Source organism: Alosa sapidissima, chromosome 2 (genome assembly GCF_018492685.1).
Source record: "Alosa sapidissima isolate fAloSap1 chromosome 2, fAloSap1.pri, whole genome shotgun sequence".
Lineage (NCBI taxonomy): Eukaryota > Metazoa > Chordata > Actinopteri > Clupeiformes > Clupeidae > Alosa > Alosa sapidissima.
Window position 1 is genome coordinate 24,486,892 of NC_055958.1, and position 144,179 is coordinate 24,631,070.

At 44.2% G+C, this 144,179-nt stretch overlaps 4 protein-coding genes and 1 long non-coding RNA gene across 6 annotated transcripts; 4 read left to right on the forward strand and 1 right to left on the reverse strand.

The window, feature by feature from the left end:
* Positions 1 to 15,352: 15,352 nt before the first annotated feature.
* LOC121704021 lies at positions 15,353 to 18,930 on the forward strand. Its single transcript, XR_006030209.1, has 3 exons — positions 15,353 to 15,477; positions 17,367 to 17,422; positions 18,178 to 18,930. It is a non-coding gene; the product is annotated as an uncharacterized LOC121704021 (long non-coding RNA).
* Positions 18,931 to 20,726: 1,796 nt separating this feature from the next.
* asic4a (acid-sensing (proton-gated) ion channel family member 4a) lies at positions 20,727 to 80,081 on the forward strand. The gene is made up of 10 exons (XM_042084578.1): positions 20,727 to 21,518; positions 73,345 to 73,489; positions 73,822 to 73,949; positions 74,121 to 74,274; positions 75,156 to 75,209; positions 76,641 to 76,794; positions 77,093 to 77,184; positions 77,376 to 77,455; positions 77,794 to 77,940; positions 79,215 to 80,081. Exons 1-10 carry the CDS (start codon positions 20,943 to 20,945, stop codon positions 79,326 to 79,328), a joined length of 1,644 nt encoding a protein of 547 aa, XP_041940512.1. The 5' UTR covers positions 20,727 to 20,942; the 3' UTR covers positions 79,329 to 80,081.
* Positions 80,082 to 83,501: 3,420 nt separating this feature from the next.
* On the reverse strand, positions 83,502 to 94,263 carry chpfa (chondroitin polymerizing factor a). Its single transcript, XM_042080808.1, has 4 exons — positions 93,797 to 94,263; positions 92,006 to 92,570; positions 88,032 to 88,214; positions 83,502 to 87,748 (listed from the first exon to the last, which is right to left on the reverse strand). Exons 1-4 carry the CDS (start codon positions 94,081 to 94,083, stop codon positions 86,486 to 86,488), a joined length of 2,298 nt encoding a protein of 765 aa, XP_041936742.1. The 5' UTR covers positions 94,084 to 94,263; the 3' UTR covers positions 83,502 to 86,485.
* A 6,692-nt stretch (positions 94,264 to 100,955) lies between these two features.
* Positions 100,956 to 113,814, forward strand: wnt6b (wingless-type MMTV integration site family, member 6b). The gene is made up of 4 exons (XM_042084609.1): positions 100,956 to 101,665; positions 105,489 to 105,709; positions 110,956 to 111,263; positions 112,698 to 113,814. The coding sequence occupies exons 1-4, from the start codon at positions 101,586 to 101,588 to the stop codon at positions 113,157 to 113,159; spliced, it is 1,071 nt and encodes a 356-aa protein (XP_041940543.1). The 5' UTR covers positions 100,956 to 101,585; the 3' UTR covers positions 113,160 to 113,814.
* Positions 113,815 to 122,619: 8,805 nt separating this feature from the next.
* Positions 122,620 to 138,107, forward strand: wnt10a (wingless-type MMTV integration site family, member 10a). Of its 2 annotated transcripts, none has more exons than XM_042084506.1 (4): positions 122,620 to 123,103; positions 124,018 to 124,286; positions 127,416 to 127,789; positions 135,438 to 138,107. In XM_042084506.1, the coding sequence occupies exons 1-4, from the start codon at positions 123,042 to 123,044 to the stop codon at positions 135,954 to 135,956; spliced, it is 1,224 nt and encodes a 407-aa protein (XP_041940440.1). In that variant the 5' UTR covers positions 122,620 to 123,041; the 3' UTR covers positions 135,957 to 138,107. The 2 variants fall into 2 exon arrangements, with proteins under 2 accessions (XP_041940440.1, XP_041940441.1); XM_042084507.1 differs by having other exon boundaries at positions 124,023 to 124,286.
* Positions 138,108 to 144,179: the final 6,072 nt, after the last annotated feature.

The window sequence follows — 144,179 nt, forward strand, 5'->3', positions numbered from 1 at the left end:
GAAAGGGCAGTGGGAAGAGACCGAGCGGCCGTTCCCTACGCCACTTATCAGGGAGGATGAAGAGCCTCGGCCCCAGTGACGTGTACACATTGTCATTTGCTTTCATGTGAAACTCTGTTATCTGGAAATTTATGATGTGACTATAGTCATGTTCTAGGCACTATAAGGATGAAATTCTTGATTCTCTGCACGTGAGTCTGTCAGCTGGATTGATTTTTGTGTTACTCCCATCAACAAGTTACTGTAATGTAGCACACTTGGCCTGTGGTGAATGATTCTCTTTGGCTGAAGTCATACCTCTGGGCTATTAAAAGTCCATTTTCTCAGAGTAGTACTCTACTGCGGACGGATCTTGTGCTATTATAGCAGTCATCTCACCTCCATTTTTCATGTGTGATCAAACTGTACAGTCATTTGATTCCACCATTTTCATGTTGACATTTATGTATTCAATTTCCAGTTTTTGAAAAGACTGAAATCAGAAAACCTAATCTGCCCTTGTGTCTGTTAAAGCTACGGCACATTGTGTTACATTTTTGCACATACTAGGCCTTTTCACACAGAGATCCCGCTAAATTTGCGGGAAGAGGAGACGTCTTTTTGCCGTCTTTTTGTGTCTGAAAGCGAGGTGAAAATTTGCCGGCCTGCTGATCTGTTCACATGATGCGGCATTTTGGGGAGCCAGAAGGCAGGAACAGCTATAGTAAATTAAATTGTGACGTACAACAGGGGGCGTGTAGAGTGATAGTCGTAGGCCTTATTATGCATGCGTGGGGCTTCAGATACAGCAGGTGTGTGATTTCAAAAACCATGGCGGGAGAACCGACTGCACTTTGGTTAGCTTGCATTTGCTTTGCTGTTGCTGTTAGAATGTTAGATTGCCCGCCCAGATTCCCCTTTCCGCCTTGACCCATTCACATTGGTGCCGGAACGAAAAAACTCGGCAAAATGTCTAGGGGGCTTGGTAGTAAATTTGGCGAGACACTTTGTCCCGCCATTCCGCCTCGGTCTATGTGAAAGGGACAGTCGTTCCGCGATTCTGGTACATAAAATCGCGGCGATTTCGCCAGTGTGAAAGGGCCTAATGCTACAACCTTACCCTGGAAATCCAGAGTTCTCGCGAGAGCACAATGGAATTGTCTCTGCGAGACACTCTGGCAATGAGCAATGTTGCACGTTACTTTTTCCCCTTGCATTCCGGGGAACCAGCTAAACTGATGAAGACAGCTCTGCAACCTTGGAGGACGGTACACATTGTAGTGTTATCCAATTGCGTCGAAGTCTGAAATCATTCAGAGTAAACATGGTCTAGTGTTCCACTAAATCCATCCAATTGCGTGCATTAAATTTTTAAATGCATGCTTGTTGCCGCCCCTCGAGTTGGGCCATTACATTGTTCGTGGCCAGACCCTTAATCTTTCTAGATTACCAGGGTCTGGATTTTCCAGGCTACTACAACCTTTCGATAGACTTATGATATGGTTAGTCACAGCTCAATCTAAAGTCAGACTTGCTTTGCACATTGTAACATAATCGAGCCTCGTCCTCATTGTTCATGCCACGTCTGTACATTTGAAACATTGAGCAGCCAACCCACCCCCTTCGTTCAGTCATTTTCATGAGTGTGGAACTTGTTCAATATTTGCCGAGTGACACACTGCACACTGAGGCAATGGCGTCACCCCCATCACCAATGAGCTGCACCTTCCTTTTTAAATGTTAATTGCCTTCTTCGAGCTTTCTCATTTCGCCCCATTGTAAATGATGTGCTGTTAGCCGCACTGAAAGCAGCAGCCCCATTTGTTGCCAGTGTGACATTCAAGATCCACACAGTTACATTCAAGGTGCAAATTTGGCAAATGAAAGAAATATCCCTCAATGTGTTTCAGTTGTCATATCATATCCTGTCCTTTTTTATGTCTATTTTTTTTTGGGGGGGGGGGTGGGGGGTGGTCCTGTATGTTTTTCTCACACTTGAGACGACAGGGCTTCAAAGTGGACAACATATTCTGTCTGTCGGGTTCTATGTTTTTTTCTGTCCTCTCTCCCTCCCCTCCCCCTTGTCTGGCCGTATGCATTATGCAGCATGTGTTCTCATGACTGGGGTCGCTGCGCCCGTTGTTTGTTGTCTGCAGCTGCTGTGGACTTGTCACCTCCTGCATAATGTATGGAACGCCATGACTGGGGATCAACGCGCAACATATGTTAAAATGCGTCGTAATCCTCTTTTAGGGGCAGTGCGAGACAAGTTCAGCCATTTACATTGTTGCGCATGTAATCACATAAGCTGGCACCAGGTGTGCTTTCATTTGACTGCTGCTGTTTTAAGGTCAAACATATTACAACCAATTTGTTGGCATTAGAACTGCTGGAGGGAGATTAGGCATGTTTTAAAATAAATAAATAAAGTATCTGTTTGCTATTGTGCTCACTCCCCAGTGGACACAAGCACTGATATATCAGGTGTTGGGAATCGGTGTGGAGGTGTTAGGCTTTGGTCGGTATCTGGTCGGTATCTGGTCGGTATCACCTCTAAGTCAGACTGGCTGCTGCTGGGGATGAGATTTCTCCAAAAGTGCAACAAAGTAGCACGCTGTTACTCCGTCTGAAATTTAATGCGTTCTCTCCACTCCACCATTCCCACCTCCCCCAGTCTGACCGCTCGGTTGTTTTGGTAGCGCAGTTGACCTCGGCTGGGTCTTCGGTCTTTTTATATAACTGGGTGTGTGCAGATGTATTGAGGGGTGGGGGGACAGGGTGTCAAACCCAGCGCTGAGCGAGCTAGCGAGCGGGGAAGAGGATGCCAATCGTCAGTGCCCCGGGGCTCTGCACCTCCCTCAGCAGCTCGGCTCCCGACTTCAGCCACTGTAATGCCATCTGGCAGAAAGGTCAAAGCGCACTGATCTCGAATCAAGACCCTGGGTTTAAAAAGCTCATTCCCCCGGATCTTACGTAATCCCCCCCCCCCCACCCCACCCCTGTCTCCTGCCCAAAAGCCAGCATCGCTCTGGGCATCAAAGTGTGGCAGGCAAAGGTATTTAACACTCCAGGCTCGACTGGCTGGATTGAGGCTCCCTTCATGTTTGCTGCCGTCTTGGTGGTGAGGCTTTAATGCAGATTAGCAGACTCATTTGAAATCTGCAGCGTAATGAGAACGGGAGCTGGGAGCAGGGAGCAGTGGTGGGAGTTTGGCCTGAGGTACCTCCCAGAGACTCCTCGCTTGGAAACCCCCGCCTTCTCCAAAAGAGCTCGTTTTTTTTCCCCCTTTTCTTTTTGTTTTTCTTTCTTATTCCGCTCAGTATACTTCTTTTTTTTTTTTTCGGCATAAAAGCACAATTAGGTGTCCCGGTGACAGATCATTCATGAATGTGTCGCCACATTATTTCTTTCACATTATTCATCCGCTTTGCATCATGCAACATTTCGGCAGCTCCGCAGCCAGAGCGCTATCTTCATCCGCCCACGACTGATCTGCATGACACAAACAAAGTTAGAGAGAAGGGGAGAGGCAGGCAGTGGGGGAATGGGGGAAAAAGAGACAGAAGCTACCACAGACACACACACTGACAGCCCTCGTGTTCTCCTTCATGACTATCTTTGATTTTGCTGTTTTTCCCTCTAGTAAGTGGGAGTCAAAAAGGCAACTGCATAAATATTTATAAAATACCACCCTAGTGGTTTGGTGTAGGATATGGCCAGACAGTTTTCTTGAGAAGAGTAGTGAACTCCATTGTTAACAAGAAACCCCCAGATTCATGGTATTAACCATGGCAGCTTTGTCCACTTGTATCTTGGACTGGTTACTTGTTAGAGGAACCAGCTGGAATTATTCAAGATGGCAAAAGCCTCAGCATCTGGCCTGTGACTAGTTGCCGTGGAAACCTTGGATTTAAGAGCCAAGCACTAGGCAAAAAAAGAACCCTCAAACGAGTATCAGCACAGGGAAGGGAAAAAATTAATTGCTTTTAGCCATAACTGACCAAGCGCAGCTTTCCCACTGACCTCAAAAAGGAAAAAACATCTCAACGAAAGTTTTCTAATCTGGCCTTACTCAAAATAGGAGGCCTTTCATGATGTGTACAGGAATATGCCGCTTTAGTCCAGCAAGGTTGTGTGAGATTTGAGCTTAAGTCGGCCACAATGTGGACCACACAATAGCTGGATCTGAGGTCCGCAGGATCTGCAGAGGAAAAGCACAGACGAAACATAAATCCCCGCCGGAAAAAGAAAATGGTGAGGAGGGGGGGGGGGGGGGGGGGTTAAAAGGCAGTTATTTAACTAGATGCCCCAGTCAGCAGAGTGGGGATTAAAATGCACTCCTGCTTATCTGCTTCTGAGACCTTGACTTTCAAACCAGCAGGTTTCCTCAAAACGCAGTGCCAAGGTCAGCCTTTTATTAGGACTCTTTTGTGTGCTAATGAGAATGTAGAGTGACTCTATTTCAGAGGTAGGGGGGATTTGGACCTGCAGCCTCTCTCCTTTGCTCCAAGCCCAAGTGTTTAATGAAAGAAATATGAGGCCTGTGACAAGTGCATTCTGTGTTGGACTGTGCCAGAGAGAACACTGGTGCATCAGCATTAGAAAGGTTAGTGAGCACTAATGTTTGGAGGTCGTGGATGTCAAAGTTGGAAATCATACAGTATATGTGTATATAACGAGATGTGAAAAACTGGTGTCAAAACATTCCTCTACTATTTAAAATGCTTTGATGGTTCCTGACTGCAGTGTTTACAATTACTGCTAAATTTACCTCAGCTAGCCTGTATAATGCTCTGTTCATGCAGGAAAACAAATTAAGTTTGTATTTGTTAACTGTGCTTGTTTGCCATACGGGAAGCGCTGTCAGTTCCCCTAGACAGAAAGTTTTTTAAGCATGTACTGTACCTACAGTAATTACTAACCTTCAGAAGAGGCTTACAAGAAACATTGTCTTTGAATTGGGATCAATGCATGTCAAACAAACACTTCCTGCTCAGTTGTCGTCTTTGATGTGAGTGAAAGCATTTGCATCTCACTTCTATATGTTATGCCACAGGTCCCCATGGTCCCCCTGTGTCTTTTCCAATGCTGTTCTTCAGGACCAATCCCAGTCCTTCGTTTTCCCCCCTGTGCAGGTAATTGTGTCGAAATGACTTCAGTAGCTCGCAGGAAGAGGAAGAATTCCCACAGAGCTCCTCGTGAGCAGATGGCTTTCCCGGGGCGTAAGTGTTCGCGCCTACTCACCCCTCGTATATGGCCACTGATTGGCATCCCACGGACATCAGTGGGTCAAATCAGCTCTCCATTCACATACCAGTGGATTGATTCCTGGCCCTGGGAGCGCCTCCTGGTTTTAAATCTATGTCTTGTTTAGCACAGTGCTCCCAATCATTACCCCTGGTGAGCGATGGTGACGGTGCACCATCAGGCTCTGGATGTGAGCTGTATTTGGAAGCCTCCAGCTGTAACACATTGTAAGTGTTTGTGACATTTTTGAAGAACAGTGAGAAGGGGAAGAAGGTGTTGTGTTAACTTGTGGCAAGGCATTTTACAGCACAGCCTCTATGCTTGCTACTGTTGTTATGTTTGCAAGTAGCAAATGTACACATCCATTTTTTTTATCTTCGAATGCTTGACGTGCTTTTCAAATATTTACATCTTCTCAGCAATGAAGCGTATAAAGTGTCAATTATTTGCAGTTTTGTGAAATTACCATATTGTACAGAGTGAGGAAAATGCTGTGTCTTGTCAGCTAATACCTTCCTATAGGAACATGATAAATTAATGTGTTTTTTTGTGTGTATGGTAAGTAATTTGTTAAGGTTATTTTATTTGTTTATTTCCAACAGGGGAGCATTTATCAACAAAGAAATGTGGGTCTTTAATCCAGATTTGACTCCTTGGAGAGAGACAGAGAGGCATTTATTAACTCTGAATTGTGTTGACATTATTGATAAAGAAGTAAACACAGCTGACACCACATGATAAACAATTAATAAGCAGGAACTTTAAAAATAGACATGATGCATTGTTATGCAGTATATTGTTGAATGAGGTAAGCGGGCAGCTTGTCATTTCTATTGACTTATCTGTCATGGTAGTTATGGATGCAACGTTGATTAGTGTCCGTGTACAGTCGAGTCAGTGGGCTGGATGAAAATGGTGGTGCAGAGACTTGGTCTAGAGCTCAGATCAAAGCTATTAGGTGCTGTGAATGACCATCAGTATTCTCTCCACATGCGCGCACACACACACACACACACACACACACACACACCCACACCATTGGCTGTAAGCAATGGGTCCTGAGTTATGAGAAAGGCAGCTGGATGGGGCCACAGAGCACATTAATCTTTCATTTTCTGCCGATACTTTGATGAAACAACTGATAGGGCAAGGATTGAACAACAGTAAACATGGCCGAGCGGGCAATGGAACGGCCATAGGTTTTTTGATTGCATCTTTGTATCAACCCTTTATTTATGTCATGTTAATAATGGTTGTGGTGCACTAATATGTAACTCTAATCTATATCTGTATGGGCACGTGTATTGCAGCATCTTACAATATATACAGGGCTCTCAAGTTTCAAGCAAGATTTTTTGGGGGTGTGGGGGCATGATGGATGATCAATAGTAATATAGTATCATGCATGCTAACATATATATTATATTCTGTATTGGGCAATTAGACATTTGAATTTGTATGCATAAATTGGTCATCAGGTGCCATGAGGTGGCTTGAGGTTGTGTGAGACCTGTCAATTGTGTGTGTACCTAATTATATATCATGCATAGTCTAGTAGTTTTTCAGTAAATATTGAAATGTAACATGTTGGTTAGATGTTTGTTCTTTAATTGAATCATGCTTCTGTTGAGTGAAGTAGGATGAAGACACAGAACAAACAGGCCTAGCCTAGAGAAAGGAAGCTCAAAGAGTGGGTGCTGACAGCACACAGAGTGATCAGAAGATCAGACTACTCTAAAGCTATCTCAGAGCAAAAGAAGAATTATACTCCCTTTGCTCTCTCTACCTACATAGCTCGACTCTGCATGAACTTTATGTGAGAGAACATTTCTGTGTGTCTGTCACAGTCAACTAAACGCAGTATGCATGATGAGGAAATTTTTTATCTCTGAGAAAGGTTTCCGAATTTGAATGTTGTCTGTGTTTCATAGGTCAGGCAAGAATCACCACTGCGCAGAAAGCAAATGAAAGGTCACAGCGGAGAACAGAGGATCCAAGATGACAGGAGCTCCAGAAAAAAAAGGGGAGTCCTTGCTCCAGGTGTAAGTCCATGACAGCCAGAGAGGTAGCGAGGTCAGATTGAGAGTCCACATTAGGTCGTCATCCTAGCAGACAAATTTCCATTCAGATGGCTTAGACTCCAAATGACTGAGACTTCTAATCAAGTCTGCAGGGGTTCCTGGGTTCAAGTGTATTCACAGAGCAACAAAACATGTACCCACTGGTTTCTGTTTATTTATAAAGGACATGACTCAGATTTGAATGTGATTCAGCGTTGTCTGATGTTTCTGGCATCACAAGGTCTTGAATTTAGCATTACCAAGTGTCCTTGTTCAACGGAGTTTGCTAATGAATGAACACACAACAGAGGTAAGGTAACAGGGTCTCAGAATTTCATTCAAGGTCTCTTTATATGCATCACAGAAGAACTCAAAAAATAAATGTGTACGCCACGATTTTGATCCCGTGAGGGAAATTTGGTCTCTGCATTTATCCCAATTCGTGATTTAGTGAAACACACTCAGCACACAGTGAACACACAGTGAGGTGAAGCACACACTAATCCCGGCGCAGTGAGCTGCCTACAACAACAGCGGCGCTCGGGGAGCAGTGAAGGGGAAAGGTGCCTTGCTCAAGGGCACTTCAGCCGTGCCTACTGGTCGGGGTTCGAACCGGCAACCCTCCGGTAACAAGTCCTAGTAGGCCACGGCTGCCCCCTCTAAAAATAGTAAAGATAGTGTGCAAATGGTCCAATGATGTAGCATGCGAAAAACAAGTCACTTTTACATCAAAGCTCCGTTAGTCTGCATGAATTTTTCACGTTGAAGCCTCTCTGAAGACTGACGCAATTTTACCACATGACGTTCAAAGTGCTTGTACTGGAATTTGATGGAACTGTGTGCAGAGGCCCTAGGCACACAGGGCTCTTTAGTATTTACAGACTTGTCCTGCTGTCTGTGTTTGCATTGGCTTGAGCTCCTCACCAGCCGCTGCATGCCCCGCGGTGTGTCCTGCCAGCAGGACAGAGTGGACGGCTCTCGCCGCCGCTCCCCGACTTGCTTTCCGAGTTATTTGACGAGACACAGAGGGGGGTTGTGAACAGCAATACCGGGCAATGTTTGACCTCTGTGTGAAAAGGACTGACCGCAAAGGCTGCAATCATCGAACTTCATTGTACCTGTTCCAGTCAAATAAACAAGTAAAAGAGGCTCTGCAACTTGTGGAGGATGAGGTGGAGAGCCTGGTGATATCTCTGTTTCTACTGTGCAGTGGTTTCTTACCTTCCCTTTTCAAGTCCTGTGCACAGAACACAAACCATGCAGAAGGGATTTATTCCATCTTGTCATTGTACCTGCTGTTAGTGGTAGATTTGGATAACCCTTGCAAAATGGCAAGGGGGGGGGGGTCTTCCAAGCATAAGACAAGACAGGTGAATGGACATATAAAAAGAAACCAAGCTGGGGGAAAATTGGATTTTCGAGGAAGCCCTGTCTCACAAAAAATGACCAGTCAGAAGGTGTTAGTGAGGCAGACTGCCTTTCATTAGTTCAGTCATTTAGCTCTATTGAACCATGAAGATGGTTGAATGATATTATGTTAACCTCCTGTTTTACACCCAGACTGAAGATTAAATGTAATTAGAGGGCTTTTGTACGTTCGTCGCTGTTTCCGGATAATTGATGAGTGACTGGGTTCTTTTATTCTTCGCGTGTGTCTCTGTGTGTGTGTGTGTGTGTGTTGCTGTGTGCGAGTGTGCTTGCGTTCTCTCAGATTTCCTTTCCATTGCTGTCTGCTGCCAAGCTATGATTGATCCTGACTGTAGGCAATGACATTTAATTCCTGCCTCTTACTAGGGAGGAGTATATCATCCCAGTCCACGGTGTGTTTACCCAGATTGCTGTAGCGCAGCACTCCGCTTTGGCCCTCCTCCTCTCTAATGTCTTAATATGAGTGGCGTTGCGGGCGAACAGGTTGGACGAGGATGGATGCCAGGTGTCATCCCAGGTGCATATGACAAATGAGGTCCCATGTTCAGTGTTCCATGTGCTGCAGCCAGGACTCGCTGACCTCTTCATTAGGAGCGTACCCTTGCCGGTCCTCTCAAGTACACCTGAAACTGTATCAGCCCATTACTGAAGAAGTCAGACACCAGGTCTAAGTCACACTAGAGAGGGAATAAAGTTATAGATATTTGGACATCTTTGTCTTTTAGACGGTTTGTTGACATTTTAAGTTCAGTCTTTCTAATTGCTCACTGAACATCATTTTATCCAAAATCAACCCCCAACCTTAACCTCAAAGTTTGTCCATGGCAAGTCCATGGCACACCATCCAAATGAAGAACGACTGGATATTTAATATGAAGACGCCTTTTTGCTTTGAATAAATCTATTTACATTTTAGGACATTGATAGATTGGATTGGATTGGATTGGATTGCACTGACCGTGAATTAGGGTGGCTAAGTAGATTTAATGCACTTCTCAGTCGAGTCACAGGGACTGTGAATGTGCCATTTCAGCTGGGGTCGATTTAGAAGAGGACTTGCCGTTTTGCTTTTCTTTTGGGAATGCAGGTCTTGGTCTGTTTTGTTTTCCTGCTGATGCTTTGTTCTCACCCTGTAAACCCACCTACACAGCCCTGGTGCCGTCACGGACTCATCTGCAGCAAAGTGAGAAATTGTTTTGCTCTAGATAGATTTCTGTGTTTGCCTCATATGACAGACCATACACATACTCAGATCTCATGCAGTAGATGGCTCATCTAAGATATATATTGCAAGCATTTTTATGAAAAATGATCTTTGTTTTGTTTCAGAAGTATTATACATGTCACATTGCTTTATATCAGTGAAGAAGATTACTTTTTGAAATTCCCAGAGTGTATATATTTCATGCTAGCTAGCTGCAGAGCTCTCGCTAACTCCAGTCCATGCTAACCGCACACTTTTGTCGATCCTCTCTGTGGGCGCTGCCCTTCTTTTTTTCCGCTCATGCCGTATGAAAGTAGCTCGGGGGTCAGTCAGGTTCTTGGCCGCCGCCATCTTCGCACAGCAGCAGTGGCCTCACCTCGCCAGATACACAAGCCCACCTTTCCGCGGGGGCTTGGCCACCGGGATTAAGAGCAGGCTGGCATGTCCCCCCTCCCACAACCCCCCCCATGCCCCCCACACCCCTACTGGGCTGCTGAGTGGGGAGGCAATAGACTGAGTATGATTGACTCTCTCCGGCACTCTGCACCTCGATGCCTTCGGTTCTTCAGACGGTGACGGAGAGAGAGAAAGAGAGAGAGAGAGAGAGAGAGAGAGAGAGAGAGAGAGACGAAAGCGAGCCTTTTCCTGTTTTCCCCTCCGCTTCTAATTATGGCCCATTATCCGGCACAGTGGGGCGCACCTGAGAGATAATTGTCCGCAGCGCCAGCTAAATGTCCCAGGCTTGGAGGTGTGGGCCCTGGACACATGGAAAGGGCAAGCGGAACGCTGCATGTTTGGTTCGACTAATTAATCGAGAAGCCGTCGGACACCGCCTATTTTTAATTCATTTTTAAAAATAGTAATTTTTTAGTGGGAATTCTGTTTTTACCATCTTTTAATTGCATGTGAGGACTCCTTTTGTTCAGGTGGCTTTAGGTGTAAAATTGCAGAGGCTTGGCCTTTAGGCCAACATGGCAACTTTGTAGATAGTTTTCTCTGTCCTTTGTCTCTTCACAAAGGTTTCAGCATGCCTGATTCTCCGAGCTTAGGCTGAACTAAAGCAGAAAAATAATATGTTCATAGAAAACAGGAGAATGTGTCAATGTTCAGTTTAATATATAGTTCAAAGAAAGAAAGATGTCAAAGAAAGACATTTTCTGTTTGTTAAGACAAGCTTTCGATTGCTTCTGCATTGTAGTAATGACCATTTTGTAAGACATATTTTTAATTTGTTTCTTTAAAGTTCCCAAGGCAAAGAAGCCTATGTAATTTTACTAGAATAGATTATACCTCTGTATCCTCATTGTCTCTGCTAATGAAAATATCCCCAGTAAAAAATGCAGCCCTCAACAGAACCGCACAGTGCATTCACCACTGCTGCTCACTCTAATGTTCATTTGCCACATCCAGACACAGAGCCGGGCATGAAAGTGAGGGGGAAAAGCTAAGGTCAATTCATTCAAATTACGAACACAATTGATTGTCCTGAGGCTTCAAGCCATAAATCGCAGAATTGAGACATTGTGGGGGTGACATTTTGAAGACTTCGTTTTCGGGGGGAGGCCGTTTGCAATATTTATGCCTCTCACCTCTCTCTGCCCCCTGATCCATGGGTGCTGCCCGGCGCCGCTGTCAGCCAATCAGCAGCGGATGCTAATGAGCAGCTCCGGTGCCTGCTCCCCGGGTCTCGCTGACATCATGACTAGAGACGGACTTATTGATCAGCGAAGATTGATCAGGGCAGAGATGATACAGCAACATTACATGATTTATTCAAGTCCTAATATATTGTGGCGTGAGGTGCGATGCGGCCCGTGCCTCTCCCGGCACCTGCTCCTTTCATCATGGAGAATATCGTGGGGCCATATGGGTAATATGCACCGTCGACGACTCTCTTCATGCAGGAGGCACAGGAGACTGGGAGTGGCTGCTGTTTTGTTCACTGTTAGATCTGAGTGGTTTGATTCCAGGCTTTGAATTGCAGAGTCCGTGCGGATGTCACGCTGACATCTGCTGCTTTCTCTGCTTTACCTGCATTGTTTCAGTTAAATAGATGTTTGAACCGCATTGTGCTCTTCGCATCTAGAAAGCACTTAACATCTAGAAAGTACGTAACATCTATTATGCACATTGGAGTATTCTGAGCATCTCCCTTAACAAAACACTGTTGAACTATCGGTACAAAACAGTGGGTCTGTATCTAAAACTGATATTCTCTCTTTATGCTCTGGGAGCTATAGAATTCATTTCACTCTGAATACATTTTCTTCACACGGTGAGCTCTGTGATTGTATTTGTGGGACCATGTCTTCCAATTTTTCTCTCATTCTCTAGTCTGTATTTTACTTGCTTCAGGTAGCTCTGGAAGCAGATTCGGACGTTATTCTCGACTCTAACCATCCATAGCCCCCCCAGACGTCTGAGCTTCATTCTTTTCATAAAACACCTGTGATTTCCTCTGAACCACTGAGCTCTTGCAGAGGAAAAGGTCTGCCTAAATGTAGCCAACTTTTGACGAGTTCCCACTTCTGTCCATTTTGTCTGTGGATCACATCAATGTCGCTGATGCGACATGACACGATTCCTCAGAAGCTACTACCATAAATACTAGGCATTTGCCAAGGTGTATGAATGAATAGTATTTTTCTCAAAAGTAATGTGGTTTTCCTAGTGTGTTTTAGCGTGTTTGTACTCTAAAGTTAACACAAAAACAACAATTTAAGTAATCTTAACTCTGGACACGTTCTAATACTGAGCTACATTCTTTAAGTAGGGAGGGAAACCAGTGTTATGCTGTCTTTACCTCCCTCTCTCTAGCTCCCTCTGCCTCCAGGTCTGAGTAGAGAGGCTGGGCTGTTTTCTAAGGACTCCGTAGTGGTGGTGGTGTTCACAGCTGGGAGGGGAACATGCCCTCTTGGTCATGAAACTGGAGGGCAGGTGTGACTGTCAGACATGGGAAGCGAGCAGAATACACACACACACACACACACACAGACAGACTCTCTATCTCTCTCTCTCTCACACACACACACACACACACACATATACACACACATACACACACACACACACACACACATATACACACACACCCGTGTTGTGCGAGGCTGCCGGGGAGGGGAGTGGGTCAGCAGCTCCTCCCAGGCTTCACTCTGCATCCCATCTGTCCTGCGCCGACAGCCTGTGAGCCGAATAACAAGTCAGCATCTGTCCTCTAATGAGCCCTCCCGCTCCGCATCAAGACATCAAACACAAACAGGTAGATAATCACAGCCTGGGCAGGGCCGTCCACCTGACATATCACCGCTCCCCCGCACTTAATCACCCCTGCCCCCTCCGATACAAACTAAGCAATAATCACCAGGAGCAATCCGACAATTAATGGCCTCCCCACACAGATAAACGGTTTGATAGTAATAACTGTTGGGTGTAAATAAATATTTCTATCTGGGGGCCGGCCGATTCTCCAGCATCTGTACTGTATATCACCTTATTCTCACCTCTGTATCCACATTTGATTTGTCTTGTGGTTGTCTCATCTAATGCTCACTTGTAACTGGATTTATAATATGCCCGCAGGAGAGAAAGGGGGACACTAACACAAATTATTACACGGCTCTTCACAAGGCAACTAGAACGCTCCATTGATTTGAATGGGATTTCCCAAAGTTCTAGCGGTCATTATTTCTTGGGAAAGGACCTCTGAAAAAAATAATGACCGCTGTCAATGGCAACAGAATTTGTGCTTCTAATTCAGGTATTTCATATCACTACGCAAGGACTGGAACTTCATTCAAAAGTGAAAGCAGACGGTTGATTAGCTGTGTTCTAAAAAATGTTTGATTCAATTCAGCGTGTGTTGTTGCGAACTATTTGTTTCAGCAAATGCCACAATGAACAATAACAAATAGGCTAGGCTATGTAGGCTAAAGTCATATCGTGGGGAGTTTATTATTTAGTTTTGGCAGGTAGCCGTGTAATAAGTGGGATAATGTATAGAACGCCGGTCATTATTGGGAAAATAAGTCCCTTCAGGGCGGAACAAGACCCCTCCACTGCCCCACTTTATGGGGCAGCCGTGGCCCACTGGTTAGCACTCTGGACTTGTAACCGGAGGGTTGCCGGTTTGAGCCCCGACCAGTGGGCCGCGGCTGAAGTGCCCTTGAGCAAGGCACCTAACCCCTCACTGCTCCCCGAGCGCCGCCGTTGTAGCAGGCAGCTCACTGCGCCGGGATTAGTGTGTGCTTCACCTCACTGTGTGCTGTTTGTGTTTCACTAATTCACCGATTGGGTTAAATGCAGAGACCAAATTTCCCTCACGGGATCAAAAAAGTAGATATACTTATACACCGCCCTGTCGGGACTTATTTTCCCAATAATGGCCGGCGTTCTATTCATTATCCCTTACAGAGCTCAGAGCTCTGCTCCTTTAGCAGTCGAGGCCATTGCCATTTTTAAGTTCACGGAGAGAAGTAGGCTAGTACTGACTGTCCTCTGTGCCCTGGCAAGGAGGGAACTTTTTATTAAGGACCTCTTAAAAAGAGAGTTGCATTCATTATTTACAAGAAACTATGTGTTGTAGAAATTGCGCATGAATGATTTTTTGTCAAAAGAGATTCAGCCCGGTGACATTTAGCTTTAGTTCCACTCGCTCCTGGGGAACAGAGGCCCCCCACCACCACCAGCACCAGCAGCAGCACCCCCACCAGCCTCTCTCCCACACATCTGAGGCCATATGGGGGAAGCAAAATGGAATGAAACAAAGAGAGGTAGAGAGAGGAAGCGAGAAAAAAAATTATTCACACTCTTGGAAGATAGAGGAGGAAAGGTTGGCACCCAAATTTGCTTTGCTCTTGCTGTGTCCTTGTGGTGAATGGATTTACTTTTTTCCCCCTCAAATCCTCTCCTTTATTCCATTGTACAAACTGAGATTCACATGGTTATGAATTAATTACACATTTTAGTGCTGCTTACATTGGCACTAATAGGTTTGCATTGTTGCTGCACGCTATTTATTATGGTGAAGTTGGACACCTATGCAGTGATCATTAATCTATAAGGTAAGAAGAGCTTGGAGAGAATGGAAAACCAGATCAACCAGACCAACATTCTGCAGTCAAATATTGGGACCAGTAGATTGGCCTTCATACAGGAAATAATTGTATGGTACTATTTTCGATGAAGGTATCGTGGGCTGGGCTTTTGTTATCCCAGCTCAGTGCTGTTGCTCATCCAACATTATGTCTACATTATGTTGTTGGACGCTTGAGGGATGAAGTTGCACAACCATTTTCAAGTATCAAGTGTTATCTGTGTTCTCAGCCCACGCTTGGACGTTCTCCCCCGAGGCCGGCGGGGACCTCCTGCTTTTACCTCAGCACACACAGGGGGTACACGCCTCACTCCGGTGAGCCCACGCCCCTCCTCGCCACTCTCCCCTGGGCCATGTTTTCATACACACAGCAAAAGCAAAAATGGCTAACAGTGTGCTCCTGGGTATGCAGACCTCGCCACCATAACAAAAGCTCTCATTAGGCATAGGAGAGCCTGACTTTGACGGTAGGCTATTTATCGTGTGCATTTTTATTTTTGTACACCCTTCGACACTATGTGGCCAAACCGAAGTGAATGTCTCAAGTAGAGTAACCCATGTCAGCAAAAGCAAAGCTTAGCTACTAATGTGATACTTCACACTGGGTCCACAGTCTCACGTGTATAATGAAATGGCCAGGGGAATACTGTATATAGCAACTAGGTGTGAAACATAAATTCTGAGACAGAGCTGTTTTTTTTTTACTGTGAATAGTGTCTGTTGATGACGCCAGTAAATTCTTCACAGGAATTTGTAATTACATGATTTTATGGCCATGTGTTAATCCGCCGTATCCTCGAGAGGATAGTTAAAGGTGTTCGTAAAGCACAAAAGTGTGCAGACTCCTCCGTGTCCTGCTGTTCCTGTGGAGAGTTAGCTGTTTTTCTTCCACTGGGCTGCGTGAGTCCCTCTGGGTCTGCCGATGGTGCGGCCAATACCTCACACACCACTCCATCTCCCGTCTAAAAATAAACACCCGAGTTGGGCCATGTTTGATGTATGACGTACCTGCATGGAGAGCTAGAAAGCCCCTCCACCCCCCAAATCTATATAAATAAACAAACAAGTAAACAAATGTTTTGTTTGGCTCCCCTCGGGCACGATTGCTCAGAGTGACTGGGCTCACCCTCACTGCGCTGTGGGAAGATTCTGCTGTATTTGTCATGTTGGTATTTGTATTTACAGCAATTTCCATGACAAATGAGCATCTAAACAGATTCACAAACAGAACCTCCTGCTGTTGTAGTGATTTAATGGCTGTGTTTGTGAATGTATCAACCAATTAATAAAGGTGTGAGGATTTGGCATGGCCATCATCAGGCTGCTATGAATTTAATTAAAACGCAACATAAACGATTCCAAAGCCCCACCTAGCAACCCTTTGAGGTTAATTTTTAACATAGATGCTGATATACCATCAAGCTTATTTTTCATGACCTAACTTTAGGTTAACATTATCATAACATGTCTTCTTCACTTAACCCATTCTTGCGTAATACATTTGTACTTACAAGATCTACTACATCTCTTCACTTGTGGAACACAAGCTGTACAGAATGTTCTCCTCTGAACTCCAATATGACATTTGAGGGGAGTGGGTTTGCTTGTAGACTGTGCCAAAGTTAAGATGCACTCTGAGTTTAATCTCCAACAGCCACCTCTGCAGAATTACAACTGCTCCCTCTGAAATTGTGTCCCCCCCCCCCCCCCCCGGGAATTCCAAAGTCTCTGTGGCACTCTACCTTTCCTCTATGTTTTGGCAGCTAACTCACAGCTAACTCTGACAGGAGACACTTTGAATAGGTTCATGAAAAGTGCAATGTAGCCTACCTTTCAAAGTTTTTTTTACCCCCAATTTAGGAAAGTCTTGCTTGCTTGCATAATAAGCAGATTTCACTCTCTGATCCTGGTGGCATTTGAAAGGGGATTAACAAAGCTAGCTGTTTGATTATCTTACAGTCACTCTTAACACCAGTCTTTTGTTAGAATCAGATAAGATATAATTAGAGACATGCAGATGGATATATGCCATGTTTTCTCAAAGTCAAAGGTCTTTAGTTGCATTTTGTTGCATTCTGTTCATCCAAGACTAATACTAAACATTTATTGGGAAGAAAGACAATGTTCCTGAAAAAATCACACTAGTCCCCTTTCTGAGGTTATACATGTAGTGTTATCACTTTTTAAACAGGTTTCATAGATTAATTTCATGCATGCAGGCTGAGGCTGCATTGAGATATCTGGCAGGCAGTGTTGAAAAAGGCTTTATGGCTGTAGTGTTAGCTTCCTAGAATGCACTGGGAGAGTAGCACCTGCATGTCTTGTGAAATTATTCTGTTCTTTTTCCATAATGCAGGGTGGTGGTTGTGTGCTGTGAATCCCTGCAGTGTTTCTGGACACAGCTGCTTCAAGGTGAGACCAGCTGCCTCCTCCAACTAGAGACATGACCATGACAAGCTAAGATGGTAGGAAGGTAGACCAATGAAAGCTAGATCACACCTCTTCCATTGGAGAGACTTTATAAATAAACAGCATCAACTTGTTAATTAATGGTACAATAGAGCAGTGCTCTTCTGTGGGGTACAATATGGTAGTGAAGTAAATAGCATGGAGGTCATAACAATTTGAAAGAGATGGTGGGTGTTTTTATGTTCTGTTTTGTTATGTTCTGAAGGACATAACTGACGGTTTTGCTCTTTTACTGAAATCGGAGAATACTGTATGTTTACTGTTGAACAATGCTATTAGTTGTCATGTAACAGTCCTTAAATTGCCCATTAGATTACATATGGTTTCATATAACCCCCCCTCAATGTCCATGTAGTAGCCTATTACAGGCACTTTGTTTTTTTTAAAAAATAAATTGACTATTTTAAAATGACTTAAAATGGTTTATAAGTCAGGTAATAGTTACTTCTCAGGCACATGAATGTGGAGGCGGTATTGTGTTGACAAAATTCCTTTGATTACATGATGTCAGGGAGGGAGAAGTGCCAGTGGGTTGTGGGAGAAATCACAGATTTATCCCCGCGCTGAAACATCTGCATAATGCACAAAAACGAGCCGCTTTTCCTTGTGAAATCTTTTTGAAAGCTGCCCGCTGACAAGCTGGTTAATGGCCAGCTTTCTGTTTGTTGTCGTCACCACCTCTGACCCTGAACAATCAGCATCCCCCGGCATACTGACGTGATGAATGCAAAACGCACAGCCGACGAGGAAGAAGGGAAACACAACAGGAAGAAGAGGAAGAACAGGAAGTCAAAAGACAGATTCTGAACAAGTAACAGACAGTATTGTCAGAAGACCCACTGACCTTTTCTTCGGCTGTCCGTCCTAAAGTGGCCTCACACATTAATGATAATGAAGCATTAAAGGAAATGCCATCAAAATGACATGTCGCGAGTGCCCATCGCTAACAGAATGATAATTTTGATTGATACCGCAAGCTCTCATTTTGTATGCCAGATGTGGCCCCAGTGTTTTATGCTTTGTTTAACTGGAGATGGCAAGAGAAAGAGGGAGGGGGGGCATATCATCCTCCCCTCCCCCCTTAACCCTTAAGCACAGGTTGATGAGAAACTGTCATTGAAGCAGCAAGTTCCTATAAACAACCTTCATGTCCCTTGGGAGCGACTGTCTTGACATATTCCATAGGAACTACACTCCGGTATATGGTTCAATTGCACATTTTAAAGGTGACATGCTGCATCATGTATAAGGGAATCCCACCGGCTGGCACTGAATTACACGTATGGATAAGCCTGGTGTGCAGCTTCAGAGGTCCAGCCACAAATGACTAAAAATGTGGGGCTTGTGATATGTCTTCAAGTGGAGCTTTACACAAGCCTGTCTGTCTTTCTTGATGTCTTGAACAGTTTCCTTAGTCTTCTCTATTATATTACAACTCAGGTTGACATGAAAAAAATGGAATAGCCTTGAAATACATCGACTGTATAAAATGTATCTGTTATAAAAAAAAATAAAAGGTTGCAAGTATTATTCTGAATGCATTACAATGTTCAGACAAGTATAACAAATCAAAAATATAATCGTTACTTAAGATAGTCTGCTTTTTGTGAGCCCTCCGCTTAGTTCTAGGAATCTAGAGAGGGGAATGAATAGAGAGATTTGAACCACCCCATCATCATCACCCAGTAGCTCCTCGTTCCAGATAATCCCATGTTTTCTCTCGTGTGTCAGTCGCTTGTCTGTGGAGCGCACCGCGGACGTGTTTTAGAGGTGTTTAATTCAGCTTTAAACATGGCTTTTCCTGAAAGGTCCCACCCCTAGGAGATGTGACCCGCATGGCTAATCCTGTTTAAGAATGAGGATGGGGGCGGAGGGGTGGGTGGAGGTGGTGGTGGGGGCGGGGGGGGGGGGGGGTGGGGGGTGAAATGTTGCATTAGTGAGCCTGCTTTTCATGCTTCTTATTTACATAATTTTGTTTGGCAATCTGGGGAAAGGGCCATTAACTCGAAAAAAAGCACGAAGGCACACACTGTCAAAAGAAAAAAGGAGAGAATGACTAGATCGATACTTTATTTCAACATCTCCGGCGTCATCTCTTTCCTCATCAGAAGACGGCCACTCATTTAAATTCGTGCAGGAGCTCGGTGATGCTACCATTAATGCCTGATAAGAAAGGGCCGTTGTACTGCCTCCCGTAATCTCTGACAGATGCTTCAGACCAATCAATAGTCTTTCACATTTTTTTCCCCCTCAGTTGTTCCACTGAGAAGATTGATCGTGATGAGTTGACTCGTGTTTGCTTCCACTTCTCACACTCCTCATTATTGTTCCAATTAGGCACTCTCCAGGGACGAGAGGCTGGGGGTGGGCTCGGGGTTGGAGGGTGTGTGTGTTTGTGTGTGTCGGGGGGGAGTATTCAAAAGCACTGACCCACCGCGATCCCTCAGCAAGCTCCGGATGTTCGTCAGAGGCAACCTCTGACACCTACACTTTGCGGTCAAGGGGTAAGAAAGCACCTCAAACAAGTGGATTAGGAGTGCGGGCGGGTGGGCGGGCGAGCGTGCGCTCAGACTGGGGTAAGAGTGCGGCGAGGGAGAGAACGCGAGAGAGAAGTCGAGAGAGGAGGAGGAGGGGTCGGTGGGGGTGTGTGTGAGTTGGTTATGAGTGAGAGAGTGAGCAAGCGAGGTGGGGAGGGGGAGAGGGAGGGAGGGGGGAGGGGAGTTTAGGTGCAGCCCTTCACCAGTCAGGAGGAAATAATCACAATGTTGCCTCCTAATGAATTATTAAGTAGCCGTTCCTGCCTCTTTTAGCTCTCCTCCAAAAATGCTGCATATCCATCTGTGGCTCTGAAGCGGACGAACAAGCGCGTGTATGTATGTGTGTGTGTATCAGCACGCGCGCATGCCTGTGTATATGTGTGTGGTTGTGGCCAGGCTGAGCTTTTTTTTGACAGCTGTGTTACTGCTGATAAGCAGGACTCTGCGAGCTGATCAAGTACTGAGACAAGGATCCTGAATCGGAGCGGCACTAGCAGCAGCAGCAGCGCAGGCAGCAGCAGCAGCAGCAGTCACCACGAGTGGCGCTGGGAACAGCGGCAGTAGTAGCAGTGGCAGCGACAGCGACAGCAACTCTCTCCTCCGCTCCTCCACTCTCTCTCACTCTCTCGGTCTCTCCCTCTTCCCCCCTCTCTCTCCATCTCTCTTTCTCTCCGTCCCTTTCTCTATATCTCTCTTTCTTTCTCTCTCTCTCTCTGTATCTTGTCTCTTCAGAGTTTCTCTCTCAGCTGTGTTGTGGTTTTGTTTTTTTTTGAAAAAAAAAGAAATCTCTTGCTGGAGTTGAGGTTTTGTTTTTTGTGGAGGAGACGCAAGTCAGGAGGTGGTGCGTGGCCAGGGGGGTAGAAAAGTGGAAGGGGAGCTGAGCTCTGTGAATCAAAGGCACCCCAAACGCAGACCTGGCTGCCCACATGCCGATCGAATTTGTTTGCAAAATCAAATTTGCCGAGGAGGATGAGCAGCAAAAAGGCAAGCCGGACGGGGACAAGGAGAGCCTGATCGAGGAGAGCTGCACGCCCCCGGCGAAGGACCTGGCCGGCTTCGCCAACTCCTGCTCGCTCCACGGGATTAACCACATCTTCGTGTCGGGCCGGCTGGGCGTGCGGCAGACGCTGTGGGCACTGGCCTTCCTGGTGTCGCTAGCTCTCTTCCTCTACCAGGCGGCCAAGTGCGCCATCTCCTACCTGGAGCACCCGCACGTGACGGCGCTCAACGAGGAGGCCTCGCCGGAGATGGTCTTCCCCGCCGTGACCATCTGCAACGTCAACCGCTTCCGCTTCTCCGCGCTTACCGACGCCGACATCTACCACCTGGCCAACCTGACGGGGCTGCCGCCCAAGAACAAGGACGGCCATAAGCCCACCGATTTGGAGTACCCGGCGCCGGACATGCAGGACATCTTCAACCGCACCGGCCATCAGCTGGAGGAGATGCTCAAGAGCTGCAACTTCAGTGGACAGAACTGCTCCGCGGACGACTTCAACGTGGTGAGTCCCCAAACTTTCACAAAGTTCATTACTGCCCATTAACGCAGTTACCTCAGTTAAGCAGTTAAAGCAATTTGTTTTTCCCCCTGAAAATTGGTGCCATTGAAATGTCTCAATGCAAAAATATTAGTGGGACAATGCTGTGGCAAAGCAATTTATTGAAATACCCTTTGTTGTGGAGCTGGTGGGAGTTCACTTAAAAAAAAACAAAAAAATAGATATCAGGATGCAAGTCCTTATTAGTTTTCAGTATGGGACAAAACGCTGTCGGCATAAAGAAAGCCCTGGAGTCTGCAGGAGCCCATAAAGGTAATTGAATACTTTTGGAAAGGGGTTTCGGTGGCAGGCAGCTTTGTTTATTTGGCCATGCATGAGTAAACACAATCCAGCACTTTACTCTGCTGCTGTGCCTCTCTCTCTCTCCATTTGTGCTGTTGAGTTGTATCTCTGTGATGATTGTCTTTCTCCATGGCAGATAGTATGAACTGTAGCCTTTTATATTTGTGTGTGTTTGTTTGTGTGTGTGTGTGTGTGTGTGTGTGTGTGTGTGTGCGGGGGGGGGGGGGGGGGGGGGATCTTTCTGCTTACTTTTCCAAAGACAAGCCGTGGATTTATACTGCTTTCAATGCCAACGGATGAGTTTGTACATGGCAGCAATAATAGCTTTTTAAGATACTCTCTCATTCTCTCTCTTCGTCTCATCTTCTCCTCTGTCTCCTTCTCTTTTTATTTCTTTTTCTCTCTTTCTCTGACAATGTTTGCTCTAGAGAGGAGGGAGCTATGTTCTGACCAGTGTTGTATTTCAAACCTGCTGCTGTTTCAGATCAAATATTTACAGGTCGACATACATGATTTTTGCATTAGCTAGATTGACTGGAAGGAATAAAACAATTTCCATAAGTTGCTTAAGACCAGTCTAAAAAGGTGTGTGTGTTTGTTGTGAGTTGTGTGTGGGTTGTGTTTGTATTGTGTTGTGTGGTTGTGTTTGTATTGTGTTGTGTGTGGGTGTGTGTTGTGTGCTGTGAGTGAGTGAGTGTGTGTGAGTGAGTGTGTGTGTGTGCGTGTGTGTGTGTGTGTGTGTGTGTGTGTGTGTGTGTGTGTGCGTGTGTGTGTGTGTGTGTTTATTCAGCATACTATTTATGAGAGCCCCGACTGTACATCAGTTTGGAGATGGATGCTTTTCCTCAGCGGGAGCTGGAGGAATATGCGATTGCTTTAGCGATGATGAAGCACCTGTGTCAGGTCCTAATAGGATGTGTTGAACACAGGTCCGCTCGCCTTCCCGAGACCCTGCACATTCCCTCCCTCTCATCACCCTGATTACACCCCTGAGCCCTTTATGTGCCAGCCAAACAAAAATGGCCGACTTCTTATGCACCCTCTTCAACTTGTACTTCTGTGCTACGCAGTGGGTTCCTTTTCTTCTGCTCCTCAAGTATACTTTTTGATCTTCAAGCGCGTCTGTCACATTGAAAACCACTGAGGCATTCATTCTCCTCTCTCGTCTTTGCCTCTTTTGCCCTCTCTTCTTTTCTTTCTGCTTTTATTTGAGTTGTTGTACGTTTCTTTTTCTTCCTGTGAAGCAGCCAAAAATATCCTGATTTTCAGATAGCCACGGGCCTCAGTATCAAGGCCGAGGGAAAATGACAGAGCACGAGGAATCTTGAGAGGAAATGTAAGTAAAGTTCCTGTCAGTGGATGGAAATACTCTGTGGCACAATGACAACTCATTCTTTGCTCTCGAACATTAACAAAGACTTGACTCTGACATACAAGCGTCATCTGTCCCTTGTCAGATATGGAGAGGAATGCAAAGTGATATCTGCATGGATTCAAATCCTTGGAAAGTTCCCCGGGACTCTGTGTGTGTGTGTTTGTGTGTTTCTCTGTGTGTGTGTGTGTGTGTGTGTGTGTGATATTTTTTTTTCTTCCCTCCTCTGTCGGCCTGGCGATCTGCATCTGTGAGGCTGTCAGTTAGATTTGTTACAGACATCTTGCTGTCTGACACGCATGACGAGCCATTTCCCCTCCGTCCCATGGCCTGCTCTGCTCAGGCCTGAGGGACCGGGAGGAAGAGGAGGAGAGGGAGGAGGGGTGAGGAAGAGGAGCGGCAGAGACAGCTCGAGATAGGTGTGGAGCGGGAGCATGGGAGCCAGTTCCCACAAAGACGTTCAAATCCTGCTGCGTGAGTCTCGTAAGCCTCGTCCCCGGAGCACATAATCTGTGGATGTCATCCCACTGTCGTGCAGATTACAGCATACATTTACATCAAAGCTCCCTCAACAGGAAGTCTGCAGTGCGGGGTAGTGGTATAGATGACACAAACATCCTCACATTCCTTTGGGTGTGTGTGTATGGTGTGTGTTTGTGTGTGTGTGTGTGTGTGTGTGTGTGTGTGTGTGTGTGTGTGTGCATTTGCATTTGAGCATCATTTTGCATAGCTGTGAATTTCTATCCTGCAGTGTATTGCAGATGTTCTGTTCAGGTAATGACTGTTGGTGTTCAGTGTTCAGACATAAATTGTTTTCATTCTTCGCAGCTTGGATTATTTTATTGCCAAGTTTGTTGATGCTTCTTTTTTATGCTTGCGCTTTGGGTCTTTTAATCTGTTTTCCCCATATTCGGAGATATTGGTGTGGATAATAGGTGTTTGATTTATGTACCAGTAGTTATGAAGAATCTTCTGCTTTCATTAATGTCAAGTGTCAAGCTGAGAAGTATTAGAAGCATAGAAGATTTATTTTCTCTGTGTAAACATTAAAATGTCACCGTATGCAGTGACATAACATGACATACATACATGCCATGCGTTATGTGTTAGTAGTGGATAAGGATAACGCATGATAATGGCTCATAAATTGAACCCGCCCCCCCCCCCCCCCCCCCACACACACACACACACATACACACACTCACATGTTAGTAAAGCTTCACTCTGATCTTAGACTGCAATCTGATTCAAATGTCATTTACATTAGTTCAGAGAGGAAATTCATGTGGAATGGAAAATGAATCTAACGGCTCAGCCGTCTTCCGTACCCTGTCATATCTTTTTTTCAAAGGGATCTCCTTCAATGATGCATGTGCTTCGATCCATTGTTATGAGAAATTCATCAGCGCCTAAAATATTGACAGCCCAAGGGTTCACTGGCCCGAAACTGTGTGCTGTATATGTGAACATAGCCCTGCATCAGACAGACCTGTTTACCTCTATTAATATTGCTTAGAAGATTGGCAGCAGTGCTTGCCTACAATCTTGTTTTGCTATTAGGTATAATTAAAAAAAACTCAAATTAATTACCCGTAAAAAGAGGAAATCGTAATAAGCCGTTAAGGCCGTGATCGAATATAAATCCCTATCCGTCTAAGTTCGCTCTTAAGCTAATTGTGGGTTTTAACAGCAGTTGACTACCCGTTGTGGGAACAACACCTTCCTCCTTCCCCGCTGTGTGTGTGCGTGTGCATGTGTGTGTGTGTGTGGAGAGCCCTTTGGCTGTGTAAGCCTGCTTCAGCTGGGCTTGTTTGCTCACTCACTCAGTTCTGTTTGTGGATGCATTATCAGATTCCGCTCGCAGCAAGGACAGATCCCCTCTACATGTATTCACGGTGCGGCCCCCCGCGCACTAGCCCAGGGACTGACACGGAAAGGATCCATAAAGCCTCGGGTTAACACTTGGAGCATTAGGGCTCCTCAGACACCATTTGTCGTGTCAGCACGGGGGCGGCCACTCTGCGGAGCAGGTGCATTTTAATTGGTGGCTTGAATGTTTCAGGATGGCTGGTCCAGGAGAGGTTTGGATGTGTGCCTATTTTTGCCTTTCACTTCAACCTGAGCTTTGAGCATTTTGCAATTCTCTCTATCTCTCTCTCTCTCTCTCTCTCTCTCTCTCTCTCTCCCTCTATAATATATATATATATATATATTAGTTATATATAAGTTATATATATATATATATATATATATATATATATATATATATATATATATATATATATATATATATATATATATATACACGCACTCGCTTTGGACAAAGGAGTCTGCAAAGTCCCATAACCATAACACACACACTTTTATATGTATATATGTATAGACACACACTTAAAAGGAGAGAGATAGCCTCAGCTTGTCCTTCACCATGAGATAACTATATTGAACATGATGTGTGACCAGACATGATGTGTGTGAGTTGGCCAGATCTCCAGCGCCATCCCTTCTGTGCCTGTCCTCCCTCCCTTCCTCCCACTGCCACTCCCTGGTGCATGTGTGATGATGTGTGAAAAGTTTGGCAGTAACAGGTGCTCTGTGTTGTATTCATGTTCGGCTGGCAGTGCGCCTCTCGTGGGGTAGTGTGTCTCTCTCCCTCTGCAACGGAGCCCGGCGTGAGTGTGTGTGTATGTGTGTGTGTGAGTGACATCAGGTCCCCCTGTGGGTTTGGCGTCTGGCTCCCTCCCCCCGTCCCCCGTCCCCCTCCTCCGCCTCCTCTCCCTCCTGACAGAGACGGAGAAGTGGGGACCGTGAAAGTGACCGCCTTTCTGGAGCCTCGTCCCAAACAGCCTGTCAATTAGCTGCGCAGTTCCGCCACTGTGGGTCTCCACAGCTTATTGAACTGCTGAACTGCCTACGCATTAACATTCCCGTCTCATAGCCGCGGCTACGACTGCCGGGGCCCAGTTGATCTTTTTTTCATGATACGCACACGTACACACACACGTGCGCACACACACACTTCATGTGTGAGGAATACAATTTCACCTGTTTATCCATGACCAGTCTTGTGTGGTGAAGCAGCATAGATGGAGACGCTGAGGGCTAGGGATCTTTTATGTGTCCTCCCAGCGATACAGATTTTGATCACGAGCAATTTGATTTCCCTCTTTAGCCCCGAGAGATGCCATTTCCATACATTACACAACCTGTGTGCCAGCAGCCCCCACACCTGGGACCGCATATATATCGCATCCGTACATTATGGAGCCGGAACGCTCCATACATGCAGATTCCATGATTTACTCACAATCTGGTTTATCCGTGTGGGATTGGGATTGGAAAGGAATCTGTAGGCAAAGAAATGGTTTTAGGAAAAGGGGGAAAAAAAGAACCAGTGGTCCTCATGGGGTGATGATGTGGAGTGGCTACCTCGCCTCTAACCTCAGGGACTGTTTTCTCATACAGAAATGTGTCTCCCTGTTACAAGCTGCCTGGCAAAACATGGTTACACGAAGGGGTGTGTGTGTGTGTGTGCACCCGTGCATGCTTGTACTTACGTGTGTGTGAAGAGTCATGCATGTTTCAGAAGAGTCGAGTGCTAACAAGATTGATAACATGGCCCAACTTTCTTAGTTTGTCCTCCGAGGATCGATACACTCCTCAGTCCAATTGCTTCCCAGGCCTTAAGCCTTGTGTGACTAATTACCTTGTGCCTGGGCTTGGGCTGGAAAGCTGGTCATCTTAGTCAATGCTGAGAGAACTGGGCTAGAGGCGACTAAACATTGGGGTACGGGTGGCATCCTTATGGAAGGGGTTTTTCCACTGTGAGTAGGAGGAACGTTATTGGTGATCAAGTGACGTAGGAAAGTTTGTGTGGCTAACTGAAGTTGTTTGGTGTGCTTGCTGTAGTTGTTTATTCTTGGTTTTCATATCTATCTATACCCATGCATAGCTGTAAACACTTCATTAGACTATGGGAGACCCAAAGCAGCATACGTACATGACAGATTTAAAACATTATGTGGCTTACATTGGTTGTATGAAATTGACTGATATAAAATACAGCTTGTGGAAGCGTACTTATTTTCTCAAATGTTAGAATGTAATTTTTCTTTTTTGCCTAGCCCCTGTGTTCTTCATTTTCTGTTATTTGTTTCGTCTGATGTGATGCCTTAAGGGACACACTCAAACTCCTTATGGCCACAGAGAGGGTCATAATGAATCACACCTGCTTTTAGTCCACAGTCAATAATAGCTTTTTGAGGTTCTCTCGTTTTTTAAAAAAGCGGAAAAAAGACGAGAGGCATAGCTAGTTCATTTACCTTTGAGACCTGGCATATGTTTTCCTTTTAAATGGATCTGAGTTTAAAACAAAATGCACGTCTTTGTTTTGTCGTCGGCATGGAAATGTCATGTTGACCGGGGCTAGCACTCGGAGGACGACTATAAGGACTTTTAAATGTCACAGTGCATATCCTGCTCCCTCGTGTGCTATCGGAGCATGAAACGCCGGCTCTATCTGCTCGTCTGGACGATGGGCTCGTGTTCAGAGTTATGGCTATGGCACGGCCCTCATGGCTCTGCCTCCTGCTGGTACTGCTGGGGAGTTGATCCCAGTCGTCAGGGTGAAGATGGAGCACGACTCCTCTCCTGGACCCTGTGCCCCGTGGCTAGCCCCCCCCCCCCCCCCCCCTCTCAATCTCGAAACGGAGACGAAACGCAAAGAGGATCTACTCCACCGCTGACCTGAAAACCTAAACCTACCGAGTAATTCCTTGGGATGCCGAGTCAAGTTCACCATAATACATTGAGCACTGAGCGCACCCGCTCATCAGATCTTCTGCCAAAAGACCTTTACACAATTCAAATCATTGGCAATGACGCATCAACAAAGCGTAATGAAGTCTGTTGTTATGGATGTCAATACATGTCAAACACTCAACAATTCCTAACATTGATCCAAAACAAGCCTGGCGCCACCAGCCTCTGCTGGCCTCCCTTTGTGATGCAGGGCTTCAGAGTGCGACCAATTTGGTCGCATATGCGACCTAATTTTTCAAAAGTGCGACTAAAAAAAATCGGAGGTCGCGCCGGTGCGACCAGCTATTCGAGAGAGGAAAAAGTGTGGATGCAGTTGCATTATAGTGTGGTCACATCGGCCGAGATAAATGTCCCCTTTCCCCACTGCCTTTCGGCGGCTGGCAGCAGCAAACCGATCAGACGAGCCCGAGATAATGATCAAGTTTATCGTTGCCTACGATAGGCTGAAACTTCCCTTCACCAAGTTAAGTCCGAAATAATTATTTACCAGAAAAATAGTTTGAACGTAAACCCGACGTACAGGAATGCCACTTGCGCCACATTTATAGGAGTCATTGCAGATGAAAAGATATCTTAAAATTGCGAACAATGCATACAAGGCCTTCCCGAACGACAGAGATACAGATATCGCCGAAAAGGAGTGCGTCATTGACCGCAGTTACATGCAGGGAGTAACCCGGTTTTCAACAGCAATATTCGTTTTGCGCACGAGTTGTGTAAACTCATTCTGATGGCATCAATCAATTTGATCCGGTATTTGGCGCAAACCGAATATCGCTGCTACATTTAAAGCCCGAATATTCCCTGCATGTATAACTGTGGTCATTGTGTACGGTGAATTGAATGGACACATTTAGATCGAGCATGGCAAGTCATTGCAATAGCCTATAATAATAGGCCTACCATTTCGTTACTGCATTAACCATAGTGATGTTCTTATTGAAAATGTAAAAATACTAAAATTAAAAAGTAAATTGCATTGTGGGGCTGTCAAATGATTATTGCAATCATCATTGCAAAATCACATAAAAATCCCCCAGGCTACTTGGAACATCTCTTTAAATTGTGCTCAAATACATTTCTATGGAAGATGCTAGCCTGGCGAGCTGGTTTAGCCAAGGCCTAAAGATCATGAAGGATAGTATGTAAGACATTGAACCATGAGATGTGCAGTTTGAAGCCCTTAAAACACACTGTTAATTTACTCACTGTTATTTTTATTTAATTCATCTTGAGATGTTTTAAGTTTAAATTTCAGCTCAGTGGAGCACTTAAAGCACCAACACTTCATTAAGTTACTTTTCTTGTAGAATTGTAAATCATAAGTCATAGGACAACCTATATAAAACAGTAATTAAGGGAAAAAAGTGAACCTGCTGCGGTGTTAAATGCGATGTGGTTGAAAATTTGGGTGCACCTAACTTTTGTGCTGGTGCACCTAAGAAAAAAAGTTAGGCGCACCAGTTCAACCAGTGCAAAAAGTTAGTCTGGAGCCCTGTGATGATACCCAACATGAGTCAGTCTTTTTGTCTCCCTGCTCGTACAGTATGTCGGATAATTCCTGGGCGTGGGAGAGGACCACTCTTCTCCGTATGTGTTTGTGAGGGGGCTCTGGCACACGCTGGCCACTGTCTGGGCCTCTCAGCGTGGAGAGAGAGCGGCGAGTGTGAGGAGTGGCTTTATGCAGGGTGGGAGGGAGCCAGAGGAGAAAGCCCCGGCTCAGTGCTGAGCCCTCACTCCTATTGTTTCCTGCTCTGCTGTGCCACTCTCTGGCGTCCTAGCAGAATGCTAAATGGTGATGTGGTTCACTGAGAGCTGTGAGAGTGAGATGTGATAAAGTCTACAGCAAAGAGAGTCATGCTGTTTAGTTTGGCATTTCTTATATTGATGAATATTAGTATAATTAGATTTTTTGTTATTGTTTCCTGTGCTAATAGATACTGAACGTGACCCGAGAGAAGTGGTGTCCAACCATTAGCTTTGTAGAGCAGAGATTGATTATATTTGGCTTTTATATCGTTTCACCCCATGCCCCCAGAATGCATTGCTTTTCCTCATTGTGTCTCTGGGTTGATTTGCTGCCATGTTTTTGTGTCATCCCAAGCACAGCTAGGCCATGATGAGTATGAAGTGCCATATCACAATATAATGAACCTGCTAAAAGGAGACCAAATTACTTTGTGTCATGTCTGGAAATGAAATGTGCACTTTCTATTTATTCAGGAGTTCTGAACTCCTGTCATGGGTATGATGTGTGAAGGCCTAGAGTCAATTAGCATCTGTCCTCGCCGAGCGTGAGATGTTTTGTGTGGTAATTCAACGGAACAGTTTGTCGTCTCAACTTTTTGATGATATTTCTTTTCCCCTATTTCCAATTCACTCACATTCAGTAAATGAGCTGTTTGATTGCTTGTGCTCATTGTTTATAATGACGATGCTATTATATTGTGCAGTCTTTTGTGACGCAGTGACCTGAGGGGGGGTAAGGCATAGGGGGCACATTATTTCAACTGGCCCAACAAAACATCGTTGTCAACAGGCTGACGAGCAAGGCTGGGTTTGGTATGCTAATAATGAAAGGGTGCGAGGCAAGCGAAAACTATGTGGAATACATTATCATTTAATTATGCCAGGAATACTTTGGGCAGGTCGTGTTTTAGCAGGCTGCTTGCTGGTGAATTTCAAGTGGCTACCTTAAGAAGCCCTCTCTCTCTCTCTCTCTCTCTCTCTCTCTCTCTCTCTCTCTCTCTCTGGTCAGTCCTGTTTCTAATTCTCTGTAGTCATTCTGCACGGCGTTTGACTTGCAGATGTCCTTGCTGTCTGTCGATGGCGCTGGAAATTGAGTCTGTGTGGGGGACATGTGTTTCATCTCCGGTTCCAGTCATGGCTGGTGTCCCGGGCTGGCTGCATCCATGTTCCTGCCGCAGAAGGCGCGTACGCCACCCCGGTCCCCTTCCCTCTTCTCCTCTCCCCTTCCTCATGTGCCTGTCATGGGTGACGGGTGTATCTGGGGCCCGTCTGTGGAGACTCGGAGGGGTGACATTTCTGCTTCTGCCTCACGGACGTGCCAGGCGCTCTCCGAGCACAAGGGCAGCCAGCAGCAGCTGGGGCCTCTCCATAATGTGCTACCATGCGCCACGCCCGCACCGGCACTCCACCCGGCCCCACCCCGAGCATTTCTCCCTGGGCTTTCTGCGTCATGACGCGCCTTCCTCGTCGGACATGGCACCACACTGGCATGCTGGAACACGATTCAATCTCTTGTACATTAGTCCAGGCCACTGGCTCTGTTGAGAGCCGATGTCCCAAATGATCTGTTGCAATGAGACGATTTGGAGGATATCTATATTTATTACAGGCTGTTTACCGCCGTTTGGTTTTGGTGTGTAATTTGCAGACGCTCGATCATTGCGCCGGCATCTCACCTGACAGCGGCGTAAAGATTAATTTTGTTTGTCTTAATGTATGCTAATGAGAAAGTTGTGTGGAGTTAATAGTCAATAGCTTGAAATACGGCTCCACTCCCTAAATGCTTGTGCAGTTCAATAACCTATTAAAGTTGAATCACAGATAACTTGGCGCGCATCAGGAAAGCAATCTGAGATTTGTGCTGACATTGATCCGGTAGGAAGAGGACCTGATGGCTCCGATTAACACCTCCGTCCCAAGAGGGGAACCTCGCGCCCGTTAACAGCATCCACTGCCCAGAGTCGTGCCTCCGTCCTCCCCCGCAAATGTGGAGAGCCCGTCTTATTTACGAGGCCTGGACAAGGAGGGTGTTGAAACATTTGCACAGTGGCTTGGATGTTGGACTGAGCTCGGCTCTTCCCGACTTGTTAATGTAGCAGTAAACAGGCAGCATTACATGGCACATTTATTTCCTTTGTTCATTTTTATTTTTTTTATGATGCAAGCTATTATCATAGGCTCACTGATGCTGTTGAAGAATCTATTAAGATCAGAGTTAAATACTTTCCTGCTGGGGAATATCTGATTAAGCTCGGTGAGGGATCACCTCTTTGCTGTTGGCCTGATTGGCTTCCAGCCTGTTGGATGTGAAAGAATGTTCTGGAAAGGGAGGAAAAGACACGAGTGAAAGAAATGCGGTGATTGTTTTCCATTTCCTGTAAAGTAAATGCTAGTCTAGGTTGCAGCCTATTTGTGATTTTCTAATCTTGCATCTTGACACAATTTGAAATGTATATCCTGCCAAGAGAATGCAAATGTATCCCTGTGCCCATCCACCTTCGGTCGTGCAGATGAGTCTGAAAAGCCTCTATCTTTTTAAATTTGTGATCTCATCCATTTCATTACCCACATCCTGATAAGAACATCATTTAGAATAAATATGGCTATTAATGAGGTATGGCATCCCCAGCCATGTTTACGTGTGTCCTTGACATTCACATTGAGAGTAAAGGATGGTTAATGGCATTCTGCTGTGCAGGGCTTGAAAGTCTGGGGAAGAAATAAATGTCACAGTGCTTTACTAACAAATCATTGGCGTTCCATGTTTTGCTCTCTCTCTCTCTCTCTCTCTCTTTCTCCCTCTCTCTGCTTTTTATTCAGCATCTCCTTTGACCTTCATAGCCTATTCTTTTGGGAAACAAAGACAACATTAGGGTACAGTTGATATTCAATGCATATCAATATAAGCAATTAATCCCTGTGCTCACTGGGATGTTGGCCTTTGTTTTAAGCATCCTCACTGCTCTTCACATGGAGGATAAGAATAGGGAAGGAGAGCTGCCCTGGCTGCTGCCTGCCTCTGCCGTGGGGGGTGGACGTTATTTCTGTAGGTGTGAGGGAGAGCGCGCCGCGGGAACAGAGGGTGTCTCTGGGAATTCTTCTGGTGCTCGCCGTCCGGCCCGGTTGCCTCACCAGCTGCCTCCGCTGCTAAATCGGAGCCACCTCTGGACCTGACCTGCGGTGAGCCCTGCGAATAGGCCAGATGTGCTCCGCCACGTGGTCAGCCTCTCCAGATGAATCCCGTGGATCCCTGTGTGGAGCCAGGCATAATACATCTGTTCGGAAGAGGAGAACTGGAGAGTTTTAATGAGATGAATGGTATTTTTGTTTCAGCACTCTCTGTTTTGTCTCTTGTTGTAGTGTGAAAAATGAATGTGCGGTGAAAATGAATAATACAAAAACACCTTGTTAGTTCAGTTTGCTAGCCATAGTCTGTAGTTGTTACCCATGCATTCAATTGTTACAAATATGACAGCAAAACAGCATTACAAAAACCATTACACGTTTAATTAAAAATTTCATTTAATTAAGAAATGAAAGAAGCGTTCAAAATTCTGAGAGACGCAATGAAAAATGCATAACAAGCCCTCCATATGCACAGCCTAATGAAACTCAGAAGAGGTCACCTTTAACATTGCTCTTTTTGATGCAGGCCTGGTAGAAGGAACACAGAATCTCCGAAGACACGTGTACGGATATCGCATAAATAAAAGTATTTCTTACCCAAACAGTGGAATAAGGCGCCCAGGATTAGCATCTCATTACAACACAAGAGCAGGGGATTTCAGACAAAAGGTGTGAAACAGAGCAAAAGAGAGACCACCTTGGCAAACCTGCCTCGAATATGTAAGTGGGTGACTATGCCGACTATATTTCCATCGAAGTGAAAGTTTTGGGTGAATTATGCACACCAATGATAACAATGGTGGAAACATGTCTGTGTTCTGTATGGGCAACGCGCTGTGAAGTTGTGCAGTGAAGTCATTTAAATTCGTAGCGAGTTTGGCAGCAGACGGCCCTTTCTGTGCGTTATTCCCCTCTTTCTCTTATTCACAACCAGCATAGTGTCTTTGGCTAATATTTGGGCCACACACTGTGAGCTGTTTGAGTAAAAGCCACTCCTGAGACCACAGTATCACACCGTGAGAGGGAGGGAGGTAGGGGGAGATTTGTATCAAAATTCCCTCTCCATAGGCGGAGGAAACCGAAAGATAGAGGAAGTATAATCTGGAGGATACTTAACGAAAACAAGTTGGGAAACAGTTTGCCACAGAGATAAATTGGCAAAAGCTAAAAAATCTCCCGCTGCTTCCCAGTCTGCGTTATCTGTGGCATGAACATGCAATACCCCTTGCTTTTCTTCCCCACAGAAGAGCACATACTCAGTCAAGCAGCAAACTAAGGCAGTCAAGGGGCTCATTGACACCGGTAGCTCCATCGGTGGTGTCCGCTGGCCTCATGTAGAACAACTCTGTGACTCTCTCAACTGCAGGGTGATGATAATCTCTGCTAAATCTGTAATGGTCTTCTCTGTTGGATTGTCAGGTTAGATTTGTCACTGCTTGAGACTTGCTTCAAGAGAGACTCGCTGAAACTTTTTTCTCCTTGTGGCAGTACATTTTTTTTTCTATCTATCGTTATCAAACTCATCTTGGAAGGCCTTCTTGTATTTGCTGCCAAGAGCTATATACTTGCTGCCGTGATAGGCAGATGCCACTGGGAATTGTATGCGAAAGGCGATGGGCAGAGGTTGGATTGGGCTTTAATGAGTGAGGTATAAGCATCCTCACCCAATGAAATAAATAAATACATAAAATATGGTTGGACTTCCATCCTGAATTCCCCAGATTAAACCATATGCACCCTCACAGTGTCACACATGCACAAATAGAGCAAATCAAGTTTCAGTTGCTGTCTGAGGCTGCAGTCTCAGACAAGATGATAAGAACTGCCTGAAGAAATGTGGACTGTGGACTTTGAATTTGTTATTATGTAGCAAGTTTGCAGAGCACCCAAATCAGCCATTTTCTACATTATAGTTTATCTATAAAGCATTACAAACACATGTATAAATCTTTATTAAGTATTCACAACGCACCAGTGTCTATATCTGCTTGTAAATAGACATGACTGCATTCATAAAGCACTACAGTATACACAGCACTATTCCTAAAGCACTACAAACAGCATTTAACATAAGGTAAATGTCATCATGCCATTATCAAGAAGTAAAAGTAGCTTTATTATGCATGTGTTATACCATAACTATAACATAGTAATTAATGAAGCATTATCAACTTCATAACTCTTTAGGAATGCGTTTATAATGCTTTATGAATCCTGGATTCAAGTAAAGATTAAGGACATTCTTTGTCTGCCAGCTTAAACTCTTTTTTTGCACCTTGACATGTTTGTTTAATGCAAACAGGACATTTCAGTAACACAGTTTAGGGCTGGTTAAGATGGTACAATAATTTAAGCAAGATCATAACGTGATGTAACAATTGGGATGTCTGATACGCCTATTTGAAGAAACCAGTAAAAGATATAAAGACTGATGTCCCTGAAAAGCTGTGGTAGCCTACCCATAAGGCAGAGATGGTGACTGCAATTATGTCATGGCAGGACGGCTTGTTAAATAACTGTCTTTGAAATAAATGGTCTCACAAATGCAGCAGCTCGACTATAGCTAATATCCCAGTGCCACCCCCCTCCCCACACACACACACTCTACAAACAATGGTTTACTTTTGATCCCCTAATTTCATTTGTTCAGTTACTCAATATTGTATGCTTGGCTACATAAGGAATTTCCCTCCAAATGGAATGGAGCATTTATCGAGCCACTCACAGTAAGAGGACATTTTGTCCACTTTAGGTTGTTTTGATTCCATCATATCATCTTAGTTTCAGCCTGATCTTACGTTGACTTAGTAGTATCTCTACAGTCCACGATTACACCTATGGCTGTTTAGCGATGGGTGAAAGGAGTAGCATGGCATGTACCAACCTGCAGACACATACCAAGTCTTTGGCAGGGGTGTCAGTAAGGCGACCCATACTGATATACCAGTGAGGGGATTTTTGAAAAACATTTTTTTCCCTCACCCCTTTGGCAGTCATGCCACGTGCACCAACTTTAAGATCTTTTGATCACTGACCGTAGAGGTGTCTTCTGCAGTGATTTACTCCCCAACTTTTATCTGCCCCACCATCTATCTTGCGAGAGCATATGGAGTCTCGGGTGCTCCCTATATAGTTAATCTTTCTGATTGCAACAGGTTGGCGAGCTGTCGCTCTTGCTCAAAGTCAGCAGAAGACTTTTGTAGGGGGGTGCGGGGGCCCTGCCTGGGTTGTGAGGGATGGCAGTGATGGAGGGTGTGGTGGGTATTAATCCCTACCCTGTGAGAAATTAGGCCTTGTGTTCTTCCCCTCTTCCTCCTGACACTTTGATCAAGCCCTTATGTGATTAGAGCCTGACCCTGACATGACAGGCCCTAGAACTAGTAAAAGCAGCAAGGGCTGGGAAAGTGTGTGATCCGCCAGGCAGGCCAGGAAAAGAAAGGGAGCGGAATTATTCTGAAGGTGTCGGTCCTTCTTCCCCGAATGTCTTGTGGGTAATAAAGGTTTCATGTATTCATTTTACCCTGGCAAAAATTGCAATCTATAATGACCTGACATTTCTTTTTAAAAACTAGCCAGCAGCCGCATGGTTGGAATGTTAAGCAGAGTCCCTTTTGACTGACGGAATAAACTAGATGTGGAGAGGTGCATGCTTTGAATTAATCTATTCACCTGTTATTCACTGTGATGCTACAGGTGTAAGGATATAACAATACTCTTACTGAGGGTTTTCTTTTTTATCCCTAATCCCATCTAATATATCTGCTTGATATTTATGAGCTGCCCAATTTAGTAGTGTTTACATCAGATTTAGCAAAAAACAAGATTGAGTCTTGTTTTAATTAAGGTCTACCACCATTATCAAAATGCATAACATTTACATGAATGTGTGATTGTAGTCAATTTTACTAGTCATAACAAGTTCAAAGCCAGGAGTTAATATGGTTTATTGGGTTGCTTTTCTGAATTTTGTTAGCACTGTTGAAAATTGCAAGTGTTTCAATTCTCTGCACCAGCAATCCTCTTTCATTCATTCTCACTTATTAATGTCAATGTTTGTAATGTATTGCAAAGTGTTCTGAATAAATTTTAAGTATTAAGTAATTGCATTGCTGTTAGAATCTTCAAGCAAAAATCAATACTAATGATTTTTCGCTGTAATTTCCAATACATTACAGAGCCACTTATGATTCATTATGTCTTGAAGTAAATTTTAATCAAGGGACCAAAGAACAGGGAGGAAGATGTTGATTTGCTAAGGGAGATGTTGATTTGTCTGACTGGGATCATTTAATATAAGTGCTCATTTATGAAGATATGTTATGATACAGACTGGGGCCTGGGCTTTATGGATTAGTAATCAGTAAGTTTCGTCTAAAGGCACTTCCCCGAGAGATGTCAGTCTCAGATGAAGTTAAATTCCTCCCGTCACCTCCTAGGTTATACTCCTCCATAAACAGACACTACTGCCTGACTCCAGAGGCTGGCTGTGTCAGGTCTCCGTGTATTAAGTTCATTTTAATGCAATTTAGAAGCTTTGACATGGAGAGTCATGGAGATTAGAAAGCGAGGTGAAGGTTGATTATTTTGCATTCTCTGTAGTCCCCCCCCCCCCCCCCCCCCCCCGCCTGGCATGCCTGGAGTTGGCATAAAACGCTTAAATGCTTGTGGGAATCTCTTTTAATGTGCTCTTATGCCTCATCAGAGGGCAGTGCCATTCCTTTTTGCAAACACATATCCCCATCGCAGCCTCTAATCCCCAGTTGTAATGGGGTCTGTGTGATGCAGGACGACGTTTTCTCAAAGTGGAGTTCCTCACCACTCTTTCTCTGTCTCTCTCTCTCTCTATCGCTCTCTCGCTCTCTCTCGCTCTCTCTCCAGTAGAATATTTGTACAGTAAATAGCTACCAGGTGATGGGGCTTCTGTGTATTATGTTTGAGTGTGAGTTAAATATGAACAGTTATCATTTTCACATCACATTCAATACAGTGCAATCCAGTGCTAATGAAATGAAGGTGTTTATTCTGAAGACGTCATATGGACACCTGGCAATGATAGATTAGGATGCATGTGTTTTCCGCATTGAGACACTGTTCAGGGATTCAACATCACTCATAAACATTCTGGAGCCGAGAGAGGTGAATGACTGATGAGTCACAAGTAAAACTAATTTATGGTATGCCTTTTTCTCTAGAAGATTCCAAACACAACTGCAACAAATTTATGTTTATGTTTATGGTTCTTAGCAGATGCTTTTATCCTGAGAAACTTAAAAATGACATTAATAAACATTACATTAGCATTAAAATTAACAGTTTAAAATAACGTCATATAGCCTAAATAAAAAACAAATATTAGGCTAAATACATTTAACCATAAATATAATAACCATAAACATTTGCAAACCACAACTCTTAATTTGTTAGATACAAGGTAAACATTTGGTCCACCAGAAATGAGCCATTGATGACCAGTCATTAATTAGTGAAAGAATTTGATACGTTTTCTTGTGACTACATCTCATTTGATGTCTTCATTATATGCCCAGATTCTTTGTGGAGTGTTGATGAGATTCTGTCTTCGACTGTTCATTCAACTGGTGTTTTTTCTTTTATGTGGCTCAGAATTTGTCTGAATGCAGTAATTACTGAAGGTGGCTATATAAAGAATCAAAGCATGTTGATAAAAATAAATGGCGTATCAAATTAACATGTGATGCACCCTCAGTCAGTCAGCTTGCATCTGTCTCTTGTTATGTCAGGGTTTTCTCCCAGCATGCATTGCAGGACTTGGCCCTTCAGAAGTTACTCTGTGAAATGCTGCTGTATTTTACCCTCAGCAGATGTGCATTGCTGTTATTCAGTGTCTCCCACATGGAAAATCAATCAGTGCATCTCTGTGGTGAGCCAGTCCACCAATGCTAACTGACCATTTTCCTCCCAATACGCAAGTCCTCGGGCTCCCAGTGCCTTATCAATGTTTCTGAAAATTGCAGAGTGTCCATCCTCTCCGCTAACAGTGGGGGGAGCGGGAAAGCACACCAAAAGGACGATTCCACGCGGAGGCAAGCCGAATGGCGGGCTGTGTTGCCCCACGCTTTCCCTCTCAAGGCTCGTTCCCATCGTCTTCATCACAAATGAATTAGCAATTCAAAGTGCAGCCGGGGGGGCGGCGAGTGTTTATGTGTGTGCCCAGTGCGATGAAGCCTCGCATTTGTATCCTGTCACCACTCTGTCACTCATTTGCCAGTGTGACGCACGGAGACATCTCAGCAGAGCCGCGGAAATATTCACATTGATGGGCTTCCTTCAGATGCATTCCTAAAGGAGGCTGCATACTGAGATGGAGGCGAGGTTGTTATTTTGACAATCTCCAACATTCACGCAACGCAGTGCATACTAGCTCCACAAAATGTCCTCAGTGCGGGAGGAAAGTGCAGAAAGTGTCCTTCAGAGAAGTTTGTGGATCCAGTGTGAGCTTGGGAGTTCACACTTAAACTTTAACATTTTGATATCTAATCAATAATTCTAATTAGCACTTCTAAAGATCCCTAAATAAGTAGATTTGGAGATTATATTTTCAACCTTGTGGATCAATTCACTGTTTGAAGTGTCTTGTTAATAATGATACAGTAATTCTCACTCAGCAACTTGCTAATGATGGGCCGTCCTCTCAGGAACATGTGAATGCTCACTCATTACTTTCTGGTGCCGCCTCACTTTTGCTGCACCGCATCCATTAGTGGAAGATGCCAAGTAGCAGTGGGAACTTTATAGTTAGCTGCAGTAAATAAAATACCAGCGGCACCCTTTATATACAGTCTGTACTGTTTTATTTGTTTGTCTTTTAACGTTGACAGAAAATGTTGTCTGTCACTTCTCTCAACTCTATCCGCATGCTATTGCTATAGTTTAGACTACGACCCATGGGCAGGCACAGTGAAAACACCCACATTATCCACAGCAGCTGATGAATTCAGATGCTGCTGTGTGCCTTAAACATCAACATTAATGTATAGATGAAGCGTAGTATTTGGGTCTATCATGGCTGTGAGCAGTGGCTTCAAATTTGTCAGGGATTTATGCTCTGTTAATGGTGTTGTGGTGAAATGCATGCAACGCTGAGCAATATGTACACTGAGTTTATGGTCTTTTCATGTTGCATCCTTCAAAGACCACATTACAGAAGGTGAAGTATCAGTTTATATTTGTCTCTGTTGGATGAGCAGATGACACGTTCTTTAATGAAATGCAGTGCTAAGGGGGCGGATGGTGCTAAGTGGAGACTCATAGCTCATGCAGGTGGCCTTATCTGACAATCAAATACACAGGAAGCTGCTAATTATTATCTGTCGGAAGCTTTCGGGCCATAATCCAAATGAGAATTTAAATTTCCACAAACACACTGAGCTTGGCGAATTTTGCACAGACCATGAACATTCATTTGATCCGGGGGCAGATATTTAACTTACAGATGAGTTTGCCGGCACAGAGGGAATGCATTCCTCCATAATTATGTCATGGGCCCTCCCATGAAGCCAAGACAGGAACACATTTCCATTTGTGTGGTCCACTGTCTTTGTAACAGTGCAGAATATGGGGAGGGGGATTTGCTGTAGCAGAACAGTTTGATTAATCTCTGCGATGATAGTGTCTTCTGGATGTTATTTACACGCTGTTTGTCTATCGCTGACCCTAATTATGATAATGTGAAGCTAATCCCCAGAATCCCATGGATTGCGCATCTGAATGAGGGTCAGGGAGAGGTTAATGATGGCCAGGGTGGTTATCATTGTTTTCTGATAACGCTTATATGTGCTATTGGTTTTGGCTGCCTCACAGCACCCTGTAATTAGCACATGTTCACCACTTGCACATTATGAGTTGTTTGTGGCCGCGCTCACTCGCTCAGGTCAAGTAGTCCTCGCCTCTGCCTTTCACCCGGTAGACCTGCTCATCTCTCTCGGTTCGCCTCAAAACACATGTAGAATATAAATCAAACACGGCTTTAGACAGATTTGCCTTAAGGTGCATTCGCAAGGTGCATTGCTGGGTTCTTCAAAAGACAAGCTAGGCTTTTTAAAATATGTGTCTACCATATGTGCCAGTGCTTTATTGGCCAGTGCAGCATCAGTTGAATAACACTACCGTTTAATAATAAAAAAAATATGAAGACTGTTTTTTTTGTTGTTGTTGGTAAGATCTCGGCTGAATTTATTATCCGGCAGACTGTATTTATTTGTCTATATATTTTCAAATATGAAACCATGGCAGCTCAGCAGATATTTTTAACAGTGTATTTTATAAGCATCACACAGTAATCAAAATGCATCTGCTCCCTTTGTGCCTTTGGACATGCTGGTGAATCATTAGTGGGACTCGGGGCTAAATCAGAAGAGGGGATCTGAGAAAGGTTGCTCTTGATTAGGGGAGCTGGAAAAACAGAGCGCCTCACCCATCAGCTGCGGAGCGTAGCCAGGGAGGAGGGCTGTGACGGTGCATAAGCAGGGTGGTCAGAGCATCTGGGTGCAGGGCCACAGGTCCCCTGCGTGCACTTTATATTGTAGTGAACATAATGAGGTAATTTAAGAAAAAGTCTGCCACAGAGACAGATAAAAATGCTCGTCAGAAACACGAGTGACCTTTTCCCAGAAGAGCAGAATGAATCACTCAGGCTGGGCTCAGCAAGCCTTCGTATCTGCTACGCTTCTAAAAGGTTCTGTGCCTTTTCTATCAAGGTAACATTGTTATAAGTGTGAGGGTTTTTTTTTTCTCCCTGTCATTTTTCCTCTGGCCGCCGTCTCACACGCTTGATATGCGCCTCTGCCAGTCCCCCTCTGATGAAGACGGCGTCCGCACACACACACACACACACACACGCACGCGCGCACTGTTTGCGTTGCTCATGTAGCTTTTCGAGGAGAGCGTTGGGTTTCTGGGCGGTGGCTGGAGGAGCAGATTTTGGACTTTCAACTGGACTGGACTGGACTGTTCTCCAATCTGAGGAGCCTAGCGGGGGCCTCTTCCCAAAGCCCGGCGCAGGTCATACGTGTGATGGAAGCGCGCAGTGTGGCGGCTGCCGAGGTGTGGGTGTAAATGACTTTTGTGCCGAGCCCTGGGGGGAGGCCCGCCTGCCCGCCTTCCTGAGCCCTCAGCTTCTCAGTGGGAGAGTGGAACAGGGCCCCGGCTAACCTCGTTATTCCTCAGATGGGTTCAGTGCTCAGACACAGTCTCCGCTAACCTTTTAGAGCCTCAGTGGTGTGCCAAAAAAAACGTGGATGCTTGATGCTAGCCTACGTTCGACGAGGTCTGTTTGTCCACACCTGTTTATTCATCTGCTGCGAGGAAGACGTTATACACGTTGCTGTTGTTGGTGGTTACTTTGCGAGGGGGAGAGAGTCGGTCATTGTGCAACTCTAATGGAACTGGCCAGGGCTCACATCTAGTTGCCAAATGTATTTTTGCCCACTCAGGCATAGCCACAATTATTCAATTAAGCTGTGCACGGCCTATTTAACAGTCCTGAGCTTGATTGAAATAAATGCACAGGCTTTGAGAGCTGTCAGGAGAGTGAAAGGAACATGACCTGTATGTATATTTTTCCGGGCCATTTCACTCGCTTTTCATTCTTTTTCATAACAGTCCCACTATTGTGCTCTCACCAAAAGAACTGTCCTAAGCTTGTTTCATTTCTCTAATGATTATAGCCATGCCAATGACTTTATAGATAATTAAGCATGCTGTGCTTGAGCTTATCATTTATGGCCACGGCCTCCCGTCTGCTCAGCTAATTAGATGCTGGGAGCAGGTGTATTTTCTTGCCATGGTTCGGCAAAAGAGTTGTTTTCAGAATGTTTCAGGTCATTTCGAGTTATTATTATACAGTGCACACAAGGGGCACACAGATAAATAAAAAAAACACACACACACACAATCTGCTGCTCTTTATATTTTAGAGGCTGCATTTGACTCGCATTAATATAAGATAATGTGCATTGATCCTCACAAATGTGCAGTCTGCCTGTCGCAGAGAGGGGGCAGTGGGGACTGCACATGTCTAACCCCCTGCATTGTCATGCATTTGAGAAATGTGCCGGTCAGATTTACAGTGTACTTCCCATACCCCGGGACCACTTTAGATCATCCCAGCAGGCCAAACGCCGCAGATTAAAAATGTCATTTCCTGAGCCCGGCTCTGCAACCCCCCACCCCCCTCGATATACGGCCCCGGCAGACGGCGGCGTGGGGGCTGCTGTCACGCTGGGCTGCTGGACCGAGGCGCTGGTGCCGGTGGTTTGCGAACGAGAGCTGCCGAGGAGAATATAAAGCATGGCTGTTTTGGCTCTCATTGACATGGTAATAAAGCTCCACCCCTCCTCTTCTGTGGAGGCCAGGCGCCCATGGTGTTTTAACCAGCCCAGCGGGCGTGAACATCACTCTGTTCCCCACGGCTGCCTTGGCCTTTGTCTTATTTACACAGATCCAAAGAGGAGATTGTCATGCCTATCGCACAGTTGATCAGCTCAACTTTTGTTTTGTTTTTAATTTGTCCATTTTATGTTGTCTTTGCTGAGGTGTACTGCACATCAGTATGATGAAAGGGAGGACACTGGTGCTTTGTTATCCCCTGTCCTCTGCTTGGCGCGGGTTGCGCCCAGGCGTGATTAATGCCTTGGACCTCACCGCTCATTTCAGTCGCTGTGGCACCGCTGTCTGTCCCGTCGCTGGGTGTTAGTGAAGTGCCTCTGCTCAAGTGTTTGCTCTGGGTCAGGGCTGGGCCCGCCATGCCAGAATGGCCTGGAAAGAGACACCAGGGGGGACAAAACTCCTCTATATAGCAGTGGAGGAGACTTGGTGTCAGAGGCACAGAAGTGTGTAAAGCCCTATGATAAAAGAAGCTATTCTAGTCCAGCCCCACTGTTTGCTGCTATGCTCTTCGCTACTCTGCTCTGTTCTGAGCAAGAGCATAGTCGTTATCGCCACATTACTTTGAAACATAAATCATTCATGTTGAATGGCAGCTCGTGTTTACCACATCCTCATCAGATTATCATGCAAGGATGGGAGCTGCGCCGAGACCCTGCTTGTGTAATTGTAATGTGGAGGCTGCTGAAGGAATGCTTGGTTCAGAGAGAGACTGGGTGGTGTCGTGACCCTCCTCGGTTTTCCTCTCTGAAACACCAGAGCTAATTGGGAGGCTTCATTTTCATATCGCTCCTCCACTGTTCACCTTTAACTTCTTAAGAGATCCTGAGCCACAGACAAGCCATATCTCGGACCCCTTTCCTAATGTTCTTTTGTTAACTTGAATAAAAGGCCAGATGAAACATGGAGAATTGTGTGGTAGAGCTAAGTGGCACATGCCCTCTGACGTCATGTGGATCTATGTTTAGTGCATTTATTTTTTATATATGAAATGCCTCATGACATTACTTTTGTGTCTTTTTTCTTTCTTTCTTTCTTTCTTTCTTTCTTTCTTTTTTTCTGTTGTTAGGCATCCCCAAACAATTTGTCATAGCTTCACAAGGCTCATCAGATCATTACACTTAGAAAGTAAACTTTTCTGCGAGTTCCTCTGTCACGAATTACGGGAACAGAAATAATAATGTAACACGGCGACCTTTTCCGTGGCCCCTTTTAAGCGCAGCCTAGGCTGACAAGCGCTAATTAACATTTGCCTCCAGCAGCTGAGCCGCTGGTGTGTTTGCGCACTGCCTGGCTCTGAGAAAGTGGGGATGAGGGCCACGCAGGGCCCAGCGAACAGCAAAGGCCAGCGCTTCTGCCGCCTGCACCCAGGCTGGAGGTGGAGGGGTTGAGGAGGGCTCCAACCACCCGCTCCCACTCCGACCAGCTGCTCATGCATACGACTAAATCTGGAAGCCTGCTCTTTGGCTCATTCCTGTCATTAACCCCCCCAGCAGTCTCATACATCTCCTCGACCTCCCATCGCACGCTGTCTGTTTCTGGCCGAGGCACGGGCCCCGATCGATCTCCATCGTTAGCGGCAAAGCGCCATTTGTAACGGCGGGGGACGATGGATGCGCGCCGCACTAGCTCTTCGTGTGGCCTTCTGTTGGCGAGCCAGCCAGTGCCGAGCCTCGCTGGGATCGCGTCGAGTGCATTGTTCTGTGCTTGTGACAAGAGCTAAGCTCTAAATCCATACGCGAGCGGTCGGCCTCTGGCAGGGGACTTCCTCCTCGGAGGCCTCCCTCTTGACCCGCCACTGTTTCACAAACCCTGCTCTTCCCCTCTCCACCCCTCCTCTGCCTTTCCCTCTCCCATTCTTCATAGTAAAATCAATAGCCGTTTATCAGCGGTGGCAGGGGGTCTCATTTTCATCAACAACTCATTGACCTTCTCTCTGGCAAAACTTGCCATAAAGATATTTTCGCTTTCATTTTTTTCCAATACTCCCCCCTCCCCCCTCCCCCCTCCCTTTTTTACTCCCTGCTGGACCTGCTGGCAGTGCGGAGCCCAGCTTACCCTAATGAGCCCCTATTTCAGCACCGTTAGACTTTTCCCCCTGCAGAATGCTTTGTCGGCTGACATTTCATCGGCGCTAAGATTGCGCGGATCTTGCTGACAGAGGCATCGCGGCGGCAGCGGCCATGTCCGTTTGGTGTGTGGGGTGAGGCCGGGGCGAGGCGAGGTGTGGTGCAGCTTTTTCTCTTGATCTCGGCAGCTTAGAGGCATCATCGCTGTCACCTGGACGGTCAGAGCGCAGTGCACAGGTAAGGTGCAGGCACCCACGGGGAGCATTTGTGTTGACATGGCAGATGTTTTATTACGGCTAAGATAGCTGAGGGAGGTGGTAGCGGAGGGGGTGGTTCAGGAGAAAAAGCTTTACCCAGTAAGTCAGCACTTGCTTTGCCCCTCTGCTAACTCAGATTGGAGAGAATTTAACTCCTCACCGATTCCATTTTTTTTTCTCTTTAGTTTTTCTTTTTTGTCAGCACACAGCGCAGCGTCAAAATAGACATGAGCAGTCTGATGTCTCAGTAAATTTGTGTGCCTTAAACAAAACAAAAAAAGATCAGAGGCTGAGCTCCTCGGAATTGCCCCTTGGTGTGATGCAATGGTTTAAGCTGTGGGTGCGTTGAAGTATGCTGATGATTTTATCCGCTTGCTCTGATGCCTGAGAAGCTACTCTCCTCCATTCAAGTGCTCCCACTGGTGTCTCTATTAATTTCATTAGCTTCTGATGTGCTTTGCATGGGAAGGAAATAGGGGACTATTTTATTCATAAAATGAATTAATTGGTAAAATGAAGATAAACGTAATTCACATATGAGATTGAAATACAGCTTTTACATTTATCTCTTTGTTTTGTTTTTGCGATTTCCTTTTTTCAATTAACTGACTACATGTTGAATTCAAAGCATGTGAGCTTGTTGATCCCTCACACACACACACACACATATATATACATACATACATACATGAAAAGAGAGAGGGAAAGAATGAGTAGTTTGATTCACTCATAGCTGTTTCCATGGCGATGGTTTCCTGGTTTCACGTGTGACATTCATCATCGTTGGAGACATTTGACCATGCCACATTAATCAGCAGCTCTGATGACTTTCCTGTTAGATTATTAGCCCGCAGGCCAATTATGACACCCCTCTCCCTCTGACATATGCATTAACAAGGACCGCTCCCTGTGTGGCAGCAGCTGTGGTGAGCTACAGATTCCCCCCACGAAGGGTCATGTAGTGTACATGCTGCTGGTGACTGGAAGGTTATTTCAGTTTGCCTGCCCCCCCAACCCTATGCCTCAGAGTGGAGGTTGACTTAGCTTGGTGCAGCTAGGTTAAGTCCTATGTGAGGTATTTGAAATGCTCTTCCAGGTTATTTTAGCTCTCTTTGTGTGTGTGTGTGTCTGTGTGTGTGTGTGTGTGTGTGTGTGTGTGTGTGTGTGTCTGTGTGTGCATGTTGTTGTGTTTGACTCTCAATGGCTCATACAGTCTGACCTTATCTTGATTTCTATGATGTGATGCAGTTTGACATTCAAGTGTGTCCCCTGGATAGGACTCTCTTGCTCTTAGTGTTGTGTGGCGCTCGTCAGAGCCACTCTCTCTCCACTACGTGTCTTATCAGGGGGACTGAACCTGCCACCCCACCGGTTTCAGAGTGAGTGCTCTGACCCCAGGGCTCAACCCTGGATGTCAGCCTCAAGGGTGCAGCATGGGGGGTGAAAGCAGAACCGCCAAGATATTGGAACTGACATTGACGTTCCACATCTTTCATACACAATTATTTGATCTCTGAGCTCAGGTTTCTTGACTGGGAGTTTTTTTGTTTGTCTTTTGTTTTGTTTTCCCACACAAGCAGTTTAATTAAACACAATGAACACAATCCTGTAAGGGGCAGTAAACACTCATGGTGTTGACAGCAGAAGCTCAATGGTGAAATGCCCCCCCCCCCCCCCCCAATCACCACAACAAACACACACACACACACACACCCCTCAATCGCCACTGCCACTACACCACACACATACAACCCCCCTGCTGTGGCCCCCACCAAGAGACGCGAGTCGTTCTAATGGAAATCAATAAAACCACTGGCATTCAAAATGCGGCCTGATGAAATGTGTGAAGTGGCCAAGAAAAAGGAAACGAATTGATCGAGGGAGCAAGCGCATTGACGGACGGCAACGCGCCCCCGGCTCTGCTCCCTGTGACGCAGGCGTCTTTTGAAGCCGGGACCAGCGGCACCCACCATGCCAAAGCCTACTGTACTGCCACCACTACTACTGCTGGTGATGTTCTAGGTTTAGGTAAGACCGGAGACTACAGACGTTACGTGATGTTTTAGGTTTAGGTAAGACCGGAGACTACAGACGTTAACAGATCAAAGCACTCCCCAGTGCCATCCATCCGTCAACCCAACCCTGCCCCATCCCACAACCCTCACCAGAATAAAAAAGTGTGGAAAATTGGTGAAGAGTGTGATGGGGAGGGAGCCGGTCGTGAGCAATAATGCGGGCGCTCTCGGCAGGGGAGCAGAACTTACACTATGTGGGCGTGTGATCTGTGTGAGCCGCTTCATCTAAGAACCCCGTCGAGACGGAGGAAATGTTCTCTGCCACAGGAGGAGACAGGAACAAGTGATAAACAGGCAACCTCTAGTCACACTAACGCACACCATATAGTGCTAATGATTTTCAGTTTCGCCTTTTGTCACGTTCATCTCTGTTTCGGGCTAAGAGGAGTGTTTGCCAATTCTTATCTGTTTTTGTATGCGCTCTGCATGCTGTCATTCAAATAAAAGACACAAAAGAGCATAAAATAATATGTAGTCTATAAAAAGGAATTCTGCCGAAATGAGTCAAAATTATAATAGAGCATTCTCCACAGTCCTTAAACCATTTCAATGTGTAAAATACCATTTGTCAAACTTATTGCACCATTTCTGTATACAACAGATTAGCATTAAAATATAGAGACTTGAAACCATTCAAATGTACATGTTACATTAATAATAAATTGCTGTTTCTATTTGCATATTCATTATTTTTGAGGAAACATCTGATAAGGAGGTAATAAGGGGCCTTGATGTGTTTGCATCCCGAACACATTCATCTGTGTGTCAATACAAATCCACGAGAGCTCATTCAGTGGAATAAATAAGCCGCGGCTTTTGAAAGCATGTATGCCTGTAGGCTGGCCACTCAGGGCTTCTTGTCCAGACGCATGCCTTCAGGGCCCGAGCAGGACTCCACCTCTCCTGTTTTCCCACCATGTAGCCCGGCTGACTTTTCTTTTAAATTAACCATCGATTTATTTGTTTATTTCATCGATCCGATCCTCACGCAACTTGGAAAGTTAAGGGCGCCAGTCAATGTTTGTTTAGCTGTAGTTAAAAATTTAATGTTTGCTGTTTGCGCATGTGTGTGTGGCTGTGTGTGTGTGTGTGTGTCCATTATCTGCCTGCACAGCATATTGTCAGTCTTTGAGGAGGCGAGGACAACATGGGTGAGATAAAACTAAAAATCACTGCATGCATCAGATGGTGACTGCTGCTCCAGCTGCTGTTTTCAGCAAGGCCTTTACAGCAGGTGGAATTTTGGGAATTAATGGCCTTTAAATTAACTCTGCTCCTGGAGTGCACTAAGGAATGAATCAAGTTCCGCTTAAAAGACTGGGGGATGGTAGAAAGGCCTGAAAATGGCAGAACTCTGCTCGAGCTATAAGGATGTGAAAGCAATGTTTGAATGCAGCATGAAAGGCCTGCTATTAGGGAGCCCTACCAGTTGCTATAGAAATGATGAGGATTATTTATTTATTCCCCCCCCCCCTTTTCTTGGCTAGTAGCTTTTTTGTATTCTGAAAGGTAAACAAAACAACAGCAGTGTTGGGACCTTGGTGAGTCAATGGAATTTTATCTTTAAAGGTCTCATTAAAAAAAAATAGGTAGCCGTATGTAGAAATGGATTTTCTGGTAATTGTTTTTGTAGCTGGAGGCCAGAGTGGCAGACTCATTTAGGCAGCCTGTGTATTTCCGTTGCATATCAAAGGGAAAAAGGTTTCCTATTCTTTCAAATTTGACTGTACCATTTCGGCGGCCAGGTTTCTCTTTACATGCCTTAATTAGAGTCGTCAGTGAAGCCATGTTGCCATAAAGCTGCTGGCAATCAGAGTCGTGGACCCAGACAGTCCCCCAGGCCCCCACGGGTTGTGGGAGGGAACTTTAGACATCACCATTCTGCTATATTTTTCTGCTATAATTTCTCCATTCACTCTGTTTCACTGTGAAACCTTTTAGGAGTTTCATAATGTACTCATTCATTTTTACTTTAAATAAATATTTTTCACAAAGCTTGTCCTCACTGGGTTGCCACCCTGAGGTGCTTTTTGAATAATAGCAGAATATGAACAAATGGTTAGGTTTTGTTTATTTGTTTTGCTTTAGACACCACATTTCAAAGTGGTCTGCCTTTTTCAGTGTTGTCCAGTGGCATTCTTTCCAACAGTTTATAAAATAATGCCAATAAAAAAAAGACACATTCGATTTAAGGACAGAGCCTAGAGTTCAATGTATGGTCAAGTGACAGGCCCCAAAGAAAGGAAGATTTTAAAATGTTGTCATTTTCAGGGCTTAGCATTTTTGTTGTTGTTGTTGTTGTTGTTGTTATTATTCCAGGGCGCACTCAGAGTTAGTCGATGTGACATTTCGAGGGAGCTTTCATGCAGGCTGGCGTCACCTAATGCGTTGAATCCAGCACCTCAGCACACCATACTCTCTCACTGCAAGCCTGCCTGTTCACTAACCAAGGCTCCGAGCACAGTGTCAGCATGCTATGGCACTTTCCATCAAAGCAATGATTCACAACTGGCACACCATTATACCAAAGGGTTGAAAATGGAGCACAAATTCTCCCCAATGTTTTCTTTGCCTAATTTTAACAACATTGAGGCCTGTTATCTAAAGGCTATGTATTGTTGTTGATATTCAATAGAGTGGAGATAGGTTCTTAGATAGTGCCTAATAGTGTGAAAACATCAGTCTACCACTTAGTCACCCACCGTGTTTACTGAGATACAGCACCATACTGATAGTTTGCTATTGCTTTGTGAATGCACTCTCTCTGCACTTTAAGAGGACCTGAGGGGGCTGGATGGGTTGAGCCACCCGAGTTTTTCCCCTCAAAGTAAGAGAAGACAACGGGCCAAGTGTGAGCATCTCGTATCCAGGTGGGCCGGGTTCATCATGCCGAGTCTAAAACAAACAGGGAACGGGGGGTTGGGGTGGGGGTGGGGGGGCGTAACGGGAGTGTATTCCGACGCGGCAAGTGTCTGGAGATAGTATCAAGGCAGCGGCCAGCTCTCCCCGTGGCCCCAACATGGCTGAGCGGCGCGACTATCAGCTGGGGCGTCTGTGCCAGCGGCGCTGAGTGATTTTGGCTGGTCAGGACAGCTGCTGAATAAGTGTACAGAGGCAGCAGGAGGGCGAGATAAGGCCTCCCCATACCTGCACAGATTAAACAGCCGGATTAACCTCTCTCCCCTGCCTCTGCAGACTTCCCTCATTTCTCTCTCTCTCTCTCTCTCTCTCTCTCTCTCTCTCTCTCTCTCTCTCTCTCTCTCTCTCTCTCTTTCTTCCTTGGCTTAACATTCTTCCTTTTTACTTCCGTTTACCACCGTACATTTGTACAGATGTCATGATGGGGGAAATTGCTTTTTAACCCTTTCATTTTTCCTCTTGATCCTGGAACTGCTCCTGTTTTTTTGTTTGTTTTTTGCTGCCTCCAGAAAAACATGTTCAACACAACACACGTCTTGAGGTAGTACAGCACGTTAAGGAAATAAGACTGTTATTTTTCAATGTATGTTTCGTGGACACAAAACAATTGTTCTCACATTTCTTTTCTTTATAGGTGGTGACTTCAAAAGACACTGCCCTGAAAATATTAAATGTTTTTTTTTAGATGACAAAGTAATCCACAGATTACAACAGTAGCATGTTTTTCATACTTCGGTGGTGGGGGGGTAATAACTTTTTGAGGGTTGAGGAGCATGTTTGAGTTGTTGGTGTTCAAAGGAATAAGGGTGCCGGCAGCTGTAATAAATGGTGGGTGTTATAATGCTGTCCTCAGCTGTACCTCCCTGAAGCCACACTACAGAAATGATTTGTAGATATTTATTTATTTTGCACCCCCAAGGTTCTCCTCTCTAACCACACACCATAAGTGTCTGATTGCCCTCTTCAAATGTTCAGTTTCATGGCCCGTAAAAATGTTATCTGAAATGCATTCATCAAAAAAAAACGTTATTGTTATTTACATAACTCATTTTCTCAGTTTGCTTAGGGCATTTTAAAACTCTTCTCATTTACACTGACACAGACTATTGATAGGTAGTTACCAGTGGATTGAGTAACTGTTATAATGTGTAGGTTTTTTTTTGTTTCATTCCACATGCATTGGACACTGGTAAATATGCTCTAAACGTATTTGACAGAGATACATACAAAATGTTCATAATATTTTACAAGAGACAGAGGGCAAGATATAATGAATAATGTATCAGGGTCTTTTGAAACAGGGCTGTTGATTTGGCAAGTGTGCACAGTAAGAGTCTGTGGCCTTCATAACATTAATGTCCTCGGCTTTGGCAAGTGCCTAATGAGGACTGTTAAAAAAAAAAATCACTTATGAGCAAGACCTTTCCCGTTATTGATCTGTATTTAAGAAATAAAAACAGAACTTCCTCATGGAATGTGAATGTAGTATTTTAGTTTGTTTACTGTAACCTGCTTTATCATAAAAGTGTATATATTGATGTCTCCCCTGAAAAAAACGCCAAAACAGGAATTTCCTGGTATTTCTGTTCTCAGGAAATGTGGCAGTGATGCTGAGCTGAGGAAACACATCCCCTGCCATGCACCCCCCTCCAAAATCCACTGATTAGCATAGTTCCCCCTCTGCTGGAGGTACCTGTGATAAGGGCACTAGTGACCAAGTGAGCTATGACATTCCATTGATCCAGAAAATTACTGCGGAGCCAGCCTTGAAATTAGTTTAAATTGCTGAATCAAAAATGTTATCCCTGATCCTTGCTGGGGCCGGTGTAAACGCATGGGCCTCTAATCCCCGACTGATGTGAGGAGTTGTCAGGGATCGTGTCTTCCACTGTCCGATTGATGGGGGGAATTTGGATTGGTCTTGACAGAGAGACACACACATGCAGGGTGGCGGGATTTGACTTGGATGGCACACAGGGCTGCCAGGGATGTGACTGGGGTTTGAATTCGTGGGCTTGGGCAACTTAGAGTGTGATCTGCCGCGGCTTTTGTGCTTTTCAATTCAATTACACGCCACCACTTTTCCGCGGTGGCAATCTCCGATCCTCTCTTAACCATTTTGGGTCATCGTCACCAAGCACCATCTCACAATATAAAGGCCAAGGAATGATTTCATGTCACTTATGTGTCTGCCGATTTGTGGAATTGCATTCTGACGTTCTTCAAATAGAAAAAAGCTCCTCTCTGTAAAGCAAGAATTCTCGACTGAAAAGAAGACTAATTCAGCATTAGAGTAGATGAGGATCACTGGAGCACAAATTAAAGAGCCTGCCAGCTGCTATTCTTTTCTCAGCCAACAATATTTTTTACCAAGCCAAAATGGACACTGACCCCATTGTGTGCAGTCACATACTGTGTCGCTTAAGCAGACATACAGTGCTTTTACACTAAACCATTTACATATTTTTCTGTCTCAGTGTATCTCTATTTAAGTGTGGTACATCTTGTTTATGCTTGTATACATTCTGCTTGTGTTTATTCCTTGGTGTTCATGGAGTTCAGTTTTGAGGTTCTTGCATTTTGAGATGATTTTCAGATACTCTTCTGGCACTTCTCCATTGCACCTTTAATGCTACCTGGGCACAGCCAGGATAGGTATTGTTAGCTAATTGGTGGGTTAAGCATATTATGGTCTCCATCAGTCTGGCACAACACAGAATGCAGATGCTCTGACAACTGATCCATGGAAGCCAGGCAGGTGTTGCGCTTTTATTGCCGGTTGCTCTTTTTTTAACACCAGGTTGTTGTTCAGCGTTCAGATGGAGGGAAACAGTTTCTTCTTTACTGAGAGCAGTTTTACATTTTCACGATTGATGTGGAAAAATGTCACTGATAAAGGATAACAGATGGCTTTTCATCTGCCATTTTGAGAGGTGATTTTTTGCAACCATTTTTTGTTTGTTTTTATGTCACACTACAGGATGCCGGCAGACTCTAAATGTAAAACTCATCTTACCATTCTCTTTCTGTTTCTTTTTCCCCGTCCTACTTCTGGCAAAAGTTTGAGGCAAAGGCTTGAGATCTTAGACTTAATCCCCCTCCATTGCTGACAGTACTGAGAAATCCACCCCAAAGACCATTACAGATTTTTAAGTTAGTGTGGAAAAATCCTTAAGGATGAAAGAATGCCCTTTGGAGACTTAGGGATTAGAATGTCCTTTAACTGCCCATCGATTTGTGTCATCACTTACCACATGCAGTGCATTACAGCCAGAATACCTAACAATACCTGATGATTCTTAAAGAAATGCCCACAATATGTCAAAAACACCTATACAAAATAACATTACCATACCTCAAAATATAGAGCTAGTGAAAATGTAGATTGACATATCAGATCTACAGTACAGAGACATGGACATGAATAACTTTACATGTATATTATAATGGAAGCCAGAAATGGATTGGTATGAACTTATTCCATCAGTGTGAGCTCTGAATTTGAAACCATATTTATGAATGAGACCTGCATGTAGTAGATTTCCGTGTGACAAGGCAGGCTCCATCTCTTGTGGAGGACAAATGCTCTCCATCTTCTGGTCTGAAATAGATAAACACCTCCAGTTGGATGAAGGGGGGAAAAACAAGGCCAGCTACATTTCCCCTCCTAAAGGCCTATGGCTGCATGTGTTATTTCTGCCCAACAGATGTTGTCTGGCTTTTAATGAAGACAGAGCAGAGGCTCAGGCGTAATTCCCTAAAAGGCCCTCCTGAAAATTACATCATTTTATCTCTCAAAAAAAAATGGGATCCTGGAGCTGCCGGTGTCATTTTCTCCTTCTTTTGTATACATTTCCCTGATGACATGGAGATTATGCCCTCCCAGATTGCCCCAGGGGTAGGGACATTGGTCAGGCTTGTTTGGAGTATCACATTGTCACGGCAGCAGCTGATGTATTTTGAAGGGGGATACTGCAGGCGGTGTGGATCACAATAATGAACACTGCCATGCAGAAAGAAAGAAAAAAACAACAGCAGCAGCAGCAATGCCCTTTTGTCTGCGGGGGCACTGTAAAACACAGAAGGCATGACATGAAACTGACGATACAGAACTCGTTGAGTTAGGCGCTAATGTGCATTGCGGAACTCTGCAGGTGCTGCCTCCTACTCGATAAAGTCGGTGCCCTCACCCACTCCATAGCTCCGCGGGGTGGTCTGGGAGGCCCACCCTCTGCACCATCTCGACCCTGCGGTGAGAGCTAAATCAGTGCCAGCTTGATCAGCATATCTCTGCACTCTTCAGGTTTGCTGTATCAAAGCAATGGCAGTGCATTTCACTCATGGGCGAAGCATAGTGCAGATATTTCTCCTGGAATCGCTTTGGATTAACCTCTCTGCGTTCCCCATACATATGCACAAGTCCCATTCCAGTGTGTTCTCCAGACGAAAATGGAAAATGGAGTATGAGGGGAAACGTGGACACAGTGCTACATCATGGGTCTGCGGCAAGTGCATTTTGCAGGTAGCACAGCAGTGGTACAAATTGATGTTGTTTTCCCTTCTAACAACCCAAAGCACACAAGCTCTCACATAGCAAGGGGAAAAGGGCAGCATTGCATTAGCGTGTGTGTGTGTGTGTGATGGTCAAGTACGGTATTGAAAATATGCATGATCAGGAAAAACTAAATGCTCAAGAAAATCCTTTGCAATGATGACAGAAAAAAAAGGAAAACAATGCCTTACCTTTTCCTTTCTTCTTTCAGCCACGCTGTCCCTGCCATCGTTAAAGAGTCGCTGTGCAGCGGCCTTCTGGGAAATTAAAGCCAGATTGTCCACAAGTTCCCAGTGACTCCCAGCTCCTCAGGGAGAGCACGTCTTAATTTTTTAATAAAGGAAACCTCAAATTACAGAAGCAAGGACCTAGCTGTAATTAAGCTGGGAGTTGGGGTGGGTCAGGCTTGAGCTGATTTATCTGTTTGGACTCTTGGCTTGGACATGTAGCACCTAGTGGGAGGTGTTTGGGTCAGCAAGAAAGTGCCCACAGAAGAGGACCTCCATCATTTTCCTGTCCGAGAACTACACTAAAGGGAGTTTGCCATGTTACATAGTCAGCTAAAGGCAGATTGTGGAGTGTAGGACTCAGACTATTGGGGTATGCCGAGGTCACTTTTGACAACTGTCCTCGCTTCAACTTGAAGACTGTTTTAATAGGTGCCTATTTAATGTTAATCACATATTCAAGAGTTTTGAATGGTAAGGAAATGTCTTTGAAAGTTTTCTGAGTAAAACCTCTCTTTTACCAAAATGTTACTTACTCTATCCTCCCTGGCTCTTCTCGATTGGAATATGCTTTATGAGGGTGCAAGGTGAGCGACACAAAGGATTAGAAAATGTGCTATTACTTGTAGGCTGGCGTGATTGCTCTTATTCTTTGATATCTCACAAAGGGAGGCTTCACAAAAGAATTCCTGTAAAAGGGATGGTTTTGATGAGCTTCTTGGTCATCAGCATCCCATTTCTCCCCCCATCCAGACACACAAATGCCAACACACACACACACACACACATACACACATACATAAACCCACACCCTCCATGGAAATTCGTTGTCCATCAGAGCAAAGTGGCAGAGCAGAATCTAAAATATGCTGGTCTCTCCCTATTCAACTCTCTCAATTCAGAGAAGGACATTGTGTTTTGGTCTGACATCAGGAGGTATGGGTGTTTGTGCCTGAAAAAAACACCTTTTTGAAGGGTAGGAATCCTCGTGGGAAATGTTCTAAAAGATAAATAGCGGATTTGATCCAACTGTAGTTGTAGTGATGTAGCTTGTGTTGTCCCTGTTGCCTTTAGCATACATGGATGGCCCCAGCAGTGGCGCGACTGGCTGGGGCACCGTACGCCGGCGACCCGGGTTCGATTCCCACCCCGTGGTCCTTTCCGGATCCCACCCTGACTCTCTTTCCCACTCACTTCCTGTCAATCTCCACTATCTAATTACAGGCATAAAAAGCCCAAAAAATATATACTTCAGAATACATGGATGACCATTAGCTCTGATTCCATTCATCAAAGATTTGTAATGAACATAATGTGAAAATAACATTATTTGCTATTTATTGGACTTCATACTTAAGATTTAAAGGGGGGGGGGGGGGGGGGGGGGTACTATTCATATTCCCTGTTATGCTGTGTACAGTGTGATATCTAAACAAAAATGTATACATGCAAAAATGTATACATAACATATCCAACATCTAAGCCCATACTTTGCAGCCGTATAAGCACATTACTGGGGAGAGCTGTGCAAAAATAAATATATTAGTAGATGTGCAACCAACAGATGTCACTATCAGCACCGGAAGGGAAGCATTTGAATCATTAATGGGGTTTAGTCAGTCAATGTAGTGGCTAATTGCTGGTGGGATTTAATTGAAGATAATGGCAAAGTAGCTTGGTCACCAGCCTAATTACCACCAGGCCTGTCAAATTGATGTCTTACATGAATCTTGTATATATTAATCATGAATTCAGAAATGAGGTTGTTTTTGTTAAGGTCTTAAAATATTAGCCATATGGATATTATCCAAAAGGACCATATTTATATTCAAACAGAGTAATGTTGCCTCTGTAAGGTCATTTAAGGCTAAAAGTTTTTCTTCACAAAACATGGCCAATTATGCAAGGAAAAGCAGCAAGCGCTCAAGCAGGCTGTAAGTTTGTGCAGTCGTGCTAATTCTCATTTAAAAAGTTTTAGTTTAACTCTTAAGTACTATGTAGCAGACTCTTATGTAAACTCGCTCGGTCTGTCGTCTGAGTGGGCACTCTATAACTGGTATCTATTGGGGGTTTGTTATTTTACCATTTATCTATCAACCTTCATGAAGCATAGCTTTTCACATATTCTACAAGCGTCTCAGACAGCAACATTCTGTGGCAAGCCAACTTGAGTTGTGCTCCATGACTCTGGAAATCTCCAAGAATCCGCCCTTTGAAGTCTGCAAAAAACCATCTGATTTATTTGGAATCGTGTTACATTCAGACATTTATATTCAGGTATAGTTTTTTCTTTTAGATTCAACCAAGTCCTGCTTTCTTTGGAAGGCTCGCCGTTGCTGTAACATTGCAAAATACTGAAAATAAAGAATATGCCTAGCACACTGTGTCAAAAGAAAAAGGTTTAAATCAGTTTTCCTTGCGGCTCTAATTTTAGTCCACCATATTAGTCTACACCATTTACAGTTTGTTTGTGTGGCACGGTGCTTGCTCAGGGATAATTAAGACAAAGTCAAGGAGGTTGTGGCCATTGCTTAAATATAAACACAACTCTACTACTTCTAATGGAGGGCGATGTGGTATAACATAATGACTGAGCTAGGCTTAAGGCTAACAACAGTAGAATGCAATAGGCACAGTGATGGCTCATGATGCAATACAAGGAACAATCATAGCCAGAATTTTGTTAACAGCAGACCAAAGGTCAAAGTCTGGTCAATTGTGATATAAATGCTGTAACTTTAGGCTTAGGCCTACTCATTAAAATTAACAGAGAGCCCACTACCTGTATATTGCAACCCAAAACTTAGACATGTCAAGATTTCTGAAACATGTAATATGTATTTCAAATACAAAATAGTATTTTGTCATTTTTATTTTATTGGGTTGAAGGAAATGGCTCTGTATTTTGTATCAAAATACTTTATTGGTGTGTATTTTTGTATTTAAAAAATACTGCAAAATACTATATGTGAAAAACACTAAAAAAAGTAGATACTACACACAGGTGTAATGAATAATTGGTAATTAGGCAACAATGGTTAATGTTTATCGCAATCAGCTAATGTGAGAACAGCTGTGTTCAACGACATTCACAGCTTTTCAGTGACGGCCTTTGCTGAAGCATCAGCTCTGGTCTGAAGTATAAGTGTAAGTATAAATACTCTTTTGATCCCGTGAGGGAAATTTGGTCTCTGCATTTATCCCAATCTGTGAATTAGTGAAACACATTCAGCACACAGTGAACACACAGTGAGGTACCCACTAATCACGGCGCAGTGAGATGCCTGCAACAACAGCGGCGCTCAGGGAGCAGTGAGGGGTTAGGTGCCTTGCTCAAGGGCACTTGAGCCATACCTACTGATCGGGGTTTGAACCGGCAACCCGCCGGTCACAAGTCCGAAGCGCTAACCAGTAGGCCACGGCTGCCCTGAAGCACTGGTGTGAAGTCGTACGCAAGTAAAAATGAGCAAGGTTACCTGTGCAAGTTAATTGGCTTGGATACAAAAGGACATTGTTGCCAACCGACAAAGGCCCCAATCCGTGAATTAGTGAAACACTGGGTTCGAATCGGCAACCCTCCGGTTACAAGTCCGAAGCGCTAACCAGTTTGGAGATGCCTGATGAAATCAGACGTTGTTGCCACACACCTTGTATGTAGCTGTTCGCTTATTTCCTCTGTGCACGAAGTTATTGTAACCGAAAGTAATGATAAAAGGCACTCCGGGAGGACTTCTTGTCGCCATGGTCAATGCATTTTTTATCTGTGAGTGTGCGCACATGCCTTACGTTGCACATTATGGCAAAGGGGCCATGCCGCTTGTTATACGTTTTCCAAAGTATACTGTATAATGCAATAAAATAGAAATACATGAATACATTTAGATTAAAAAAAGCAATAATTGCATGAAATACAGCTTGTTCAGGAGTCTCGAAGCGTCCAAGTCTGAAGTCATTGTTTTTGCGACCTCATTGTTTTAGGCTAGTGAAAAATAGTTTTCGCAAGTGCAAGGATATGTGGATTCAATTAATCATGTTTGCTATGTCATTAGATAAAATAAATGTTCAAAAAACTAAGTCAAAGAAAAGCTTTATGGGATGAGATCATAGAAGAAATATCTGGTGTCTCGCAATGTTTTTTTTTATTTCTATGGAAATGCACTTAGTTTATCTTTTATTTCTTTGCATTGTGCAGGCTACATTCACAAATACACTGCAAGATTGGCAGCCTAGTGGCTTCTTTTCTGTGCTATAGCCTATGCGACTCTCCGTACGGCACACCCATATTCAGCATGACTCCTAACTTTGGTTGAAAGATTGCAGAAGCTAGGTTTAGCTGTGACAATATCCTGGGTGGACACATTTTGGCATCCAAAGATGGTGTAGTGGGCATTTAAACACAGTAGGCTAAAATCCGAATTTGAAAGCCTGGTTACTAGTCGCCAGTTTGTAGGCTATGGCTAGTTTGCCTACTTAATGAAATGAAATGAATGCATAATGAAAAAGCTTTGTATGTCCCCTTTCTTCTTGGGTGGCATAGCTGATCTACAAACCACAAAAAGGGGCAAACATGTACATGCTGAAGGGCAAAGGGAATATCAAAATGTTTTACTTTGGCCTTTTATGGGGTATGTATTGGCAGACAGCCCTGGTAACTTACCGTTGTCGTTGACACACCTGCTCGCTTGACTGCCAAAGTAGCCTGTGCATTGGCATTCTCCATGCGTGTAGCCTGCGTGTCAGATAACCCTGACGTTTCTTGTATTGTCGTGCTGGCTGTCGGAATGATCAGCAGTACAAATAAGTTCGCTAAAATATTGGTGGGGACAATTTTGTCATCTTAAAATTTTGATTAGGACTAGTCCTTAGCGTCCCACCCTAAATCTACGCCCATGTCCAGGAGCCCTGGCCACATCAATATCAGATGTCTGGCATTCTTCTCTGGGCAGGTCCCGCACATGAGCCCTTTGCCACACCTACATGAATCAGTGGCTCTTCCACACAGAGGCGTGTAAGGGATTCTTCTGACATTGACTTCTTCATTGACACACACACACACACACACACACACACACACACACATACACACGCCCACAGCCTACAGGTGAGCCCTGATGGTATTACAAACAGCTCAATTAAGAAATATTTCTCTTTAGCATCCATCAAGCAACACACCCTTCCATCTTTAAAAAAAAGCTGCTGCCAGTCATTGCAGAGAACCAACATTTGTAAATGGTCCAAACCGACCTTTTAAGGTACGCGAAAAAACGTTTTTGATAGCCTGTGAGCCTAAAAGCTGCCTGATATGACAAGTAACTGGTGGTGCTTACCTATATAACAGTGACGGCCCAGAGTACACCGGGGCTCTAATGTTCTTTGGTCTCCAAAGCCGACTCCCTAACGGTCTTTCTTGTTCAGTTGTAATCACTCACACATGAAAGTCAAGCTCCCTGAGGACTTGGTACCAAATGGGAGAACATTTCATGCTGTATTGGGCTCATATTCAAAGATTAATTTGGGGCCTTTATTCTTGGGGGCCATGGAAGTGCTCCGTAGTTTGGCAGCCTCCACACTGAAGCCTTGGATTAAGGCAGGTTAATGGAGGAGGGAGAGAGAGGCCTTTCAGCTTTGTTTCCAAACAAATCCAATTCACAGTGACTGCTGAGATCATAAGTCAAACTAAAATAAATATTCAGAATGTCTGTTTTTGGGAATACATGTTGATATTTACTAACCATAGAGAATTAGGGCCATTCTGTGTATTTCATCATATTATATATTATTATAATATATATTATATGTTGCTCTGAGCATATTTTCCTTTTGAAGAATAAACTTGAATGTGCATATCGGTTTTATGGGTGGAACATTATACCATTTTAGTGTTTTATGTAGTTTATGAATAATATATTAACACTTGGGCACTTTGCTTGTGAAAGGTATTGTGTTTAGATTAGGGATGTCAATCGATTAAAAAAATTAATTACATACTCTGTGATTAATTAATCTAAATTAATCGCATATATAATTTTTGCTGTGAAAGTATTTTAAATATTTAAATTCAAATGAATCATTGAATAATCAGCATTAGTGCCATTAAAGTTCAAAGACTCTTTTATTATTATTTTCACTGTTAAAATAATTGCCATAATAATCTATGATATGACCTAATATGCTGAGGAAATAAATTCAAAAGTGCTTAGGGAATAAGTTTTTTTTTCACATACAAGGCATTTCAGGCCACAGATATAACCTAGGGGACACAATGAAAATAAATTAACACTCCCCTCAATGTCAACACTTATTTCTTTGCATTAATGTGCTACTACAGAGTTGATGAACTCCGGTGATATGCAAATTCCTTGCTGCAGACATTGCAGAGGACTTTATTTTCAACACTTTATTTTTTATCAACACCATCAGGCCGTTTTTTAAAAGTAAATGTTCCAATCAATGATCCAGGCAGCACGTTTTCTTCTCTCTCCTTCATTTTTACAGTCTAATTTTTAATGACTAGAACGGCTCGGGGTCAAAGGTCATACGGAATCGATTAATCTGCACTAATTTTTTTAATCAGTTATTTTTTCTCAAATTAATTAATCGAAATGAATCAGTTATTTTGACAGCCCTAGTTTAGAGTAATGTCCAATTACTGTGATTTTCCTCCCATGTGTATATTTTGTAGCCTGGCGGGGCCATCCTATATCATTGAGATGTATAGTCTGGCATCGAACCATTCACCTCGCTTAATCCAAGGGGCGGGCAGAGAATTGTCTTTCAAACTGCCTAGGCATGCAATAGGCCAGCGCTACGACCATATCCGTAACCGGTCGGCAAAACGGCAAATACATCCTTCTTCGAAAGTAATGACTTAAGTGCATTGTGTTGCTCAACTTTCAAAGAAAAGCACAAGTCCAACTCCTCCTAAATTGACGCCAACGCCGATTCAAACAACCGCTCTTCGTTCGCCATAGCCACCTTCCTTGTTGTTCACAGTCGCAGGACTGTCGTTATCCTGTTAAGCCCGCCTTAAGACTCTCTAACAAAATAGAGCGCTGTGATTGGAGAACATCCACGGTGCTAAGCCAATAGAAATCCCTATGGTTCGATACTAGACGTACAGGCTGAGCAAATTAATTTGCCGCCGCTAGGGTGCGTCTAGATTTCTAGGCTATATATTTTGAGGTCTAAAATAACAACAGTAGTATAAGTGTGCAGTAAATATAATCTTCAGCATCTTTGAAGTGCCTGTTGAAATGTTTTATTTTTAGACACGAGTGACTTTAGTCATGCTGTGTCTGCTGTCTGCTTGGTTCTTGACATTTCTCCACCTTCCATCGGCCATGTGTATCCATCATTTGTTTGTTTTAAGTGGTTTATTTATTTTTTCGTATGCTTGTTTATTGTAAAAAGGCTGTATTTACGAGTGCCGCCATGCTATCTCGGGGGTTGCATGTTTTGGTCATGGCCAGTACTGTTACATTATAGTTTACCTCAACCCACAACAGCCTCTATGCTCAGCTATGATCCAAGCTCCCTGTAATTTTATAGTGTTGAATGAGTTGTTATATTCAGGCTCATCAACCTTGCATTGGATCCTAGTGGTCCATACATGTGACAAAAAAGAGCCGTGAACTATATACAGTACAGCTGCATGTGTTCAAAATGTATAGATTTCCCTCACAGGATCAAAAGAGTATATATACTTATACTTAGATTGAAGTGCTTGTGCAGTTGCAACACATTTTACACCAGTGTGGGGTGGCATAGTGTTTGTGTCTATTGAAGGAGCGTGACAGCAGCACCCCCCCCCCACACACACACACACACATACCAACCAACCCCCATATACCCTCTCTCTCTTTACCTGACCTTGAGATTTAGTCTGAAAATAATCAGATGGGATTCTGGGGAAATGGTGCCCTATCAAAATAAGGATGGCAAATGACTATGACACTTAGCCTTCTTCTGCCCTACAATCCATTAAATCTCTCTGATGACGGGCTGATTAATTTGAAACCTTGGGATATCATTTCCATCCTGATGAAATCCCAGATATATGTGAAGTTTGTGTGTTACAACACTTTCTACCAGCCGCCATGGTTCCACGAGGTGACTCAAATTGTTGACTGGCCACTGTGTCTTCCAAGAGGAAAATAAATTGCCAAAGATATTGGATGCTCCCAATTTCTGAGGGCATATCTGTCATTCTTCAGCCCTGTGAGCCATAGGACATAGTCAAAGTCAGAGGCTAACTGCCAGAAAATTAATTTCTCATTGAGATCACAAATAATAAATCATAAAGCCTTTACCGAATGGGGGGGTGGGGGGTGGGGGCTGAAATTATGTTTGTACTGAATGCAAATGTGTCTTGTCTGGGGGTTTGGCAGGGTTCTCAATATTTGACACGGTCTCTTCAACTCTCTTCAACACCTAGCAAGCTGCGTAGCTCAGGCAGTGTGCTTGGCTACAGCAAAAAGGCATGATTTAAAGCAACACCAAAGAGTTTTTTATACCTTAAAATAATGTTTCCAAAATTGTTTCAGTGGTTCATCAACTCGTAACAGGGTGAACGGCAATTCTGCATTCGCTTCGCGTCCCTCTATCGGCTATAACCGCACTATGTAAGTTTGCCAGATCGGGTAGCGGATCTGTAGTTCGATGCAATGAGACAAAAGAAACTACAAATTTGACTTGCATCTGATGTCGCAATACATCGTACTTTTATAAGTCATGCAACATATTCTACCTTGTCTGTGGACATCGTTATTTGCAGAGCCGGTGCTGGATAAACAAATAGCATGCGTGCGACAGAGGGAAAGTTCTTTGGTGTTGCTTTAAACTAAAAACGTAGGCTATGTTTGCAAATGTATGATTTTAAATGATATACTTAAGCAATAAGCCCCGAGAGGCTGTAGGTTACACTGATTATACAACAGCTAAGGGGCGTTGTTAGGGACGACGCACTAGCGAGGCCCCCATAGCTATTGTATAATCAGTGTAACATACGGACTCGTGGCTTATTGCTTTTCTAAAACTGTTATTAAATACCTGGCAAAGTTTCATAAAATCAAGGCACAGCAATGAGAAATTTAACTATTTATTCATAGATAATCATTCTTCCACCAAGAAACACATTTCCTGCATCAGAATGGTTGCCAAGCAACATCGGGATGCAACAACTGTAACTTTTATATGAAGTTGTTGGTAGCACAGTAACATGGAACGAAATGCAGTCAAGGTGTATGTTTGTGCCCATTATTCAATGGCATCAAACGTGATTCAGCCAATCACAATCAAGGACAGTTTTAGAAAATCACTTAAACCCATCCATAATTTATTCATGATGATGTGTGTCATGCCACCCCAAATAAGGAAACAAATATCTCACAATAAAAGCAATGATAATGAATATCAAGAGGAAAGCTTGTGCCAGCCTAGCTTGGCAGAGCTGCACTGAGTGCAGTTGCAATTTCCTTTTCTTTGAAAATAAATGGAGCAAGGTATTGTACAATATCCCTCATGCATACATGATGCCTACTTTATGCAAGCACAACACTGCGGCTGACAATGGTCATCTGTTCTCTTGTGGAAATAGTATAACTTCTGTTTAACTCCGCATACAAAAACAGTGTTTGCTTGCTTCACCAAACTGTAAGTGACCTTCTGCCTGGCAGAGCACAGAATGAAAACTAAAAATTATTATTATTCATATCACATGGATTTGCAATGTGAACAGCTGTGGGTCGTACTCAAACTTTCAGTACTAACCTTGTTAGCAGGCCGCTGCCGTGGGATGTTATTGACCACTGACTTGCCCTTGAAGTTGGGACAAGCTTTTCGCGCGGGCCCCTTTTGGAAAGTCTCCCGCAGTCTCATGATCCCAATTTGGCAGCCATGCCGTCCACATGCCAAACATCTGCGAGAATGGCCAGGGTCCATGCCTGTAATAGCTCGGCACATCTTTGCGCTGTGATGCTCTCCTGCCCTTTGAAGTCCTGACAGGGAGAACTGTGCGCCGATAATCAGGGTGCCTCGGAATATCAAAATATCAAAGCAGTCGGTGCCGCCGCCGTGGGTTCCAGCCGCTGACGATGTCAGTTAGACTACCACTGTGTTTATATTAACTTTAGCTGACAGGGCTGTATGATATTGAGTTTCCATCAATTTGGAGGCAGGCTCTGAAGTTATGTACACGAAACAGGAGTCTTGTTTTTGGTCCCAAATGTGTTCAGCTGTGCTTGTCCTTAGTCTTAAGTGAAGTATAGTGGATTAAATAGTCAATTTGTAAGGGAAACAGCACAGGCCCATAGTCTTTTATCATTGCACCACATTGTAAATAAACACTGTGTAAACACATTGTAAATAAACATTGTGTCTTGGCTTTTGTTGAGATACAAACATCAATGACTTCCCATTTTTTTAAAATGGTGCTTTCCAAAATTCTACACTCGAGATTGTAGCAGCAACAGATCAAAGTCAAGGCAGGTAATGTGCTCTGTGCGTATGAGCTCTGCTAAAACGGTCTGTTTTTGATTCATCTGAATCATGTTGCAGTATCCCCCATTTTATTTCACTCCCACATCAGTCTGACAGTGAAATGATGAAATGATGTTGTGCTTTTCTCACAACACACTATTGTTGTGGGGCCACCACCCCCGTTGCCATCGGCACATCCAGCATAATGGAGACTGCCCTTAGAGAAGCCTAAGGTGCAGCAGCACTCACGGAAAGTTGAGAAAATGGAAGCTCACACTATTGAAACAAATTGGAATTAAAATGGCAAAGGAACTATTAAAAACATTGGCCGAATGACAAATGCGACTACCCACTAGACAGATACCTCACACAGGGCTGTGATCTTCATCTCCCTGTCTGGCACAAGGCCCTGGCTCCATCCAGCTCTCCTCTGCAGAAGGAAGTGCAGGGAAGGGGCCTCATACTGAGGTGGAGAGGTAGCAGATGGTTAATAAAAAGGGAATCTTTTTTTTTTTTTTTGAACGTCCACTGGGAATGTGACAGCAACTCACCATCAACACACAAGTGCAGTGATGCAGCCCACTCAACCATGCGGCAGCCCTGACCACCCAGCTGAGGAGTCTGTCAAAGATGGTAGCTCGTTTGCCAGAGGCATAAAAAGGCATAGTCACGGCCAGTCAAAAGGAAAGGACATTTTAAAGAACCCATTTTTCTATCAAGACTGGGTAATTCAATGTGATGTGCACGTTTTGTGATGTAAGCGTTAAATACAGAAGTGAAAACATCATGAAAAACAAAGAGAATACTCTATGTACCAGTAGTAAATATCTGCAAAATATTTGTAAGTATTGCGAATTCTGTAAATCTTTACTGCTGTTAAGATAACACAAAGTGTTTGTATTTGCTGACCTGCCCCAATCTACCTGATTTTTTATTTAGGAGACCCTTTCACGCTATTTTATGACTTGGCAGCATCTTAAAATCAATTCTATAACTGACGGCAAGACACTACCTAGAAAGACCTAAAATGAGGGTAATGTGCTCAGTTCCCTGTGTCCTTGTGAGATTTCCTGCAGTAGTCTTTGAATGAACTGCAGCTGTCTAAAGGTCTTAAAAGCCTGGAGAAGGTATAGTAAGGTAGTGGTGGAGCCGGCCGAAGGGAAAGGCACGGATGGCTCTCACAAGCTCTCACTTGCACTGGATGCCTTTTATGTTTTCAAAATGATAAAGAGCTAATTTGGTTATAGTGTGTGTACAGTATATGGCGACTGAAGCAAAAAGGTCTGAATCCATTTCCACTACCAGGCTTTTGAGTTTTAGTTTCTTGGACGCAAACTTTGCACTTACTCTAAATCTTCCCCCACGAGTGCACCAGTCCGCTGTCAGACCTAGTCAGTGCTGCACTGTGTATGCCATTTGGAGAAGCCCTTGAAGAAATCAGCTGTGAATTTCTAAGATGAGGCCTTACTGTAAGGAGAATCCTAACAGTGAATTAAATATGCATATCAGTGCCATTCTAAATTTATATCTAATGTAAATTTTAAGAGTGGAGCCCTTTTAATACGATTTCTAATCTGAATGTAATTTTGCATACTATATCTCTTCACCAAAAAATTGCATTATACCCATTCCACAAGCAATTCAAGCAGTCGCCAGGCATTTTATAGGCAAGACAGGACTTATCACCACTACATAAAAAAGACTGCTTTGTGGTTTGTGAGCCCCCATGGTAATATAAATTCATTGATTCCAATTGTCTTCAAATCTAATTACATTTCCAAATGGCTCCATTATCAGTCCATGGTGGGCAGTCTCAGACATTCGGTGGCTGCGAGCGTAACTGTGTTTGCTTGGGGGTGGAGAGGAGTGACTGCAGCTTTCAGCTCCATTAGAAGCAGCTGTGCACTGGCAGGTAAGGGGGCGGGGGTTGTAGGAGGAGGCTCACCAACAAAGCCCCTGGAGATTGTCAGTGTATGGCTTTTAAGGGAAGGGACAGAGGAAGAGTGCACACTGTCTCGGCTATTTTCCTCACCGAGAACTCACACACACACACACACACACACACAAACACACACACAAACACACACACACACAAACACACACACAAACACACACAATACAGATGGAAAAAGCAAACTGGGGGATGGGTATTGGGAACAGTAATGTAGTTTACTCACGTTCAACACATAGCCGTAATAAATTGGAAACAAGATTGCCAGTAAGGCACCCTCATATTTTTCAGTCTTCCTCCTTACTGTACTGTGTGACTAGATCTTGGCATGTCCCTGATGGTGTCACACCTGATGGTGTTTTCTTTTTACGATGAGATAAAGTTCTGCTTAACAATTCATACGTGGTCTCCGAGATTGATCGCGTGTATTTGCATTTCACCGTGAATCACGTTGGGAGTAGAATTTATGTGTACCAGTTTATGCCATCTCTGGCCTCTATGTAGCATGTGCACAGAGCTAGTGGAATTCCCAAGACAAGATTCAAGACTATAACCCTTCAGGAATTGTCATTTTACTATTGCTAGTTCCAGACTAATTCTTGCGAGGCCACATATTTGACTTGTACCTGATGGTATCTGGGGTAATTATGGGCCCTCGCTATGCAAAGAGAATATGGCTCATGTGCTCAGCTCTCATTAGAGGCTCAGTGGCATGTAAAAAGGCCTCGTTTTTATCAGCTCGAGAATAAGTGTGTCAGTTTCAGGCAAATCTACATTTATGACTATCTCAGATTAATGCACTGAGATAAAGCCCCTCTAGTAATCCACTCTCACTTGTACGGCGGCACTGACAAGCCTCTGACATGACCCGTTTTTTTTTTTTTTCCTTTTCCGTGCGTCGTGTGCGCGAGGGATAAGCTACTTAAAAAGATACTGCCAGTCACTTGTTTAATGAAGTTAGGAATTGATATACAATAAATGTTATGCGTTTGATGGCATGCCAAAGAGTCGCCCCAGACGCCGAGCTGAGTGGCTGCCCATGAGGCGCGAGTTAATGGAGTGGAACGCCGTGCGCCTCTTAGACCCACATAAACTGTTTAGACGGGGCTGTTTAAAAGTCTCCTCCGTTTTGTGCCGAGAGGCAGCCGTCTTCCAAGCGCCTGCCGGTTGCCCGAGGTGCCGGTTACCTAGGGCCACGAGCTGTGTCTCACTTCCTAGGTGCAACGGAGCAGCCCACCTCCCGTTCCTCTGACCAACCAGCTTACAACCCCCCACTAAACCCGCCCAACCCCCCCCCCCCCGCCTCGCCCGCCTCGATGTCTGTCGTTGGTCCATGGGAGATTGTGTGTGCGTTGACTCATGACCAATCTGATTGGTTCCATGAGGCCCCTCTTGGCCTCTCATGTCACGCATGGGCTCAGAATTATTATTCAATTAAGTCTCCAAACTGCTATCTGTTTGCACACCTTGTCAAGTGAAAAACCACCACTCTCCTCAGCTGCAGGGGAACGCTGCTGTTGTTGTCAGTAACGGGTCACCCATTGCACATGTGAACAAATGGCAGCGTTTATACATTTTGTCCCAGCGTGCTTGCATGAAAAGCATTTTGTTAGGCGATGCCCTTCAGTTAAAGCCAGTTCGTTTATTCTACGGTGTACTCTATGTCTATGGTCTATGAACCCCAGCCTCCCAGGGGGTGAGGTCTGCCCATTAAATGCACCGAGTGACTGATTCCCACACTTGCTTACACTTGCTGACAGTTCTGACCACTCAGTCAGTCTCAAGCTGGATGTGTGTGTCCACATCACGCAATGTTTATTTTTCAACAGACCTCTATAAAATATGGGGAATGCTAAAAGCAGCCCCTAGTCACAACCTATCTGTACTCTCCTGTTTGCACTGAACAAGGCACTAAAATCTGTTAAATTGCAATCGTAAAAAAAAACACTTTGTTGGGCTTCCGTACACAACGATGTAGAAAAATGGCCATTGCTGCATGGGGCAAGGCTGTTACGGTGTCTCAAACTGAGAGACAATGGGAGAGAAACAAGACTATTTTTAGAATAACACTGCCAAAAGACTTAATGGGCAGATATTAAGCCCAATTACGTTGGGTGCTACTAGAGGAAAGATTTATGCAAATAAGCCAAAGTCAGGCATTTCTCCAAGAGGAACAGCTGAGAGCTTGCATGGCATTTTAATGGGCCTAGTATGTTAGTTATGCAGCTGCTCAATGGGAGATGGGTGTCTGAGGTTAGCAAAATATTGTGGCATAATCAAAATGCTTTTTTATCCAGCTAAAGACTTACTCTGTTTATTACTTGACGTGATGGTTGAACCTGCATAGAACCCTTTGTGGGGCCATGTTGAGGAACAGATGAAGAGAGAGAAAGAGGGAGAGTGCAAGCTCCACTCTTCCCCAGCTGAGTTTTTCCAGCAGCCAGTGAGGCCTGTCCTCTGGAAGTGACAAAGTCAGACTCTTTACCTTTGCTGACTTTGGGGGCAGCATGTAACAAGGAGGGCTGGAAAAAGTGGTCCATCAATCAGGAGGGCTCTCAGAGAGGGAGAGGGGTTCTAAACCAGAGAAATGAGGCAGCGCTGGCTCTGCCAACAGCTATTACCAACTGCAGATGATGGGAAAACTTGTGCAGCTCTCTGGGGACATCATTTGTGTGAACACACCGCTGTCATCTCCCCCAGTAAAGCCAAGGTTTCAGAGCCAAACTCAGGGACCCTTGAGTCCTGAGAGTATGCTAGAATGCCCACGCGCTTCTTATTTATTTATTTACTTATTTATATATATCATAGAGTTTTGCAGAAGGATAATTTGCCCGAGATCTGCTCACACTTGCCCTGTAGGATCAGATTAAATTGCCGCATTCAGGGATTAAGTGTGTCAGTAGCAGTTGGAGTAAATCAATGATAGGTACAGCTTAACTCCTGGGCCGCACTCTGCCCGGACTTGAAGAGATTAACACTGCTAATGTTAATGGGCCTTGTCAGTCACTGACAAGGCTGATATGAGCACAGTTCCTTTTGGACAGCTTTGCTCTGCATGCTTGTCTTTCCTAGCCATATGAACAGTGTTTGAAGACTGGTATTTTGCAAGACTGGGTTAGACCATCAGTTTGGCTTCCATTTGCAATAAAAAATGATTCTGTGTGAAAATGGCAGTTAAAATATTGGTATGCTTGTGATCATTACAGTCACCATTACTAATATGTATAGATTTAGTAAAAGGCACACCTGCTAGCTTTGGCTCATCGCACTACCATAGTTTGGATGAGACTGGCATCAGAATAAGAGAGATTCTGGCATCAGAATAAAAGATGTAGAGAGAGCTTGGCCCACCACTACAACTAAACACCTATAAAAGCTGCCAGTGATTAATGGTGAAAGGCATTGTGGTGAACATTGAGCTAGTGGAGGAAATATCCGTTTGTTCTCCTTGCCCAGAACTGGCCTTTTGAACAACCCAAAATGAACACTGACAAATGGGAAAAGCATCTTATTGTACCTCTAATGGTCATGGATTTCAAGAATTATATCTAAATTCTCCATGAGGAGTCAAACAGGTCGGCTGTGTATTGTACCAGCTCTCTGTGACAGCTTCATATGATATGAGCCTTGACCCCAACAGGTCAATAGGCCTAAAGGACATTAGATTTGTTTGAATATAGAGGTGGACCCCAATTGAGATCATCCTCTATTTCAATACAGAGGGAATGCCAGAGGGGGATGTGTAACAAACTCTACTCTGAAGTTTGCAAGGATGATCTACTTTGTCTTAAAGGTGTCACATAGCTAAAGTTAATTGCTGATCTCCCAGGAAATGATGAAATGATTTTAGACAAAAGTTGTTTTTTGTTCAATGCATATGAAATGGCATAGACTTTATGGGCACGAATATCTTAGGTTAGGAATATGTATAATGAGCCAAAAGACTTCTTTTCCAAAAGTGCTGTTAAACCTTCCCCCTGAAATGCTCAGATAATTATTTGAGATCAACATATAGTTATGAAAGCTCCCATTACGTTTTGTGACATTGGGACACACAGTGAGGTGAAGCACACACTAATCCCAGCGCAGTGAGCTGCCTGCAACAACAGCAGCGTGCAGGGAGCAGTGAGGGGTTAGGTACCTTGCTCAAGGGCACTTCAGCCGTGCCTACTGGTTGGGATTCGAACCGGCAACTCTCCGGTTAGAAGTCCGAAGCGCTAACCAGTAGGCCACAGCTGCCCCCTAGTGAACTGTTAACTTCAAATCAGATCAGATTGTCATATTGTGACAAATGTGACTGTGAGGGATTAAAACTATGGGTCTACTGTTTCTCAGCCAATCAAATTTGAGTATCAGAGGAGTCAGTTTTATCAATTGACAGTTAGCATCACTGGTGCCCTTTTGATATTTAATTTTGGATATGCTGTATTAAATTTTCAAGTCTTTGATAAGTAACATAGTCTTACACTAAGGAAGACTTTATGCCAGATAAAAAGCAGACCAATTTTCTAAAGCAATTTCCTCTGTTATTTCAAAGAGACAAGGGTTGCTTGATATGGATGGAACATCACCCTTTGGGAAAACCATATGGTTGTGCGGTTGCTCTACGTTTTGTCTGGTTGGCTGTGAGTGATTTTGTTTGTGCGAGTGTGTGCGTGCGTAGATGCATTTGCATCTCTTTCAGCATCACCACCTCTCGGTTTTGTAAACACGGCCTTGTTTTGAGCCACAGAGACAACAGGAGTTCCCAGCTGCCCAAGAAGAAATAACAGGCTTCGTCAGCCATGTCATGGCTTTTAGTTGGTGTGCCATTTTGAGAGGCACGTGACGGCACTGTGTGTTGTTTCATATGTCCCTAATTTAGACGTCACAGATCTCCACACCAGCTCTCTGGGCTGATTCTGATGCTTAGACACAGCTGTTATTATGGAAGGCAAGCTGGAGTTGAGAGCGGTGTGTTTTTGAGGCATCCGCTATCCATTTAGCCCGGGCTGTTATTGCTCTTGTCATCCATCCGTCCACAAAGCTGATCTATTTTCACATGACATTTATTTGTCAGTGGTGCTCTCTTTCGATTCTTGAGTGTTTCATTATAGTGTCTCTCGGCTTTGAGAGATGTATGGGCAGCAGAAAAGCAGTCTTTTGTCACTCTGAAAATGAAACAATGGCAGCAGACAAAAATGGGGGATCGCTGGGTGTGTTGCAGAAACATTAGACTTTGTTTGGAATTGCATCTTGTCTCATTTTTGTCTCGTCTCAATAACAACCATCGAGAGCAATTATTTTACATAATGATTTTTTTTTTAGAAAGGATGAGTCGATATTGTATGGTGTTTGGCTTTTCCTTTATTGCTTTTTTTTATTTCTTACCATTTCTTAGGCTATTTGAGATAACAATACATAACTATTACAAAACAATTTTCTGATGAAGACTTTGATGATGAACTCTGATCATGCTTATTTTTGCACAGGTATATACAAGATATGGCAAGTGTTACACTTTCAACGGCAACAAAACAACATCCCGGAAGAGCAAGCAGGGAGGCATGGGGAACGGTCTGGAGATCATGCTGGATATCCAACAGGATGAGTACCTGCCAATTTGGAAAGAAACAAGTAAGTTAGTTCCTCTGTTCCCAGTGCTCCATTGGCCACTGCTGTGCTTGTCCCCGCAGATAAATGTCTATGTGACACCAGAAAACAAACATAATAAGATTCATGTACTCTTCCCCTATGCATACAATTTAATAGTGTTTACTTGTCTTGGGAAGCCTTGTGAGGTTCAGTCCTCGCTGTTTTCCATATAGATGGAGGTATGTGGGGATTTGGTCCCCCTCCTCCTCCTCCTCCTCTTCCTCTTCTTCCTTCTCCTCCCTCTCCTCCTTCTCCTCCTCCTGCTGCCACTTCTCTCCTCTCTCAGGGTTTATCTGTCTTTCTTTCAACCGCAGACGAGACATCGTTAGAGGCGGGGATTCGCGTGCAGATCCACAGCCAGGACGAGCCTCCCTACATCCACCAGCTGGGCTTTGGCGTCTCCCCGGGATTCCAGACCTTTGTTTCATGTCAGGAACAAAGGGTAGGCCTCTGTGAAGCCTCTCTGCGCGGCTCACCCAATAGATCACACAGCACCGTACGGCCCGGGCTCCTCATCTCATCAACCTCTCTCTCCCTCCCCCCCCCCCCCACTCTCTTTCTCTCTCTCCCTCTCTCCTTCTCTCCCTTGCCTCTGCCTCTGTTTTCATCTCAGCTGACCTACCTGCCCCAGCCGTGGGGGAACTGCCGCTCCACCATGGACCAGATGATCCCAGGCTACGACACCTATAGCATCAGCGCCTGTCGCCTGAGCTGTGAGAGCTTGGCCGTCGTCAAGGAGTGCAACTGCCGCATGGTCCACATGCCCGGTACGCAGCTAATCTCTCTGATTACTGCATCTTTCATTACAGGGGCGGGGGTGAGGGTGTGTGTTTGTGTGTGTGTGTGTGGGGGGGAGTTCCCTGATGGCAGCGCTAAATGAAAAACATGATGACTTGTCTGTTTTCTGCCATGCTGGAAATATGGTGCATGACAAAGGGAGTGGTGTAGTCAAATGCTGTAAGCTGCCAGCTACTGGCTTCGTGCTCACTGGCAAAAAGGAGCGAGCGTTTACTTTTTTTTTTTGTTCCCACACCAGCAGTAGCGACCCATATAATTAACTGAGGACCACCTGACTCCTTATCATTCAGGAGATCCAGACAGGGTTTGCCTATTCTCTCGCCCGTTCCCTAATGAAAGCCCCTTGCCTCTGTTCCAGGAATTTAATGTCCTCAAATAAATCTTTCCTAATGCAAATTGAAAAGGAGTCTGTTCCCAAAACATTAACTCAAAGAACATTTTGTCTTCTGTGCCTTACATATTTCCCCTGATTAATTGTGCCACTGATGAATTCCTATCATTAGTGGGTCCTGTGCCGTGTTTGTCTAGGAGAGGGTGGATCACGGATTGGTTTTTAAAGACTTTCTAAATATGCCTTTGGGGTGGTACTGTGGCACTCAATTCTTTCTAGGGTTTTTTTTTTGCCACTATCAGGGCCAAATATCGGACACAGCTGAGACATTGTGAAATGGAACTCATCCCCAGCAGTCAGATAGCGTTCTCCATCATTTAAAGAGCGATGAGTGGCAAACACTCCCATTCCTATAAGCGCCTGCGCCTTTGTTTCTCTTCCTACAAGGCAGAGGGTTTCCATTTTGTTACTTGATTGATCATACTCATTTTGTGTTTTTTTTTTTTTTCTGTATCCCAGGAACTGCCGATATCTGCACACCCAACAGCATCAAGTGTGTTGACAAAGCGCTCGGTAAGATATGCTCCTTGTTCAAAATAAAATTGGCCTTAAGGGATGTGACAATAGAATTGGCCTTAAGGGATGTGACCATTAAAGTTGAGCATTTGAGAATAATTAAATACATGATGAAGGTAGGAAGCATTGTGTTTCACAGCATGGCCACAGATGCCTCAGAGAGTGACACACACACACATACACACACACACACACACACAAAGAAACACACACACACAAACACACACGCACGCACAGACACACACACACGTACACAGAAAGACACACACACATACACAAACTCACAGAGAGAGAGAGAGAGTGAAAAGCGAATGTTAGAGAGAGGGAGAGATTGAAAAACAAGAATTGCACCTCTGCTGATGCATCAATTACAGAAGGTGCAGAGGATGGAGGCTGCTGTGAGTGACAATAATATGTCTGGCTGTTTGCTTGGCCTGAGCCTCGGGAGCATTCTCAGCACGCTCCTGCCTCCTCCGTGCCATCGTTCCATTTAAATGCAGCCACCACCGCCAGCCGTTTGAGCAGGGCAGGCATTATGGTCCCCTAAGAGCCACCTCGTCCCTGCGCCTTTACGACGGGCCATAAACGGAATGCTTCATTACGTGATCAGAGATGTATCAGGGCTGTGATGATCGGTCTAATCTAATAAGTCCAAAATGTAATTATCTCGCTCATCAAAAGGAATTCCAGGCCCATTTAATGGGTGGTTGAACTAAGTCCCGGGTATATCTCACAAGAAGGTACCGCTGCATTCTCTCTTCAAATCATAGCAATACATTTTGTCTTTTTGATAGGTAATATGTGTGATGATTATTTATATATTTATATTGTATTGCGGATTTTTATGCCGTTCTTCTAAGAATAAGACCTGCACAGCCTGTGCATACAGATAACCTAATTATAATGCTTATAAGGCACATATCTCTCCCTGTTTGAATTAGTGCTATCAGATCATAGAGGCTCCTTTGCATTTGTGCTAAATAGTTTTTTTTTTTTTTTGTCTTTTCATCAGGCAAAGATATTAGTGAGACATGCCTTATGGAGCTTATATGCAGGTTTTAGCTAGAATGATCTCCAATAGTTCTTAACCATATACCTCAAAATAAGAACATGTTTATCATACTTTATGTAAAGTATAATCCATTTGATAAAACATATAGGCTCTAATGTCTGTATAAATGACAGTTGGATCTATACAGAAAAAATAATGTTCCTGCTCTTGACTCTTGGTTAATCAGGTTTTGGTAAGACATGCTTGTGTGGTTAGTGTATCTGTAGACCCAAGAGCCACTAAATGCACACACATGTCCCTGTTGTCCTTGTGTTGCCTCCCCCCCCCCCCTCTCTCTCTCATACACACACACACACACACACACACACACACACACACACACACACACACACATCCTCCATGTTCTCCTGTCCCAGCCCTCCTGCAGAAGAGCTCCGGGGACACCTGCCCCTGCGAGACGCCCTGCAACCTGACGCGCTACGGCAAGGAGCTCTCCATGGTCAAGATCCCCAGCAGGGGCTCTGCACGCTACCTGGCCAGGAAACACGACAAGACGGAGGAGTACATCAGGTAGCCATCATCATCATCACCGCCGCCAGATTCGGGGCAGGGCGCAGGGCCAAGGTGTCATTCACCGGCCGACAGCTTTACAGCCACAGCTGACAATGAGAGCCCATCACTCAGGCAGCATGCTGAGACAGCTATCGGCGCTGGAGAGAGAGGAGCTTCTCCTGTCAATTCGAAAAAAATTGGGTTGTGTTAGGAAATGAAACTTACATTAATCTGCACGTTGTGTATGTCCTGGTGTTGTTTACCTTATTAATTGATTCTGTTGTTTGAATTCATATTTAGTTTTTTTGTTTTTTAGAGATAACTTTCTTGTGCTGGATATATTCTTTGAAGCGCTCAACTACGAGACAATAGAGCAGAAGAAAGCGTACGATGTCGCTGGTCTGTTAGGTAGGTGCTTTGTTTCCACCGTACTAGTTTTACCTGCGCTTATAGCTCCTTGCGTACTCCAACAGATGCTAATGGCTCCTAAAACTTTCTCATTAGCTCTGAATATATTTGAAGTCCCAGAGATGTGTACAGTGACTGGTCAGTGTAATGAATGTGGTCAGACTCCTGTTATATTCCCTCTTAATATTCAGGCGACATTGGTGGGCAGATGGGCCTGTTCATTGGTGCCAGCATCCTCACAGTCTTAGAGATACTGGACTACCTTTATGAGGTAACCGCAGATCTGCTGTCCCTTTATATGCATATGTGTTAAATTCACTTCAATATGCTGTTGAAGCCTGCTTACACTGCAGATTTCTTTTCATTTGGCTCTGTACACACACACACAGACACACAGACACACACACACAGACACACACACACACACACACACACACACACATCCCTTCTGCATTGTTAATGCTGAGTTCGCCCTGTAAATGCCTCTAATGAATAGGATGTTCAGTGGCATCGGCCGGCCCCTTGGTTGTAGATAGATTTGGCAGTGCGCTGCCCATGCACTGATGGTGATGAGCCTGGCTCTGTCCTGTCCCGTCCTGTCTCGCTCAGGTGATTAAGCACAGACTGCAGCGGCTCGCCAGGCCCCCGAAGGATGATAAGAAGACGGCGACGACGACGAGGACGACGACAACGATGACATCGACGCCAAAGCCCAGCACAGTTGCAACAGTGGGCCTGGAGGAGACAAAACCTAAGGTCAGCTCAACCTAAAATAAGCTCAAGGCTTTCATTTCAACAATTTCACAATATGTTTACCATCATAACATTTACTGGTATGTTTGGGTAGCAGTGCAAAACTATAGGTTGCTGATGTACTGCACATTTATGATTAATCATAAATGTATGATTAATCCAGTTGTAAATCTTTAGGTGTTCCCCAAGTTAAAGGGTCATTTTGCTATGGGTAGATCATAATCCATTATTTCAGACCGTGCTACTCTCTACAGTCTCAGATGATGAAAGCTATTACTTAATCTAATCCACATTTTTGGCCTGAGTTTCCAAAGGCCCTGGGCTGCAATAATACAATGTTTTACACTGAAGGTATAAAGACATTAAGCCAGCTAAAGCCCACATGCAACACTAAGAACCGTGCGTGCGTGCGTGCGTGCGTGCGCGCGCGTGTGCGTGTGTGTGAGAGTGTGGACTGTGTGTGTGTGTGCATGCGTGTGTGTGCACGGGCGCGCGTGTGTGTCTGTATGTGCGTGTGCATTTGTGTGTGTGTGTGCGTGCGTGTGCGAGCGTACCTGCATTGTGTGTGCATGTGCATGTGTTCTTGTGTATGTTTACTTTGGTTAATTAAGCTTAGAGTAGTGCAGCTAAGTATATTTAAGCATGGTTACATTTAATTGAGTGTATTGTTTAAGATACCCAGTGTCTGAAAAGTGTAAACAAACAAAATATTTGTTTACACTCTATTTCCACCATCAGAGCCAATTGTGTGTATATTTCCTGGAGGCCTTGCGAGCATGATGAAATAATGTTACTACTTTGGAAATAATTTGAACACTCGAGTAACAGAGAAACAAGGCTAAAACTCATCACACAGACTGGCAAACACACACTTACACACGCAGACAACCTTTCTCCACAGGGAGATGTTTTCATTCTGTTTTGGACGTAGGCCATCACCAGATACTATATTGGTAACTTTTAATGTCATATAGCAGAGGCAGTAATGAATATTGAATGAAATAATTTCTATCCAATTATTTTATTTTTACATGCCTGATTTACATTTAATAAATAATAAAACTGCTCTGGAAAGAAAATCTTCAGTGGATGGCCAGGCTGTCTGCAGTGTTTAATAGTCGACCATTTTTGCCTGGACACATCTCATTTTTTCCATTTTTGAGCAGCTAGTTATTATGGTAATGGGCCACTAAGTAGTTTGCCCTGAGTCATATTCTTATTATCCTTTAACATGTGTTTTTTTGTCTTTGTGATTTCACTTATGTGGCCATTTATAGGAGAGTACTGAAATGACCAGAAGGCATCCGGAGGGGGCTTACGCCAACACACTGCTCCCCAACCACCACCACCATCACACACACCATGGCGTGTTCGAAGACTTTGCCTGTTAATTGCAGTTCCGACCCTGATGACAACAAAAAACGGTCAGCTTCAACGCTGCACTCGGGCACATATACAATAGACCCTTGAGTCTCCGTTCCACCTTCCTTGCTGTCATCAGTGAAAGCTACAGCCAAAGCCGAACCCCCAAACCCGTGCGTGCGAACTGGGCAGGCGCAGACTGGACACCACAAAGTGGTCCTGCTGGAGACTCATGCCTCTCTTTTTTTCTCCTTCTGGCCTGGAAGTCAATTTGTCAGACACCTTCTCATTTTCTATTCCTGATTCTTTTGGAACATGTTCATCACGTGAAGGCAAGACGACGACTACATGTCATCTAGATCCCGTTTCTACTCCGACCGGTAGCCTGTTCCAGCCAACATGTCATGTCTGACTGCGAACGATTGGTCCATCCTCGTGGAGTTCTCATACCTCATAGCCTAACACAGGCCATGGTTTTAAATTATTGATTTGAATGATTTCTCATTTGTATAAAGAATGAACAAGGCCACTGTGGAACACAACCCCATTGCCTGCTTCCAACAAAGTTTTAGAAGCAGGAAAGGCCGTTCTGCAGACGCAACTGCAGCTCTGTCTCAAAATAGAGCTAGGTGTTTATCCAGCCTAGATATATATGTAAATGTTCTATCTCAATTTCTTTGAATGGTTTGAATCCATTCACAACATTTGAACTATAATAAACGTCTCTATAAGTTTTGTAAAGTTATTTATATAGAGAGATATGGCAAGAGATTTATTTCATTGAAAGTGTGATCTGCCTCCTGCCTCCCCCCCCCCCCCCCCCCCCCCCACTGTCTTTGATCTGGGGAATTGTACAATAACAGTTGTATCATTAATAATTTATGATTACCATCAGCATCTTATCTCAGCGATTTCACACACACTTACACACCTTGACTCCATGACAGCGAGCAGTTTGAACAGGACAGCCATGGAAGCAGTATAGAGACATCAGAGAGGAAAAGTGTCTGCTACTCACATCCTACATGGCCCTCACAGTATGAAGCCAGAGACTAGCTTTCAGTGTGAGAAGGTAGACCTGTATAGAGTCCATACATGGCCTTTAAAGCATGGATGAATTATTAAAGTATAAGAACATACAATTATCATCAGTGCCGAACGAGGAAGAGTAAAGTCACGGTCAGGTGAAGACCGCAGTCCCCATTGGTGTATTATTATTCCAAAAAGATCCTTTTGTCTCTCAGGTACAGACTTGTTTTCCTGCTGCCAGGAATAACCTGAGCATCCTCAAATGGGTCTTCAAAAGACCCAAATGCTTTTCTTTTTGCAAAGGCTACACATGTTTGTCACTGGGGAATGGGTTTTCTGCTGGAGAGAAGAGGGGAAAAAAAACACTGAAGTGGCTCCCGCTGATATCCATAGCGTGATAAGACATGCTACACTTTGAGTCTAATAACCAGCATAAAACAAATTTAGCTGTAGGGCAGAGGAAATGTATTACCATGAGAGACATGTTATTGTGTGTTATGGAAGAAGATATGTACGAAGAGTGGATATATCCTGCATTTTTTTTTCCTAATGTGCAAAAGCAGGAATGACCTGTGAGGTTGAAATCAGAGGTGCATAACTGACCAACATTATTTTGTCAGTCGGTTGTTTTGTCAGTTTTGATTATTATGAAAAGGGGGAGGGGGCAGAGGAAGGTGGGGGACATACAACAGACACGAGGGGGAGAATCAACACTTATCATTCCACTCTTTGGGAAGTTTGGCCTTGAGCAGAACTGAAGTGAGACTCCTCCAGCTACTTGTGTTCTCAGCTGCAGTCCATAATTCTTTACTGCTGCCAATTAAAAGCCCACTCATGGAGAGAATACACTTGAATACACTTTGATGACAATCTACTGTGGTTCTCAGTGACCTCTGTTATTTGATTGGGTTCTTAAAGGATTACATTCCTGCGGCACTCCAATCATCAATACACGCCTACAGTACATATAGTGTGTGTGTGTGTGTGTGTGTGTGTGTGTTTTGAGTTACCAGTGTTGCTATGTTGCTTTTTAGCCCTTTGAGCTCCATGTTCTATGTACCACGTCAGAGGCACATAAAACACATTATACCTCCATGGCAACCAATCAGAGGCAAGGCATGGTTTTTTAATATTCATAAAAATGTATCGCAATGACATTTTCAAAGGTTCCCAATCACAGCCTTGATGGCATCCTGTACTGCCGCTGCATAATAACATCCTCCACTGTCATAAATAACACGCCGTGCACCAATAAAGATGTGTGTGTGTGGGGGGGGGGGGGGTGTGCTGAGGCAGATGAAAGGCTGGTCCACAGGCACGCTCCTGACAACCCCGGATGTCCAAAGAGTGCTTTTAATGAACACAAGTTACTTTATATGGGCACTCCGTCTTCTGGTTTCGTAAGCAAGCAGAAATGGAGGTGGACAGGATCAAATATTACCTGGACTTCTGGACCAGGCGTTTTGTCTGCTATGTATGTTTTTTTTTGTTTGTTTTATTGTTGTTGGCCATAAATCTGGGAGAGTAAATAATACAAACTGGCATTGTTTTGTCCCGTATCTTGGAAATGCAGACAGCATTAAATAACTCTTAGTTTTGACCCATTAAAGCTAACACCTGAAGGAATACTTTTAAACAGTCTCAAGGAAAGAAAATCTAGTTTGTGGGGTTCAAATTGGAATTCTTGCAGACAGGTATTTTTGAAGCCTCTTGATATGCAGGTCCCTGTGCAGATTGTAAATTCATGCAGTTCCAGCTCTCTGTTATGTCCTTCAGTGTATTGCTTATTTATCTCAATTTCTGAACTGAATGTTTCATGTATAACGGCAAGAGGGGTCATTAAGTGCGATGCCAATGCAGCATGCGGCGTTACCGGACTGTCAAGCTTTTGAAAATGAAAAAGAATCTGAGTAATTACATCATACGGTTGTATGACACAAAAGGTAATGGACCTTTCATCCAATTAACAGGGAGCGCTGAATACAGTTTGTATAGAAGTCTGCTGTTGTGACCGTGCTTTCTGTTAGAACACATTTTATAAATGTAACGATGGTATACAACAGTATAAAAATATTAAACTTTAGATTGATAAATTGATGGCCTTTTATGCTCTATTATGTCCTCTCATGTTGTGTTTACTTGTTGAGCTCAAACGATCCATTCCATGGGGATTTCACAAAAAACGCTTGAGATGAAGAGATTTTTCAAAGACGCTCCTGTTGACACCCCATCTGTGTGTGTAGGTAGCAAGAGAGTGTTGTGCATGGGTGAGAGATCTTCCAAGCTCCAAAGGGTGGGTGTTTTGTCAGCTCTCTCACACTGTCATCAATTGTGAGTCTTCAGATGATTGTGTGAATCTAAGGAATAAAAATGGGACACGTATCATGTAAAGGTCACAAGAGACAAGCCCACCACTTGAGTGTGGTTTTGAACTACAACGTGAACTTTGGGTACTAGTGGCAAATAGACTAAATGCATGAGATAAAAATACAAATTCTGTCAGTGCAGAACTGATGGAATGTGTGGAACTCATGTGGGAAAGTTTTCTAAATCTGCATGTAGAGTGGAGAATGTAATTATATACAATTGTCCCCCATGTTGCCCAGTATTTATGTGGTTTCACTGCTTGCCTGATGACCAAAAGTGGCATGTATGCCCAACTGGTCTTAAATACAAACACTATATATAGGTTTCAGACTAATGTAACAGTATCTTTTTTTGCAATACCTTGAAGGAAAGAAAAGAAAATACCAAACCCAACTCACGATGAAAATAAGAATCTAAATAACATCAACTTAGTTAGATGACAGAAAACAAAAAAACAAGCACAGAATGATGTTGAAGTCCTCTCTAAACAGCTTCTTCTTGATTGTGTTCCTTTTTTTATCCCCCTCCTAGGAAGTCAAGCAGTATAAACGAGGCTCTTACAGTCCTGTCAGTGCGAGACTGGATCTGTGTTATTCTGCTGACACCTAAAGGCAGAGTGTGGCTCTGTTGACAGAGAGCTGCTCAGAGGCCGTCACGCTACGCTGTCACACCAGAGACGAGCTAAGAAGACTAAGTGCTCATCACTATGGGAGAGGGGCTTGCGATTTGATTGATACAAAATGTAGGACGTGTGATGTTTATTTGATTATACTTCAAATACGAATTCACAGTTCCTGATGGTATACAGATACAGTGCATTTCTGCATACTTCAAGCGATGATCAAAATATGTTTGTTTTGTTTTTTTGCAGGGTGTGTTTATTTGGGAAATATAAATGCATTTCATATTATTCACACATAATGTTCACAGATGCCTTTTGTCTTGTGCCAGAATAGATTGGTTTAACACAAAACTGAATCTATTCTACAGTACAGGTATAAACAAAGCAAACCGATTCTGACAACTAAGAATCACAGAAATAAAAAATAGATATACACATTGAGTATACATACATGTGTAAGACAACACCAAAACCATAGTTCCTTATACTCTTATAGAATCTCATTTCAAGCCTAACAATGATCACTGACACCAAACACTCAACTATTTCTCCTATAAAGACAGAGAAGTGACTGAGGAATTTAGTGTGCGTCTAAATGAAACGTAGAAGTAAACAATGTATCAGTGGGAAAAAACTATTCTTTCTTTCTCCAAGACCAGCAGATACACAGTACATTACAAGGCCTCACTCAGTCCCCAATAATAATAATAAAAAAAATACCCCTGCTCCCCAAATTGAACCATCAAAACATACAGTATTGCACAAATCTCATTTAACCACTTTACCCTTGTAATGGTTACAACACAAAGACAAAAAAATGTTGATCAATATTTGTGAGCAGTGTGTGGGGAATGACCAATGCGGATCATTTTGTCATATTTGTAAAATGACAAATGTGAAATCCGCAACTGATTTCGATGGACAACACATGCCCATCAGTGCAGCAAGAGAGACAGTGTGCAGTGCTTTGTACCCATCAGTGGGGAAGTGTTATGAATGTACACATACAGTAATTTCCTGTGTATTAGCCGCAGAACAGTGTTTATGCAAGTTAAGAGAAACAAAATCATATTAATACCATATTAACTGCCCCTGTGTATTAACCTCATAGCTGAAGAAATTTTGCAAAATCAATGTATAAGCCGCGGCTAATAGTTGGGAAATTACAGTACTGTATACACTTCATGCAAGAACTGCTAAACCTCTAGGCTGAATCATGATAGGTATCTGGATCTTGTTTGTAAAAGCTCTTTGCAAACTATAGGTGACGTCTACTGCTGAATGCCATAATGCTTGCCAAGGATATCAGTAACTCTAAAGGTTAACATAAGACATGGGTTAGAAACCCAACAGGTAATGACCCATTAATGGTAGGTCAAAACAATCGTCCATCTGTAGTGTGTCATAAGTGCACTCAAGACAAAATCTTAGAGTTATATCTTGCTGTCTTGAGGAATATCTGGATCTGTAATAGAATTCCATCCCTATATATTACTTGCAAGTGGTGATATTGCATATGTACTGTATACAAAATTGAATTTCATGACCATTAACTGGTTCTAAATGCTTTTTACAAATGTTATCACACCAAGTATTCAGAATTATGGAAGTATTCATTTGCACTATTATTTTACCAATCATGTGTCTGCTTTGGCACTGAATTCGTTGTTAAAAGAACTTGAGCGCTTCACAGATACGTAAATTAGTCTTCAAAAACATGACATTATATTACTATCAGACGGCTGTTTGACGCCAGGAATATTATGTTCATTGCCCACCTTTCATGTTTCAGCTTGTGTAGAAGGTAAGGCACATACATATCAATAAACAAGAAGGGGTTTATAATGTCATCAAGGGCCAATACGAAATATTATGTTGAAGAATGGATGTGTGAATTTGTGAATTACATGAAGACCACCTAATGGGACGCATTATAATATGGCACACCATACTTATAGAAACTTGTGGTTAAAATTGGTGAATACATATTTAAGACACCTTTAGTGTTCTGTTTTCTAATGACAAGACTGAAGGATTATGATCCCTCTCTCAGATGTAGAATTATGTATTAGAAAAACACCTCCAGGAATATCCTAATGAAAAGAACTCGCAAGACATTTATGTGCAAAAGAAGAAAGCTTCAGTAACTTACAACCCCACCATAAAATTCTTAGTGCAAGATTTCAACCAGTGAAGCACTCGATGTATGTTATCTTCCAGAGATTCATTTGACAAAACAGTGCAGTGACAACAACAATGGCAGCTTTCTCACCACTGGCACTCTTTGGCAGATGCTGTCCAATCTGCTCAGCATAACTGATTTTACACTGTACCTTCTTAGCTCACAAGGCACTGTCCGGTGTGCACTATTCCCTAACAATTAATTACGTAGATAAAGAATTTTGACCATTTTAGTTAAAAACACTATTCAAGTTTCCTTACACTTGCAAAAACATGAAAAGCCATCTTCTGAGGCTGGAAACATTACATTAATTGCTCAATAACACCTGGCATTATCTTAATATTGTCAAATGAAAATGGATTATTAGATAGATAACTGTGATGCCTTTGATTCCTTTCCACGTACTGTACATGAGAACATGGTGGAAAACCAACAGCCTGCTTTCATGTTACAGACATTTGGACGTACAATTCACACGCAACTTCTGCCATGTTTCCATCCTCAAATTTGGGCCCATGTTTGTGACCTTTATGTAGTAATGAGTTTTAAATAATTTAAATAAAAAATCATCAATTTCATTTTTTAAAACCAACACCACGGAGACAAAATGTGGATATCGAAGTTAAAGCATGTACAAATGTCCATGACAGTCACGTTCAAAGTACTTTGGTAGTGAACATTTAAGCAGTGCCTGCTGATTCATTCTGAGTAACTATACCCTGTTTGTGTAAGAGTCATGTCCTTAAAAGTGGAAGCTAAGTGGAGAAGTGGCGTAATGTCCAATATCAGAACAATGAAAACCTAACCACAGAGCTTCCTTGTCAAAGTTTTAAAAAGATACCAGCAGCAGTAAGTCCTAGCTGCTAATTTGGTTTGCTGTGAATAGAAATGAATGACAAAGTGTAAGCAGACTCCTTGAGGAACGTGCAGCCACAGTTTGTTAAAAAAGGGTGTAAACCACTCCAGGCGAGTTTTATAGGGGCAACCTAAGTGCTGTTCCCTTGTTCCTGCTCAAACAGGACCATAGCCAGCTGGGGCCGTGTGCCCAACCCCTCCAGATTGCTCTGGATGCAGCGGTGGTAGATGTCCTCACTGAGGTGTGGGTTGCACGTCTGGTGCACGTGCTTCTGGTGCAGTGCCGGCTCAATGGCGCGGAACACGTGCAGGCTCGAGTACTTGACGAACATCTCGTAGATGTCCAGGGTCTCCAGGAGGTCCTCGTTCTCCTGCAGGTCGGCGGCCATGTGAGTCCGCGTGGCCATGTAGTCGGAGTTGTAGAAGCAGGCCTCGGCGAAAGCGTTGCGGTCGAAGTGGCCCGCGTCTCTGACGAGGTCGATGGTGACCGGCCGCTCCTGCCCATGGTAGGCGATGTCGGGGTTGAAGTCCTGGAAGTGGATGGGGAAGAAGACCTGCCAGTTGCTTATGGAGTTCATGCGGCAGCGGTTGAGAAACTCTGTGTTGACCACAGTGTTGACCGTGGCGGTGAAGAACAACGTGCCGACCGGATGCTTCTTGGAGATGAGGTCCATGAATTTGATTTGGGACGGATTGTCTGTTTTGACGCTGATCCAGGGAACTTTGAGCCCCGGGAACTTTCGCTCGTACTTGGTGATCTGTGCCTTCGCGTTAGCAAAGATGTCATTCTGGTGCACGTGCTGCGCCTGGAACAAGTCGTAGATGAAGAGCACGGTCAGCCCCACGTTCTCTTTCTTCTGCAAGGCGTTCGAGGCGTACTCTTCCAGGAACGGTTTCACTTGATCCGTGTCGTCCTTCACCAGAGGCAAGATGATGAAGACCTTGGTGGCCTCGGTAACGTACGGCATGGGAATGATCTCGAGGTTGCTCAGGGGCCGGACCAGCTGGACACGCTTTGTGATAGAGCGGCTGCGGCCCTTCTGAGTGACCACCTCCATCTGCAGGTCCAACATGTACTCCATGCCCCGGGTGGGGTCGAAGCGCCGGTAGCCATTGATGAGCTTCTGCTTCTTCAGGTGGAGCACTGGCTTGTACTTCTTGTTCAGCTCCCCCATGGCAATGTCGATAACATCGGCCACATCCATCTTGTCGATGCCCTGGAGCTCACATTTTGGCGAACCGTCCAGACACAAGTAGATGGTGTCCTCTGTGAAGTACTCCCACTTCAAGACCTCAAAGCGGGTCTTTGGTTCAAAGGGTGGATTGACCCCGATAGGCCACATGCCACTTCGGTTACCTTCAAAAGCTATGGCGCTGAAGTTCTTTATTTCTGCCTAGAGGGAGAGAGAGAGGGAGAGAGGCAGGGTCATTTAGGGCCAATGATGGTCCAATTACATCAATTTAAATCTATTGAGTGTGATGTGATGAAAGCCTGGGGAAGAAAATCAATACATCACCCTCTCGCATGCGGCCTGAAAACCGCTTCATTAGCCTGAGATTACAATGATTTTCCAATGTGTTTCAAGAATTCAGGATGTATTAACTGCAATAGATTGTACGGTATTATCCTCTAAATATTTAAAAGACCATGTTGCTTTCAGCTAAGAAAGTTCTGACCTGCAGCTTTTCAATCTCCTGGTAGGATTTCTGCAGCTCAATCTCGGTGAAGTATTTGTGTAGTCTGTACATCTGCTCTGGGTCAGAGACTGGATGGACTGTGAGGATGGTCTTGAACTGGTCACTCTGCTCTTTGCTCAGGTCAGAGTTTTTGCCCATTTCAAAGCGGTCATAGTGCAGACCCTGCAGGAATAAAGAGAGCGGAAAAAAACATTCCACTTAACAATCCTGGAAAGGCATGCATAATTTTCCCACCTTACTGCTGCTTTAACTTAAAGGTATGATCGGACAGATACAATAATGCAATTACTATAATATGCTGTTTTGTTGTTAATGTACTGTACATAATATTATATATATATATACATTATATATATATAATAGATGAATCGAGGCACTGCAGTGTTACTAAGATCATTTAATAACTTACTATTAAAGCCAACAACAAAAGCATTAGTTGAGGTCATTGAAAATGAATTCAAGAAACAAGATTATTCTGCATATTGTCCAGTCACAGGCCCTATTAACCTCTGGTGATTTGTATCACTTTTCACTCCATAATAAGCATTCAGTAGAAGTCAGAGCCTTGTTTCATGGAGTCTGTAAAGTTATGAAATAAAGAGCACTAAGAGGCTGGACTTTCATAAGCCAGTGCAGGGTACATTCATCAAACAGCCCTGACCTCACGATCTCTCAGGAAATGACTGCCTCAGTGCAGAGTAATTTTGGGGGGGATGATGGAACCTATTCCACACGGATTCAAAAGTCCAACATAGACCAAGTCTGCGATTCTCTGTGATTACCAGCAGAAATATTGTCTTTTCGTCCTCCTTTACTTTTAAAATACGATCAACCTCAGTGGAAAGGCAGTTAAGGTGACCTATCATTATATGAACAAGGCTATTTTAATGCATATCATTTTAACTGAATATACCCATTACAGAATATCTGTAAGAATTGAAAGTAGTTGTTGAAAGCCCTTCCCAAATGCTTGTACTGGGTGCGGGTCCCGTCACCGTCATTAATTTACCAGTCTGCTGCTCCAGAAACCAGAGGGATGAAAAGCCTCTGAGTGCGACTGAGACGGGTACTTGGGGAGATCCCAAGTGAAAACCGGAGAGGTCACACTGTGCATTAACATCGCTTTCCCAGAGCCTGAACTCCCCAGTTATCGCTTCAATACTGTCGCCTCCTTGGGCCTGGCAGCTTTGGACGTTTTTTCTCTCTCTCTCTCCTCCATTTGCTTCAGTGCGCGACTGACAGCAGTGCTGTGGCAGACACTGCGTGTCCACCTATTTGTGAGTACATTGGGTGGGGTGGGGGGGCACCAGAGAGTCTCCTGCTGGCTGTCATGTGTCACTGCTTGTTTGTTGTTGAACCAGGTCAGCGCTTGCAAAGTGCAAAGTACCGCTGCTGCCAATGCTGAAACAGGCCAAAGGCATTCGGCTGCAGAGTCACTGTCATTTCCACTTAACGTCAGGTGTGTGTCAGGGATTTTGCAGGATATTTTTAGACAAAATAAATAGTGGTGAAATCTCTCATCTCTGATGTCTACTCCATAACATTTTATGGTGTACCAAATCACACCTCTGGCACCCCAGCTGATAAATCAGATGCTAACATGTGGACTTACTATTCAGGCCCACATGAATGAGCACCTCTGGAGGAGAAGCACTTATCTGATAAGAGCATGGAGGAGAGTGTGGGGAAATGCACTAGATTACCAGCAGCCTGATCTAATGCCTGATTTCTTCTTCCCAAGGCAGGCCGATGTTTCAGAGGGACGCCCATGCGTTTAATCTGATACATCAAAGGGACACAGTCCCTTAATTGAGGTCTTCCTGCTGTCTCGGCGGGAGATTGATTGCCAAGACTGAGATCATCCACAACAACAGGTGACTTATGATGCGGTCCGCCCACAGCCCGAGTCTGCCCACAGCCTACGTTGCCAGCCAGGATAAACCCAAAACGAGGGAGGGAAAAATGTTTCAGGGTCAGTTGCTATATGCTAATATGCTAATGTAATGTCTGTGTATATACTGGGCAGTAATGTTTGCATCTTGGGCGACTCCATGTTAAAAATTATCACTGTAATTATAGGCTACTGAAATGTTTGGCAAAATTACAGCATATGATGGAAATTCAAATGAACAGTTACGGTATGTGCCCAAAAAAAACCCATGGAAATCATGAGGTTAAGAGCATGGCTAAAATGATACGTGCCTTTTACAATCACAAAACATCCATAAATACCATTTTATTTTGTTTTGGTACTTTTTTTAACAGACATGATCCAGGAAGGAAGGGCCAACTATTGTGTATAGTCTGGTCGTCTTTGATTAAAGAGAATACTGGTGGGCCTTCTTTAGGGAATGGCTAATGAGGTCACATTATGTAAAGAGAGGAAATCTCTCACTCGTCACCTTGAAACACAATAGTTTGGCCTGGGTGGAGCCAGCACCTGAATAGAACAGTTTTAGAGATGAATTAAAAAGGGGTGAATCCAATCTAATCCAGACTATTAAAGGACACAAAAGACAGGGGAAACTGTGTGCCAGGGAGAAGCCGGGACGGCCTTGCCCCATAAAATGCCTTTTTACAACTACTACAACGACTGGAGAGCCTTTGTGCCGTGAGCACTATCTCTGCCAGGCCTGAGTCACGTCACCGCCGGCTGCCGAGAACATTCCCATTTATTGGAGGAGCTTTTAAAAGCCAGACAGATCGCTGTTTGACCGCAGAAAAGGCAATTTCACCTTAAAGGATCTGGTGTGAATGCAACAGAAGATAGAGATAGAAAAGTCATTCAAATACATCTTCAGTGGCAGCTACTTCCAATTACTCCCTCTGAGTGACATAAAGTATATATTTTAAGCTGCGATTCGGCATCTATAAAATGTAAATTTCTGCCTCTCTCTCTCGCTCTCCCTCACTCTATCCTTAACTCGCTGAATCAGCAGAGCTCACAACCACAACCCTGCTGACCTTGGCGAAGAGAAACAGGGGGAAGTCTTTATATGGCGGCCGACAGCTCCTGAGCAAGACGGGCCCGCCGTGGCCCACCTCAAACCACGGGAGCAAATCACGCCGACTGGGAGACAAAACCGCCACGGGGCCGTCTCAGGTAAAAAACGCGCCATGAAAAGTTCACTTCATCTTCTTTAGTCGGGGTCAGGCAGCATTTGCTTAACACGTTTTCTTTCTCCCCGCCAGGGAGGCAAGTGGCAACACATTTGACGCCTTCCGGGAGCCCTGTCTCGGGCTTTGGCACGTACGGCATGGAGGTGGCAGAGTGGGTAAGACAGAGGTGCCGGAAGCAGCCCATGTGACAGGTTACCACATTGGGGCCTTTCTAAAGACCAAGGCATGATGAAATGCCTGTCACCGGGGAGGCAATCCTTTCTTTCTTTCTTTCTTTCTCTCTGCACAGATGGATGAACAATGCTGAAATGCAGATCAATCAAGGACAATCCCAAAAAGGGGATTTGGAATTGACACTGAAATGTTGATGAGCCAGTCCCACTGACAGGTCACAGAGGAGTTATGTGATTTTTGTACTTGCCTTATATGGGCGTTGATTAAACTGGTCTGCCCGCTTTTCACAGTGTCTATAGTCCTGAGCACAAGACTTTCACAAACGTTGAAGGGGAGGGGCATGTGGTTGGTGTGTGTCACATTTCAGTGTGGTAAGGTTACAGTGTAAACTCTGAAAGATTAAGTTACAGGTCTGAAGGAATCAGCACCATGGCAAAGGTTATGTTACACAACGTCCCAAGTTGAGATGTTGCATTGAGTGGTCCTTGATGTCAAAAAATAGGAATGCTGACAGACCTACAGTAATACCACATCCTGTTAGTAGCCTTCCGAAAATCATACATAAATCATACGTAAATACATTGATTAAATTTCCAATCATGTGACTATTTTATTATGTAATGTTAAGAACCTGCCAAAAACTAAAGTAGTCTTCTCACCTCGTACTCATCCACGCAGTTGGTGTTGGTGTTTTCGATGATACACCTCCCCAGCCACTCATCAGGCCGGGTTGTGAGGATGCCGTCCCTACAGTTCTCCAAGAAGTCCTTGAGTCGGAGCAGCAGGGGCCGGGAGATCAGGTAGCCAAAGCCCCCATAACAGTACCTGTCCTGCATCTCGCCGCCAATGAACTCCTCGGGACTGCCCATGTAGAGCATGAGGTTCATGCTCAGGTGAGGGACCAGGGCCTTGACGCGGTCCGCCTGGGTGTACGTGTCGTCTTGCGCCAAGTAGAACCAGTTGTATTCGTCGATGTAATGCTCCAGGATGTACTTGATGGTCTGGTACATGTTCCAGACGGGGCGCTCGTCACCGTGGGTGACCACCTGCATGCCGTGGGGCGTCTTGTGGCTGTTCATGCCGGTGAAGAACACCACCGAGCCCAGGTGGTGGCCGATGGTGTGGTTGACAGACACCCCCAGGGTGTTTATGGTATTCTTGGATGTAAGAACGCCCACGAAGAGGTTATCTCGGATGCCAAGCTCTGTGCTGGCATATTTGGATCTGAGGATAGGATCACACCCTATGTTAAAAATGCTAAAACAAGTTGCCATTACGGTTAAACCATTTTTTCTTCATCAGGTTATTATTGTCTAATCAACAAGTAGGATGGGTACAGTCAGTGCAAAATGTGCATAACTTTTAACCACGGGAAACCATGGACAACATGGCCAAATATTTGACTTTGAAAGAGATATACAGCCAATACTTCTCATACCAACTGTACTGTATTTGACATTCCTAACCATACAAGTGTTGACAAGGACTTTCACGTCATTTCGTAGGAAATATTGTGAAATGTCTTAGTGGTGGGTGTGTTAAGACAGACATTCAAAAAATGTCTCTTCGGGTGGAAATGACATTGACTTCTTGGGACTAAAGCAACTGTTATTGTTTAGATGATGATGTAGATCAACACTTGAATTTATGTCTGTCCAGATACACCAGTATATCCAGTGCCAGTTGAATGGCATTACTGCAAATTCTTACATATCTGGTTTGGGGTTGAACTAAATGATTGAGACAGGCATCCAATTCAGGATAAAAAGCAAACAATCAAACTGAGCTCTATAACCACTGCCTGTTTATGCTAGTAATAGGCTACTCAGATATTTAGCCTAGCTATTAGGTCTACATAGTAAAAGGATCAAACTTGCTTATAATGTTATAGATACTTTCTTACTTTTTCCTCACATTTTTATAGGAAACGAGTTTATTATAATGGATTCACTGTAAAATTCTAATGAAACAGTAACTCACTACAAATGTAGGCTGCTGGCCCCAAAAGAAGTACAGGCAATTGTAATAATTGGGGCATGAAAATGAACGTAAAGCCAACTGGCAATTCTATTGTGGTGCTTTTGATAAGAGAATTGCCAATTAAGGTAGGCTATGAGGGTCGGGATAGTAGGCTAAGCTAGGGAGTTTGGCTTTACACAGCATTACACATAATGTAGCCCAATGACGTCGATATGATTGTGAAAAGACAATGAAACAAATAGCCTATACAATAACAACAAAGCGAGAAATTAAACGCTCAAAAGATTCACACATTTGCATCGGGTAGGATAGGCTAGGCTCCAGTTTGTTTGACCAGCAACTCGAACTTTAGGACACAGCGACAAAGTTCCGAGTCCGACAACACATGGACGTCATATCGCTCGGTAGCTTAATCCGTGAACGACAGCTGCCTTGTCGCCTACGAGATGAAATAACATTAAATAGGCTACCTGAAAGGCCTTTTAGCTTCTCCTTGTTGTTGGATAGGTTTGTAAGTTATAATTCGTGGCTGAATGTCTTCGTCGTCATCATCCTCCAGTAGGAATGAATTGGATTTCCTAGTCGCTTTCAGATCTTCCTTAGAAGAAATTTCTTCAATATAATGTCCTTTCCAAGACGGGTCACAAATGTCATCAACCCAAGACACGCTTAACAAACTCAACGTAAATCCCAAAGAGATACCGACAACAATTGGCCCAATCGGCTTCAAATAGCCTACAATCTTGGCGATCCTCATTGTAGCCTAGTCTGCAGTAGGCTAGGCTAAGCACCAGTATCACCGTCAACTGGAAGTCTTCCAAAGGATTCTACACATCTATACAGGTGTCGAAATCTGGTATATTAGAATAAGAGAGTATTTATTTTCTTGAGCAACATCGTGTTCAGCTCCCTCCTCTCAAAATTAATGTAGACTTCTTACGTGTCACTGCTTCTTGGCTCCTCCTCCAAGAGAACCAAACGTCAGAGAGGTACCCTTGAGACCAAATAATCTAATCAATGTATGCTACTTACAAGAGTGAACACAACTCAACTGTTACACGTAGTGTTTATGTCTTTTAATATATTTTGCATGCTTATACCTGACAGTTGGCTCAGGCTGTATTCACCTGAAGTAAGCTAATTCACTACAGGGCGATCTAGGATTTAAAAAGTTAATACACTTTTATGATATGAGGACCAAAAGCTATAGCCTATGGCCTATGCCAAAATGTGTATTTCCATAGGCCTACTCCTAACCCCATAGCAATAGGCTAATATATGGAGATATAATAGCCTATTGATCTAATAGTGCAATAAACATGATTTGATGATCCACAATAGGCTATGCTGTTTAATTACACACTTAAAAAATACAAAATAGAAAGAAAAAGAAAGAAAGACAGCAGTAGCCTATAGTAATTGTCCACTACACCCACCCCAAGTGATTTGGGTAATTGTAATCAACAAAATGTCATGTGTTCAGTAGCTAGGGTGTATTTTGTGATGATCCTGGGCCTGGTTGGTTGGCAAATTAAGATTCAAAGTGTTTTAACTGCATGCTAAAGATAATGAGACTCACTGATTTCAAAAGAACACTTTCACTTTGACTTAGATCTCTTTTCTGTTCATTACCTTGTAAGTAGCCTACTTAACACTGGCCCACTAAAAGAGGCCTCCAACCAAGAAAAGAGAAATTCTGCAGCTGGTTTTGTCAGGAAAAGGTGAAAGGTCTGTATAGCCTCTAGGCAGGTTACTGTCTCACAAGTCTGCCAACCAATATCCCAGGGTGTATACACTCAAGAGGGGAAAGATAGCGTGAGAGATGGACCTCAGCAGTAGCTCTTTTCTTTTATACTACACAGTATATGAATAGTAGATTGTAGGCTATAGTGGTTGGAGAGGCTTTGGAGAGGCTGCACCAGAGTGACTGTAGTGCTTGAGTGGCTCTTCTTATCCACTCTCTCTGTGGTTAGGCTTCAAGATGACGAAAATGAGCTGTCGGACTGATAGGACATGCTGGCTGTCTGGGACGTGCCTGCTCTTTGCCCTCAGAAGCTCTTAAAAGGTTCCCTCTTGACAAGTGCTGGCAGGCAAATATAGCATGCAATTTGGCACACAGATTCACCCCCTATCTGAACAACTGCACTGCTTTGGAACGGATGTGGTCTTATCTCCAAATTTCCATGTAAAAGAGGATCCAGCTATTGTGAGAACATCAGTGTAAAATAATCTTAATAAACCTTACCGACCATAAATCTAACTGTCAGATGAGTGTGGTAAAGTTTTTTGTAAGGTGTGTGAGTGTGCGTGTGTGTGTGTGTTTGTGTAAGCAATACTCATGTTGAAATTCAGGAAGTACTGAGACAAACACATCACATGACATCATTTTTTTGCCTCGGCTGATGTCACACATGCATTGTGGACAAAATTATTGACCAGCAGCTACCTCAGCATCAATCACATAAATCTGTTACAGAATGAAAAAGGTCGTGTAATGGACAGGCTAATAATAAAACTGGGCTAAGTGAAACACAGAGGTGACATCTAGTTCATAAGGCAGATTAATACTCAGCCGCAGGATTTAAACAGAGATGTACTGTAGAAGCATCCACCTACTTTCTTATCAATATAGCAAATCATCTGTTATTCCTTATCACAAACACCCACACCGTCTTTTTCTCTGTTACACACACACACACTGACACACACACATATACACACACATACACACACACTGACACACACACACACACACACACACACACACACACACACACACACACACACACACACATACAAACAACCATCTCAAGCAATCTCTCCACCCAGGTTCTACCCCCAGGCCCTACTAAGTTAAGGTGAATCTGTGCGTCTAATTGGTCAGGAGCATGTCAGATGTTATCGACCACACTCACCTTAGGACAGCATTTTCAGAAAGCAGCCATGCCTCTGTAATTGACAGATCCTTTGAGTATTTCCTGATCTAAGAGAGAAACATGAGCAGCTCAGTCACAGATTAACACTCTCAGGTTTCTGGCTCAGCATGCTACCATCTCTTCCAAGATTTTGTCAAGTTAGTACACTAGTTGTGTCTTGGTCCAGGCCACTTTGTGATTTTATAAACATGGGCTACAGTGTTTATAATATTAATGAAAAATACACTGTTTTATTAATTATTTTGCGTGCTATATTAGTACATATGCATAACCCCTCCCTCCATGCCACAACCGAATTGTGGCCACACTTATACCTTTTCTTATATATATATATATATATATATATATATATATATATATATATATATATATATATATATATATATATATATATATATATATGAAGAGTTCAGATGCAAAACCCTCTAAATCCGTCTGACCACTTTTCTTTTAAATGAGCATTTAAATTCAGGCTCCTATAGGTTTTTGCCTATAAATCGATATTTCAGACCAGGAAGAGAGTGGTATTTAGTGGGTTTAGAAGTTAAATTATTTGATTAGCGTATACTATGTGTAGAGAACATCCCCTCACCATCTTTATCTCATTTTTGACATAGGTGGCATTTAGAGGCTTTTGCATCTGAACCCTATATATAGTTTTTTATTTTATTTTTTTATATATATATATTACATTGCCTACTTGCTGATATGTCCATATTTATTTTATGCTGGTCTCTAGACTTTATTCTTGCACTGTTGCACTGTTGACTTACTCATTTGCACCATCACCATGACACTCACTCACACAGAGCACCTTACCTTACCTTACTATGCACAGAGAATCACAGACTCAGTCCCTGCCTCAGTCATTGCAAGCGCTTCTTGATTAATCACCCACTATGTGGATACTGTTTTTAGAATTGATTTAGTTTAAGTGTTATTTAGTATAATTTGTATTTTAGTATATTTAGTATATTCTTTATCTTCTACTGTCCTTATTGCTTAGCTGTGTTTTTTTATATTATATACTTTTAAATACTTTTTTCTGCTGTTAGTGAATGTGTGTGTGATGTCTGTATGCTACTGAGACCTTGAATTTCCCCTGGGGATCAATAAAGTATTTATCTATCTATCTATCTATCTATCTATCTATCTATCTATCTATCTATCTTAAAATGTAATGAATTTGCCATTATAATTTCTCTGTTTTATGATTGCGATGGCTGCTCTACTTCTTTTTGTTCTAATTCTCCTTATTGCTGATATGCAGCAATAAACAGTGATCAATAACAACTTTAAGGGGACAAAAAATACAAAAAAGCATATTGGTGGGGGCATTGATAGCAATAACATGTTGATTTTTCTCTAACCTGGAAAATACAATAATTTCCATTGAAATAACACTAGAGGGTGCTACATACTCACAAAATTGTTCTCAGTGTAATATATTTGGATAGATGGAGATGGATATATCATAAAAAAAAATCTGTTTTATTTTGTGCAAGAGGAGTTGATATTACCAAACACAGACTTTTGTTGGTTTAATTCTTGTGATGTTTTTTTCATGTGATGTTTAAATGGGCAAGGGTTGAAAAGTGAATATTTATTTAAATGTACAGAACTTTACATTTATCAAAGTTTATTGACAATTTTAGGTGCATAGGAATAATAAAAAACAGTCTTGTTGTGTTCTTGTCTACCTGCTTCTCAATTGCAAAATATGAACATGAATGTTTCTAACTCAAATGAAGAATATTCAGTATGATCAGTAACTGAAGGGGTTGTGTTTCTTAACGCTAGATGTAACAGCGCATGACAAAAAGTGAATGTTGTTTACACATGTATATTCATCACTTTTTAATTTTAATTTAGGATAATCTGTCATGGGTCAGTATTGATTTAATCTCTCACACACACATTTATTGTAAAACAATAAACATCCATTGAATGCACCATTAAACCTAATTTTGTTTTGTTGCATTACGTTCGTACACTGATATAGATCATGCAATAAGACAAAGAGATTATGGCAGTGCTGTTTTTCTCCATATTGGTCCTTAAATATGGCTGGCCTCACATTTCTGAAATGAAGTACGTGAGAAGTTCCAAGGGTTTGTGTAAATATGATGCTGGCCAATAGGACAGCGCGTGTCTACAAAAGCAGCTGCATGCACGGGGACACAAACACACACAGTGGGTGCCTCTCCCCGTCACAAAACACAATGGGTAACACCACAGATCGGGCCAAATTTAATCTAATAAAGAAAAGTTCAGCATGGATGTTATTATGGAGTATTAAATATGACGCACTTGGAAGATGCAACCACTGCTGGAATTAATTACATTTCCAATAGCCAAAGCCTGTTACTAAGTAGACTATTCGCAGCAGAGGGGGTGATCTCATGATCAGTAAAAAGTCATTTAGCACTTTTACAGTCAGACAGCGCTATGGGGATGTGGTGGAATTAGGCTGAAAGTCATGGAAGTGTGAAGTCAGAAGTACTTTGGAACAGGTCACAGGTGAAACTGGTTGGAAATTGGGAAAGGTCTGATTTGTGACTTCCTACAGCAGTGACTCAATGACAGACAGTCTGAGTGGCTGCACATACAAGAACACAACATGCTCTTTCTCTCTCTCTCTCCTCTCAAAATACTATCAAGATCTGTGTCCTCTCATTTGCTTTTGTCGTGGCATCATAAGAGTTGACTGCATTTCTTTCTAAACAAAGTTCCTGTTTACAGAAATCCAAAGGCGTGTGGTAATATTGATGTTTTATAATGGAATTCCATTGCCAGTGGTGAAGGAATTCTGTGAACTTGACTTCTCGTGGGGATTCCAGAAATGACTGTGGCTTGTTTAAAAAGGTTATGGCACATACGCGTCATGTGGTTTTGATTTAGAAGTAATTTTTAAGCTTAGCATTTAAAATATTATGTGCAATGGGAATTCTAATCATATCAGATGATAATCCATCAGAGAATGAATCGACTCTATGTTTGACATTAAACGGCTAAACAGTTTAAAAGACATAAGCAACAAATGAATTAGATGGACCAGTTTCGGGAATCAGGGAAGAGGGATTGCTGATCTCAATCACCCCAAAGCTGGTGAGTTTGACAACGGACGGGAGAAGTGTGAAAAAGAGAGGGAGTTTAAGACGAGTGGGAGAAGGTAAATGGCTGTTCTGTCCAGAACACAGCCTGGGCTGAGAGCTGGTGGAGCTGTGTGTGCGTCGGCCGGAGACATAGAGTGGGTCTTCAGAGGGCTGTTCCCAGGAACGCTCAGCCAAGACCCCAGGCTCAACACCCTGCTGCACTTTGAAATGGGATCTTTATTGTCCATAAAGTTTAAGCCAAGTATGAAGAATCACTCCTCCCAAACAAAACACACATACATGGAGAGAGAGAGAGAGAGAGAGAGAGCGAGAGAGAGAGAGAGGGAGTGCCACAAGTAAGTCAGTGTTGTCCACACCATATATATATACTGTATATTTCCTAATACCAAACAACATAATGCTCAGCTGCAGAAAGCTAGTGTTGGAACATGTAAGCATGCGCACTGTGCACAGTATCTACCGACTCTTTGAGAGCTTTCGTGAAGGTGGGCTTGTTTTCTTGTTTTATTATGCACAAATTAAACCGAACACAATGACGGACTCCCATGACCTTTAATACAGGGGTCAGTGAGGTCATTTGATTCCTGCCCATTAAAAAAATCATCAGGCCAAGCTGGTTATCTATACCCTTTTATGTAATGATAAATTGTATTGCTTCTGCGACACACCTGTGGGTTAGTCAAAACTGTTCCATATTTCCCTCTTTGAAGCTGGAGGGAAAACAAAGGGAGAAAATCAAAGAGACCTGACTGTGAGATAGCAGACAAACGGCCCAGCTGATCTCCTCACTGCTCCAAGCTATCAAAGGGGGTGAAATTAAAAATAAAAAAGAGACTCATGTCAGTGATATTACCTGTTTGCTTATGCCCACATTTTGATAGATTGCATCACTGTATTGGAATTCAATGGTAGACTATATCATTAAGACATATGACATATGAAATATGATTTCAGTAATGAAACCCTAGGCAACCCTTTTGATCTCTCTCTCTCTCTCTCTCTCTCTCTCTCTCTCTCTCTGTGTGTGTGTGTGTGTGTGTGTGTGTGTGTGTGTTGGGGTGTCCTGGTTTACCGATAGGTGAGGCTATCCACAAATATATCATTCATAAATTAATATCCAGAAACAACATTCAGAAGAATACATTTAACTTAATATTTGAAAATGTTCATTCATTTCGTCAGTAATGAGACGCTTAAAATAAGCTAACTATTCCAACCATTCTGCCAATAATGTTCTGTTCATTATTGATACGATGATATGTTGTGCAATGGGTCTAGATAATGTGACACTGTGAAAATAATTAGTAGGCCTACTATATGTAGGCTACCGATTTCACTCTAAATGTGCTGCTTAAAACAACCTAAAACATCAATAAATTGTAACGGAAAATAAGGTCTCTCTCATGATTTCTTATGTTTCAAGAGGAGACCCCCCCCCCCCCCCCCCCCGCTGCTTTCTTTTCTTCTTTCTGAGTGACAGTAAGGATTTCACTTTGCCTTTAGCAACGTCACGCCGTGTGGATGATGAGGGCATTTTGGTACCGAGAGAAAATAAGAGCTGTTGAAGGCTGGAAAAGTGCTGGGTAACGTGCGCGCTACAAGTCGAATTGTTCTTGACATCTCCCTACCTGTATCTGCCGAAGACTCTTGCCGCCCCTCCTAGACGCAGGATACCACTGCACAAGGGAACACATGGCAATGCATGTCACAGCCTTTCATTTTTAAATATTTAAAGGTTGGAGCTAAAATTCCTCATGGAGTCAGTTCAGTTCATATAGATATTCTTTGTTACCTAAGTGTTGCCCGAGGTCTGGCTACATTCCATCCCCTCGGGCTCTAGTATCCTTGTGGCAGATTGAAATCGCCTTGGTATTGGAATTTGGGAGTTTAGTCAGGACGCGCTTGTGTCACTTCAAGGAGAGTTCCTCTTAATATTCTCTTCTTCGAAAAGTTGTCTGCCAGAAAATGAGCAATGAAGACGTTTAGCAATTTCAGCACGGATGTTGCTGCCACTGTCCTCGCTGGGTAATCGAATCGTAGTGATGAACCCAAGAAGTTCAGCGGAGTTTCTACACAGTTTGCGGGGGTGCTGAAAAACTTCCACACTTCAACAACTTTACAGGAAGCAAACGCTTGGACACACTTATGGGATTAGATTTTTTCCTGTGTAAATTTCAGCAAGTAAAAGGGATATTTTCACTTTCGTCATGATGATTCCACTCTCGCGAACACAGCTTGCTCTGTTTTTTATCCTCCTTTGTCCGGTTAACATAATCGGCTTGTGGTGGTAAGTTACCCTGCAAAAAACGTTTGACATGTGCTAACAAGTGGGTAGGCTATTTCACCAGAATACCAGTTATGGTTAGATATAAAATAAATTCAGATCTGTGGTGTTAGTGGTTTCGTCGTCAGCCCGTGTTTGCAATGCGATAAATAAAATGCTAGCATATTGTTAGTCCTGATAAAAATCCAGCCATTGTCTAGCATTATTTATCGCAGATAGTAGGCTACCTGCTCTTATGTCAAATTTTACTCCCTACCCTACACTTAAATGCACGTTAAGCTTCGAGCAGTGTGCGTGGTAAAGTATGATCAATGTGGAGAAATTTCCCGGTAAACAAAATTTAATTCAGAACACCGTGACATAACATGTGCTGGTTACACATTTATAAATATAATCCGCCTTTTGGGTGTTTATTTTGATTGTCAGTGTGCTCAAAAAATGCTCATTTTTTTTAAACACAACTCAAATGGCTATTTTATGAATGAAATCTGAGTTTGCAGGTATTCGGACAAGAAGTTGAGTGTGAGTGAGATGAGTTATTGTTTGTAAAAAAAAAAAGAAAAAAAGGCAGAGACACCAGGAGGTCAGAGTTGGAATTCTAGGTGGACCTTCAGGCGATGGATGTCATCATAAAACAATCTTAAGTTCAGCGGTATGACATGCATGAAGTCAAATGGGACAGAAACAGGACATTTGGGAACGAGACTGATTAAAGCAGTAGGCTACATTGTCTTTTTCTCTGTCCTGCATGCTGCACATTGCCACACACCAGAATTAAGCAAACCTTAAAGCTTGAAGAGTCAAAGAGCAGTTTCAAAGGACCGGGCATAATTTAACTTTAGCTTAGATAACACTATCATGATGTCCACACGCTGACACTCATGCAGCCCTTGCCAGATTGACAGGCCGGCGGTGTTTTGAGGAGGAGGAGGAGGAGGAGATGAGAACATCCGGAGATAACCCTGCTGTATGACCTTTAATGGCTCTCCAGCCCTTAGAACGGAGGCAAAGGGTCTGTGTGAGATTCTGGAAGAGCGTCCTCCTCCTCCAGAGAGTCTGGGGTCAACCGCTGGCCACATGCCAGGTCTGTACCCAACAGGTGTGCCCCTGTATGGCCGTGCACGTGCAACCGCCACTCTGAGCCTGCCCAGTCAACCGTGCATGTAGCCCCCCCCCCACACCACCATCACTGCCACCGGTCCAGTCAACACATTACCTTCCCCATGCCACCCTGAGTGTAGCCCCAGTGTTGCACACATCTGTTTGCACAGATTCCAGAAAAAACAGAATGTTCTTTTGTGTTATTGTTCAGCACTAAAATTGGACGGGTGTGTTAGGTGATGGTGGTGGCGGTGATGGTAGTGGTGGTGAGGGCACAGGGGTTGTAGGAGAAGAGAGTTCCAATCAAGGACAGCAGAGATTGGATCAGATAAAGATCGAGTGACGGGGAGCTTGGCGAAAGCCAACGCGCTTACAGTGTTTCACCACAGAGCATGTGGCCTCCTCTCATTTCCCAGACGCTTGGATGTCACTGCGAGCGCCCCTCAACCCCCCACCCCCCCACACACTGCTGTCCACGCTCATTCCCAGGCATGTCTGTGACGGACAGCAGCCGCACATCACTGTCGTGCAGCGTCGAGGTTCCAGTCACTTGATTTAGTGTCAAATTTGAGCAGAGATTGTGCCATGGCCGCGAGCCATGGACCACAGGACTTAACCCAAGCTACTCTCCTATGTTCCAACCCTGTCGTGACTGACTTCATATCCAGCATACTTTGGGGATTAAGGAGGATGAAATTCACTCTTTCCTCAAAGTGAAAAGGGACTTATCTGTAGTCGGGCAATTCATAATGTAACCTGAGGTCCCCAGGCCATAGAAACGGCTCATCTCAAGTAGTCTGAATCACAGGGCTCTTGAATTGATTGTTTGGATTAGGCTTTTCTTAATCATAATTTCCGGCCCTCCTATTCTTGTCTCCTGCCTGGTATTATTTTTATGATTTCATGCATGATATTGCTATTTTTGTTGGTTCCTGATTGCACACTGATAGCCCATCCTCATCTGTGTTGTGATTGGGCCCTATCTCGGCTTTATCACTGTGTTTGAGAGTTCTACTGGTGCTGATATAAAGGAGGAAGTCACAGCAAACAGAGATAGATGGACTCCTTATCTGGAATACAAGGTCGTTGTCTCTGAGCTTGTGCTTAGGCTCTCAGCTTGCGGTAGGCACATCCATCGAGTTCTGATCCTCCCAGGGTCCCTTCTGGGTCACGACTGGTTTTGATTATAGCTGGAGCTCTGGGTGGTTGAGACAGACAAATATCTTCATCTCCATATCGCCGAAAACCATACTCTGACCGCACACACATCCCTGCCAGTGCTCCGACGTCCTCTGTGATATTCAAGCCTTTCTTCAGAAAAGCCCTGTCTGCCTCTCAGCCTCTCTCTCTTACAATGAAACAGGACTTGGGGCAGAAATAGTGTCCAACACAGTCTGCTTTTTTTACGAGTCTACACCTCCCGCTGTAAAATATGGTTCCACAATTCGTGCACAGCTTTTAAGAGCCAGTTTCAAAGCCCGGGATCTTGGCACCGAGATTTGTGCAGGTTTGGAGACCATGACACATCAGATAATCATTGGTTTCTGAAGGTGGTTGGGCGGCTGCTAAGTACTGTATCTGCATGTCCTAATCACGCCGGGGCATGGATCGGGTTTGGATTGAGACATGTGCAAAGAGTGCCGTCATGCCTGCCCGAGATATGTTCCTCTTCTCACGGGTCTCCATGGAAACACTGTCAATATATTGTCAATAAGTGGCAGGAGGAAGCTTCCATCCAAAAGTCGTAAGGCCTGCGGCCCGAGGGAGAAGATGTCTGTTCTCACTGCAAGGAGATTGCGCAGAGAGTCAGTTGTCCACATTATGGCAGGTTGTTATTGTGCGCTCAGTCTCTTCAGGGCTTTTTCTTGTGCTGTTGGAATGCCGGGATCCATTAAATAGGGCCATACAGGATGCATAGAACGTGTGCTTATTTTAAGTGTCCAGTGACTTGAGAGCACCGGTATATAAATTACTTTGTTAAAGTGAAGTATTTGACTAATCAAGATGGGATGCATCACTTTTTTTTTTTTAAAGCCAGCTATCCCATGTCTCATATTTCTTATCAGACCGCCGTGGTAGGGATTGGAAAGAGTGTTGGGGTGACTTCTTAAAACAAACACACACGGCAGATGAATGCTATTAGTCTGAAAGATTAGCCCTGACAGGGGTGAGTGAGAAGCAATGAGGTATTCTCACAAAGCCTTGCTCCCACAGACAGCTTTATAAAGATAAAAAACTTGAATGCACAAATCCCATCAGCTGAACTTTAGTCCGATACAAACGTTATTAAATAGACAGAATTTGGACTGCAGCACAGTTCTCACATTACATCATAGTGGCCTGTCATGGGAAGCTCTGGCAAGAGTTCTGAGTCTTGGACCTGAGGCCTACACTGCCATTAAGACTTGAAATAAACAATTTACCCAAGAGTAAACATACATCTGTCAGCACTTTTGAACAAACCCAGCAATTAGCGTGCGGCATTCTCCCCTCCATTCAAAAGGAGTGTGCCTTTATTGCTAATGTTTTGTTGTGTTTTATTCACATAAAAGTGTGATTTATTAAAAAATAAATCATAACCGTAAGCAGTAGGGCTGTGAGTATTATTACATGCAGGAAGTTCAATGAATTCCGCTCGTGTGTGAAACTTAAACTTTTCGCCTCTGTGTTATTCTTCAAGGGAGGACACGGCATGCCAGTAAACCTGCTGTGTTTTTCCCTACAGGGCAGTGGGGAGCCCGCTGGTCATGGACCCCAACAGCATCTGCAGGAAGACCAAGCGTCTGGCCGGCAAACAGGCCGAGCTGTGCCAGACGCAGCCGGAGATTGTCAACGAGGTCGCCAAGGGCGCCAAGCTGGGCGTGCGGGAGTGCCAGTACCAGTTTCGTTTTCGTCGCTGGAACTGCACCAGCCAGAACAAGTACTTTGGCAAAATCCTGCAGCAAGGTGAGTGACTTGGTCTTCACAGACAAAATAGAACTACTTCTCCACCGCACTGATGTGTTGGTGGCACTGAGTGAGTAAGACTGGTCTTCCAGTGACCACTGCAGTCTTGAACCCTTGACCCCTGAGACTCAAAGTCCAGTGCCCTCATTTCAACTCCCACGTCTGTTCTGAGGCCTGCCTTATGCATAACAAGGACAGCTGTTGTTTGAGAGAGACAGATTTTCACTTGACTGCTTGTCGTCTCCGCAGATTGCACACTCAAAATGATCACCTAAAATTGCCTTGCATAATCAGTGATCCTGTGCATCTCGTGGGGCCTTTGAAGAGACTAATAAAAGTAAAGTTGGGCCTGCGGCTCACTAGAGTTCACTGCTTACGCTACCCCCCCACCCCCACCTCCCCGTCTTCTCGCTGTTGATGCATTTGATTCATAGGCCTCATTCTTCGTGGCCCGACAATGAGAGGCTTGTGTGTGTGTGTGTGTGTGTGTGTGTGCACGAGTGTCTATAAGTGGCTCAGTTTTATCCTCTGTTTTGTAAACTTTGTCTATTGGCTTGTTTCATAACCCATGATTTAACTGCAGGCGAGGTATTCATCATATACTCAAAGTGCCAGCGAAGCACCATAATTGAATGCATCGCTGCAATAAGCCATTAGTACCCTTAATTGGAAATGCATGCGAGTACATCGTTTAAAGATTTGCAGACTAAATGAACCTCAGCGTTGAGCTTACGATGAGGGATGCATTACACTCGCGGAATCGCATAGCCAAGTGCTCCATGTCTTCCATGCCCAAGCCTGTAATCACCACTGGCAAAGCACTCTGCGGGCACATAAGCAGCATTTTGGTTTGTCAGAGGGAAGGATGAGTATTTGAGGGGATGGTGTGTTCATTTCCGATGGCAGCGTGTCTACGTGTTGCCTATTGATGTTTGCGTTGTGTTTGTGTTGTTTGTTGTGTTGTGCTGTGCTGTGCTGTTGGTGGCTGCCAGCAGAGGGCAGAGTGCTTCTCTCTCTCTTTCTCTCTCTTTCTTTCTTTCTCTCTCTCTCTCTTTCTCTCTCTTTTTCTCTTTCCACTATTCCTTTGATGATGTGCCCCAAGTGTAGTCACCCGTCTGACCAGGTCGTGGGCCCAGCCCCATCCACCGTGCTGTTACTCTACGCCTGACCACCAGAGTCATTGAGCTAAATCAGATCCATAGATGTGGCTACGCCGACTGCCACGCTTCGAGCAGAGACGTGTTTCCACACGGATTGCAACATGACTCGCACTGTCTGCTCTGGCCAAACCTAACCCCCCGTCCCCGTCCCAAAAAACAAAAACGACACAAAAGAGATGTCTCCTTGCTCCCAATGGAAATGAATCATAAATTCCTCAGTGTCTTTGGGAAGGGGGCAAAGTGCTCCAATGTTTTGAAGTATTTACTCCAATTACCAAGATGTACCTGTAATGACCACGTGTCAGACCGGAGAACTCTTGCAAAGACAGGTTTACTTCCTGGTGTGGGAGCTGCACGGGGCAAAGTGGCTCGCATATTTCTCCCATTGCAAAAATAACTGGGGGCTATTTTCTTCCTCTATTCAAATATATAAACCAAAGCTGTTGTCTTGGCCCAAGGGAGGGGCCCCTAATGCCAAGGTTTTGCTGGAAGACTCCAAGGCTGCTTAAGCATGCTGTCTGTTTGGGGCCTTGTAATGGAGTAATTAGAAATGCTCGCCGATAATATGCAAGCCTAATTAGACAAAATAAAATCATAATGCCGCCTCTGTGCAATTTTCTACTGTCACCTCAGGAATGTGCGGCATTAGTGTTTCCTTCGGAGCAGTCAAGCTTCTGTCTGTTTTTCTGTCAGTCAGTGTTTGCAGGCTTTGAATTGTCTGGGGTTTTGAGGTTTGGGATTTGTTTCTCATTTCTTTCCCCCCCCCCAATCTCTGTCTTGCACTGCTGTTTGGGAAAACAACTATGCGCTCGTCCCAAGCCTTTGTATGTAAATTGTATATCATATGACATTCCTCGCTTAACAATCTTATGAATTCCCTGATTATTGAATGTGATGGGCCGTTCACATGGTTTTATAAATACAATGACCAAACTACAATGTGAGGAACATAAGTGTCTGAGTTATAGTTCTGCGGAGAGTTCTTTTGACTAAATTCCCTCAATTGAAAACGCCTGTAGTTAATCTAAAATGTCTGCATTTGGAGATTTTTTGGAGATCCCGTCGTCGCTCGGTTGTAAATCTCCCTGATTCGTCTCACCACAGATAGGCCATTTGTGTAGCAGATGTGTTTTGTATTTGTAACATACAGTGGTGGGGTGGAGAGAGTGGGCTCCTTTAGTTTGGAGTGGGAGAGGGATGGGGGGGGGGGGGGCAGTTGGCAGGGGCTGGGTTGTATCAGGTAACACAATGTTGCTGTAGAATAAACACAGCGCTTTCCCCCAGGGGAAGACCGTTGTTTCAGGACTAAGCTCATCACCTCCCTTGTTTCTGCTCCACAATCCCGTTTCACACCTGCAAGTACGGGCCATGCAAATCCACGTCAACATCAAACAGAAAGCACTCTTTTTATTTTTTTTTGTACCCTGCTTCATTCAGGGAGTGAAGTGGGTTTTTATACGCGTCTCTGTCTGATGAGTAGGTCATGGCACACAGCCCTTCCCCGTGACGGACAGGACAATTTTAACAGGATCAGTGGACCGACTGTAACGAAACAATTAACACGTCACCCCCACCCCTCTCCAAATGCTGGAGCTCGACGGGACACCCACTGGAATGCGTGTTTACTGGCGTAACTGTGTAAAGGATACATATTTGGGGGATTACTCGCGCCACCCCCATGCACGTCGACTTAATGAATCTGGCTGTCAGGTATGCAACAGGATCCGCGCATCGGCGCGGGGGAGAAAGGCCAAAGCCCCCCCCCCCCTTCTCAGACGGCAGCGCATGGAGGCAAAATAAATCAATCAAAATTATTCACAGCCGTCAGGCGCCGTCCGCTCTCTGAGTGGAGAGGCCCCATTTCGCTCCTCTCTCTCTCCCTCTCTCTGTCTGTCTGTCTCTTTCTCTGCTCATCCTTTTGAACCAGCACACCCATGCATCATTGATTCAAAGATTGAAGTATTAAAAAAAAAATTTGCTAATTCTTCCAGAAGCCCCTTCTGGCATCGGGTCCTATCTCAGGCAGGCCCAGACACAGGCAGAGGCAGAAATTTGTTTGGAATTTGTGTCTCGGAGGAAAATATAAAAAAAAAAGGAAGGTAAGAGGAGTAGAATCTTCATATACCTCCCTCACAACCTCAGTGTCTCTCACTGCAGACATTAACCTAATTGGGTCTGCAATTCGAGTCTAGTGATCCAATAAAGAATTCAGTGGTGATAAAGTTATTTCACTTTTGACGGTGTTCTCTGTTCATTGTGCCTTCCTACAAAGGACCTCTTCATGTCGACTGGATCCATCTGTCAGTTGCCGCCTGCCCCTTAAAAGAATGCAAGTGAGTTCATGGGCTGGGCCCTCGACGTGATCAGAGCTATCGATACATTCCTCGTGCATGTGGTCCGCATTACCTTGGACAGAGAGCAGACACATTATGGGCTGTTAAGGCCGGCCTCTCTCCACTCGTCGCTTTTTTCTAAGAATGGCGAGATGCTCGAAGCGTTTGATCAGCGCCGCTCCCAGTGACTGTGTTCAGTTAGGCCCAGCGAATCCCAGCTGCTCCAGAACGATCACCTCGTCTGTTTTTTTTAGGCGTGACGTGAAGGGAGGCCATGTATTCTCTCACTCTCTCTCTCTGCACATGGTTTTATCTGCGCTGGGGAGGAAGGTTTAGCAGGAATCGGGATGCCGGGGGTAGGAGTGCCAAGCGAACGGCCAAATGCGTTTCCACCGCGTTTAAGACCGTTAAGGACCGACTCATCTCCTAGTCTCTTTTTGGCCTGGGTGGGGAGACGTTTACACAATGCTGTTTTTTTTCGCCGACTGTTTTTTTTTTTTTTTTTTTTCATTTCAAAACAAGTGTGTGTTCCAGAAAAAACAACTGCAGGCAAACGAAAGGCATGTGACAAGGCTGTGATCTGTGAGTCCGGGGCAGCTCTCCCACCGGCTCCACTCAGTGGGCCTAATGCACACCAGAGAACTACAGGTGTGTTCAGGTGTTTAAACTAGGGGCTTTCAGAGGCCACTTACAATCTCTCTCTCTCTCACACACACACACACACACACACACACACAGGAACACACAGGAACACACACAGATATGCATGCATGCACACACACACCCACACACACATATGCTGCTCTTGCATGGAGACATCAGTGGGTGTGCAGACGGACAGCTGGGATTAATATCAGAGTAAGTGCTGGTCTGCAGCCCCTCGCACGGCACCGATTCCGTTTCACTGGTTCTAATGAATCCCATTCACTGAATCATGCGATATGGAATTGGCAGCCGCCTCGGCAGTGACTGCACGCTCACGTCTTCCAGCTCCAGCAAAATAAAAGTCATTCATTTCAACTGCATCACAATGGGCTGCTAACTGCCATCTCTCTCTCTCTCCCTTCTCTCTCTGTCCCTCTCTCTTTCTCTCTGTCCCTCTCTCTCTCCCTCTCTGCTCCCTTTCTCTGCTCTCTCTGTCTCTGGTTTGCTCACAGCGCTCTCCAAGTGTGAAATGTCACTTGGAGTTTCACTTAAAAGTGCCAGAGAATGAGAGCTTTGTGAGCAAGAGCTTTCGGAGAGATGGGTTCTGGGGGTTATATTGTTATCCCACATAAAACCTGTTAAGTTTGTTTTTGCTGTTATGTGGCTCTCAGCACGCGGGGGCCAGGGACTGGTAAGCTCTGTTACAGAAATAGCCCGGCAGCTGTGGGCTATCAGACATGCCACGTGTATCAGCGCCCAGTGTCAACCACAGTCATTGTCCTAAGTGAAATGTGGAGAGGCCCTGTCTGATTTTCCCGCTGTGTGTCTGTGTATAAGTGTGTGTGTGTGTGTGTGTGCGAACACGAGTATGCGTGCCTCTGTGTTTGTGTGTGTGTGTGAGAACACGGGCGTGTGTGCCTCTGTGTGTGTGTCTGCGTGTGTGTGAGAACACGAGCGTGTGTGTGTGTGTGTGTGCGTGCGCGCGTGTGCGTGTGTGCGTGTGTGCGTGCGTGCGACAAGCTTCCACGAATGTTTGGATCTGTAACCCTACCCCCGTGTTAAGAACCCAAATAAAAGTATTAAAACGTGCTTCACTTCTTCCTACCAGACATCCGGGAGACGGCGTTCGTTTACGCCATCACGGCGGCCGGCGTGACCCACACGGTGACGCAGGCCTGCAGCATGGGCGAGCTGCTGCAGTGCGGCTGTGAGGCCACCCGGAGCCGAGCCCCGCCCAGGCCCCCCGCCGTGCCCGGCAGCGCCACGGAGGGCGTCAAGTGGGAATGGGGTGGCTGCGGCGACGACGTGGAGTTCGGCTACGAGAAGTCCAAGCAGTTCATGGATGCCAAGAGGAAGAAGGGCAAGAGCGACATTAGGACCCTCATCGATCTGCACAACAACGAGGCGGGACGTCTGGTATGGTGCAGAAACCCTTTGAAGTCAATCTGTTGTTTTGATCGTTTTCTGCTCTTTGTTTTTAAAACTCAAGATCAGTCATGCACTGTAGTTTTCCTGATAATCTGATGGGAAGGTGTGTGTGCGTGTGCGTGTGCGTGTGTGTGTGTGTTTGTGTATGTATGTGTGTGTGTGTCTGTCTGTGTGTGTGTGCGTGCGTGCGTGCGTCTGAGCGAGAGCTTTTTTGTTCAATTACAGCTCCAGGTTGTTTTTGAACACTCAGCAAAGGGAGAATGTTTTTTGCACTGAGAATGTTTTTTGCATTGAAGCATAGGTGTTACATGTACAGCCTTGTGCACTGCATTGACTGCGCAGATCTCTGGGGATAGTCAAGCCTAAATGAACTGATAGGCACCTGAAGAGCACAGGTAGGGGAGAGTCAGGAAATGTTGTGGATTAAACTGGGCATATGACTGAATATTTGGAAAATACAGTAAATTGCCTTAAGAGTAGCACCCTTATTTTGACATTTACTTTATGTAATGCTGTTATTTAAAACAAAATGAATGAAATATGAACTTAATGAAATAACAATGTCATTATGGACAAAAACATAGTTACCTTAAGTAATTTCTGACACAAAAGAATTATTTGGCATGTTAAACATTCAAGCCATTTATCTATTGTGTAACCTTGGATCGCTGTTAGCAATGGGTTTGACATGGTAAACCAATACCTTAACAAGAATTATGACTCTGAAACAAGAAAACAAGTGTATACCGCACACTCTCTTTTCACACCTCACAGGCATGTCTCTGAGAATTGTTTGGCCTGTTTTGCATTTTTGAAAGCTTTTATTTTGTGGAGGTTGTTTGGTCTTTCAAGTGCAGGTGTTAATTATACGGGGTGGGCTGAAATTGCAGAGGACACTAGTGTGTGCTCTGTAGTGTCAGTATTTCTTGATCACTGGTCAGGCCAGGTCACTGTCTTAGTGGCTTAAATCGGGCTTGTCAGCGAGGGGTCACACACAGGTGAAAGGGTAGGCGTGAGGGGAGTGGCTCAGGAGCAGGAGATGCTTTGAGTCATGGAGCGTTAGGGTTTTGGGTTTGGATTATTCCACCTTTTTCCTCCCCCCCACCATTGTTGCTCCCAAAAAAACACCTTCTCCCGTGGTTCAGCGTGCCTCTGTCAAAGAGAGGCCGGCTGTGTGTTTTAGCAGAGCATAATTAAGACAGATTTATAAAGGCACAAGCTCTTATTCGTTTCCACTGTCTGAGAGCTGAAGGATGCCCAGAGGCAAAGGGTGTGGACAGGGTGAGAGGCTAGGAGAGAGGGAGGGTGGAGTGGGGGGGGGGGGGTGAAATTCCTTCGGAATAGCGTCTGCTTTTATCTCCCTAATCTATCTACCCCCTCACCCCCACCCCCCCTCTCCTCTGTGTCTCAACACAAAAACAGGCAGTGAAGAACTACATGCGAACCGAGTGCAAGTGCCATGGTCTGTCAGGCTCCTGCACGCTGCGGACCTGCTGGAAGAAGATGCCTCACTTCCGCGAGGTGGGTGACCGGCTTCTGGAGCGCTTCAACGGCGCCTCCAAGGTGATGGGCGGCAACGACGGCAAGACGCTCATCCCCGTCGGCCAGAACATCAAGCCGCCGGACAAGCAGGACCTCATCTACTCGGCCGAGTCGCCCGACTTCTGCCTGCCCAACCGCAAGACGGGCTCGCTGGGCACGCGCGGTCGCATGTGCAACAGCACGGCCATGGACATGAGCGGCTGCGACCTGCTCTGCTGCGACCGTGGCTACCGTGAGGAGGCGGTCGTCTTCGAGGAGAACTGCCTCTGCCGCTTCCACTGGTGCTGCGTGGTGCAGTGCAAGAAGTGTCTGGTGCGCAAGGAGCTCAGCCTGTGCCACTAGCACCCCCCACCCCCCCCCCCCCCCCCCCACGCCACTGCCCCTGTCCCTCCCCAAAAACAACACTAACCTACCCCTCCCTACCCCACCCCAAAAAAAGCCCCTGGAAAAAAAGAGGGCTGGATCTAAGCCCATGATAGTTCTAATGAACCTCGCTGAAATATAGCCGTGTATGAATGCTGGGTAGAGAAAACCCCGCCGCGTCACCCAACACCCCTGGGTGATCTACAGCGGGTGACTCCTCGAGTCTGGCTCAGACTGCTATCTGACTTGAGTTTACCAGCAAGAGCCACAGCATTGTGTGAGACTCCCCTATCCACATTCAGAGGAAACTCACCCGATTGAGACATCTCTGAGATTCCTCCAAGATGACTAAGTTGAAATGTAGAGGGTTTTTCTAGCGAAAGACTTCTGCAGAGACTTGCAGAAACTGTCTGGCCCTTTCTGATTCATCGTCACTGTGTTCAGACTTGAGATGGGGACAGTGGCTCCACGTTGCGGCACCTCAGTGACTGCATAGGAACAGCTCGGCAAGTGTCAGTGCATCAACGCTGACCACAGCATGGTGGACAGTTCCCAGAGAGACAGAGACATTTGTTAATGTTGTTTGTGGACATGGTCTCTGCTATTACAACATACTGATAAAGGATATAATGGAATTATGGGGGGAAAAGGGAATTTGGGGGGGGGGGGCATATTACCATACTGTGCATATGGTAAGGCTTGCCCCCCAAAGACTGTTATTTATAAACGTTTATAAGCAATGAGACTACTCATACGAATGAGGAATATGCCTTTCATCTTCTTCAGAAGCACTTTGAATATAGGAGTTATATAAATCATATGTAAACTTTCTTTTATACTAAACGTAGTTTTGTAAATTGAAAAAAAAACATATAGAAACAATTAGCAGAACACATGTTGAAACATTCCTTTATATGAGTTATTTTTCTATTTTGGTTCAGTTATTTAATGATAATATGCACTTTCTGTGGAACTTACGTATACTCATTTTTTGTTCAGCACGGCCAGTAAGACCATGTTCAAACCATGTGGATTCTGGAAGAATGGAATGAGGTTTCTTTCTCACGTAGTTGTAAATCAGGACACCGTGATGAAAACTTACCATAGCTTTTTGGATAGTCCTGTTGAGATTGCCATGCCAATACGCAGCAATAACATATTGTTACTATGTGACCAAAGACCCCCAGTTTGTTTGAATATAAGAGCCGATTGTCTTCTGTGAGATCTTTGCATCAGTTTCCTCAAATACGATGCATCTTCTCAGACGTATACTTTTCAGTGCTCGTATACCAATCCTGAAGGACCTGGAAAAAAATATAGCAGGGTGTGAGGATGCGATAATTTTTTTGTGACACTGAACAAATGAACATCTCTTGGGTTCCATAATAATCAGCGGGCATAACAAAATGGAAAAGCATCATAAAATCAAGATGACGTTGCAACAGTTCAGTGCCATGATGTTTTATTGCTGAATGATTCCTAGCTAGAGGGCTCATGGATAAGACTGTTGCCATGGCATTGAAAACATACAGCGTCAGTATTTATGTGGATTCCATTCCCCAACAGTCCATATTAATCAACCATTGACAGCCCCAGTGACATTCTGCATATCATAGTGACATTTTTGCATGAAAACATGAACCCCATCTTTCCAATCTTTTTGTAAACTACTAGAGAATAAGCACAACCCTTTCTTATTTGAGACGAGATGGATACAAGTCCAAGTGGGTTAAAAGGTTCTCCATCAGAAACAACCAAACCAATAAACTGCACACAGACATTTAGGCATAGTTCATATACGGTAATGGCAATATAGTGCTATTTTGCATTAACTAATTACACTGATGTGTCATGTACTGTATACAAGTTGTTTGTATATTGCCTTACATAACATTGCAAGGAAACTGGCTTTAAACATAGTGGTGTTCCTCCCCAAATACTCATTGGGAGTATTGTTTATAATGTTGGATAATGTGTATCTGAGCTTGTTCTAAGTGGATATTTTTGTTTTGTTTTGCCTTTTTTGATTACAAGAATCATTTTAACAAAGCTTCAACACAATGACCCCCTTTTACAATGTTTCAAAATGATTTATGGGGACTTAAAGGCCATTTGTTTGGATGCTGAAATGGACTGTTCCGACGGAAAACCAAGAAAACCCCCCAAACGTAGATATTAACTTCAAGTTGTTATCATTTCCAGCTGTTACGATTTGTCCCAGTTTGTGTGTAGAAAAAGGGAGTTAAAACACGACAAAGTGAGTTCTTTTGAGCTTACTATGCAAAGCTTTAATAAAAGTCAACTGTTCTGTACTCAAAATGTGATGCTCTCTGGCTACATCTGGTTTGTTTTGGTTCCTGGAGTCTTCAAGGTCGATAGCAGACACTGGACAATGGGCTCGCGGGAAAAGCAAATTTGTGATTGATCTCAAAGATAATAACTTTTTCAAGCGCCCGCTATTTATAGAGAGGACTCCATAGGACTTATGTCACCCTTTCCTCCCGTCCACCTCAAACATATCATGTAAGTGTTATTCTAACTGGTTGACTTCAGACTGGGTCAAGGCTGAGTGGCTTTCACCTCAGACGCTTCCAATGGCAATTTAGACCACACAAAAAAAAAAGGGGAAAAAAAGTCAAAAGAAACTATTGACACTTCTGCTTCAAGTATATCCTTTTGCCACTCAGCAGAAAAAAGGTGTTGTTTTGAGTTATTTATGCTGTTGGAAAAGACTTGCACTGTATTAGTTTGAGCCTTTGCATGTCGGCACAGGTTGATATTTTCCAGGAATTCGGTCTGCAGAGCCAACAAGTGTTGAAGACAGAGGTAGGCTACAGAGGGTGAAAGCGCCAGCAGCGCTCTGCTGAAGCAGCAGCACCAGCAGCGGCGGCAGTGGTGGTGGCGGCTGTGGAGGTGGAGGAGGAGGCATGACTGTGAAGGCCAGGGCCATTGCAGCTCCGCAGACAGTGGATAGATTTATAGAACCCCCCCCATATTAATACGGCTGCCTCTGTGTGCCTTTTTCAGCGGCGAGGTGTACTTTTCCACACGGTGCCCCAGGAATGTGCTGCATTTGGAGATGTGTCTGTCTTTGCCTGCTTGATTGTAAAACACACAGAGGGGGCTAATGAAGGGCTGCCAGTGGAAGTGGATGTATGTCACCGAGCAGACACTCGTTTCCTTGGATCAATCATGGATGGGGGGGGGGGGGGGGGTGTCTGGCTCCAGGTAGCATCTTATTATCATACAGGGACAAAGGAGACCCCTGAGTGAAAGTGAGGGGGGAGGTGGTGGTGCATGTTAGTTTGCATCTGCCCGAAAGCAAGGACATTCTTCTCAAGTCATGAACTCCCCCAGCTGTCCGCTTTCATAGTATACAGTTTGTCATTACTGTTTGCCTGTCCCAAAATCCTGCATTTCCAATGTCAGCTGCTTTAAAAGTAGGTGATTGCGGTTTTTGTCGGCTCTTGGACTTGAGGGGAAACTATGTGACTTCTGGAAACAACCATGTTCCACTCAAGCAGCTTCAGTACTAGGGGGCCATAGCAATGGGTCTTCATCTTACTTTTTTGCTATTTGTGCGGCCTCTCGGTGTAGGTGGGCTACCTTCATGCAAACAGTCACCGAGTTCATACAGGGAGGGAGAGAAACAGAGGAGAAGGGAGGGAGGGATGGAAGGAGGGTTAGAGGGAGGTAGAGCCTTCTGCTGGCAACCTGATATCTGTGCCTCCGGTTCTGACAACTAGTCGTTATCTAAATAGAGTTGCTTACACAAGGTGGATCTATTCATAAATTTCCACTTGTGCTTTAAACCCAGCTTCAGATTTTATCTGGCAGGGGTAATCACTCTAATTACAAGCACCTCAGCGTTAGCTTCCATTGTTACAGCGCATCGCGTGTTGTTGGGGATGAATCAATGATATTTTGTGAGGTTGAGCCGGAGGGGATGGAAGTTCAGTTGTGGCGTGTGGAGCATAAAAAGGGGCCTCCTTGACTTCAGTGGCAGCACTCAGTAAATAATGTAATTACTTGCACCATTTCTTTCATTGGATAAACATATACTTTGGCTCTCTTGGTGGCCATTAAGGCTTCACGTGGTGATTAACTATTATATCCGGCAGGTCCCCAGGGTTGAGAAAGGGGGATTGGTATTATTTTGACTTGAGTGTTTTGGATGGATTTTTTTCCACTTCTCTTGTTTGTATCAGCCATAAAACAAAAGCTTTTGGGAACACTCAGAGACCAAGTCAACAAGTAATACTGTTTTTGTGTATGCCATGCTGGAATTCCCTGATGTAAATTGAGCCCTTTGTCCTCAATCAAATACGGGCTGTCTAGTCACGCAGCCACTCGCTGGTGGAGTGTTTATGATATGCGGTTTGACGGTATGAAATCCCCCAGGAGCAGGCCAGGCTCTCCTGGAGCCAGCAGGGTCCCATTCTGCTGTTCAGACACAAGAGGGCGCTGTTTGAGCAGCACTGTCCCTCTGGTTTCACGGCTCCACGCTTCACAGGAGCCACAGCAGATGTCTCCAGTCTCCAGGATGGCCCACACGTGGGGAGGCTGAGCACCAGAGGGGCTCCCGTCCGCTCAGGAACTCACTCAGGTTCCTGGGATTCACTAACAGCCTGGAGCTCATGCCCTTGTCATGGCCCTCTTCAGCTAGCCAATGGTGGTCTTCCTGCATGTACTGTGGATCAGGTAGTGCTTGGACTTGTCAGGTCAGCTTGCAGTGTCCAGCTGCTTCACCATGACGACCTCTGTTAGTTGCCCTCTGACTATCTTCACCTTCATCTTGATGACCCCAGACCAGCTCAACGTAAACGTAAAAAGTGTTGTTGTTTTTTTAGTGTCCTCTCCACAGATCTTTGTCTCTCATCCATTTTACTCTCATCTTTCAACATCCTTTTCACAGCAGATGACATATAGTATCTCTCTCTATCTCACTCTCCATCTCTCTTTCTTTCTCCCTCTGTGTCTCGCTTTCTTTCACTCCCCTCCCCATCTGTCTGTCTGTCTCCCCGGCCTGTGTACTCACAAAGCCCCGGGGACACTCTTCTTGTCCCCCGTCCGGAAACACGCCATTTATGTGCACTTTGGTGAAGTCGTAAAAACGTCAGTCACGGGTTACATTTGATCCCTGTCTGGATAAACAGCATAGTTTCGCATGATTCACAGGAGGCCGTTCATGAGAGGGGAAAACTCCAGACGGCTGCATCCCACTCAATGGCTACAGTTAAACCCCTCACCACACTACCCCTTCAACAATACAAACACACACACACACACACACACACACACACACACAGAGGCCACCCCCATACTTTTCAAACTCTAAGACACAAATAAAAGGAGTTGAGCCAAAAGGTTTTTTTTTTTCCCATCAATCTTTTTTTTCACATAAATGACTGGAGAGGAATAAAGGGCAATTCAATGCAAGAAAGCAAGTAAAGGCACTGTGTTTGGCAAGGTGTCAATCTGATGTGTATGTGTGTGTCCATGTATTTGATGCGTTTTGATTCCTTAAGTCCCATGTCACGCTGTTGTTTATCACATGACGTCTGCAAGCTGCAACTCACTTGTGTGTTTATGTTTTATTTTTTTAATCAAAGCTCGATAAATGTATTCCTCCTCGCATACCACGTTGGTGGTGTCCATTTGCAATGTATACACAAGTGTACTCACACAATGAGCAAGAAAAGCAAACGGATAATTCCACCCAATTAGCGATTCCTAGGTGTAATTCCAGCGGTAAGGAAAACAAGCAACGCCCTGATTTTCCTCAATAGGTCTCCTCTGAGCCAGCTGGTAGCTAAATATCTGAACCAGGGATCCCCCTGGATAGCAATTTATTAAACGACTGAACCACGCACACAAGGTAACTCCCTGGGTTGCACGAGATGTGGGTCCACACTTGGCCAGTAGAGGGAGCCTCTGTTTTCCTTTGGTTTTCCCACCGACTCACGTTTTCTTTGAAACTTTATCGGGCGGACCTCCATCCCACAGCAGAAACTTCATCACTCTGTCCTATTAACATATTGGCTATCTAAAAAGCAAAGTAGCCTACCTGCCATTTGAACCCAATGCCTGAAGTTGTCTTAGCCTAAGTCATCTTATTTGCATTATTCCATTCTAGTCTTGTCAAAGAGGGAAGAGCACTCTTTCAGCTGAGACTGTTTCATTTTATTGATTGTAGCCTAGACGAACTCTTACATCAGGTCTTGGCCGTGCGCGCTGGTGGATGGAGGCCTCCTCAGCTCTGAGCCTCTGTATCCATGGGGGGCTTGGCAGGCACCGAATCCAGGATGGAGGCACTGGGGAGTGCCGCCGTTTCTACCCGTCGCGTCTCTCTCTCATCGTCGGAGCGTTCGAGCCGCGACCTCAAGCTTGTCCTCCGCACGTAAACAAAGACAGCGGCGCACAGCAGAATCGCCGCGCTTTGCTCTCCTTAAACAGCCTATTCCTGCCCATTATCAAAACAACACACGCCACACACTAGGCCTAGGCCTACGACGTAAAGACATGTTGTACCACAGACAGACAAATAGATAAACATACAGACAGACAGACAGATAGATAGATAGATAGATAGATAGATACTTATTTATCTCGAGTGAAATGGGCTATAGGAAGTATTTTATTTAAGATGTAGGCTACAGAAACAGACTCATGGCCTGTGAGTTTTGTCAGTGTTTTTAGAATATAATTCAGAAATTACTCTGAAAATATTGATCTCCCTCAAAAACTATTTCCTGAATTTCAGTCTCTCCCTTTTAATCAAAATATTATGCAAAAATGTCGAGGTTGGGCCAATTTATCAGCTAGGATGTTTTTTGTTTTTTTTTATTGTGATGAAGGGGTTTGTCAACTTCCTTCCACAACAATCAGATTTCCTCTCCTTGTTCTTGTGGTGACAAAATCAGTGGAATCCTCAAAGCACCCGACACTGTGGTAATACTCAAATGCAGTTAGCTGTTAGTTGTATCACATATCCCTCAAGATATATCATTGTCCCATAGCTGGACGTTGTTCAAAGGAAGAACAAAACTTTCTCTAACCCTTATTCTCACTAAAGACAGGCTGTTACTTATTACCGCATGTCTTCTGGGAGTCCCTGTAATTGAAATGTCTCTTTTTTTTTTCTTCCTAGAGCTGTTTCGCTCAGAGTTTCACCTCTTTTGCTGCTCATGTATTTGCTTGTTAGAAAATTGTTGCTGGGGGAGACACTAGTAATTGCACAACCTCTTCAGCTGTCTTCTTTTTCTTCTTATACATAGGGCTCCCTGCTGTCCCTCAGAAAAACCAGAGTACAGCACGCACACAAACTTTTTCATAGCCACCCATATCTCATCCCTTGTTAAAAATAGATTAAACTGACTTTGACCTATTTTTCATAAATTAGTCTTATAGACCCATTGGATATAAGGCTATAAACAGGACTGTGGAATTTCTAAGTGTTGGAAAAGCTGTGGCCAGGTCTATTATTTCTGTTTCCATAGTTTTCCCCAAGCTCTGTGAGAACCTGCATGTGAGAGCATTATTCTCAACGTTAAGCAATTTAAGCCCTTCATTGGAGAATGAACTTGGTTGGCCACCATTGTAAAAGATGTAATGAGAGGCATAAATACTCATCCAGGGTGACCTGAAAGAAGAAGAATGTGCGTGACCAAAACCCCCAATGCGGTGTACAGTAGATCATGGCCTTGACTTGACAAAAGACAAATTGCACTCGGAGCTTTGTAAAATGTCATTAACAGGAAAAACAACATTATTTAAAAGGAAAAACAACACAGTCAGCCACATCACTTCATATCTTATTTTGCTAATTGCTGTCAACCAGTCAGTAAAATCATTCCCAGATTGTGTTTTTTGGTGACTGAAGCATTACAAATTGAAAGGTTGCTTTGTGCTTGGGTGATGCTGGCTGTCAAAAATATGTCTCAAAAGTCCATTAGAGCATTATAACACTTCACACACTGACAGTGGGAGGAATTCAACAACAAAACACTAAACCTCAAGGTTATGGCTCTGAGGAGAGTTTCTTCCAAACTCTCCTAACTCTCCTAGCATGTGTCCGCAGAGGTATCAAATGACTGTTGCTGTATGTTGAGGATTATTGCTGAGGACCAGATAAAGATTTTATGGGCAAGCAGTAAAATTTATGCTCACCATAACTTTATTAAATAACTCAAATCCTGCAGGGTTTTGCGATCACAAAGTTGAGCTGGGGGAAACAATGACTATGCGTTCACTTTTTATTTTGTCCTTAAATTAATATAATTGAAATGGAATTCCTGGTGAACACTGGGAAACAATTAACATCAGAATGTGTTATAATGTTGACCACAGATATCTTTGGCAATGACCCATGCCAGATGAGAACCTTATTTTGTGTTGTTGTTTTTCTCAAGGTTGCAACATCACAGCCAGATGTTTGAACAGAGTATGTCCATTCTAATGCCTGTGATGGAAGGGACCATCACAAATGAGTTACAAAAGTAGAACAGGGACTGAAGCTAAATTGGCCTTGCTGGTAATTGTTCACTCACATGTACACCATGTAGACAGAGCACCCCTATCCCCAGTGGGCCTTTCGAATTCCCTTCAGAGTCTCATGCTGTTGCTGTACTTTTCCAAGGAACGCATCGCATCGACAATGGTTGAATTGAATTATGTGGTTTTCTTCGTAGATGCCACTGCTCCAACAGTCTGCACTTAGTTCCCAAAATGAGGGACTTCAAAGGGCCATATGGACGGGAACTCCTGGGGTCCGGTGTGTCAGAGCAGCTCCCCTCTCTTTGAGCTCAGCAACACTTCATGTGATGTGGGGGGTAGCTTGGGAAGGAGTGGGAGATGGTGACAGATCTCAATGAATAACAGTCTCTCAGGGCAACTGCTCGAGCAATTAAATTAAATTTACTCTGGCCCACGACCAGCAAAACTGAGCTTTGATTTAAAATACTTTCAGAATTGATAGCCTATTGCCCACAAGTATTTAGCAATTAGGGCATATTGTTACATGGAGTGCTATTGCAAAAGTCTGTGTGGTGTTTGAGTAATAGATAAGGATCTTTTTTCTCATTTAGTGAGGCTATTCTTGTTCGAAGACCCACTGAAGTCAATTGCATTATGTTGAAGTTGTAAAGAAAATCTAAAATAAGGTGGTGATTTGATATCAGTTTCTGAAGATGATCATCACCATCAGCATCATTACTGGTGCTTGTGCACCTCCTGAAATCAAAGTCCAGAGCAGGGAAAAGTCTCTTTTACTTTTGTGCATAAGGGTCCTCCCTTATCTTGGTGATCTATTTCTCTTAACGAGGCACTTGTCCTTCTCTGTCGCAACTTTTTTTTTACTGTCAAATGACGTAGAGGTGGGCTGGCAGTGTGCTAAGTGCTGTGGTTTACAACGCTATCAGGATAAGCATAACATCACAAGTAAAGGAGACTAGAGGCAGGAGGCTCACTGAGACTTAATGGACCGCTTCCCGGTTGTAACTCAATGCGGAGATCATCACGTCGGAGCAGAAGTGTCACTGGACAGATTCAGTAACGCCGTGCGTTTGTAGAGTGTTCATTCATTCACCCTCTCACTTTGACACCACTTGAAGAACTTTTCCGAGGCACCTGAAAAGTGGAGACACCTGAAACTTCTTCGTATCACAACATCGTTTGCTCCCGCACACCTTTCTCACTTTGATCTGCACAGAGATCTGAGCTCGATTTGGACTAGACCCTTCAACCTGTCAGCCACTGGGCAGAAACTCACCTCCGGAAAAGCGTTTCTGATCAACATCTGTCATCTTAAAGGAAAGATAGGCTACCTGCCGAACGCACAGATTTTGGCGAACTAGCAATATAATGGGATTCTTATTGTTTCACGTTTTGTGTTCAGTGATGTTCGTCTCTCATATTCTTCAAAGGTAAGTCAATGAGATTCCCTTAACTGTTCTACAAACTTTCCCAGAACAAATAACACATTAGTAACTTTGGCAATAGAAATGAAATATCAGACTAAATTCAGTAAGTTGTTTTTTTTCTCTGCGTTTAATGAGGACACAATATAACTTGTTAACCGAGACGACTGTTAGGCTACAACATGTTTTTGCATGTCTACCGATGATATATTTAAGTGACAATCTTGATAGAAGGTGTTCCAAGGTTATATCAGATATAGAAAGACACTAATACATTCCTGATACAACAGCTCTGTGATTAAAAAAAAAAAATTGAACAACGAAAACATCTGCGAATGCCCACTGTTGTAACTGTTTAAACTCGTTTAAACTGACACGTTTACAGTAGTGGTGAAGAAGACCTGTAAAATTTCTCCAGCAAGGTCCTACATGTAATTTGGGCAAAGTTTGTAAATAGTATTAAAACTCAGCATTTTCATTATGTGTAATGTGTTATCTTTTTTGATTGTGTAAACAAATAAGCTGTTTTACACAGTAGTTACCCAAAGCTAAATGAATTACAAACAGTTGAAGTGTAACTCAGACAAAGAAATGGCTAAGAATATAAGATAATCAAATTATAATGTTCAAGTAGGTTGTGTCTGGTTGTGTAGGCTAGTGTATACTTTTTTCATTGGTGTTGTCCTGTTGACAGTTACTCATTCTCCAGTTTGAAGCTGTGTTAAATGTGATTGCTTGCAAACATGTTTCTTCTTGGCTTGCACGAATATCCATCCCATCCCAAGTAATCTTTACTATGTTAATAAATGCAGACTCAGACCCAACTTTACCAGATTCACTGTTCTCCAGTGCCTCTCTACAGTATTCTGTACTGTATACGTTTTACCCAAGAGTTACATCACAACTCCTCTCTTCTCCAGGGCAGGTTCCAATGAGATCTTGAGGCTAAAAATCCTCAACCCTACCGACCCTGTCCTTGATGCCAACTCGGTGTGCATGACCCTCCCTGGGCTGACCAAGAAGCAGATGGAGGTGTGCATGAAGAACCCCGATGTGACGGCCTCGGCCATCCAGGGCATCCAGATAGCCATCCACGAGTGCCAGCACCAGTTCAGGGGACACCGATGGAACTGCTCCAGCCTGGAGACCAAGAACAAGATCCCCTATGAGAGTTTGGTGTTTAACAGAGGTACAGTGCACACACACACACACACACACACACACACACACACACACACACAGACACACACAGACACACACACACACACCACTTCTCTAAGAAACACACACATGAAGTATCTCACACACACACACATACACACACACACACACACACACACACACACACACACACACACACACACACACACACACACACATGGGCACACACAGACACACAGACACACACACACACACACACACACACACACACACACATACACACACGCACGCACGCAGGCACACACACACACACACACACACAGGCACACACACACACACACACACACACACACATACACACAGGCACACACACACATACACACAGGCACACACACAGTGTCTAGTAAAATACCGGAGAAGTCTTTGCTCCAGGCAATGGCACACCAGTGTTCGCATGGCAACTTTTGTTCTACTTCCTGGCTACTGTGCCACATTTGCTTGCTCTCGTTTTGGAAGCCTGCAAACCTAATTCAGTTTTTGCACCGTCAGCGATGGCTGTCACCTCATCACTGTTCCATAAATATTCAGACTGGCTAATGCGCATAGACAGCACAAGGAAGACGAGAGCACAAAAAAAAAGCGGATTAAAGAGGGATACGCAATGTATCAGTAGAGTTATATCAGAAACCGGCTCGACCAAGCATGAATCATAGGTTCCCAAGCTTCTGAATGTCAGAAGCCTTCCTGGGCCCACCTCGGACCGGGTACCGAGAGTATGAAAATATCCCGGCAAAAGCACACAGACACAGTGGGAGCCCGCTCTCTCCGGCTGAAGTGCTTTTTGCTCTCTGCCAGTGCAAGTGCTGTGAATTTGCTTTCAGCCCTTTCTCAACTCTCAGTGGCAAAAGCATAAACCTGTTTAGTTGGTTTCTGTAACCCAAAGTGACAGTTTCCTTCAATCTTTAATTCATTTTCCCACTTCCCTCAGCCATCAGCGCAGCCGGGCGTGCCTCTCACTTTAAATTATTTGTTAGATTGATTTGTTCCAGGTCTCTCGTTGGCTCGGAAGGAAATCTAAAACAGCATTTTCATGTCCATGTCTCCCCGCTGCTTCTAAGTGCCATTCGCCCCCCATGGAATCATGGGAAGCTAGCACGGAAAAAGCTGCAGCTGATGTAGTTTGTGTTGGTAGTTGTTATATAGTGTGTGTGCTTGTGTGTGTGTGTGCCGGTGTTTGTGGATGGTGTGTATGTAAGAGACAGAGAGAGTATGTTTGTGTGTGTGCGTGTATGTGTGTGTGTCTCTATATGTGTCTGTAACTGTCCATAGGTGCATGCTCACTCACTGGAGAGTTTGAAACTGATCAGCTGAACAGCATTCAGCTATGTCTAAAAAATGCTCCAAAGCAATCAGTGAAGCAGCCCTGCCTAAAGGGATCATTTTCTCTCTCTCTCTCTCTCTCTCTCTCTCTCTCTCTCTCTCTCTCTCTCCCTCCCTCCCTGTGCACTGCAAATTCCAGACGCTTGCTGGTTCACACCTGATTGAAGTGTTAAGGGCTCATTAGTCATGTACCTTATCGGTGATGGACCAAACTGGAGGCAGGGGTGAGCCGAGGTCTAATGATACAAGTCCCAATCTGCGGCGAATATGCTTTCCAAGTGTCTGACGTCGGGTCACGGCCAGTTGAAAACTTGTTTAAACTTGGCACACTCTCTGACTCTGAATGAGCCTTTTCAAATTAACTTAGGTGCTGCAGCGGCGATAATTCAGATTTCTGACGAAAAGCTTGCGTTGGAGAGTAAACAATGTATTACAACACATTTGTTGTAGCCAAGATAATCTCATTACAGGTGTACATGTTTTCAGTGATTTGTAAGATGTTTTTTGAGAGTAAGAATAATAGTGAGAATGAAACTTTCTTGTTGAGGTGTTAAAAGGTTAGACAGCCTCAGTTGAAAGAGGCATTGGATACTGTAAACCAAATGGTTCAAAGGAGCTGATTCTATGGGCATGTGTGTATGCTGTTCTATAATATCACCAGCTGGGCCTGTGAGTGATTCTGGCTTTATAAGACCTGAACTCATTATTGTAAGGGCCATTATGGCTTTAGTGTCAGGATTTATGAAGACACCTGTGGCCAAGAGGGAGCTTCGTTTAAAATAAGTGGAGACACTTCAACCTTGTTACGGCTTAAAATAACAGCCCTGTTCATTTTTAATGTACAGTAAAACCTCACCATGTTTGCAGTGTTGGTGTGTTCTGTGAATGAGCACATATTGGCTCCCCTCTTGTTTCTGAGCCTCAGTAAAAAGCTACATAAAATGCACAGTATGAAAGCAATGCTGCTGGGCCAGATGATTACAGCGGAGTGTTGCTGCAGATCAAACGCCTGCCAACAGTAGTCAGGTTAATTGTAAACACATTGGGTGTGGGTTATAAAGTGAGTGACGCTGCTCCCCACAGGCCTCTCCTGTAGCCTCTGCCCTCCCTCTCTCTCTCTCTCACACACACACACACACACACACACACACACACACACACACACACACACACACACACACACCTAGTGCCACGTCCATCTGCGGAGAGCAGTGGCAGGAGTCTGCTTTATCTCAGAGGACGTGGGACTGATCCCTGCCATTTGATTTCCCAGATGTCCCTTCCTCTCTCTTTTTCTTTCTTTCTTCTCTCTCTCTCTCTCTCTCTCTCTCTCTCTCTCTGTATGTATGTGTGGTGTGCATGCGTGTGTGTGTGTGTGTGTGTGTGTGTGTGTGTGTGTGTGTGTGTGTGTGTGTGTGTGTGTGGTGTGAGGGGGAACATACTGGCACTGCAGTCAATCTCACATGAGAAAAAAAAGGCACCATGGGCCCCATGTGGTTTTCCCCTCCACTTCTCTGATAGCGATCTGTCTCTCCGTGTGTGCACAGATCACTGGGAGAATGAGTGGGGCACTAAGTAGGGGAACAACAAAAAGGGGAAAAAATGGAGGGAGAGGAAGGGAGAGAAAGAGGGAGGGAGGGAGAAAGGGAGGGAGAGAGAGAGAGAGGGAGGGAGAGAGGAAAAAGATCTGAGTGTGTGGCACGGTGGTCCCCTTGTGCTGATAAGCTTCTCTTTTGTCCCCCTTTTGTCCACCCCCCACCGCCTCCCCTGCGGGCAGGTTTCAAGGAGAGTGCCTATGCCCACGCCATCGCAGCGGCTGGCGTGGTGCACGCCGTGGCCAACGCGTGCGCCATGGGCAAGCTGAAGGCCTGCAGCTGCGACGACAAGCGGCGCGGGGACGAGGAGGCCTTCCGGGCCAAGCTGAACCGTCTCCAGCTGGAGGCCATCAACCGCGGCAAGGGCATGTCGCACGGCGTCATGGAGCACTTCCCAGCAGACGCGCTCGGCCCGCAGGACTCGTGGGAGTGGGGCGGCTGCAGCCCCAATGTGGAGTTCGGCGAGAAGTTCTCTCGCGACTTCCTGGATTCGCGTGACACGCACCGCGACATCCACGCCCGCATGAGGCTCCACAACAACAGAGTTGGCAGGCAGGTGAGAAGCTGTCTTTGAAGCTGCTGCGATGCTGTGTCTGTGTGCGTGTGTGTGTGTGTGTGTTTGTGTGTGTGTGATGCTTACAGAAGTGGTGTCTGTGTGTGTGTGTGTGTGTGTGTGTGTGTGTGTGTGTGGTGCAATATGTAGCAGTGTGGTATGCTACTGTGGTAGAACTGTGTGGTTTGGGTGCTCTATGACACACCGTTGGGCGCAAGGGGTTAGGTTACCTCATCTGTTAGAAATGACAAGCTCAACTTACTCACCTTTGTTTGGTGTGTAGAAAGTAAGGATGACCGCTCCTCCCCCACGGACACATTATAACCGTGACACATGCATGAGACAATGAAAAGGGTTTCTCCAGTAGCGTCCTTCCTTTGATCTTGATAGCGGTATTGAGGTAGAGCTGGACAGCTCACCACAGTCAGCCTCGCTAGAATATGGACAGCTGCTTTCTTCTCAAATACCTTACAGTGTGAGCCGCGTGCATGGGCTCGGGATGACCCCTCTCTGTTCTCTTTTTTCGCCAAGGGACCTCCACGATGTCCACATTTTTATCATTCTCCAGTTTCAAAGCAGAAGGTCTCCCATCACAAACGCCTGGGAGAGGCAAAGCGAGGGGGGGGTTGTGAGCCATAACTCGTGTCTGCTCAGGCAAACATGCGCTTGCGACTTAGACATGCTCAATTACATCCACTCATGAGATTTCAGGTCCTGCTTCATGCTCCTCACCAGACTACCCCACCCTCCCACCCTCAAAAAAAATGGCAGCCACATGCAACTAAACAGTGAGGTGAGAAGCTACTATTACTCATAAGTAAACAAGCGGGCCTCCCTCTATCTCTTTGCCGTCTGCTGTGGTTATCCCCAGGTCAAGTCCTCGGGGGGGGGGCGACGTGTTGTTGGGCGTCACAGCGAGATGCTCGGGGATGTTCTGTGTTGTTGTTGCTCAGGCGTTGAACTAATTGGATAATGTGAGCCAGATTAGCGGGACTTGCTGCGCTGTAAGGTGAATGGTTTGAACTTGGGGGGATTATAGTTGGTGTAATAATGGTGCACGTTCTGAGCTCTGAAGCTTAGTTCTTGCTGCGCCGAGAGCACCACCCTTGTTGCTGCTGCAGCTTCTGTTAATTCTTCTAATGCCACAGGTGCTCCCACTCTCACCGGAATGATGGAGAGTTATCTCACTGATAGCACAACCAAAACATTCAGTGTTGCTCTTCTCACTATCACTACCACCTATTAATGATACAGGCCATTCAAATGACTTTGTCTATGTCTGTGTCAAGTGCTTTGAGTAGCCAGTTGTGCTAGAGAATGCACTATATAAATAGTTACTTTACATGTTTTCTTGTAATCAGTGTCAGTGTCCTCTTTGATGGGTCTTTTGTACCTGCAGGTAGATTAAATCTTATAATCAAATTAATTCTACCATTAAAACCCAGTGATAAGACGTCCTCATCCCACGGCCTGCCCCAATCTGGTTTTATCTGGCGTCCATAAAGCTGGCCTTTAAATGATAGCGATACAGCTGTGATTGCACCCTGTGCTCTGATTCGCGCAGTGGGATGGGCAAATTACTCATTGTTTGCTGCTTCCTCCTGTGTAATTTGTCCCTGTATCTTTTCATCGGTTTATTTCGGGTTTCCTTGATTATTCAGACAAAACACAAGTGCCACAGTTGCCCGCCCGCCTGCCTGCCCTAGAACAAAGAGGCAGATAATAGCGCCGCTCTCCCCAAAGGAGTTCCCTATAAAGCTCTGATCCCGTGTGGTCCCACGAGTGTGTGCATGGCATAAACACTGGTGTAAACACAGACCCACAGAACACACACACACACACACACACACACACACACACACACACACACACACACCCTCCACCTCGGGTGGCCATGTGACAAAACAGTGGTGATAAACAGAGGACGCCGGGGACAAGCACACGATGATTTGTGTGTGCATGCATGTTGGTCTGTGTGTCTCTCTGTGTGTGTGTGTGTGTGTGTGTGTGTGTGTGTGTGTGTGTCTGTGTTTGCTCAGATGGTTCATTTAGTGCAGAAGAATTGAGCTTAGTTGAGTTATTGCAGTATGAAATGGAAGAAGGGGCTTTTTGATTGCGCCGTCAAATAATGCACGGCAGTATGAGAGGATGCATTGTTCAGGCACATTGTGGCTCCATGTCTGCCAGGAAGCCTATTTGGCATCAAACGCCAGGCGTGAGGACAACACTACGGCTACTGAAAAAACGTCAAAAGCCGCTGGCACGTCGTCAACCATAATAATATTAAGTCAAAACACGCACATGTCAATCCAAGTATCTGTGGTTGCGAAAAAAACGCCCTCTCTATGCGTCAGCGAGCGTTTGTAACCAGACTGAATGAGAAGGCGCTAAAGAGCGGCGTGCTCTACAGACTGTGGCCAGGTGGACGCCCACTATCGAGGAGTGGTGTTGGCAGGTGAGCCAGGGTGGCACATGTGTTTTGACACAGAGTCAATTAACCTCCATGACCAGACAGTTGTTGAAAGCAGCAGGATACATGTGCCTTTGCCTGTAAGGGTCAGATTACACACACACACACACACACACACACACCTGATATGGACACCTTAACCGGTCTCAGATCATGCAGGGAAGCATGGCAGCTCTCTAAGTGAAGAGGAGTGTATTTGAAATGTGGGTGGATTATGTTGCCTACTCTACACTGTTCTGTGTCAATGGTACTTTAAAATACAGAGCAGATGAACCCCCCTAATCAGACAGAAAACACTTACAGGTGAAGTCGAGAATAACACCCCCTTACCCCCCCCCCCCCTCCCTCCCCAAAAAAGCAGCCTTTTGTGAAGGAATGCGGTGGTTTTAGTGGGGTATACATGTCGTCTCATGCCCACCCTCTGGTTCTCACGACGTTCAGTCTTGTTAAAAGCTCTAATTAGTGGCTGAAGGCTGTTTGGAAACAGATGTTTAAACCCAGCAAAAGATTTTCAACATCAAACACGGCGGAAAGTAAAAAGAGATGCGCCCTTCCTTCCCCAAATACAACTTTAAGTTGACTTTATCGAGGGTAAGAGGAGAGCAGTGCCGTAGAAAAAGGGGAAATTTCGCTCAGGAGTGTGTTTGTGTTCTCTCTGTGTGTGTGAGTGTGTGTGTGTGTCCAATTTGCCCGTGTGGTTGATACATGTGAGAGAAGAGAGAGAGAGAGAGAGAGAGAGAGAGAGAGAGAGAGAGAGAGAGATAGAGAGAGCCCTGTGCATGTCTGTGTGTTTACAGTAGTTGCCGATTACATGGTAACACTTGCAAAGGCAGTAAATTACTTTACTCATGTTTTCATTGGATCAGCACACTGGAACTGCTTTGGTGAACGCTTGGCTCCTAGGCCAACAGCCCGTCTCCATTTAGAACAAAGAGCGGGACAGAAGCTCATTTAGGGCCTGAATTATTTTAAGAAATGCCTCCTTTTTTTCCTCTTGAAAGGAACAAATGACCGCGGAGTTCTTTGCTCTGGCGTTTTAGCCTGTGACTCTGACAGTCATCTTCATTCTTCATTAAGTGCGCTTTGTGGGAGTGGAACAGACAGATTACCTTGACACAATCAGATGGCACCTCTGTGATTGCTTTTGATGTGCACACAGTGAGTTTTTTTTTTTCTTTCTGTTCCGTAGGAGGTATTCATTGGCATCAAAGCAAGCCACAGCTTCTGTGGGCTCAGGCGATTCATCACATTTAGGCAATTAGATAGTGCAGCAGTGGACGCCATTTGGGTTATCAGGCTGCCCTGTCATGACACAAGGGAGACCTGTAACTACCAGCCTGGACCCAGCTGGAGCCGGACACTCCTCGGGGGGAGCTCGGCTGTATGTGGCACGGAGAATAGGGCAGAGACGCACAACTAATGTCCACTCACCCATTTTGGTACAACCGATGCAGGGAGTTGTTTATAAACAGATACAAACTGTGTATAAACCTCATGCTTTGTTGATCTGTTGATCCTTGACAGGCCTCAATGTCCCCATCTCTGTAACTGCACATGTGCTTTTATAGCCATTAATGGTCTGTTTTATTTAGCAGAGCATTTGAAATACTGTGGCAGTGCTGAGATTTAATAAGAGTGTTTCCTTTAAACATGTTCCTTGAGGGACAGGATTGTCACGTTGGTGCCAGATATGTGTCTAAAATGAAACAAACAAAAAAGCAAAGTATGAATATTTGAGTTTGTGTGTAATGTGCTGAATGTCTTTCCAATTTGAACCAATGCCATTATTGTGCAATAGATGAAATTCAAAACAGACCACAGACCGTGACCCATCCAGTGGTCTGGGGACGTCACTGGTGTAACTGTCTTGATTGAGTCATAAATCCTTTCAAACAAGAGGATGTAAATTGAAGGACGGTTTTCTTTGTGTGCGTGTGTCTGTGTTTGTGTGTGTTTGTGTGGTGTGGTGTGTGTGTGTGTGTGTGTGTGTGTGTGTGTGTGTGTGTGTGTGTGTGTGTGTGTGTGTGTGTGTGTGTGAAGGCGAAGGAACTTTGAGACCCATTTTGGATTTGCCACTTACCGAATATTGCCTGTGGTCCAAATGTGCTACCAATATGTCTCATTTGATCTCAGTCTGGTGCCAGTTTATGGGGCAGTCTGTCTCACTCTTCTCCAATTAAAGTGGCCCAGATGTGCGTGTCTTGCAGGTCTCGACCAATGAACGTGCAGCAATTACTTCTGAAGTTTTTTCTGTCTTTTAAGCATCTACGCTGTATGTCTGAAAGAACACACATATTAACGTGCACATATACGCAGACCCAATTATCATGCATTTGAGAATGGAAATTGTAACTCCATGACTTGTTGTATGTAGAACACATGGCACACAATGGTGGCTAACATATGTAGTGGGTATGCCCAATGCTACAAAAACAGTATTCAAAGGGATATTCAGAGGAACAGCACATACTTTGGGTCAAAATATGTCTCCCTCATCTTTTGAAAAAAGTAAATGGAAGCTTTGATTATTTATGTTCACTGACAGTCCATTTGCTCTGATGAGACCCACTACTGTATCTGACATTTTAGCATTTGGGGTTTTTTGAAGGACAACATCTAGTTTCATCAATTCTATTAATCATCTATGATCTCCTATATGAGAGTGATGGGTTGATATGGGCATGTTATTCTAAAGACCTTGGCCTGTGCCAAAAGGCGATATAGGTCTTGTGCTGACATCTGAATGAAAGACAGACAGAGATGCTAATCTTGATCGGATGGCAGACAGTGAGATGAGGCCCCAGTTCCTGCACTTCTCTGCCAGTCCCCTCAGGACAGACAGCCTTCCAGCCGTTTGAGGCTCTCTCTCCCCAACCCCCTTTCGTCTGTGCCTCTATCTCTCTCCCTCTCTCTCTCGGCCGCCTTTGCTAAAGCACAGTTCCGCTTCTGAGCGGGTGTGATATATCACCGGCCTGTCATCACCCTTGTGAGCCACTTCCAGGAGAGTTCTTCCTGCCTCTGTTCCTCTTCTCTCTCTCTCTCTCTCTCTCTCTCTCTCTCTCTCTCTCTCTCTCTCTCTCTCTCTCTCTCTCTCTCTCTCTCTCTTTCTCCATCTCTCTCTCCCTCTCTCTCCCTCCCCTCCAAAACCCCCCCTTCACCTTCTCGTTCACTATCCCCCCTCTCTTTCTCTTCCTCTCTTCCTTTCCTCTATCTCTCTCTCTTAGCTTCGCCCACACCATCCCCCATGGCCCCAGATGCTCCCAAACTGATCCCCAAGAGGAAAGAGCACAATCGGCCTGCTCTCCTGCTATCTGCCATCTGAACCACTGCACTCCCTGTTAGCTTGGGTCAGAGATGTCCAAAGAGCCACGGGCAGGGCACCAATGTGGTCACGCCGCCAGCCAGACGTTAGCTTCAGCACCGTACATCCGTCTAGGCGCGCAAGCATGCACGCGCCTGTCAAAAGCCACCGGCATTTGAATATCCCTGTTTGTGTACACCCGCGCCTGCCCCCTGGGGCTGTAGATTTGCGAGGGCTTTTCCTGTTTGAGGCCCCAGCTCCTCTCCTGGAACAATCAGGAGGCGTTGATTACGCATGACAGGGACGCCCACGCCGGAAATGGGGATGCAAAAAAAGGGCCGAAAGAGTCAGGTGCGAAAAACAGCTTAAGTGGGATTTCGAGGGGGCAGTTTAAGCATTAAGAACTTAAGTGGCAGCAGATTCGTGCCTGGCTGGTGTTTTGTTTGGCTTTGTCTGTTTGTTTTTTTTTGCGAAATTGTAATTGCAACACCGGGGTGGCTGGATGCCGTGCCATGTGGCGCGGTGGTGATGTTTCGCAGGCGTTGTTAGCCTGAAGCTACAGGAAGCCCCTCCTGTCTCCACCCCTCAGTATTTACGCACGCACGGTAGAAGCTCTCCAGCAATGCCCCCCCCCCCTTCACTGCTTGGGCACACCTATGCCAAAATAGCCCTTGAAATGGAAACCCTTAGCACGCAACGCCATAGTTTGAAGAATTCATAGCCTACCTGCCTGCCACAGAGTATCTTGTGCTTTTGGCGTCAGTCCAAAATGACCTTAAGCCTTGGAGGAGGGAAGACACTGTCCTCAGCTCAGACATGCAGCCCTGTGCTTGCTTTGATGGATCACAACTCTGCTGAATAGTGGTTTCGTCTCATTTCTACTGAGGGAAATCAGGGGAATAAACACCATTAAACCCTAAACAAAACAATGCTTTGTGGGTCCACCCTGTGATTCCTCCCGTCCTCCCATGAGTGGCATGAAATAGTGAAGTCTCATCTTGTTTAGCGTTGCTGATGACTTGCACATTGAAACCTACAGTAATCCAGGGGGTTTTGACAGACAAAACTCCCATTTATCTCCCAAGGTGTTGTGGGTCCCGCCACCCCGCTTCTGCCTCCGCTGGCCGATCGCGTTTGGAGGCCTCAAAGCCGGCAGAATGTGGGTGTGCTGGAGGGGAGTGTTTGTGCTTGCACTGTTGATAGGGGCGTCTGCTGGAGCGTCTGTCAGTGTGGAGGGTGGTCCCCTTTTTCCTGTTGGTAATTGGATCTAAAAGTTTATAACTCCGGCTGTCAGGCCAGAGAGCATTGTTGAGCGAATGGGAGGTCTGTGTGACTGTGGAGGCGGAGGTGGAAAGGGGATGGGGGGGCGGGGGTGAGACACCCTCGCCCATGAACTGAACTTATGAAGGGAGTTTTTCAAAAGCACTCACAATGTTGTATTTTGAAAGTTGAAATGGAATGTGATGTGTGGGAATTGTAGTTGTTGTACCCCCTGGTTTCATTTGAATTGTAGTTTTTGTAGCCCTGATTTAATCTGAATTTCATGTCACTGAAGAGGTGCTTGATTGTTGTTGTTGTTGTTGTTGTTGTTGTTGTTGTGATTGCTTCTGAATTTACTATACAGTGACAGCATAGTCTTCAATTCAGGAGACGTTCTTATGTAATAATCCACAAAATATTTCACATTAATACATCTTTATTATGTATATTATGTGTGACTGTTTTGTGTGTGTGCAAACCTCAGGAAGTGCTCTGCCTTGGGCTTTCATTCTGAGCATAATACTGAGGGTACTTCAGCCATTTCTCTGTACAAAAGTTTGATTGACAGTATGCATGACACAGTATGCATATGCTGGACTGATGTCCCCTCTTCTGTGCAGGTCGTGGTGGACCACATGAGGCGGAAATGCAAATGCCACGGCACATCAGGAAGCTGCCAGCTGAAGACCTGCTGGCAGGTCACGCCCGACTTCAGGACGGTGGGCTCGCTCCTCAAGGAACGCTTCAACGTCGCCACCTTCATCAAGCCGCACAACCGCAACACGGGCCAGGTAGAGAACGCCAACTCCATGCACCCCAACGCCCACAATCACCACCACCACCACCACCACAACCACAACCACCACCGGCGCCGCGCCAACTACAATGAGCTGGTCTACTTCGAGAAGTCGCCCGACTTCTGCGAGCGGGACCTGGGCTCGGACTCGGCGGGCACGCAGGGCCGCATCTGCAACAAGACCAGCCCGGGCATGGACAACTGCGAGAGCCTGTGCTGTGGCCGAGGTCACAACATCCTGCAGCAGACGCGCAGCGAGCGCTGCAACTGCAAATTCCACTGGTGTTGCTACGTGGTCTGCGAAGAGTGCCGAATAACGGAGTGGGTCAACGTCTGTAAATGATAAAAGAAAAAGAAAACCTATAAACCCTAATAAATGAATATATAAATATATATGAAAAGAATGACAGACATTAGAACTAGAGGGGGGAGACTGCAAGGATAACCTTCCCTTTGCGATGGACTGCCAGTTCCATTTTTAGAATGGAAAGCATTAAAAAAAAAACGAGACAGGGATGTGCGAGGAGGTGCGCACCCAGCGTGTGTGTGTGCACAGAGCATGTGTCTAACCACAGTAGTTCAGATTGAGCATTTGGACCTGCACTGCATATAATAACCTTTCAGAGAAGTTAAAAGATAAGTTAAAAAAAGTGATACAGCTACGGTGGGTTACATTGACATCTGAGCGCTCCTTTAGTTTCAAAATGCGGATCTTAACAATTTAATAATGGCTCGGGATTCCGGTACTAGGAGAAGAAATTTGTAAGAAAACGAAAAGGCAATAGAGAGAAGAAATTGCCTTTAAATCCAACATCTTTTGTAAGTCCTACATTTGCACAGAGCCATCATTTTACAGAGTCTAGTAATAAACTCTGTTTGAGTGTTATAATGTGGTATCATATACCAAATGAGATTATAATTATAAGTTATAAAATGTCAGCATGTCTCTGCAATTATTCATTGATTGTACAGTTTGTGTTATAGTCTGTCATTTCTGACTCATGCAAATACTGCCTATCTCGGCTTTATGGGAAAAAGAGATCTGTTCCCCTCTGTGTCTAGGTCAGTCAGCCCGGCATCGAGCCAGTGAGAGAGGTGGCTAGAAATACTTTGGCAGTGCAGCGACCAACCAAAATGATTACAAAACACAAGCTGCACGTCAAAAGCAAGAGCAAAGAAAAGAAAAGAGTTGTTCTTGACATGTTGACATTCATCACACATCATTCTGCCTCCGAAGAGCTCATTGGACTGTTATCTGACCCTGTGGGGGCCCGGTCGCCGCGGTGTGATCCTGTTGGTTGGACTTGCAGGGCCGTGCCTCACATGTCAGCGCTCCCTTTGATGAGACAGGCCGACGGTGAACACACATAATTGTATTACCACATGGTTAGGGCCACACCCATACACAGAGGCGGATCCCAGCAAGCACACCCATCCTGAACTCTGGTAATCTTCAGCTCTGCCATCCCACTCACGCTCAGGCCAGCCAATGTGAAACACAACCAAACCGTGTAGATACAACTGATGTCGTTGTCGTTGTTGTTGTTGTTATTGTTGTTGTTGTTGTTAGCAAAAAAAAGCACTTCTGCCTTCACGTACACAAGCACAGGACATTCATTATGAGATTTATTTTTCTTTTTATAAAATGTTAAAAGGAGTGACAACACTTAAAGAAAAGCCTCCTGGACAATGATTGTAGATGCTCTTTATCATGACCAAAACTTCAGGCTCATTCAGGAGTGCCTATTTCGGAGCTCCATGGTCCAAGTGCCATTTCATAATGCAATGGTGTGGTAATATATACTCACATGAGAGTCATGTCTAAATTTGTTGGATTAACTGGAACTTGTCCACTGAGTGAAAATTAGCAGATAGAAAGGGATGCTTACATTTATAAAGACAAGGCTTATATTTCCGGAGAAATTGTTCAGTAATGCCCGAGATCTGATAAAAGCAATACTGTTTTTTTTAACATCTTTATCTAATCATTTTGGCCATTTAATTGTCCAAGCGTTATCAGTTGTTCTAGACTAGGCCCTGGAATGTAATTATAATACTAACTGTGACAACGCAAACATGATTTTTAATGGCATAGATGCAACTACAGGATGCCCCACACTGTTGCAATGACTGACCAAGTGAGTGGTGTTCTTGAGGCCTGCTATCCCGTCCAAATTCAGCATAAAAAGAGAAAACATTGAAAGACCTGTATAAAAGCCCTGTATCTGCATTGTAATGTTTTAATATAAAGATTGTGATTAAGTTATACAGTACCTTTCCAATACCTTCTATACTATCTGACAAAGTCCAGTTTAATGTGGATGTGTGCTAACTGATCTAAACAACAAAGTTCAACTCACACATCTTCTAGCACAGAGAAATTTGAGTTCAGATCAGCTCTTTGCATGGGTGGGCCTGTTATATTGACTGATGTAAAAAAAATGCTATGTGGAGAGAGTGTGCATTTTTAATAAAAAAAATGTATAATTTTTTATTCATGATGTAAGTTATTTTATTTTGTGGATAACTTAATATTTGTAAAACAATAAAGAACCTAAATTTAAAAAGATGGAGATGGTATTGTTTACAAAAAATAAATGATATACAAAATGTGTACTTTCTGTACAAGTGAGGACATAGATATATAGATAGATAGATAGATACTGTAGATCAATAGCTAGATAGACAGACAGATAGATAGATAGAAAGATAGACAGACAGATTCACACAGTGTGTTTGTCTTCACCTTGTGTTGTTAATGTCCCTGTGGTTTGGCCCTGGTGTTCTATGGAACTGCTTGCGTGCAGAGGGTGAAAAAAAAACCCTCGGTGAGCTTCACAAGCCCGGGATGCTTTTTGCTCCCTCATGTAAGATGATGTCACCAAGTCAAGTATAAGGATGTGTTAGCTGTGCTTTCAAAGTAAATAGTGCACTATTCATGCGCCCTCTCAAACAGAAATATTCTTATCTAAACACACACGGCAGGGGGGAGAGAGGGAGGGAGAGAGAGAGAATGAGAGAGAAGGGGATAAAAAGCTCTTTCCTGTCCTGCGACAGCAGTTCAGCGCACGTCGGCCTTACGTGTTCCCATCTGAGGGTTGATTGAACTGTGAGAACATGTCCTTCCTGTGAAGCCAAAGTTGACGTTTGACATATGCCTCTTGCAATCTGCACAGCGATACCCGCGGGGCATTTGTTGGTCGGCAGGGAGTTTCATCGAGAGCCAAACTGTTGAGAGTTAATTGTTTCTATCTTTATATAAACATGCAATGTCATTATTGTATCTTCCTGAAGAAAAGTACTGGGAAGGTGACTATTACATTGCTCTTCTCAGCAATTTCTCTGCTTTCCTTTATGCTGTGACAAAGGTTGGGACAGTGTGTTTATACACATGTTAAATGTTTATGAATGACCATTCAAACAAACAAGTCTGGATTGGGGACAGTGGAGTTGCATTTGGTAGCAGTATTGTTATGTCACAAAAACTACATTAGTTGACATTCTTTCTGGATGTAAAATGTCTGTTAATTCATTAGAACATGTTATCTTGAGCGCTGATCTGAAGTCTGTTTAAGGGACAGACATGTCCGCTGGAAATGCCAGTGTTGCTGTGGCCTGTTGGAATTTTGTTGGTTTGAGGAAGTTTTGTTGACTTTGGTGCAAAAGTGCAAAAAGGAGTTACATTTAATCACAGCTAGTCCATCTTACTACTAAGCTTAAGTAATCTAATGGAATCCACTTTTCATAAATCAATCAGAACAATGCATTTCCCAATGACTGATCTACGTTTATTAGCATTATTAGCATATTCTGGCACAATATACGGTAATGTGAGGTAACCTTCCTTTCCCAGAAGTGAAAGTCTGAGACATTGTGGTTTGATGTCTGTGATAAGGTGCAGTGTAGTCACTTGCACATTATGTAACATTTTGTCTGAAAATGGCACTGACCAGTTTCATGTGAAAGGCTGCACTTAGAAGACAAAAGATGGATGTTTGTGCATTGCATAAAAAAAGTTGTGTCTGTTGTTTGACCCTGACGCAAACTGTAAATCTATGACAGAGGCTAAATTAAAAAGCAGGGCTGTGTCAGGGCACTTTTTTCAGTAACAGGGCATTATTTTAGAGAAATATGCTAAGTGATCAGGATAAATGTCACCAATGGCACTCTTTTCGAAGTTATCCGATGCATTTGGGCTAGAAAAAAAAGTGCTTTGGAAAGAAAAAAACAGAAGCAGGGCCTATAAAGCATGGGTACTAAGGCAGCTGGAAAACAGGCAATGCGCTGCCAATGCCTGCTGTGAAATAAATGTTCTCTGTGTGTTTTTTCCCTAAGGGTGGATCGTGTCAAGCAAATCCGAGGGGCCAGTCTATACAAGCATGGCACTGTACAAAGTGTATACACAATGCAGCGAAACCACGTAGAGACTCCAAGTTTTTATTGCGACCCAAGAAAAGTCGTTATTATTTCTTTGTTAAACCAAATGCACCGTAAGCAAAGAGGCAGAAAACCATGGCATGCCTCTATTGAAAGCCATAAGTGATTCATCCACGCTTGTTTTACCGTACAGGTGGAATGGTAGTTTCCAGGTACTCATGTCAGGCTGGTTCCTTTAATTAGTTGTGTGCAAACAGTGCTGAACTTTGACTTTTTTGCAAGCTGTAGGACCACACATGACTGCTTTGGCAGGCATAGGATTACAGGCACAAGAAAACATCTGACATGAGCCAGCTTGGGTGCAAGCTTACGGTACCTGATTGTCCAGAGGGGCGGGGAATCACTTGTTGTTCTAGTTCTCAAACGTTCCAATTTTTTTTTTCACACTGTGAGGAAATGTCATGAATAACTTGTGAATGAAAAGACAAGATGAAGCTCACTCAGTGTTTTAAAAGGGAGGGAAATCAATATATTCCATGTGTATGTACTGATTCTACTATAACTAGATGTACCACAGAGCGGTACAAAATATGACCGCCGCCCAGTCCAGCACATTTTTTGCACAAAAATAAATCACGCTGAAAGGCCTATATGATTCTAACTGTCTCACTAAATTGCATTATCCTCACTCAATTCTCACTGGTATTTGCTAGACAACAAGTACCAAAACATGATTAGTTCATAGATTTCACATGTAAAATTCATTTTATACAACCCCACCCCCCATCTTGCCTGTTCATAATTCTGAGAAATTCTTGAATTGTGTGCATGTGTGCGTGTAAACGTTTATGTTTATGTGTGTGGGTGTGTGTGTGTGTGTGTGTGTGCGTGCTTGTGTGTTTGCATGCGTATGTGTGTTTGTGCATGTGCATGCATGCGTGCATATGTCTACTGTGTGAGTATGTGTCATACGTATGATTACTGTGAATGTATGTGTGTGCGTGTGTATCTGTTTATGCACATGTGTGCACATGGAATGGGTTAATACAGAAAAAATTGGTCATCCTAGGCCCTACGGTTCTCAAGATATTCACAGAAAACTGTGTCTGCCCTACCCTCCTTTCGGGGGGTCCAGTACAGTGGGGGGGCTACAGATCAAAACGAAAAGCGATGGTTCCATGCTATCCATGTGGGGTTACATGCCCACCAAGTTTCGTGTACCCCGGTCTTTCAGTGTCCCGGGAATCCTTGTTGGTGTACGGTCACTAAATATACACATAAATTATTTTATTGTAAGGCCCCCCATGAACGAAAGTTCACAAAACTTGGCATGCATTCGGAGGGTGTCATAATGATCCTACACTTTCAATTTCGTGCAGTTTTGACCATGTCAGCCAGAGATATTGTGATGAAAACACCTAATTTTTTGCTTTTTAATTTTTAACTAGGTGGCGCTATACATGAAATAAGTGGTAATGGGATGGGTTGACATGCCCCCTTAAGACCAACATACAAAAAAAAGGTGGACCTACTAGGCCCTACGGTTCTCGAGATATTCACAGAAAACTGTCTCCGGCCACCTACAGGCCAGTTGGTGTATAGTAACATAAATTAATTTATTGTGTGGCCCCCCATGAACAGAATTCCACGAAACTTGGCGTGCATTCAGAGGGTGGCATAATGATCCTACACTTACAATTTTGTGCAGTTTTGACTATGTTAGGTCACAGATACCTGCGATTACAACACCTCATTTTTACTTTTTTGTGTTTAACTAGGTGGCGCTATACATGAAATGAGTGGTTACGGAATGGGTTGACATGGCCCCTTGAGATCAACATACAAAAAAAATGGTCCTCCTAAACCTTACTGTTCTCAAGATATTCACAGAAAACTGTGTCTGCCCTACCCTCCTTTCGGGGGGTGCAGTCCAGCGGGGGGGCTACAGATCAAAACAAAAAACGATGGTTCCATGCTATCTATATGGGGTTACATGCCCACCAAGTTTCGTGTACCCCGGTCTTTCAGTGTCCCGGGAATCCTTGACGGAAATTTGGACATGCGAAAAAGATTTTTGAAAGAGTTTTGATCTGTAGCCCCCCCGCTGGACTGGACACCCCGAAAGGAGGGTAGGGCAGACACAGTTCTCTGTGAATATCTTGAGAACTGTAGGGCCTAGGATGACCAATTTTTTCCGTATGTTTGCCTCCAGGGGTCATGTTAACCCATTCCATGTGCACACATGTGCATAAACAGATACACACGCACACACATACATTTACAGTAATCATACGTATGACACATACTTACACAGTAGACATATGTACGCATGCATGCACATGCACAAACACACATACGCAGGCAAACACACAAGCACGCACATACACACACACACACTCACACACATAAACATAAACTGTTACACGGACACATGCACACAATTCAAGAATTTTTCCCGTCATCTACTTCCTGAATTTTTGCTCATTGATACCCGGGACACCGAACCACCGGGGTACATGAAATTTGGTGGGTATGTAGCCCCACTAGACTTTTACGGAAAAATTTCATTTCGTCCCCGGGGCTGCATTTTCAGTATTGGCGATAAGTAGTCGTTTGTCCACTAGATGGCGCATCGTTGCAGTGAGACGTAATTTTGTTGGAAGTTAAAAGTGGGTTGGAAAAACAATGGACGCTTCCTACAAGGACTATAATTTACCGCAGCGAATATCTAATAAGGATAGGACGATGTTCACATGAAGTGTAATTCCCATTTCTTCTTGAAGCCGAAATAAATCTGAGGATGTTTATCGGACATGCTTGGTTTTTACTGCAGGTACTTTAATCTTGTAATATCAATAAGGACCTAGGTAATGTTACCGTTAGCGTTGGTTGAGTGATGGAGGCCCATTTGATTGATTGCATTTGTAGAAAACTATAAATGCGGTTATACCAAGCAAATTGATAGCAGCACTGTTTGTATCTTTCGACTGTCATTTATTGCACGTGCTACAAAATCATTCTGTGCAATGGAAGATTTACCAACGTTACACCGGTCTGATACAGTTTTGCCTATACATGCGTGAGACTGAGACGCATGTTTATTTTGTTTTAAGTGCGTGCAGGGTGTGAGAGGGGAATCGATGTGCTTTGATTCCAGCTTGGTAGTTGTAGTCTGTGAAATTAAAAAGCACGTGTGTGTGAAGTATCCAAACAATGACACCTTCATTTCATTATGGCTGCTTTAGCAACACACCTTAAGCTACTGTGTAGTGGGTCCCATTTAGAAGTGGCTACTTCATTCACGCTTTCCTTGACTCATGGAGCTGCGTGAATGTTATTACAACTTTTCGCCACGATATGGCAGTTTAAGTCCGCTTGATACTGTAAGGCGTAAGCCATTGGTTTCCAAAGGAGATTTTATTTGTGTCGCCAGCATAGCCTATTGACAATTTATGTTGTAAATAGGCCTACCTTATAATCCTACCTGTAGCTTAGGGAAGCTAACAGCTTTCTATTAGGATCTAGTTTGTTAGTTACCGTTTTGTCATAACTCCCTGATGCATTTTTGCATTTAGAATAGCCAGAGCGTGTATATCTCAATTGGAAAATTAAACAATATCGGGTGCCTATGGACTAGGCTGGGTGAACCCAGCCTGATCTGCCCGCTATTTATTTTTTGATTTCTTAAAAGATTGAGCTTGGTCTGATGAAAGCCAGACTAGCCATGGACCTCAGTTACACAATGCAAGGGAACATGAATCAGCCTATATTTGCACGAACAATAACGGACAAAAGCTCTTCAACTGTGTATGAACAGTCTAGCGACGCATTTCATCAAGGCCCATTTGGACATGTGAGTTATTTGCACCACTGGTTAGATGTAAAACAGCATTTCGTTTCAGACTAATGTTACTTAATTTGTGCATTGACAATAAAGTATTACATGAACTAAAGATGACTAAAATATTATGTAGAAGAAGAAACATTCACAAAAAATCCATCCATCCAAAAATGACCTTTGTTTTTGATAGCTGTTGAAAACGGCATGGAACTGACAGAGATGTTTTTGTTTATAAATACATAAAAAATAAATAACATTATGCTGATACCTTTTGCTTTTCCCAAATACAATGTAGCCTACAGGTGTAAGTGACCTTTCATCAATCCAGTTGCAATGGATGAACTGTGA

Bases quoted from the DNA above. Each gene is read 5' to 3' on its own strand.
- asic4a (XM_042084578.1), top strand. From the start codon at position 20,943: ATGCCGATCGAATTTGTTTGCAAAATCAAATTTGCCGAGGAGGATGAG. The intron at 77,185-77,375 runs GTAGGTGCTTTG...CTTAATATTCAG, and splicing joins CGATGTCGCTGGTCTGTTAG to GCGACATTGGTGGGCAGATG. The intron at 77,456-77,793 runs GTAACCGCAGAT...TGTCTCGCTCAG, and splicing joins TACTGGACTACCTTTATGAG to GTGATTAAGCACAGACTGCA.
- chpfa (XM_042080808.1), bottom strand. From the start codon at position 94,083: ATGAGGATCGCCAAGATTGTAGGCTATTTGAAGCCGATTGGGCCAATT. The intron at 88,215-92,005 runs GTGAGAAGACTA...TTATTCCTGCAG, and splicing joins ACTGCGTGGATGAGTACGAG to GGTCTGCACTATGACCGCTT. The intron at 87,749-88,031 runs GTCAGAACTTTC...CTCTCCCTCTAG, and splicing joins AGGAGATTGAAAAGCTGCAG to GCAGAAATAAAGAACTTCAG.
- wnt6b (XM_042084609.1), top strand. From the start codon at position 101,586: ATGATGATTCCACTCTCGCGAACACAGCTTGCTCTGTTTTTTATCCTC. The intron at 105,710-110,955 runs GTGAGTGACTTG...TCTTCCTACCAG, and splicing joins TGGCAAAATCCTGCAGCAAG to ACATCCGGGAGACGGCGTTC. The intron at 111,264-112,697 runs GTATGGTGCAGA...ACACAAAAACAG, and splicing joins ACAACGAGGCGGGACGTCTG to GCAGTGAAGAACTACATGCG.
- wnt10a (XM_042084506.1), top strand. From the start codon at position 123,042: ATGGGATTCTTATTGTTTCACGTTTTGTGTTCAGTGATGTTCGTCTCT. The intron at 123,104-124,017 runs GTAAGTCAATGA...TCTCTTCTCCAG, and splicing joins GTCTCTCATATTCTTCAAAG to GGCAGGTTCCAATGAGATCT. The intron at 124,287-127,415 runs GTACAGTGCACA...CCCTGCGGGCAG, and splicing joins GAGTTTGGTGTTTAACAGAG to GTTTCAAGGAGAGTGCCTAT.